The sequence below is a fragment of the Sturnira hondurensis genome, unplaced genomic scaffold, assembly GCF_014824575.4.
Source record: "Sturnira hondurensis isolate 20B ecotype Veracruz unplaced genomic scaffold, ASM1482457v3 Scaffold0010128, whole genome shotgun sequence".
Taxonomy (NCBI): domain Eukaryota; kingdom Metazoa; phylum Chordata; class Mammalia; order Chiroptera; family Phyllostomidae; genus Sturnira; species Sturnira hondurensis.
The window spans coordinates 37,830,094-37,974,272 of NW_028082759.1; the positions used below are offsets into that span (position 1 = coordinate 37,830,094).

The following is a 144,179-nucleotide window of genomic DNA, read 5'->3' on the forward strand; positions in this document are numbered from 1 at the left end:
TGGTTTTCAGGGAATAACAGAGTTGAGAGAATCTGGGAGAAATCCAAAATCCACTTGAGTAATTTTATAATTAAAATATTCTGTGCAACAGAAATTTGTAGTATGTTAGATTGTCATAGAAGGTAGCTAAAAGCACCAGATAGACAATACCTTCCTGTGGGTAGAGCGTGCATCGTTTTAATGAGACAAAATGAGAGTTGATGTGATATATTATTGAAAATATTAATTACCATCAACAGTCATCACTGATATGAATTTGAGACGTTTTGAGCAAATTCAAACCCCAGCCGCTCGCATCCAGGTGTTCGTGATTGTTCATTATGCACTTGATGCCCACTAGGTGACACTGTTGCTTCGCAGAGTTGGTACCGGAAGCTCTGTTAACTCTGCAAGTTACCTAGGGAGAGCACTATTTATATTTGTTATGTTATTTATAGTTTAAATGTGAATGTCTGCTTTACCAGCTGGAAACCAAACTAATACCAATTGTCCTTATTTTTACAAACAGTTCTGATAAAACTCTCTACTATATAAAATTTACAAATGCTTAGAATAAAGAAAAAAACCCCGCTGATACTCTTAGTACCATTTGCCACCACACCAATGTCTATTATTTGTCAGCAGCTTACTCTGTGAGGGCATTTGTGCTTATTATTATTACAGGTAAATTATCTCATTCAACCCTTCTGACAACCAAACGTGCTAAAGAGGACAGGGTTGAGAAGTGGCAGGACAGGAGTTCACGCCCTGTCTGGCTGCCCCTCCTGGTCACTGGCAGACGTGGGTGCCGCCCCCACCGCACAGCAAGCTCGGGGTGGGGAAAAGCCGGGCAGTGGTTTAACATGGACGTAATGCGGCTTTCTTTCCATTACTTTTAAAAGGTGTTCTTGAGGATGAAGAAAAATCCACTTGAGTAATTTTATAATTAAAATATCCTGTGCAACAGAAATTTTTTTCTTGACATAGTATGTTAGATTGTCAGGTGAAGGTAGCTAAAAGCAGCAGATAGTCAATACCTTCCTGTGGGTAAAGCACGTGTCATTTTGTTGAGAATGGATATTAGTGAAAAAACTCTGTGTCTATTTTATATACTTACTAATATATATTTTTTTCACAGCAGATAACTTTAAGTTAGGATTGCTGGATGAAACCCAGGATGCCTATTGGGTTTTGTGTTTCAGATAAATAACTTCTTGCAAATATGCCTTAGGGAAAAATCTGAATTTCTGATAAACAACAAACACATTGATTTTTTAAAAATATAAATATATTGCAGGGGCATATTTACATTTAAAAATAAAACTTATTCTTTGTTTATCTGAAATTTAAATTTAACTGGGTATCTTCTGTTTTAATTTGCTAAATTTGGCAACATTACCTTCCTATGATTCTAGTTCATTTGGGCCAGTAGAACAAAAATTCAGTTTTCTTTCTGTCTAGGACTCTTTTCCTTCTCTCTCTATAACCCTTGGTTCATGTCTAAGGAATATCTAGGATTTGCCCTTTTAGGGGATGACCCTGTGATTGGTGCCCCTTATTTGTTTCCTTGCTACTCATTTCTGGACGTACCCCACCTGGCGTCATCATGCTTGTTTCATTTTCACCCCTTTTCTCTCTGCTACGTTTTTCCCATCTATAAAAATGATTAGAGATTTCTGCCTAAAAAACCTCAAGTTTCCTGTGGCTATACTTCTTGAAAGAGTAGCCCCTATTTTTTTAATCATCCGTTGACTTTTTAAACAACTACAACCTGTGAACATTAGTTACTATCTTCCAAAAGTTACTCAACAACTTTCTAATCGCTAAATTCCATACTTTTCTTAGTCCTCATCTTTCTTTCTATTCTGCTCTGTGTTTAAGTGTTCCTCTTCTAATCCCTTATTTCAGTCTTCCTGTATTATTTCCCTTCTTGTGACAGACGATCACCTTCTGGTAGCTGATTCTCAGATATTCAGTCTTTATCGCCATGGTTATAATGGCATTACCATATGAAAATATTCCTTTTTGCCATTTTCTGGCCTCCATTTTCTTGCCATTATATGTGGTTTCTACCCACACTACATTCGTGCATCTATTCATTCATCTTTATTTTCAATTTGATTAAGTTATAAAGAAAAGAGGATTTGTTGAATGAATTAAGATTAACTGGAAAGGAATTGTATTTTATCTATCCTTCCCACCCTAATCTCCTTAACTGATGATTATCTTCGGGCTCACAGGAATAAAAGGCTTGTTCCTGGGGGTGGGGGGGGGGTCCTTGATTTTTCTGGACTTGTGAATAAGTTGATAAGCTCTCTGCTTTCAGCTGGTTTCTGTGCTTCCATCAGAGTGAAGGTGGGACATGAGATACTTATACATGAGATGGATCATCAGGTTCAGCTGTGACTGTGATCCAGGCACTTTCATGACCTTCAGTTTTGAGCATTATCTGTTCAATATGTTGATTAGAATGTGGGAAAGATCATATATGAAATTTGCCTTATTCTTTTTTTAAAGTGTATTTTATTGATCGTGCCATTACAGTTGTCCCATTTTTGTCTCCCCTTTATCCCCCCCCCCACCCTGCATGCCTCCTCCCCACCAGCATTCCCTCTGCAATTCATGTCCATGGGCCATACCTGTAAGTTCTTTGGCTTCTTCATTTCCTGTACTATTCTTAACCTTCCCCCGTCTATTTTGTACCTACCATTTATGCTTCTTATTCCCTGTACCTTTTCCTCCATTCTTCCCCTCCCCCTCCCCACTGATAACCCTCCATGTACTCTCTGTTTCTGTGATTCTGTTCTTGTCTAGTTGTTTGCTTAGTTTGTTTTATTTTTGTTTTTTTTGGGGGGGGGTTCAGTTGTTAATAGTTGTCATTTTACTCTTCATAGTTTTTATTTTTTCTTAGATAGTTTCCTTTAACATTTCATATAATGAGGGCTTGGTGATGATGAACTCCTTTAACTTGACCTTATCTGGGAAGCACTTTATCTGTCCTTCCATTCTAGTCCATCATCGTACCACTTAGCCACAATTACTCACACACTGCCCTTCCATCCTAAAAGATAGTTTTGTTGGATAATCTTGAGTGTAGGTCCTTGCTTTTCATGACTGAATAGTTTTTTCCAGGCCCTTCTTGCCTGTAAGGTTTCTTTTGGGAAATTAGCTGATAGTCTTATGGGAACTCCTTTGTAGGTAATTGTCTCCTTTTCTCTTACTGCTTTTAAGAGTCTCTCATTGTATTTAATCTTGGGTAATTTAATTATGATGTGTCCTGGTGTATTTCTCCTTGGGTCCAATTTCTTTGGGACTCTCTGAGCTGCCTGGACTTGCAAGACTATTTCCTTCACCAGAATGGGAAAGTTTTCCTTCATTATTTTTCCAAATAAATTTTCAATTTCTTGCTCTCCCTCTTCTCCTTCTGGCACCCCTATGATTCAGATGTTGGGATATTTAAAGCTGGCCCAGAGGTTCCTAAGCCTCTTCTAATTTTTTTTTAATTCTTGTTTCTCCATTCTGTTCCAGTTAAATGTTTATTTCTTCCTTCTGTTCCAAATTGTTGATTTGAGTCCTGGTTTCCTTCCCTTCACTGTTGGTTCCCTGTATATTTTCTTTTATTTCACTTGTATAGACTTCATTTCTTCCTTTATTTTGTGACCATAGTCACCCATAGTGTTGTGAACTCTGCATCTGATAGATTATCTGTCTCCTCATTCCTTAGTTCTTTTTCTGGAATTTTGATCTGTTCTTTCATTTGGGACTTATTTTTATGTCTTAGTGCACCTGTTAGGTTGTAAGGGTATTCACCAGGCTGGGGCAACCTACTTCACTAAGTCATGGTGCTGTATGATGGGGAGGGGCTAGAGAGGGAACAATGCTGCTTTCTCAGTTCTCATCCTGCTTTCAGTCACCTCCCCTGCTACCCACAAGCAAATTGTGTCCTTCTGATGCTGATTCCCAGGTGGGTGGGTCTGTATTTGTTCTAGGGCCCTGTGCGTTTCTCTAATGAACTCTTCTGTGAGGCTGGGAGTTTCTTCTATGCTGCAAGCCTCACAGGGTTTTGTAGCCAGAGGTTTTGAGGCTTTAATTTCTTGCACTGGAACTCTGGGTTGCCTGGTCTGTCGTGCTTCCCATTTGTTCCTCCTGTCTTATCTGCACATGAATGTGGGACCACCTGGTCCACCAGCCACCGCATCACCTGCCCAGTCTGCTGCCTTTTGGCCCGTCCTCTCTACCCTGGTTGACTGTCTCTATCCCTCTTACCAGTCTGGATGAATGTTTCTTCTTTAACTCCCTGGTTGTTGGGCTTCCATATAGTTTGATTTTCTGGCAGTTCCGGTTGTTTTGTTTTTAAATGTGTTGTTGTCCTTTTGGTTGTGCGAGGAAGCAAAGTGTATCCACCTACAATTCCATCTTGGCTGGAAGTCCTCCAAGTGCCTTATTCTTATTCTCAGAAATCAGTTCCAGCAGGCAGGTGAGACCTTGAAATCTTAAATCTTTTGTCCTTGGTTTTACCGTCCTAATTATGTTGTCTTCTAAAGTATAATGCTCCCTCATTCTTGGGACTTCCTGGGGCAGGTACCCCATGGAGATGTACTAGAAAACGGTCTGATCATCCTGTGTAATTTATAAAAAAGAGGCTTCAAAGAAGAATGTTAATTGCATTGGGGACTGTTGGAATATTTATTTAACCGGGTGGACATTTTCTTCTGTTACAGGTTAGTAGACTGCCTATCAAAAGTAATTTCTTTCCTATAGAAAATGAAAAAAATTGATATGCATAAATCGCTGTGTGCTACTAAGCATATTCATCATTTCCCTCTTTAGTTTCAAGTTTCTAGGTACAATAAAATCCTGTTTTTATAAATTGAAATGAGACCCACAGTCAGTTTGTTAAAAGTTATTCATAGATGCAAATATGAGAAATATTTCTGCTAGCTTTCGTAATTGCCTTAGATTAGGTATTTCTAGAATAGTAATGGTGTGTTTACACTCTTACCGATGCCCATGGCCGATATCACTAACAGATCTATGCAGAGTTGCTCAGTGAGCATGTATACACTTACTTAGAATCCTCAGCTCCTCATTTCAGTAACTCAGCTGAAGAACTAATTCATCCGTATTGGCACAGGATATGGGTGACTTTATATTGATCAAATTAAATACATAGATGATAAACACTAGAAGATAAAGTTAAATCAAGAGTTTAGAAATTTCAGGATCACTTGAGGACACAGCAAACCTTTGAGTTTGAGTAAGGAGAATGGAGTTGGCATGCAGATCTCCAAACTAAACAGGGATATACAACCAATTTTTTTAGAATAAATAATGCTGTAATGCAAATCAGAATTTTGGGTTCGAAAAGGGGAGAGAGAAATAGGTTTGGGTTGTTATAAAATGTGGAGTTTGAGTAAGCAGACCAGTTTGCAAAAAATTATGAACTGGATAAGATTGTCCATCTAGGAGAAGAAGAAAACATTCCATTCTAATTGAATAATGATGGGAAGTAAGACATATATCATATTCTTCCTTTATGCTTTTAATTCACTAAGGCATATTAAAAGCTCAATTTAAAATGGTTGCCCTGACCAGTGTGGCTCAGTTGGTTGGACATCATTCTGCTTAGTGAAGGGTCACCAGTTCAATTTCTGCTCAGGGCTCATGCCTGGGTTGTGGGTCTGGTCCCTGGTTTGGGCATGTGTGAGGCAACCAATTGATGTTTCTCTCTCACATCTATGTTTCTCTCCTTTTCTTTCTCCCTCCCTTCACCTCTACCTAAAACTAATTAAATCTTAAAATTGTTGAAATATAACATTATTAAAATCATCTTGAAATTAATGAAAGGACTTTCTAGTCACTAACAACTAACATTTATCGATATTTCTCCCTTGCTACCTCACTTATCTAAATCCACACTTCAAAGACCTTGAGAAGTTGGCATGAAATTTCAGCTTTGCTTGCCAATATGTTGTTTAGTGTGTGGGTCCAGAGTACAACACTTCAAATATTTGCTATTGCTGTTGTTCCCCTGCTGACATGAGTAAACAGTAATGTGCCCTGGGGCTTGATTTATCTGCTCTAGTATGTGTATATTTTACTGCCAATAATATAGTGAATATGGTACAAAGTATCATTGAAATCTATGTGTAATGTACAACTTGCAACTTTTGGGACAAATTTTAGTTATGCCACTAATGAATGCAGAAAAGGAGAACTCTGGTTGTATTCCCTGTATGTTACTTCTTACAGTGAAAGAAATGCATTATGAAAGGCCTACGAAGCTTCTTATAATTTTGAATTTTGTATAAGCTAAAATTGTTTATTTGTCTACATCTTCAATAAATTGTAAATTTGTAATTATTCACTGTTTCTTTTTCTCTTTGAGTCCACTGCCTGAATTATACTTAGTCATTCAATTTGACTTCCTGAAAGAAATAAGCTTGGGCACTGAGAGTGTTTTGAATGTTGTTATGTACTTTATGGTAATGAGACATTACTGGTAGCCCACATTTGAATTATGTTGTCAGGTATGAATTATAAACCAACAAGTAAAAAGTAGCTCAAAAGAAAATTATGTTCCATGATGTCAAGGCCCCACACAATTGTAGGCATGAGGGCTCTAATTACTCCAGCAAATAGACTTCATCAAGTGTTGTGCAGCCAGCACATGACAGGTTGAAGAATGTCCTAATGAGACTACTTACAGAATGAATTTATTATTCATCTGAGCTGGTCTAAAATGTTAACCCCAAAATGCCTCATTGGAGCACGGGAACAATATACACTAATGAAAATGGCATCATTAGTGATGAGTGTTTGCTGGTTAGTTATCCCCTAACAACTCCACTTCTAAGGAAATAGTCAGAAATCTGGTTTAAGATTTATGCCCAAAGATGTGAATCCCAGTGTTATCTGTGAAACAAAACAAAACAAAACCCTGGAAGAACCATAGTATTTACTCCTCAGAAAATGGGTGTACAGACTATGGTATACCTTTATGAAGGAATACAATGCAGTCATTTAAAAAAGTGGTGTTCTCTAAGAATTTTTCACGATATGGCAGAAGCTTATGGCAGAATGCTCAGTAAAATCCAAAGTTATGTGTACAGCAGCATCTCAGCTATATGAAGAAAAACATGTCATAGACAAGAAAAACGGAAGTGTAAATTATACCTGCATTTTAATCAACAATGTGGTTATGGGAAATATTTTTCTTTTTAACACGTTTCTATACTTTCTAAAATTTTCTGTGTTATAATAGTCAATTGATTATGTAATAACCAGAAAAATGAATAGAAAATATTAGGGCAAATAAATGGCTTCTGACTTTTTGTCCAAGTGCAAGTCGTCCACATTTTGACCTACTGATCCTTTACAGAAAGCATGCAAAGCTGTGATGGTTGACCATGGACTGAGTAAGCATGAATTTGGAGTTGATGCCCTCCGAGATTTATAAGTCTGTATTTCCAAATGTAACCTGGCTATTAAACAGTATTTTAGGTGTCTCAGTCCCCACACAGACCGTGTTCAAAGTAATGTAATGCTGCAGTCAAAAGCAATGTGAGAAGGTAGTAACAGGTAAAGGGCATCAAATACATGGTGACGAAAGATTTGACTTTGGGTGGTGGGCACGCCATGCAATATCCAGATTGTGTATTACAGGAATGTACACTTGGAACTCATATGATATTATTAACCAATGTTACCTCAATACATTGAATAAAACAGTAATGTGAGGAGAATTTCAGTCTTAACTAGGAGCTCTCAAAAACTATTAAAGGTGATCCAATTTATAACCTGAATATTATTTCTTAGAAGACTCTCTCCTTATTTGAGCCTGGCTCAGTTACCTCATATGTCATCATTGTTCCGCAGGCTGTTACAGGCTGACCCTCTGAAACTCTCTAAATCCCCAGACCCTGAGGTTTTCTGTCTGTTATGTCCCCACCCCTTTCTTTTGCATTCCTTATCTACCTTTTCCTCTTTCCATTATACAGATTCTGTGTAATATAAGAAAAATAATTGTGTTGGAAAGAGATGGACCTTTCCCTATATTGTGAGAGAATGGGGAGAAGGCCTGCAAGTAAAATAAAATCTCTCCTTATTTTTCCCCATTGTTATCTCTAACTACTTTTCTGTCTCCACTGATTTTCAGACTACCAGCACAGCCTGGACCCGGGCTGAAATAGACTGTGCAATTCCTGGGTAGTTTCAGGAGTGCAGGCATTCAGTTCACGGGTTAATACTTAATGACTGGATCCTATGTCTGCAGAACTTTTATTAGACCCTAGGAAGGTGGCAAAGCAAGTTATGTAAATAATCCCTACTCACAAGGGATTTACAGTCTCATTAGCCTGACTGGGTCAAATCACATAAAATAGATTTCAAGGAAGAAAACCAATAGACTATGAGAATGACTGTAACTGTACACCCAAGAACAGCATCAGGGTTACCGCGATGTTGGGTGTACAGCAAGAAGAGCTGAGGGAAAACCAGAGAATGTTTCATGGAAAAGGTAAGTATTAAGCCTGTGTTTAGTCCAAGGAAGAGACCGAAGAACTAAGGATATCGATGGTTCTATGTAGCAGATGGTGGATATAATTATCTACTGAAATAGAGGGTGAAGGCAAGGTGCATAGTTTTTTTTTTTCTCAGTGGGACTGCAATTGTGATTTCAGTCCAGCTTTCAATTATTCTTATTTTGTCAGCATAGATTTGACTTTATTGCCCAGATATGTTTTGAAAAAAATTATTGTGAATTTTGATTATGGAAGTAATATATACTCAGTATATATACATACACACATGTATGCATGTATATATATATGTATATATATTATATATATACTTATATACTTCCTTTTGAAAGGAAGCATATAATACAAATGAATATTGTTTTTGTGAATGAAATCTCACTTACCAGGGACTAAAAAAACACAGGGCATTTAGCAATGCCCTCTTATGTTGCTGAATTTTGTAGAACTGAAAATGTATATTTCTTAAATAGTATAGATTCTCTGAATTTTTTTCAGGGCAGACCACTCTGGCAGTTTTATGTTTTTGCATAGGTTATAGGACGAGTCTTAACTAGCTGAATGCTCCCTGTTTTCACTAGTATAACTCAGCCTACTTCCAGCACACAGCCAGAGCTACATTAGCCTTTGGGATTGGAGCCAAAATGTAAGACTACAGTGAACATAGGGAATGTACTGGTGAGAGAGCTCTAGACCAACTTAACATTGAACCCATTCCTTTTCTAAGATTGGAAAAATGGTAACAAGAACCATTTCCCTATATCGCTCAGATAAGAATTCAGGGTTTTAATCTATATATTTTTTCTGGAATGATTAACTGTGCCACAATAATACATACAGCTCAGCTGCATATATTTAAGTTTGTCTATTAATCTTTATCTCTCTCTTTTTTTTAAATTTTATTTTTTGCACAGCGTTGACATTATACACCACAGACGAATTGCAGCTTCATATTGGAAGGTGTTCTACAACATTTTTTTTCCTACGAAAAGGGATCTGAAAAATGAGAGGGACAAAGAAGAAAAAGAAGACTGTGCTCTGGAGCAGGACAAAGACCCTCCATTGTTCAGACTTTAAACAGTGGGGCAGGAGGAGGCTACCTGTTTTGGAATGGGCACTACATTACAACCTGAAAGAAAATTTGCCCCCAGACACCATATCTGGGATCATGTTGGCAGTTCAACAGGTGACACAAGGTAATGTACTGTCCTCGTTTTTCCTGTTTTATGCAGAACAGCTGTCACTTTGCTTTTGTGGAGAGTATTGTGACCTCAGATCTGCAATTTAGCTAATGAAATGAATATTAAATTAATTTGGGGGAAATAAACACATTGAATATTTCATACTGAAAAACATAAATATATAGAGAATCCTGTATGTCCTTAGAGCTAATGTTTATTGTGCATGCTGCTTTAATTTTGAATCACATTGTACACTGTATTTATTTCTCAATAAGAAATTTAAACTGGTGAGAAGTCTCATTTTAATTTTTCTAAGGCAGATTCTAAATGATATGCTGGGTGTAGATAGATGTTTCTCTTGGTGAAAACTTTTAGTTAACTAGTGTGCACATGTGTGAGTGTGTGTCTGTGTGTGTTTTCCTTAAAAGTATACTCACTGTATTTTTTAACTGCTTCAGTTAATAATTTTCTAACTGTAGCAAAGAAAGGAACTGACTTCTCCACCTTGAGAAGTTGGAACACTTTCCTTAGCACAGACTTTGTAGATTTATATTTCCTTGCAGTTAGTTCCACTACCTCCCTGTCTTGGACTATTACTCATACCATTAAACTGTATGCACTCTTTTAACTGAACTATTCTGTAGCTGCAACAAACTTGTTTGTTTATTTGTGCTTTTAATGTGATTAGGAACATCTGCACTAGGGGCTTTACTTTAAGATCCATAATTCTATCATTTTGTGGGTTTAAATTTTTCTAAATAGTCTTATATTACATTTTAATGACTGTTTTGTTAACAGCAAAACACAATGATCTTTCATTAAAAAGCAGAATAAATAACAGGTTAGGGCTTTTGCAGCCTTCTTTTTTTTAATTTTATTCAAATGGTACAGACACTGCTGTGTTGAAACTTAGGTGATGAATTTAGTAGTGCTTTGTCACCAGATAGTCTGAGTATATTTTTTTGAGCTTATTTTGCTTTAACTTAATGAAAGACTAATATATATTTAAAAACAAATTTTTCACCTTTGTAAAATACCAGGTTAATGAAGAAGTTTGGTAATATAATAAAATTACCTGTGATATGTCATTAGTGATATTATTTATATGTAAGTCATTAGTAGTTAATTGTATGGCTTCTCTCTGGGTATAGATTTTGAGGGATTTTGTTTTATGATTTATATATTACATTAATTATGAAGAAAAACTGGACAGATCCCAACTGCAGAGAAGCACAAAGGACACCCATTGTGTCTTATAAAGGTATAGATCTTGCTATTGTTCTTTTTGAAAGTAAGTCTACCCGTGACTGGACAAGGCTACATCATGAGAAAGACCTTAAAATTTTGTGTTGGTGTATGAAAAGACTCATTCTTCTAAAAGTACCTATCCTCTTAAAAACAATGTTCTCAGACTTTCTCATGCTTACCTACTGTGGAGATATAAAAAGTGAAATATGCCCTGGCTGGTGAGGCTCAGTGGATTAAGTACTGGCCTGTGAACCAAAGGGTCACTAGTTCAATTCCCAGTCGGGGCACGTGCCTGGGTTGTGGGCCAAGTCTCCGGTGGGGGCACACAAAAGGCAAACCCACGTTGATGTTTATCTCCCTCTCTTTCTCCTTCCCCTCCCCTCTCTCTAAAAATAAATAAATAAAAATTTTTTTTAAAAAGCAAAATGTCACAACATTGTAAGGAGCATTGTGCTAAACTCCTTATATACGTTATATTCCCCTATCCTAACAAAATCCTAAGACAGCAGTTTCTTCTCCATTTTTCACATAAGAAAATGGAGGCTTCGGAAAGTAAGTAATTTTTCCTGGACCTCATACCTAATAAGTGATAGAGTCAGGACTTGATTCCAAACTCAACACTCTTCATATTTTATGCTTTACAATCTGTACTGCCAAAATAACTAGATATATTCATAATACCAATGTTGAATAATGGGAGATATTAATACCAATATTAATAATGGGAGATATTTCTTTAGAAAGGATCAAATATCCTCTCTTCAAATTACTTTTGCATTTAGCTTTCACCCGTGTGGGTTTTAGCCTCAAAGGTGAAGTTACAGGGAAAATAATTACAGTACGAGGTAAAATAAGGAAGGCATTTAGATATTACGGCCTTATGTTTGTGTGAATACAACACTGGCAGATGTTATAGGCTTCATTTCTTTACAAAAATCAGAAGAAAGAAGGGATAGTTTTTGCTTTTGCATCATAGCACAAAACTAGAAACAAATACCTGTTTTACTCTACTGATCTTTGTTGTTTTTTTATTATTAAGTACTTTTGAATTGTATTGTTGTTCGAGTACTGTTTTCTGCCTTTCCCCCCACCCCTCCCCACCTCTCTCCCCTATTCCCGGCCCCCCTTGTTTTTGTCCATGTGTCCTTTATAATAGTTCCTGTAAACCCTTCACTCTTCCCCCCTCATTATCCCCTCCCCTCTCCCCTCTGGTTACTGTCAGTTTGTTCTTAATTTCAATGTCTTTGGTTCTATTTTGCTGGCTTGTTTGTTTTGTTGATTAGGTTCCACTTATAGGTGAGATCATATGCTATTTGTCTTTCACCCCCTGGCTTATTTGACTCAGCATAATGCTCTCTAGTTCTGTCCATGCTGTCACAAAGGGCAGGAGCTCCCCCTTTCTTTCTGCTGTGTAGAATTCCATTTTTCAAATGTGCCATGTTTTTTGATCCATTCATTTACTGATGGGCACTTAGGTTGCTTCCAGCACTTGGCTATTGTAAATTGTACTGTAATAACATTGAGGTGCATAGGTTCTTTTAAATTGGTGTTTCAGGGCTCCTGGGCTATAATCCTAGCAGTGGAATTGTTGGGTAAAAAGGCAGTTCCATTTTTAGTTTTCTGAGGAAACTCCATACTGCTTTCCACGGTGGCTGCACCAGTCTGCATTCCCACCAACAGTGCACTAGGGTTCCCTTTTCTCCTGGGAAGGAGTCCACAGACTGTGTCAGACTGATAAAGGGATGATTGCCCTTCCCAAAAGTAAGTAAATATAAATGTAAATGTGCTCATTTGAAAGAAAAAAGGCAATTTAGGTTATTTTTTAACCATGTTCATATAGAAAATATTTGTGTTTTCTTAAAATACAAATTTGTGTTTTTTTAAAAATACCGAAAACATTTGTGTTTTTTTAAAATACCAAAAACAGGCCCTGGCTAGTGTATCTCAGTGGATTGAGTGCAGGCCTGCGAACCACAAGATCGTGGTTTGATTCCCAGTCAGAGCATATGCCTGGGTTGCAGGCCAGTTCCCAGGAGCGGACTCATGAGAGGCAACCATACATTGATATTTCACTCCTTCCCTCCCCCTCTAAAGATAAATAGATAAAAAAATAAGATAAAAAATAAAATAAAATACCAAAAACATGTGGGCTTTCTCATTTCTAATATTTGACAATGACCATTATAGTCAGCATCTATCACAATGCTCTTTAACTGACGTCTTGTAGGATCTCACTACAGAATGTGTTTTAAAGATGAGCAAACACTCTAGAGAATGCCATTGACTTACAACGTGTCACCGACGTGGTTGGCAAGCTAAGTAGTATAGGACTCTGGTTTGTAGAGTATTTATTTTACATTCTAGCCTGGATGATGACTTTAGGAGAAATAGTTCTTTTGTTTCTAACTTGAAAACCCAAGCACTGCAACAGGGCAGAGACTTAGAATGCATGACTTGTCATGCAAGAACTCAATCCGCTCAGAAGCAGTATGAGAATGCTTGATCTTATAATGCCCAGGGATCACCTAGAATTTTGTTCCTAAACCATGAAAATTCTATGCTCCCACAGCATTGTGGGCTGCACAGAAAAGATGAGTGTTCCTTATAATTATGCAGAATGTGTGGCATTAATGGCACAAAAACGCATGTGTGGAAGCTCAGCTTCACTGCATCCTTCAGGGCAGCTTAGTGACATGTGGAACAGTAAGTGGAAACTCCTGATGCATACTACTTTGTTAAAATTAAAGGCTTGTCTGGGAATATTCTCCTGCATGGTCTTAGGCTTGAGGATGTGAAACCTCAGCATTAGCTACCTAGTTCTAACTTGGCTCCCTGAATCACTGTCTTCCTGCTAGTACTTTTCTCCAGGAACAATAGAGACCTAATATTTCTAAATAAGTCTGAAGTATCCTTGTCTGGCCCCCATAAAAATATACCAAGGAGCTAGTAACACTCTGCTGGCTTTTCCCTTTTTCTCCATTTCTCCTCACCCCATAACCTGTTCTCCACAGGCTTCATTCAACATTCCTGACTTTCTTTGGTGATTTGTACATTAAATGGCCATTTATATAATATAAAGATTTGCAACAAAATAGATAGGCAGTGAGTGTGAAGATGAAGTGTGTGGCTTATATGGTACCATACATTTGTTTCTACCAACTAGGATCCATCGCTGTTTTTGTTGTTGTTTTGCTTTGTTTTGTTTTAATAACCTTGCCTCTATAATCAAGGAAAAACACAGTATTCCAAAAATAATGATTTTTATAATTGAAATATAAACTAATGAGTGAATTATCTGTTATTTAGGACCATGATGTTATCTCTCGTGGAGCAAATGGAATAATTAAATTATGGTTTATTTCATCATGAAATAAACCTAGATTCATTCTACTTTGTAATGGACTGTATTTGGGGGTTATAAGATGGCTTTAATTATGCTGGTCTTCTTCACAGGGTTGGCCTTTGCTATTCTTTCATCTGTGCACCCAGTGTTCGGTTTATATGGGTCTTTGTTTCCTGCCATCATTTATGCCGTATTTGGAACGGGACGTCATGTTGCCACAGGTAATAATTCCTGTTTCTGCTTCTCATATTACTAATGAAAGGGACCTTAGGAGTGATTGTTAGTTATTCGTTACATTTCTACCTTTACTACTAAAAACTCAGCAAATATTAGGGCCAAGACATTTAACTTCCTGTGCCTCGGCTACTCCATACATATTGTGATTTATTACTACATTACTATGTAATCAGGTTACTGTTAAAGGCTCTGAATTTTTTAATTGTAAAAAGCCATAAAAGAAGGACAATGTTCTGAATTTACAATGAAATGGAGAAAAATAAGCACTTTGAGGGATAAAGAAAAGAATATATAAAATTTAGTGATTTAAATATTGAAAAATATTTTCCACATAATTGATCTTTTAGATTTCTTCTAAGCTATAATCTATAATGTTCTTTAATTAATACGTCTTTTACCTTGTTTCGCTCTGCATTACCAAATATAATTTGGTTTGAAGCATCACAAGTACAGTTGTCTGATAATAGAAGGGGCCGGTTAAAAACATGGGTTTTGGAGTTGTCGGGCTTCTTTTCAGCTAGATTTCAGGCAGTTCTGAGTGGTGGTTTTTTTATAGTTTAGTTGTAATTTTGATGGGGTTGTGGGAAGATTCAAGTACAAAGTTTAGCAATACCGCCATCTTGACCGGAACCTCAACATTTTAAAATAGACATTTTCTGCATATTTAGGTTAAAAAGAAAAATGCTGGAATTCAGAAAGATGTCTGTGAGAACACAGACTAAACTCACAGGTGCGTGGATTATGGCCCAGTTGTGGCCAAAGTCCAAACCATTCTTGTTTACAGCCGGTTGCTCAGGAATGGACTGTCCTTTGTGTTGATGCAAAAGTAGAAAAGCACAATAATGATTTAGAAGATTTTGAAGCCTATTGTTTCTAAATTATTCTGCTCTCTAATTTCCTAAGGAAATTTTATTTTTCAAAATATTATAAATATGTCATTAGTAAGAAAAAGCAGATTGTTTTAGAGCTGACCCCAAAGCATTTCCTCTGTTAAGAACAAGAAAAAAAGGCAAAAAATGTTTCATGACATCATAAACACACAACTTGATATACATGTAAATGTACATTGACACGAACCACTTTATTTCTTAAAGAATTGCTATAGACATTTTACTGGTGGCATGGTTTTGAAATGGCCATTTTTGTAAGACTATTTAACAAATATTACTAACTATAAATCACGTAAATTTCAAAATACATGTAATTTCTATGGCATCAGTAAAGGAACAATTATTCTCTTGCCTTTTGGTGGTATATTTACCCATTTATATGACTGTATTTAACAAATATTCATTTAATAATAGCATTCTTTTTTTACTTTCCTGTAATATTAAACATAGGTACTAAGTGAATCTTACTAAAATTTTCTTCAGACATTTAATATAGATAACATATTTTTATTTTAAAATCAATTTATTGTATTTTATAATGGTGTATGTACGTGGGTGGAAATTTCTTCTTCTGCTTTGTTGTTGAGAGAGACATCAGAGCCCTTGACAGGAAGAGAACACACTGGAAATGGTCCCACATTTGTGTGAAGCCAGGATAGTTCTTGGGAAATACCATTGAACTTTGTCTAATTACAGTAGACAGATATGGTATACCATATTTTGCTATGGATAATGTGCTCCTATGTATAACTCGCACCAAACTTTCAGGAAAATATCTTTCATTTTAATTTTTAAATTGAATTTCTTAATTCAATTATTTATTTTTTTATATTTAGAAACAAAACTGAATATCATATTCCAGGGTAATATCATATTAATAATAATAATAATAATAATAATAATTAATAATAATATCATATTATTTTGCATATGGATATTGTTATTGCTTTCTAGAGTTATGCTTTTAATGCATAAACATAAATAAAAGAACTAAAAACATTTATATAGATAGAGAATTAGTACTAACCATGTATAATGTGCATGCTTATTTTTCCCTCAAAAATTTGGGCAAAACTGTGACTTATTCATGGCAAAATATGGTTGTGTTATGGGCTACAATATGTTCTTATGCTATAATAAAGGTCCACTCTAATAAAGGTCTAATCTGCTATGGAAGTACAGAGAGTAGAAAGGTTCAACTTGGCTTGCAGAATCTGGGATGAATCCTTATGAATATGGGATTGAAGCCAGACCTTGAAAGACCAAAAAGTGTGTACATGGAGAAGGAAGAGCAAGCATATCAGGCAAAGAGCTCCAGATTCATGCAAAGAACTCATATTTTACCACTGAGCCTACTGAGGTTTTTATATTTATCATCTTATTTATATTTCCCCAAACTCTGAAATGTAGATATGTGACTCTCATTTAACAAGTGAGGCAGTTTTGACTCAGGGCGATATGCTGGATTTACACCCAGTCCATGACCTTAATCCCTGCCCTGAGGACATTCTCTATGCAGGTCTGCAGAGAGGTGGGCACATGCATGGCCTGGGAGGGAATAGCAAATAGGTGGGTGTGGCTATAAGTTGAAGGAATGTGTATATGTGGGTAATTTTCTGTCTCTTCTGCAGAGTGGAACAAAGAGTAGAGAAGTGGGCGGGGGGGGTGCAGAGGGGAGTGTTTCTAATAAACCGGCTTGGGTCTACAATATAGATTCAACTCTAATGGTGGATTTCAACAATTTTCATTGAGTCTATCACTAATAGGACATTCCCCACCCCATTCCCGCTCTTAGGCACTTTTGCCCTGACATCCTTAATATCAGCCAACGCAGTGGAACGTCTTGTCCCTCCAAGCAGCCAGAACCTAACTGCACAGAGTAACACAAGCACGGTGGGCTTGTCTGACTTTGAGATGCAAAGGATCCGAATTGCTGCAGCTGTTTCCTTCCTGGGCGGTGTGATTCAGGTAAGCGGTACTGAGGTGTCGGGGTGAAGAAATTGAGACAGTAGCAAAGGAAAGGCAGTTGGCGTTTCAGTTTTATTCATGTTCATGGGTGTGTCTGTCTAAATGGATCAGGGGATATATGTTGTCTTTATGAAAATACGGTCTGCTACATAAAATAGTTAATCTTTAAGTGCTGGTTGAGTACATGAGTTAGAATTAGTAAACGGAAGTTACAGAGAAGCAGTTTTTGACTTTTTAAGAACAAGCTTTCTCCAAAGTGTCTCACACAATGGAGCAGACTTCCTTGTGAGGCAGTGAGGAGGGCCTCATGTTCACTCAGTGATACCGTCATCACCGTGTGATAATGCTGTAGGAGAATTCTTATAATGGGAAGGAGACATGGCGGTTTCTACAATCCTTCCCAGTTTTCACAGTTGATGGCGATACTGCCCATATCAATAGTAAATGGTGTTTAGTTGGTGCCGTGGATTTGCTGGTGTGAGTGTTGGCACATCAGCCTGTCTGGACCAGTCTTCCCTCCTTTCAGTATCAGGCGTGTGTGTTTTGCCAGATCTGCTCTAGTATATTTTTTCAAAACATCAGACCATATAGTTTGCTGTTTCTAGTCAGTTGTCAAAATTAGATAACTCAGAAATGAATATAAAATACATATCCACAAGTACTGACTATTAGCCATTGATTACCTGTTTTAGAGGTGTTTTGGCTTACTCTTTCATTTCAAACTGAATTATGTATACCTGAATTTCCAGGGTTGGTGGACCTAGGAAATAGTTGAAGATTGTCTAAAATTGAATGAGAGGAAGAAAAGATGTGACCTAGAAATTAGGAACTTAAACTTTGTAGAATCGCATTTCCTTCCAGCTACATGGAAAGGACAGAAAACTTGATGTGAAACGAGTAAGAACTCGTCTTCACAGTTCTTTAGAGAACAGCCCGCCTGCGTGGCAGTTTTGCCTAGGAGATTACTAGCCTAGAAGGCCAGTATGCATTTTCTCTGGCTGATGTCTGTGCTTTCATGAAACACGGACTGGTTGCCCAGGTACCCTACATCTTTTGCTATGTATTTTTAAACATGGCTGATGCCAGCCTTTTCTGAGACTTGCACAGACAGAAATAGTGGCCTTTTCTTCCTCGATTGCCCTGTGCGAGGCCCGCTAATAGACGTGTCACCTGTATCCATCTCAGAAATAATCAGCTTCATGAACTGGTCATTCAGACATGGATATGTTGCCATAGACTTGGTGTAGGTTTTCCTATTTTCTTTTTATTTACAATAAAAATCTTTGTATCCACACAGCAAAGACAGTATTGCTATTTCTTCTGGTCCTATTATTTTCCATTCATATTTCTCTTTAAATTTATTTTTTTTGTTAGATTTAAATGTTCTCTTACTCTATTAAGATATATTTTAAAATCTGAGAACATATATAATTAGCAATTAGACCCAGCAACCTTCTGCTTAGACTCATTTTTAACATTTTTCATAAATTTTGAAATAATCACTGGCTATTTTGTTATCATCTACCATATTTGGATTAAAATTTAAATGATAAAGTACAAAAATAAGAGCCCGGATTTTAACATCATAAAAGAGCTAATGTCTCACCCTGACCTGGTGGCTCAGTAGCTTGGAGCATCATCCCATACACCAGAAGGTTGTGGGTTTGATTCCCAGTCAGGGCACGCACCCAGGTTGCAGGTCTGATCCCCAGTTGGGTGAGTGGGGAGGCAACCGATCAATGTTTCTCTCTCACACAGATGGTTCTCTCTCCCTCCCTCCCCTCCTCCAGCTTCCTCCCTTCCTCCCTCTCTTAAAAAAAATCAATAAACATATCCTTGCGTGAGATCTAAACAGAAAGTTGTCTCATTTCCTAGAATGAAACTCTAGAATCACAGACTAACATGGGATATTATTGAAGATAATAAACATAATTTGGATTTCAATACCTTTTGTTACAAGTAAAATCTGATCCAGAGAGTTATAGGTTCATGCATCTGTTTTCCTTTGTCCTTAGTGCTGATAGTGGATGTGTGACCTGTGTTTTAGCTGATTTTTAAACAGGTGGCTGGACTTTCTTTGCCCTCTAAACTCATCTCTCCAGTCAGTCGGAACCCTGCTCAATTCCTTTTTCTTTTCCTGGTCAACTGTGAAATCCACCAAATATGAGGGCAGTGCCGAGGTATCCAGTTTGCACAAACACAGGAAGGCGTTTGTTCGCCTCATTTTATTTATTTATTTTTGTTTGTTTTGCTCGTATATTATTTTCAGGTTGATTTTTTCCCTCCTTTGAAGGTCTAACTAATGGAATTATGTAGGTTAATACAGTTATATTGTCAAGGTGTTTGAGACAATCAGATCTGGTCTGGTTCACAGATTGTGTATCCGTTGGAAATGCTCTCGGCTGAGAATCCTACCATCAGAGGCTTGCACTGTTTCTTGTGTAACAAGAGGTCATAGGAACAGATTCTGAAGGATCTTGATGGCTGGCCACCCATTCGATTGATGAAATGATCTGCTTTATGAACATCTGTGATTACCAGTGCTTTTTTTTGCCTCTTTTTCTAGTAGTTCACAAATAAGATTTCTTCCCCCACCTAAATTTTAGCTTTTATTTGCCTATTTTTCCCCACATATTTCTCTCTCCAATTCTTTAGATGGCATATATTCCTTAAAAGTTTAATGATTTTAAGAAGTCTATCTCTTTAATTTTAACTTGTTTTATGCTATTTTTAGAAGAAAATGGCATAAAATAATAAAGGTATTAAAATTATATTAATAGTATACTTACAGCAAATTATCTTTATAGCATAACATTTCTGATTTTACTTTGAGAATTAGTTTTTTTTTTGCATTTTAAACCATAAACTATACCTTCATTTCTGTATACTTCAACAATGCTGTGCTTAGACCCTAACAGATATTGTATTTAAAAAAATTCATTAAATGAATAAATTGCAGACACACTGATAAAACTTGAAGTGAATTCTGCATTCCATCACTTGGGAGGTAGAGTTGTTTTTTATGTACACTTTCCTTTATTCACTCGTTGAAGCCCACTTATAAAAAGTGGACCGAAACCTAAGGTATATTCAATTTACACAGAACACATGGTATTTATAGAAGCATTACCAAATAGTGTGCTAATGAACTCTGTTCATTAGCACACTATTTGGTAATGCTTCTATAATGTGCATCCTGTTTTCAATGTTAGCTCAGAGCATCAGCATTACTGCAAATAGCTAGAGGATCTTGTATAACATTTATTTTCTCATAAAATGTTGCATGGGCAAATTTTGAGAGTTGGCTAGCCAGAGCAGTGTTATTATCATCCATATTATTAGTAAAAGGAACTGATGTGATTGTTTATGAAGTCATTCACTTTAAAAAGTCCTTAAAATTGCTAATATTTTATTGGTATAAAACACCTTTGGGTTCTTCAATTTCTCCTCCTCCTCCTATTTCTTTTTCCTAATATATCCGCATCGTCTTGGGTTGTGGAGAGTGTTGTCATCCAGAAGAGAGAAGTATCACTTCGGTTAACTCTCACATGTTCACAATCATCTTTCATGTACCCAAGAGTTTGTATCAGAAATGAGGTCTCAGGAAGCTTCTTGACCTTTCAGAGTTAAGAATTCTCCATTTCAGGGATTTTTCCCTTGCTGGGAAGATTTTTTTAAGCACAAACATGTATACAAGTAGAATATTACAAAAAAATTAAGTCTTATATAAGTTTTAAAGGAGGGTACTTTATCTTGTCTGGCTTCTGTTGTAAGGTAAGATACCCATATTTTCCACATTTGAAGTGCTTGACTTCTTATGATATTCCGTACTTTCCCGGAATCCTTCCTTTCATAACATTTCAGTTGTGGAAATGGAAAAGAAGCTGCTGCTGGAACATAGTGATCAATCAGCTGGAAGTGGTTGGTAACTGACTTTGGGTTAGGAGACCTTCGTTTCTCAGACCTGACAGATCATTAGCCCCTCTAAGTAAGTGATGGAATTTAGGAAACAAATAAGGACAGAAGATTGAATGGTGATGGTCTATACAAGGACTCCCCAAAGGTTGCTTCTGAAGATAAATGAAGGTAATTTATCCAAAATTCCATGTGTGTATAAAATTCCATATGAGCAAACAGGTATCACAATTCCAAACGTTTGGATTGTTCCTACGCTGTAGTTGGCTGAAATGAAAATCCAGCTCTCTGGTGTTCATCTTCCTCCAGGAGTTTCAGATTTAATCCTCATGGCCTGTGAGAGTTAATGTCTTAGATGGGAAGTAACTTACTAGCAAAGACATGCTTAGGAAAAAAAGTTGTTCAATGTTTTCCTTAAGTGGTTTTGTCTTCAGGCTGAAAATCACCAGACTATAAATCCAGAGTTGCCAGAAAGAACAGTGTTTTCCTTCTGTGCTTATACCATTTATTGATTGGGTATTTCCCTCAGGAAATTTCTAATTTGACAAACAAACATGGTTTCAGAAAAAAATGTTAGCAGTAGAAGTGGCTGCTTTGGCTTTCTATGTTCGTAGAACAAATTACTTGATTTCTACTTTGGCAATTCATATTATTTTCTTCATTATATATTAAACAAAAAGGAGGCTGTTGCACTGCAAACTATTCAAATACAATTCTTTCTGCGCTAATAAATTCTTTCAAGTTTTCCAGAGTTGAAAAATGTGGTATGGCCCTTTCTACACATTCAAAGATGGTGGCGATTTTTTTTTCTTACTGGGTAAATATTTCTTTTTTAAATTATATTTTATTGATTATGNACAAACATGGTTTCAGAAAAAAATGTTAGCAGTAGAAGTGGCTGCTTTGGCTTTCTATGTTCGTAGAACAAATTACTTGATTTCTACTTTGGCAATTCATATTATTTTCTTCATTATATATTAAACAAAAAGGAGGCTGTTGCACTGCAAACTATTCAAATACAATTCTTTCTGCACCAATAAATTCTTTCAAGTTTTCCAGAGTTGAAAAATGTGGTATGACCCTTTCTACACATTCAAAGATGGTGGCGATTTGTTTTCTTACTGGGTAAATATTTCTTTTTTAAATTATATTTTATTGATTATGCTATCACAGTTTTCCCAATTTCTCCCCCTGTATTCCCCCTCAACCCTGCACCCCTCAACCCTCCAGCATCTACCCCCTCAGTTCATGTCCATGGGCTGTACATATAAGTTCTTTTTGTTTGTTTGTTTGTTTGTTTGTTTGTTTTAGATAATTTTTTTATTTAATTCTTGTTCAAGTTACATATAAGTTCTTTGAGTTCTCTGTTTCCTATACCATTTTGGCCCTCGCCCCATCTATTTAATGCCTACCAGTTATGCTTCTTCTTCCCTATACCTTTTCCCCACTATTCCTCCCTGCCCCCTCCCCACTGAAAACCTTCCATATGATGTCCATTTCTCTGATTCTGTTCTTGTTCTAGTAGTTTGCTTAGTTTTTGGTTTTGGTGTTTTTCTTTCCTTTTTTAAGGTTCACTTGTTGATAGTTGTGAGTTTGTTGTCATTTTACTGTTCACATTCTATTTCTGACCCCTCATGATGTTACTAGGGCATCACATACAGGTTTCCTTATTACTTCACATTCAACTTACAACAGTTCTATAAAGTAGCACGAACATCACTGTAATGATGCCAGTGATGAGGGTCAGAAAAGTCTGATAGATTTTCCATAGCCATGAGGCTAAGATGTAGTGGAGCCAGGATCAGGACTTAAGTTTTTAGGTTTGAACCCAGAAAACTCCATTCTGATATGAGTTCAGAGCATTACTGCTTTTGGCCAAGGCAGGATGCATATGACAGAAATGACATTGTTGCCATTTAGGCTACCATGGTACCAGACAGTGCTATATTTTCATTGTCATCAGTGTGACCCATTGACAGAAGGAGATCTCATTGCTCTTCTTTCCTCTGATTTCCTTAATGATTAATCTTATTTTCTAACAAGAATTTTAAGGCCTTAGATAAAATGGTAAATAACACACTGAGAGGATGTATCAACATGTCCTATTTCCAGTATGGATAATCATGGATGTAATTTACTGTTAATTCCAAAACAGTGAATTTTGGTTTTTTCCAGTTTCTATAACTGGGTTTGCACAGTTGCATTCAGTCAAAGAGGGGCTCGTCTCCTCAAAACTCTCTTTCTGCCGAGAAGTGCTCATCATTGCCATGGCGATAGAGGGGAAAACAGCGATTCTTCTTGTCATCTTGTGCCTAGCGGGGCTCGACACGCAGCTGCTACTCAGAGTTGAGGATTTCACCTGGTTACAAAATGGTGTTGCAATGAAATATGATGTTGGACGTAGCAAGGAAATATTTAAGGAAAATGATTTTTCTATTAATTCTTGGGTTTCTTAAGACTTGTCCCTTTAACTCATCTTTGTCTTTTGCTCTTCTCCATATACAAATAAGTCCAATATCTTCTCATTAATATTGGTCCCTTAGAGCCACTTGACAGAGTCTCCAGGCAAAGCAGTATGTTTCCATTTCTTAAAATTTGGGGGAAACTCAAGAAACGGCTTTTTGTCCGTCATGTTTTCGAGGTTTTAAGCCTACTAGGTATAAAGTAGTCAATCATGTCCTTTTCATTTTTTTCAACATAAGTTTCCTTTTATTTTGAAATTGAAACAAGCAGTGGAATGGAGTGCTTTGTGGTTGACATTGGAGTGCTCATACAGCAAAAGAGCAAACTGCAGAAGTCTGAGCCCACCGCCCCACCTCCCCCAGACACAGGCAAGACCAGACTGAAGAGTGGGAGAAAGGATGCACCAAACGGGTGGTGACGGCTGGCGGATTTCCAGCAAAGTGCGATTTTCAAAGTGGTCACACTTCACAGTCACACACGTGTCCTGTCCCTCCACCCTCACTGTGATTCATGTACATAGTGGAATATTTCTCACTGTCCTAAGAGGCATCTCTTTCGTACCCATTCACTCTTCCTTGGGAGGAGGGCCTCTTTTGGCTTGTTCCAGTTCTGGGACGGGGGTCAAGGTGCTGGAAATGGGGGAATTCAAACTGTGGTAGAAGATGTTTATTTGTGATGCTAACTCATTATTTGCTGAAATTCATTTTGAACACTTTTCCACTGCAGTGGGTTACATAAAATTTGTACAGAAGTGTTACAATTTGCCCCCTCAACCCTCACGGGAGAAATGGTGAGTCAAGACTTAAATACTCCAACACACCCAAAGCCTTGGCTCTTGGTGGGGATGATGAAAGTCACCTGGCCGGGGTAGCGGGCGGTAACAGGTGAGAAGCAAAGGTAGGACTCAGGGGCAGGAATAGGGTAGAGGGGCAGGGGCAGGTAAGGCCTTGGAAGCTGTGTTTGTTAGGAGCAGTGCATTATCTTAAAAGAGTAGAGAAAATAAGAATGAAACTTATTTATAGGGGAAATGACAAAAGTTTGGGGAATTAAAATAATACAGTAGTCACTGGAAAATGTATCCTTCTTTAAATTTCTTTTTTCAAAACAATTGTTTGGAAAGTATTTTTAAGGTAGTATTTTCTTTTCTTTTCCTTTGGAAGAAGAAATCCCGCCCCACTCCCCTCCCCCAAGTGAGTGGAGTTGCCACCACCTAGTTTATTTCTGTTGTCGTATGAAGAGGTAGATAAAACAAAAGTGAAATGGGGCTTCTAGGAGTAGGTTCATTAGAGGGAGAGACTGGGACAGTGGTCCAGGAGAACCCTGGATTACAAAGGCACCTGAGTCACCAGAAGACCTGGCGCTCAGGTTCTCAGGACAAAGGATCGTGCTCCACCTTTTCCCCTTCTAAAGCCAGCTGCCCCTGTGGAGACTGAGATACAGTGAGGTGGAGCATCTTAAAGAAACCATGTTGAAGAGGTCTTAGTTCTGGCTTCCCCAGGCTTCGTGGCTTTGGGGCTCAGTGATGGGTTCCAGACCAAGCCCCAGTTGCACCTGTAGCCAGCCCCCTCTGCTAGAAGAGGTGGTAATTCCTCTCTTCACCCTCTGGTCCAACGAAAATATAGCAGGTGAGACAGACAGCTAGAGGGAAAGCGGTGAGACACGGGATCCCAGGGCAAGGAAGGCAAGAAAGGGCCTTCTCTCCCAGCCCAACTGATGTGAATAGGGGATCCTGGCATGCCTACCTATTCCTCAAGGACAAAGTTTTTGTGGAACATGTCTCAACTCACTCCTCCTGCTCTACCTTACCCTATGCATGAGTCCCTGCCCCTGGTTCCAACTTACTGTAAGGATTGAAGTAATTAATTTATACATGTAGCGTCCATTACCTGTGGTTACTCAAAACACATGCTCCCAGGGAACTTCCTGGTATTTCATTTAAGAAAAAATTCTTTCTTTTCTTTTGTCTTATCAGTCCAGATGCAACCATGCTAAAGCGCCAGCAATGATGCTGTTTTTTTATTACAGATATAATAATGCAATTTGATTTTTCTCCACAGAGCCCCATATATTAACTGATTTTAGTATTTTTTGTAACGTGTATGATTAAAAAACAGGAAAAAAAGAAGTAAATATTCAGGAAAAAAACATGTTAATTTTAATTGAAACACTTTCATCGTTCCTTATAACATTTACTGTCTTGGACCTTGATAATGTTCTCAAGAAAACTCAAGATATTGAATATATAAAGTTGTAGAAACCCATTTCACCTTAGTTCTTTATGTCTGTGTGAAATGAAAATGTGTTGGATGTTAATCTGCCTAGAAACCTGGGGAAATTTTATTTTCCTTTGTCCTCTTAGGTGGCCATGTATATTGTACAACTGGGCAGGGCTGCCTTCCTGCTTACAGAGCCTGTGATCAGCGCAATGACAACTGGGGCTGCCACACATGTCGTAACGTCCCAAGTGAAGTATCTCTTGGGGATGAAAATGCCCTATATATCTGGACCACTTGGATTCTTTTATGTAAGTTTTCCATATGTCCCTGTTCATCCATTTTGGTTGTGTATTTCACAAAGTCGAGTTTAGTTACTTATAATACTGAATTATTTCTTGGGTTTAAATATAATCTTGCAGGATATTTTAAATGTGATTTAGGATAGTAAACTATATAGTGAATAATATTTATTAATTTTGGAAGCACCTCTGTAATAAACAATTGAATATGATGTACTTTGGGAGCTTGATTAGCAAAAAAATAACACAATTTTTTGTGAGTCAGATATGTTGCCAGCTTCTAATGGAAGCCATCTACTGGGATCATGGCCAAGTTTGACAACAATACACTCAACTGTATTCTTTCATTATTGTGAACCCTGGTATGGATCAAATCACAAGCCTAGCCAAAACTGGTGTCTGGAGCCCCAGTAGCAGAGAGTCAGTTAGTAAAATCCTCTTGAACCCGACAGGGGCACATGTGGCCAGCTTCTGCATATCCTGCTCATAACAGTCTATAGTTCTTGGTCTAGTGGGAGCTGGCCTACAATCTATGACTTTTCAGGAAGTCATTCTATTGGAGCTTTAAATAAAAATTAATGTCTTGTTAATAAACTTGCAGGCTACCAAGGTTCATATTATTTAATTTTATGTTGTAGAGGAGGAAAAAATATTTTCCTACTACTATTCTAGGTTCTCAGCTATGGCCATTCAAACAGAAAACAGATTAATTGAAGGAAAACATAAGTGTATTAACATGTATATCTGATATATACATGAGAGAAACTCAGGGATGAGTAACTCAATAGAGGTGGCTAGAACTTGGGCTTATATACTGTCTTCATCTAAAGCAAAGGAAGAAGGATGTGAGGTGGGCAAGCTTCTGGAAGGTGCCCAGGAAAAGTACAGTGAACCAGGGTAAGGCTGCTGAGCAGATTTATGTTGGTGCCTTCCCTATCGATCAGTGTCTTGTGATTTTTGAGTCACCCAAATCTTTCTGGTATGGAGAGGAAAACACCCCACAAATGGAGATGTCTTTTATAAGTCTAAATATCCCTAAAAAAGGGTAATTTATACTGTGTTTCAAAACTTACTGTCTGCTGTTTTTCACAATCATAATCTTAAAATAATCCTTTATATCAAAGAGGCACATTTTAAGGGTGACATATTCTGATCTTCAGCAATGTAATGTTATATACTGCATTGCATACATGTACATTTATCAGTATATATAATGTATATACATAACATTAATGCTTTACAATAAGAACATTCCTATTTTTAATTTTTTATTTCAATGATTGAATACTAACTTAATATATGGGAATAAAATAATATGCTTATCTAATAAAACAAGAACACTTGAACTTGTCCAGGAAGCTACATAATTTCAAGGTCTAGATCAAAGAGCAGACCAGAATAAGACTTTTGGTGATGTCAGGCCTACAATCAGCACCCAATCAGCACCACATTGTGCCTTGACCTTCTGGCTGGTAAGGCATGCTCACCTGTGCATGTGCTGTGTAAGGAAATATGAGCGGGTTGCAAACTGGTCTTTGCAGATATATTCACATGTCTGATAACCACACACAAATAACGATCCTTCCTTTCACTAGTTGTGTGAAAAGAAGCAGGGTAGCCTGATATAGGACCTAAAAGTCTCTCAGTTTGTTTTTCTGCTGCATAAAATGCTACTGTAAAGTGTTTTGTGTAGGATTTTAAAAAATTTTGGATTTCTTGTGAGGTAAACTGCAAGCTCCTTTATTTGGCCCTGTAGGTCAAATACTATGTGGCTTTTGGGTGTCTTGTAATTTTTTATTCTGAAATGGAATCAGGTTTAGAAATATTTTTAGGTGACTGACTTTAAATTCACACTATTCAGCTGGTGGAAGTCACTATGCTTTGTGTTGATGGAAAATGAAGAGTAGCTCTTGTTTTTTAATGTCACTGAGCCGTGTACTGTTAGGTTGGAATGGTGCTTTAGTTCTTTGACAAGGTTTCAAAATAAAAGCTGGTATCTCAGTGTCAAGAATTGTGATGATCCGGCCCTTAGGTTAAGAAATAATTTTGCATCATGCATAGGCTACACTGGCACATTGGGAAAGTGAGTTTCGACATAGAAGCTGGTGATGATCAAGTAAGTGTGCACTTGCTCTTGGGCCACTTAGGTGGAATGTGAACCGGCAGACCCGAGCTCAGCACAGAGGTATGGAACAGAGGACGAGGCAGAGGCCGTGGTCCTGCAGTCAGAGAACCTACAGGAATGTGAATTAATACATTGGGGTTTCACTCTCTGTGCTTCCTGCTTCTGAGTTTTCACAACTGTTATACTTTTTTGAAAACTACTCAGACAGATGAGAAAAAAATAATGTTACACAAATTTCTTGGAACATAAATTAATATCAAGAACACTTGAGACTCTTGCACAATGAGCCAGTCACCATTCCTAATTGTCTCAGCCAGAACACTCATTTTTCTTAAAATAATGCAGGTTTGTCCAATCAAAATGTTCGTTCATTGATTCCAGCACAAGCAGTCTTTGCTATATCAACTTTAAGAGAAAACACAGGCTTCTACCTTTATTCTTGTCTTAGGTCCCTATAGGTTGTTGGCCTCTCTATCTTCTGTTACTATGGCAAAGCAATTTTGTACAAGTAAATGAATTATAGCTTTGCACTGACCATGCCTCTGTATTCCACCTTTCCATTCTACAGCCATTGAGATGCTTTAGTAAAACCTCACTGAGTTTATTTGGGGGCAGATGTTGTGATATTGTGGGTGACCCTAAATTTTCATTGTGTTGTTTCTTATCATTGTAGATATACATATATGTCTTTGAAAACATCCAGTCTGTTCAACTGGAAGCACTGCTCTTATCCTTGCTGAGCATTGTGGTGCTTGTGCTGGTCAAAGAGTTCAATGAACAGTTTAAAAGGAAAGTTAAAGTTGTTCTTCCTGTCGATTTTGTTTTGGTAAGTAGGAGACCAACATTTAGCATTCTGCTCTACCAGGTTTGCCAGTTGTTAGGCTAACCTGTGGAGGTTCATTATATTGTCTAAAGTCGCCCACAGCTACTCCTGTCTTTTATTAATCTATGCCTAATTGGTATGGCTATGCATTAATGTGAGAACAGGTAAAACTTTGAGTCAATTATTTGAGGATACATGTTTTCAATTGAAAAAACACTTGTCATTTTTTACATAAATAGAATAACATATAGCCCAAGATTTTAAATAAAGAGACATTTCTAAGGGTGAGACACAAAAGATCCATCATAATTCTTCCTAAAGCAAAAAATGATACTACATTCTATTGATGTGGCATCTATATATTATATGTAGAAATATTATTGATTGACAAATGTCATTAATGATTGGTAGATTTATTAAAATTTTGGATTTTTTTTTATTTTTAGACTGAGGGCAAGGGAGGGAGAAAGAGAGGGAGAGAAACATCAATGTGTGGTTGCCTCTCATGCACCCCACACTGGGGAATCTGACCCTCAACCCAGGAATGAGCCCCAGTTGGGAATCAAACCAGTGACCTTTTGCTTCACAGTCCAGTGCTCATTCCACTGAGCCACACCAGCCAGGGCTTAAAACTATTTTTAACAAACCTAACTTTGCTTTAATGAAAAGCTATTTGTGATTTTCACTGGCCAGGGCTGTTCTCTAAGATATTAGTTGTTGTTGTTGTTGTACCTGGCAAAGCAAAATATTATACTTTGTTTCTAAGGTTTATGACACTAGAAAAAATACATTTTGAAAACTTAAGAGCTTCTACCGGGAACCCTTAACTAACATCATTAAGTCGGAACAGAAATATTAACACAACCATAGTTTGGATTTTAGTTTTTCTAACGATCTTTGGGTTGCTTATACATGACTATGACAAGTAGTGTCTATACAATTTTACTTATTAAAATATCCCTTCATACTAGTAAAATGATCTAGGGTTACATAGATATTAAAGTTAGCACATTAAAAACAGAGGGATATGACACGTATCTGTAGAACTAAGATGGATGGCCTCTTTCCATAGCTCAACCTTATGTGAATTCATATCTTGATAGTTTGTGGAGATACATGTAACAGATGTTATCTATATAAGGTGTGTGTGTCTATATCAAATAAGCCGTAAGAAGGACAGTACAATGATTATTGGTAGCATTCACAGCAATAACTATGAAACATTTTATTTTATTCAAAAATCTTGGGGGTATTAAATACTTATTATATCTTGGGAAGCATTTATTATATAAGTTTCATGAATCCAAAAATTGAAATTAACCTTATGTAAGAAGGCTCTTGAGCTAGTAGTAAAAGAGTTGCTTATTCAAAGCAGAGATAGTAGAAATTATCCCTATTAAAAAATAAAAGGAAACCCTTATGCACTGTTGTGACCTCAAAAGCAGGTTAGAATAGAAAATTCTGCTGCTCCTTTGAGTTCTGCCAGAATATGTCACCACGGGGAGAAACAGCCTCTTGACCTGCCCCTGTTTACTCCAGCTCTATCTCACCTACAAGGGGATGGAGCTGGGTGTATGTGTGTGTGTGTGTGTGTGTGTGTGTGTGTGTGTGTGTGTGTATAAATGGAGAGAGACAGAGAGAGCTACAGATAAGGGGATATATATATGCATACATATATATACATACACACACACATAATCTGTCCAGAAAAGGTCAAATAGTTTTTAATATAATGAGAATGGTTTGTGCAACACTGATGTAACCTGGCAGCCAAGGAGAGTGGACTGGAGTGCACCTGCATGAACAATGGCGACTTCACTGCACTAGTCAGTGGGAGTGGTAGACGCTGTTTAGTGAGCATGTGTACTCTGTGGTCACCACATTCAAAATGACTGAGCAAGTAGAACAATAAATCTGCATCAAATTTTGAGTTACGCTTGAACATTCCTCCCTGGAAACTGGATAATTCAGAAGGCCGCAGCTATGGGCAGCTGGTGATGTACAGCTCCATCATGACAACACTCTTGCTCATGCCTCACATCTTGTGCAGAGTTTTTTGACAAAACATCAAATCACCCAGATGACTCAGTCCCTCTACAGCCCAGATTTGATGCCCTGTGACTTCTGGCGTTTCCCAAAACTAAAATCAGCTTTGAAAGGGCAGAGATTTCAGACCATCGGTAAGATTTAGGAAAATACAACAGGGCAGCCAATGGCAATTGGGAGAACTGTGTGAGGTCCCAAGGTGCCTACTTTAAGGGGACTGAGGTGTCATTGTCCTATATATAATATTTCTTGTACCTTGTGTCTTCTTCAATAAATATCTCTATTTTTCATATGACATGGCTGGATATGTTCTAGACAGACATTTTATATATAAAATTATATATAATATGTGCAAATATATATATATATATATGCTTCAGTGAATATCCTTATAACAAGTTATTGTCACATGAGTTTAATTATGTTGGTAGCTTGTTTTCCTTGAAGCGGGCTGTTGAAGCAAAGGTAGTACTTTTTGAAAGGCTTTGGATGCATTTTATCAGAACACCAAAAGATGATATCCAATTTACTCATATGGATGTATAGGAATAAATTTCATCAAATTGTACAAGGTCTAAGCACAGTAGTAGTCTTGGACACACCTATAATATTGAAATAATATTAAAGACAGACCAGTGAATTGATTGATCAGGGGAAGTTTAATTATGATTTAAAATATAGTAACGGGCCCTAGCTGGTATGGCTCAGTGGATTGAGCATTGAATTGTAAAGTAAAGGGTCTCTGGTTTGACTCCCAGTCAGGGCACAGGCCTGGGTTGCAGCCAGGGCCCCAGTATGGGGTGCCCAAGAGGCAACCACATGTCGACGTTTCTCTCCCTTTCTTCCTCCAGTCTACTCTCTCTAAAAATAAACAAATAAATACTTTTTAAAATATAGTAAGGAAGTAAGACATTGTCTGAAAGTGGCTTAGGTTGCTTAATTTTAGTATTGACTATGTGCATTGAATATCATCTGTGCTTACATTTTCAATCTTTAGTACTTGTGGCTATAATATATTTCTTTCACAGCTCACAATATTTTCTGACCTGATATAAATATTTTGTGATAATTATTAACAATTAAATTTATTAATTGACTTAGGGAATTTTAATATGTTAAATTTTGAATATGTTAATAAGAATCTAATTACCTACATTTTAAACTATTATTATTTCATTAGAAAATACTATTATATCACACTTCAGCTGGTGTGGCTCAGTGAAGTGAGTGCCAGACTGTGAACCAAAGAATCTGTGGTTCGATTCCTAGTCTAGGGCACATGCTTGGGTTGTGGGGCAGGTCTTGTCCTATGTCATCTATTATATATCATAAAACAGAGTGTAGAGGGCCTGAGACTCCAGGAAGCATGTTTTACTACAAGAAAAAGTAAAAACTCAAAATCTAAAGGTACTCAGAGAGATCTGAAGTAATTATTGATGATTACTATGTATTAGGAATATCATGCACTGTCTCAAACCTTACGACACATCCCCTCATGTCACAGAGATGAACATTGGACCATCATATCTGTACACACACACGTACTCCTACAGTCTCTGTGTTGGTTCCCTTACAAATTAGACAGAATTGGGTTGACATGGGGTAGAATATTTTTAAAAATTATTATAACGTCATTTAATTTTGAGACTGCAAATTAAGTACTCTCAAATCTCAGAAGAGTTTTTTGAATTTCAAAATTTCCTAATTTTAAAAAATCTGAACAACTGCTGCATTTCTCTTGATGATCATGGGGCAAGTAAAAAATGTTAATATAGTCTTCAAAGAGGTGTTTGAAAGGCTACTAACAATTTTCTTTTTTTCTTGTTTTTCAAATGGACCCCGCAGATTATTGCTGCATCATTTGCTTGTTACTATACCAATATGGAAAACACGTATGGATTAGAAGTAGTTGGTCATATTCCAAAAGGGTAAGGTAGTCTCTCTTTTGTTTGTTTGTTTGTTAATTAGCTTGTTTTTGTTGGAGGAATGGACTGGAGGTATAGGTAGTACGGATTTTACTTCTTTCAAAGGACCTGTAAGAGAAAAATTTCTATTTTTAAGTGATTAAAACAATGTACATATAGAGAAAGGCTAAATTCTTAGACTGTTTACATATAACTAGGAAAGGCGATGAATATTTTATATAGCATTGCTTCCTGTCAAAAGATTGGTAAATTATTTACAAAGATAATATTTTTAAAAAATGGAGGGCATTGAATTTCTAAATTAGAGTCATGCTTTGAGATTTAGTCTTCCCCAGTTCAATGACATATTCTTATTTTTATTTCTCTTAAAACACAGTAGAAGTACACAAGCATTCCCTGAACTAGCAAACCCATAGGCCTGGATGGTGGATAGTCGTGAGGGAAAGGGTAGAGTGGAGAAGAGGGCACGGTATTCTTACTATCTGAAAGCTTTCCTGGGAACTAAGAGGAAGGGTAGCAACAAGAAGTGTTCACCCTAAAAGGACAAACAGTTGTTCCAAATGTACAGTGAAAGGAAACAAAGTCGTCTTCAGGCAGAGGACCATGTCTCCTGGTTGCTTTTTAATGGGCTGTTTGCACACCAATGTTTATCATTTGGAGGCAAAGCTAGTTATTGAGCCCTCTATATTTTTATCTTCCAGTCCAAAATTTTAGTTTCTAAATATATTAAAATGGAGAGACAAAGGAAAACTTTTAGATATTAAAAAAGATAATTTTAAATTATTTAAAGGCTTTTTAAAAAGCTTTTCTTTAGCCTCTATGCAGTTACAGGAGTTAATGGAGAGCATCTGAGCCAATTTGGTTTTTCTAAAAAGTTATCTACTTTCCGATCTTGAAAACTCAGTTTATTGTTTCTTTCTAGGTCATTTTATTGTTATTAATAATTAGGTAAGCTCAACTTTCATGAAATAATTCTTATCCTTTGAATTGGTAGGACTTTGTGTAGCATATATTTTAGTGCCTGCAATGCTACGAGTCCGTTGGTTTGGGGGGTAAACTGTAGCAAGTAAGTAAAACAAGTATGCCTCTTCTTCATCCAGTCCAATTCCCCCTTATTATGAATGAACTTTCCAGATCCAGCCTCTTCAGAAGCCAATGAAAGAGTGTGGCATTGGAACTAGATGGAGCTGAGATTGCTCAGCTCTGATGTTCCTTAACCCTTCTCAGATGGTTTCTTCTCCACACAGTTACTATGGGAGGGCTGAACATGCTACTTACGTACTAGGTATTAAATCAACATGCATTTCCTTCCCTTTTTCTTCCTCTTTGCCCCAGAAGATTTTTTTGAGAGGAGATAGGTTTCCCAAACAATCATTGGGGATAAATAAATGATGATACTTAGTTTGGTGGTTTTCAATAGTCAGGTATTAGCTACAGATCTATTTTAAGGAGTTCTGCAAAACTGAAAAAAAGTTACCTGAGGCCCTGTATTTTGCAATAGAGGGTAGATGGAGCCTTTATAGGTATTTTTCCTAGCATATGTGATGCATAGTTAAGTGTGTTGTGAAGGGACCAAGTTAAAAATATAATTAAGATTATGCATCAATGGCAAATTTAAGGATTGACTCAAGAATTACAGCTCATAGTGAACGAGTGTTCTCATACAGCACCATAGTGTTCGAGGAAGGGAAGGAATAAGGTCTCTAATGCCAGCCAAAGAAATATGTGAAAAGGTTCATGTGAAAGAATGTTCCAGATGTGCTTCTGTTGTGATACAACCATTTTTGTTGAGTCAGTTCCTGCGGTGAACCTGGGTGCACATGACAGTCAGGTACATGGAGTTGCTCCTGTGGTGTTCCTTGTGACTTTGCTTTCTTGTTAAATAATGTTGAAAACAAAGGGCTTCTAAGGGCAAGGCTGCTTGTTTTTTTCAGGGGTATTTTACTTATTCTATGTAACTTCAGAGTCATTACCACCTTTGAATTCATTGCAAGTTGTTACAGAAATTACATGAAAGTTGACAGCTTCACTGTCCTGTTTCTTTCCACAGAATTCCCTTCCCTCAAGCTCCTCCAATGAATGTCCTCTCTGCGGTGGTCACTGAGGCATTTGGAGTGGCACTTGTAGGCTATGCGGCCTCACTGGCTCTTGCTCAAGGATCTGCCAAAAAATTCAAATATTCAGTTGATGAGAACCAGGTGGAGTATGCCATGGCCCCTCTCCACAGCCACTGTATCCTTGTGCCGTGTGCTCCTTCCCAGATCCTGGGCATGTTGAACTTATGAAAAATATAACTTTCCCAAGTGTATAACAAGAATAGATAAGACAAAACAAAAGGAAAAAAATCTCTAAATCATTCGCACAAAGCTGAAAACCTGTCCTTCATGGGTTGGTTTATAATTTTATTTCATTTTAGAAAGAGAGACATCTTGATTTTCTTTTAACTTCGCTTTTTGGAGAGAATCTAAATATATTATCATTGAGTACTTTTAGAAATTGTGGATTTTAAAAGATAGATAATACTAGTATTATTATTTTTAGTAAAAGACTAAAGATGGGAGAGTGTATTTTTAGAATGCTGAGGGAAGAAGATAATGGTCAAATTTCTGTGTTTTCGAATCTACTTCTCCTGCTATCTTGGTTTAGGGCCCGTGGCCCCACATTCCTACAGGGTCTGCAGAGACAGCGGTGGAGTATTGGTTACAAATGCCAAATTACCTGTGTCTATGCCTCACGCTGACACTACACTCCCTTAACTATTTCTGGGTCCCAGTTTTGTCATCTGTATACAAGAAGATATATCCATTCAACAGATGTGTGTTGAATCCTACTAATGTGCCAGGCACTGGTCTAGGAAGAAGGGAAACCCAGCGCATGGCAAAGACCTCACGTTTTCTCACCTCAGACCCTCCCATCAGCACACCCTCATAATCAGATCAAAAATCCCTTTACCAAGGTTTGCAAGGCTCTCAGGACCTGCCACTATCCACTTTTTCTCTGATCTATTACCCCTTTTCACTCTGTTCTAGCCACACTTGCTGCCTTGTTTTTCCTTCAGCCCACTAGTCATGATTCGGGCTCAGGACATTTGCACTTGCTCTTCCCTTTTCCAGAAAACTGTTCCCCCAGGTATTTACATGCTGCCCTTATTTAGTGTTCCCTTTTCAGGAAAGCCTTCATTGGGAAGCTAAAATCCTAAACTCCAGATTTCCCACTCCCTCCTCTGCTTTACTTGACACGTTCATCTTGTTTACTGTTTACTGACCTTCTAGCATTCCCTCGCTAGAAGGTCAGTTCTGTGAGGGCGGGGCTATTTGTCTGGGCTGTTCACTGGTCACAGGAAAAGAAGAAGAACATTAGGAGATTTTTACAAAGATCCGGGTGAGATGTGATGACTTGTACTAGGGTCTAGCAATGGAGGAGAATGGAGGTGGAGAGATTCTGTGTTGGATGTAGATGCCTTCTGGGAAAAAGGAAAGGAGTCAAAAATAGTGTCATTTGCCACTTAACAATGGTGATACATATTGAGAAAGGTGTTGTTAGGCCTTTTTTTGTTCTATTACACAAATCCAGATGATATAACCTACTATACACCTCCACTATATAGTATAGCCTATTGCTCCTCAGCTACAAACCTGTGTAGCACATTATTGTACAAAACAACGTGAGATTAAATCAAGCACAAGAAAAAATGGTATAATCAAGAGACGCAGTAAACACGAGACGTGTGAGGCTGGTGCCAGTCTAACAGGGCACGCTGTTTTCCAGCAGAACTTTTTTTAATAAGTGAAAAGAATATAGTTTAAAATAACAATACAAAGTCTAATACAGTAAATACATAAATGAGGAACATAGTCATTTATTATTATTAGGTATTAGATACCATACATAATTATATGTGTATACTTTATGCAGCTAGCAGTGCCTTAGGTTTGTTTATACCAGCATCACTGCAAACATGTGACTAGTCTCTTGCTCTATGATATTATAATGGTTGCAGATGTCACTAGGTGATACGAATTTTTCATCTCTATTACAGTCTTGTGGGATCACTATTTACATGTGGTCTATCAGTGACTGAAAGATCATTATGAAGCACAAACTGTATGTGTAAAGCGTTTGGCCCAAGCCTTTGCTGCTGAGCTGGAGGAGAACTGGGGAGGACCAGGTTGAGGGTGGTAGCAATAGCCCAATTAAGTTTGGGATGCCTGTTAGACATCCAAGTGCAGATGACTGAGTCTCAGGTTGGCTATAAGAGTCTGAAGTTTAGAAGTGTGATCCAGGCTAGAGATGTAAATTTGGGAATTGATAATGTGTGTTTGGGTAGCTAAGATATAGATAGAGAAGTGGTTGAGTGTTTGTGATTGGCCCGAAGGGAAGGAACCACAAAGGAAATTGAGAAGTGGCGGCCAGGGAGGTAAGAGGAGGAAACCAGGATGGTGTGAGGTCCTAGAGGGGCCTACCATGAGTCTTCAAGGAGGAGAAAGTAAGAAATTGTGGTAAATGCTGCTTTTAGGCCAAGTCAGGCAGGAATTACCCATTGGATGTAGCATTGTGAAGGCCATGAAGTGGTGGGAACAAAAGCCTTGCTTATAGGGACTTAAAATTTATGAAAGAAATTGGCTACAGAGACAATAACTATCTTGTACTTTCCTATAAGGTATTTATGGGGATTAAATGAGTAAGGTGCTTAGAAAGGTCTCTTGCTCATATAATCACTCAGTAAATGTTTGCTATTCTTTTTACAATGGTTAAATCACAACCGGCAGAGAGAACAGAAATTAAGTATAAACAAGTCTCTTAGTTTGACAGGTTGCACCCATGGTCTATAAAAGTTGATTGTTATTAAGAAATGATGTGTTCTCGTGTTATCAATCTTACAGGAACTGTTAGCTCATGGCCTCAGCAACGTGGTTTCTTCGTTTTTCTTCTGCATACCGAGCGCTGCTGCCCTGGGAAGGACCGCTGGCCTCTACAGCACAGGAGCAAAGACACAGGTAACTTTCCTGTCTAGCGGGGAGAAGGGAGCCGCCCGGCCTTTCATCTCCCGGGAGAGAGTGGTAAGAGTGAGCTTCTACCTAAAGTCAAGAAAATATTTTTACCTCTTTGACTTTTTCCTAACTCGTTTCAAGGAATTCTGTCTCCCTTCTCTTTCTTGTACCATGTTTTCCTGCTGGCAGCCTGTATACCAGAGCTCTCTCTAGTGGATGCTCTGACTTTATTTGCTCAGCTAATCGATTTGAAATTTTTCCAGTTTTGTTCACTTCCTTTAAATAAAATGAAATCAATTATATGCAAAATTAGTCACTGACATTGGAATTTCTGTGTGAATACTTGTATAAGTATTTAAACAGGCAAAGAAGATGTTTGTGCATATTGAAGGTTAAGGAAACAATTGTTATATATTTTTAGGAACTCAAGTCAGCACGACATTTGAGTGTCTCCTGTACACGGAGTGTTGTGCTGGGTGCTAGTTAGACGACAGTGATGACAATGAAGATAATTTGTCATGACAATCACAGTGGTAGCATTGGTGGGAGCACACACGTGTGTTGACTTATGGGCCAGGCACTGCATGTCACACCTCCTATGTAAATAAACTCATTTAACACGGTAGGCAACTCTGAAGAAAGTATAATTATTATTCTCAGTTTCCAAATGATGAAGTTGAAGGAAAGAAGGTTCTAGTAAATTGCCCAGGTCACCGAGTTAACGACTGGCAGAGCTGGGATTTTGACATAACTACACTTACTCCAAATCTTGCACTGTTAACCACTGTTCTATGGAAACGTCATGTATGTGTTAATATAGAAGTTAATCTGCTAATTTTTATTAAAACACTTCACATTTGTTTAAAATTGGAATTGCCTAAAAATGTATAAAATATTTTATATGACACTTCAAACATTTTTAGGAGTCTGCCTTATAATTAAGTATTTTGGGGGGAAGGGCTAAAAGAATAATTTGGAAAGGATGTGGTTCTCGACGTGGCTCTAGGAGAGCAGGTGGCTTGGAGGAAGATGATGAATAGATATTCAAATATAGGCTAAAACTAATAAAATTATTGATGAATACTAATTAATGGAGCACAGGGGGAGTGGCCAAAAATCTAAATGTATAATAATTTGAAAAATAATTGTCGCAACTCATCAGCTAAGATGTGGAATCCTTATTCACACTCATTTTACATAATTAATTGATCTTTTATGCAGTTAGTGATTTCAAGCAGAGGTTCATCATGTATATTGGCATAAACATTTTTTGAAAACTACATTCTGAGATGTTTATTATCTAAATTTGAATGTGTAATGTGTAATGCATTTATTTACTCAGTTTTAATGAATTTATTGTGGTGATATGGATTAATTAAATTATATAGGTTTTAGGTGTACGCCTCTATAATACATCATCTTTATACTGTGTCATCAGCATGCAGCCTCTCTCTCAAATAGCCCTGGGATATAAGGTAAGTATATGTATAGCTTCGTAAGAAACTGTGGAAGTGTTTTTTCAGGAACGTCCGAGAACACTGGTTGTTCTGAATCCTTGCCAGCCCTTAATATTGATTGATTACTTGCTTATTTCTATATTTATTTTTAATGTTAGTCATTCTAATACAACCTAACTCCCTTTGACTTCTCCATAATGATATTCTAGTCATCTCTGTGGTCCAGTGAAAGCCCTCTTTTCTCCTGTTAGGCTGACAGTTTTGCCAAATGTTCCTGTTAAGTCAACGTTTGTTTATGTGAAACCAGGTTCTCCATTAAGTGCAACATAGCTAACAGTCAGGTTATTTGGATTTCCTTTTGTCAGCAGGTTGAGCTGGTTAGAAGATGATACTAATCACTTTCCAGGATTGATAAAATTAGTCTGTTTCACTGCAGAGATTTCTCCCATAATCTTACATAATACGTCATACTAGATGCCTTTCTAACAAGTCCAAAGAGGAGAGTAAATATTTCAGTGAAAATTTATCCTCAACACAGAAAAACCTTAAGCTGTGTATACAGTTATTACCCACATCACTCCCTGGGAAATGAGGAGGGGAGTCAAGCCGAACAACTATGGGCTAAAGGGCTTTTCATGGAAATGTTGCTTTCACTATTAACAACAAAAAAAAAGCCATTGCTGTGATGGTTCATAGAAGTTGAGAGTGTCCTGCATTTTAAATTTTTGGCATGAAATTGCTTTTCTGTCATCACTGACTTAATTATATCACGCCAACTTGTCAGATGTCACATTTGATTTCTTCCAGCTGCAAAATACAGATAATGATGGTCTATGTAATTTAATAATGATGTGCCAACATTTTGTTTTTTTTTCTAGTCAAGATGGCCTATGAATGATATTCCCCCCATAACTTTTGAATAATAAGAAAGTTCAAGGTTTTCTTTTTTATCTGTCTTGTATTTTACAGGTGGCTTGTCTAATATCTTGCATTTTTGTCCTGATAGTCATTTATGCCCTAGGACCTTTGCTTTACTGGCTGCCAATGGTATAGTAGTGCTTTTTCATGATCTACTTTTTAAGTTTACTTTTGATGAGAATGACTGTATATTAAAATTTTTTACAAGAGTAACTTCAATAATCATTAATGATCCATATGTCATTGGTGTGACATAGTAATGGTTGAATGGAGGAGAGGCCGGAAAGGGCCACAATGGGAGACCAATGGGAGTTTTCTAATGCTTAGGCTCTTGTATAAAAATGGCAGAGTGGAATTAGATTTATTCTGTGTTCATTTGGAGGGTGGAACTAGGCAATATCTGTTATAAAAATAGACTTTGGAAGAATGTATTTATTTTTTGGATTGGATATTCATTGCCTTTACTTTTTTCTAATTTTTTCTCCCTGTATTTTCCACATTTTTTATTGTTCAAGTATAGTTGCCTCCATTCCCCCCCACAACTCCCCAACCCAAGCCCAGCCGTCCCCACTTCCCATGCTCGATCCTACCCACCCATTGGTTTTGTCCTTTGTAACATGTTCCTGAAAAACCTTCCCCATTGCCCCTCCATTATCCCCTGCCACCTCCCCTCTGGTAACTGTTGGTTTGTTCTTCATTTCAATGTTTCTGGTTCTATTTTCTTTGCTTGTTTGTTTTGTTGGTTAGGTTCCACTTATGGGTGAGATCATACAGTGTTTGTCTTTCACTGCCTGGCTTATTTCACTTAACTTATACTGTTAGACAATGTGTTCTGGGCAAGAAAGTAGGAAACAAAATATATCTTGCCACCTCTGACACATTCGTATGAAAAGTGACTCAGAACACTAGTACCAGTGGTTCACCTTGTATTTCCTACGCCCAAGGCGCCAATGTTACATGAGTAAGATTCTGGTTTTCAGAGAACCTAAGACTGTCTCAGTCCTGTCTAATGCTTCATTCATATAGTGAGATTGTATCATTCCTACTGGAGGGTTTTTCAACAATCAAATTCACATTTCTAGAGAATTTTATCTTTTAGGTGAAACCAGATAATTGATAAGTCAATTATAAAGAAAAAAACATGATATAAATATAAATGTTTATTTTGTAACAAACAAATTTCAAACAAATGGTGGTGAACAATCATAGAGTTAAGAGGGCAGTCAGCATTATAACACCCACACTTGTCATTCATTATTTTTCCTTCTTTCTAATTTTTTAGAGTGACATAAATTTTACTCTGTGACTTTCTAGAATTGATATTATATTCCTGAAGTGCAATGATAGGTTAGTTCTAAACAAAAGAAATATTACATTATTCTTCTAAATGGTGATTGCTTTTTTCTCATAAGTACTTTACAAACAGAAAAGTAAAAACCACCTTGGTTCTTTTAAATTGTTATTAAAATTATCTTGCTTTTTCATCAATCTGTTTCTTATTTGTAGTGTGTTCTTGCGAGTATTATTGTTGTAGGACTGAAGGGAATGCTCATACAGTTTCGGGATTTAAAGAAATATTGGAATGTGGATAAAATTGATTGGGTAAGTAGAGATTTAACCTAAATTTTTTTTTTCTTTGGCTTAACCACATGTAACAAAATAAATTTAGCACTTTCATTTGCAGAAAGTAGTTTTAGTTGTATAAGACTTGTATACTTTATAAACTACCATTCACTTTTTCAAAATCTTAATAAATGCATTAAAATGTAAAATGTCTTTATAAGAAACAGACATGGAATTTTGTCAAATTTTGATTGATGTGTTGTTTGAGAACATTTAAAGAAACACTAACTAACTTGAATGGATTCCTAATTTCTGCTAGGAATTACTTTTGCCACTAAAACTCACCAAGGAAGTACACACTAATAGAAATATGACCATTTATAACACGTGTGAAAAATCAGGATTAATTGTTAAGACATGTATGCCACAGTATTCTAAGGTGAAAATCTTAATAGTGGCCATATTCATTCTAAATACAAAAAGTTTCATGAGCTGTGGTCTACATGGGTTACATTGAGAGGATCGTTGTTAATGGGATATTGCCGGGAGCAGATTAAGTTATACAAAACAATGGTGAATGGTTTCTACTAACAGAAATATCTGACGTACTTACTCCAGAGATATGTGTCTACGCAAGAGCATCCAGAATTCTTTTCCTCTGCAATATGGGTGGAGTATTTCATGGATACTCTTTGTTTAGATCCGTTATGACATTCACCATAGTAAAATTCAATTATCTGTGTGTTCCCCTGCTTCAGATTCTTTGAGAGACTTTGGGGATTCTTTATGCTGGTGCCTATTCATAAAACTCCTCCTAGGGCTTGGCATTACCTAGCTCCTACCAAATATAATGTTGAGGGCCACTGGTTATACAAAGAATTACTTGTGTAGGAAGCAGACACAGAAACATTAACTTACACAAACATAAACTTCTACAATGTGTCCTAGAGGCAAAAGTACTGACTTAGTGCTGGGGAGAAATAGAGGCTGGGGCATTTAATTCGAACTGGGTTAATGTGAAAGATTCTCACAGCAGAGCTGAAATGTGAATTGAGACCTGAATGAACATATTTTGTAGGCAAACAATCAGGCCAAAATTATCTGGGTTAATGGAGGATCGTGACTTTTTAGAGGTGATATATGTGAGGTAGCACAAGGAAATAGAGAAATGAGAAGATGCAAACTTAATTATCGGCCTATTTGACAGTCCTATTATAAAGATATTTCTAAGGAACACATTAGTTGTTTAAGAGAGAACATATTACCATATTTGGAGGGGAGAGATGTCAGAAGAAATTTCTTTTAAGAATTATGGGTAGAACATACAGTGTGAGGGTAGTAGAAACAGATGGAGTTGGAAAATTTAAGAATGGGTTGGACTGAGAAAGGCTGCTCATGCCCTACAAAGAAGACTAAACTTCACCCTAAAGTCAGTGAGGCATCACTGAAAAGGAAAATAGGGATAAGATCCATGTATTAGAAAGGTGACTTGAGGAAGCTGGGTCAGACTGAAGAGGTAGGCAGCAATTGGAGCATTGGAGTAATTCAGGCAAACACATGAGGATGGCTTGAACCAAAACTCAGACCATGAGGGTCAAGAGGAGGAAATAGATTAGAAAAATATTAAAAATATTACATTAGTTAGCTCTCATCACCAATTCTTCATATAAAGCGAAGTGTTCTAGAATAACTTCTAAGTTTCCAGGTAGTAGCATCACTGGAGAAAGATGGTGTTGTTTCTTGAGTTATAGAACATAGAATATCGTTTAAATGCATTTAGTGGTTACCTTTAGTCTTCTATTTTTTAAATGTGGATTCTCAATCCTGATTTATTAATTTCCATTCATCTCTTTGTTTTCTGTATGTCATCTCTCAGTAGCTTTCTGAGAAAACTCATGTGGTTTTTAGTCCCTGAGCTATTGCACGGTGAAAATACCTACCAGTTCTCTTTTTATACTAGAAGAAAGTTTTTTGCTGAGTCTAAAATGTTTTCCCCCAGGACTTTTTAGACATGAAACTATCTTCATACCATAAAAGAAAAGGCAGATAATTCACATATCAATATGATTTTTTTCTATTTTATGTTTGCTTTCCCGAAGGAGTACTCAATGAGGTTCTTTCTTGCCCAGGAAGTTTGGTCATATTATCAGAAAATTTCTTTTAGCTGAGTACCCATTATTAAATTTGTATCAGAGTAACATATCCTTTTGATCTCAGAATCAAGATTACATACACATTTTTCTAATATATCTTCTGATATATTTTTTCTGATCTAATAATATTTTTCTGATCTATAATATTTTTCTGATCTAACACGTTCTTTTCTATTAACAAATTATATATTTTTCAATCTAATTTTGCCTTTCATCTTATATGCACCTTTTTGCGTGATTATTTTGGGGGGTGTGTGTGGATTTTCCGGACTAGTCACTATATCTCTGATTATCTCTGTATCTCTAGTCACTGTATTTCTGATTGTGATGATCTCATTTTCTTTAGCTTCAAATATGACTTCTGTCTCTGTAAGGGTTTTATTTCTGTTTAATTTCTTTCCCAGTCTCCTTTTTATCTCCTGTCCATATTTTTAATTATATTTTTTTCTTTGACTCTTCATATCTGTTTTTGAAGGTTTTCTCCATCAAAATTATGTTACCTATTATGTCTAAACCTACACTCTATTTTATTATTTTTCAATTTTATTCACTTCTATGAGTAAGTCCTTTGATGATTCCTTTATGATTATAATGCATTTTTAGTGGACTTAGCTAATAGCTGAAAAATAATGTGGGGAGGCCTGGACAGGAAGTGAGGTGGGGCAGCCCACAGCTCTGATTTGGGTGTGTAATCTGAAGATTTGTTCCTAGTTAGACAACAAAGCCTCACAAGTCACAGGCTCTGGGATGATCTGACATTGGCTGTCCCCTCTCAGTTCTTTACGTTGCTTCACTTTACAAAGGGGATTTTGGCAGCAGTCTGGCAAATGATCTAAGTGCTGATAATTAAAGGACCTAGTTACATAGAAGGCTCTCAGAATAGTGTAGGAAAGCAAAGGTGAACTAAACTATTACCAGTGAATTGAGGAGAGGTTATGATTGGAAAATTTTTAAATTAATAATTGATAGAACTTGGGAACTGACTAGACAAATGGATGAAAAAGGAGAAATAGTAAACTGTGATTCCAAGATTTCTGATTGCAGTGTGTTTGAGAGTATTTGTGTTATTAAACTGAAAGAGAACGTGGGAGAAAGGGTAGATTTGGTGCTCAAGTTAGTTTACATTTGGACAAATGGAGTTTGAAGGTATTTGGTAGACGGTTGGAAAAAATGGCTTAATATTTAGGGTTGGTACTCTCCTATATAGAGATTAATAGTTGAAAACTTGAAGTAGGCAGTGCAGTTTGGGCAAATAAGGTTGAAAACATGACATGAATATATAGCAGATGCACCAATACATTATGATTAAATGTGACGTTGAGTTTAGCTTGTCAAGAGCTCTGATACTTGAAGTGGATGGCTATCTACTAGTTGGCAAGGAACTCAACTCTGGATTACTGGCTTGTGATTTGAGTGTAGCATTTGTAGTGAAAATATTGCACAGACTTTTTTGTGAGTGGAGGATATTATTCAGGAGTCAGAATGTGCCTAGATTACTCAATAAATAGAATAGACCTAACATATGGAAGTAAAATTACCAAAGATATGTGTCTTTGTGTGAAAGTTGTGAGTTAAATGTTTTTAAAAAATCAGAAAATTTTATATCTTTAAATCTTTTACAGCTGTACAATGATTCTATTTTAGTTATAGATCAAACCTCTCTTTGAGGTAATGGGAAAATAGGGATCCAAAATAGAGGCCTGACCCTGGGCACAGGACTGAATTTGAGTAACTGAACAGTGGGGATAGAAGTCAGACCTTCAGAAATTTAATAATTTTAATCAGTCATCAAAACAGATGGGCTAACGGATGGCTCAGGAAGAGGTGGCGCGACTGAGTAGCTGCTATATTGTGCTTTACACTGGTGCATTTTCTTTAGGGAGCAAGGATTTATGTGTTCCCAGTTTGAGGTCAGCTTTGGGGTTAGTTTGTGTTTAGGGCTTGTGAGTACAAAATAGGAAAAGAATCAAGTAAGAACACATAATGAAACAAATAAGTGCCCAGGAGCTAACGAATTCCTTATGACTGTGACAACCAGCCTTTGGGTCTTTAATAGGAATTGTTACACAATAGTGCTGGCACTTGTTCTAACCAAATTACTCGTCTATGTTATTAATTTCCATTTGATATTTTTTCAAAGATATAAATGTAGCCCTGGGAAATAATGAAGCATTATAAGCCTGGCTAACAACAGATGGTGTTGTGGGAGAGTGAATATGCTTTAGAAATGGAACCAGATGCTATCAAAATTGTTGGTACTCTGGAGAATCCTGGCCTCCAGGCTCTGTGGTTGCTAGAATGGCAGAGACCAAAGTCCTCAGGTTCCTGTGCTCTATTAAATTATGCAGGTTGGCCAGGAGAAATTGGACTTATAAGGCTTTTGCCCCACCCATGTAGATTAAGTCAGCATTAGGGGATAAGGGAGAAACAACAATCATGGCAAGTTAAAGTAATGATCGAACCTTGCAACCTTATTTTGTATATGATACAGTGACATATGATACAGATATAGAGAATATATTAAGAAAGAAAAAAGCTTACTGTACACACATAAAAGATTCAAATGACTGTTCACTTGAACAGAGAGATAACATCTCAGCATCCAACTTACTAGATGAGCGCCTGAAGATGAAGTGATAATGAGCACTAATTTAACATTATATTTCAGGGGATGGATCTTAACATAAGAACACTTAAAACATACATTTTCTTTTACTCCAGATGTTTGTTTCCTTTATGTCAAAAGTAATTTTACAGTAAAAATCCCTCTTCTTTCAAGGGTTTAGCTTTTTGAAATAGGCCACCATTAAAAAAACTTTCAAGCTCAGTGTGGATAAATAACACAAAGGAAAAGTATTTCAAGTAGAAAACGGAATGCCCTTTAGAAACAGTGGTTTCAAACTTATGTGAAAAAACCCATCCCCCACCCTGAAAAAATCTTTGACAAAATTGCAATAATTTTGGAATTTCAGCTAAAGGAGAAATAGTATTTTATTGCCGTCTTTTGAAATATTCCCAGAATATTTGAACTAAGATATTTGAACTAATATTTGAACTTAATAAGAACTAAGTTGGCCCTGATGTTTTAGCTTTCCCAATTTCAAAAAAAAAAAAAAAAATGGCCCTTTGCAGATAAAGTAGTGACGATCTATGGAGTGGTTGATCTAAAAATGGCTTTGGTCACATTGTTAGATTTCAGTCTTGTGGAGCAATAAACTACATCAGATCTTTTTATAGAAAAGACTTCTGTTTTATCAGAAGCCCAGGCAAATAATAATTTTATAATAACAATAAAATCATTAATAATAATATGTATTATTAAATAATAATATAAACTATTGTTTATAATAGTAATAAATTATAATAATATTTTCTTACTGAGAGATTGGGTCTCAGGAATGTTGTAGAATAAAATTGTGAGGAATTTAGCACTTAGGAGAAAGAAGAAAATACCAAAGGACCCATGTCTTTTTTCTATGTTTCTCTTTCAGGGCATATGGGTCAGTACATACGTATTTACAATATGTTTCGCTGCCAACGTGGGGCTGCTGTTTGGTGTTGTCTCTACTGTAACAATTGTGATTGGTCGCTTGTCAAGGTAAGATCTTAGTTAAATGTTCTGTTTACTATGACATAACAGTGGATGGTGTTACCAGCTATTTCTATTTCTGTGGAGTATATGAAACTCTCATGTTTTATTTGTTATCAGAGAATTGGAGAAAAATAAATGTTTTATCTACATGTGGTATATAATAATGCTGTTCTTTTTAAAAATATTTTATTTATTTATATTTAGAGAGAGGGAAAAGGAGGGAGAAAGAGAGGGAGAGAAACATCTGTGTGTGGCTGCCTCTCGTAGGCCCCCAACTGGGGACCTGGCTCACAACCTAGGCATGTGCCCTGACTGGGAATTGAACCGGTGACCCTTTGGTTCACCAGCCAGCACTCCTCTACTGAGCCACAGGGCTAATAATCCACAGGGGTAATAGTAATGTTCTGAATTAAGAGAAATATTTTGTCAGCACTATAAAATATAATATATAAAATCTATTAAAGTAAAAAAAAGTAATTCCATTGCCATACACTGTACTGCAGAAGTATTTTTAATTAAGAGATGCAGTATATAATGAGACACAAACCAATTTGATCACTTAGAAAATTAGAACCAACAAATTTAATTTTTCAGAAGTCATATCTATATACTTTTATCCAATTTACTGAAGAAAACATTCTCTCTTTTTAACTTTTTACTGAACATCTGTGAGCAGTTCTATCTCTGTTTCCCATCTGATAATGGTTTTACTCACTTTTTATTCCTCCTTTGAAATTCTTTGTACAATAATATATTCTCTTTTTAAAAAATATTTTATTTATTTATTTTTAGAGAGAGGGGCCAGGAAGGAGAAAGAGTGGGAGAGAAACATCCATGTGTGGTTGCCTCTCATGAGTCCCCTGCTGGGACCTGGCCTGCAACCTAGGCATGTGCCCTGACTGGGAATCGAACTGGTGACCCTTTGCTTCACGGGCCCGTGCTCAATCCACTGAGCTATACCAGCCAGGACTATATTCTCTTTTTATACTTTTCTTTTTTGGTTACATCTTATATTTAATAATATTTGTATTAGTTTCGGGTGTACCGAAGAGTGGTTAGACAATCATATACTTTACAAAGTGGTCCCTCACTATATTTTCAGTACCCACCTGGCACCATACATACTTATAATATTATTAACTATATTCCCTAACTATACTTTATATCTCCATGACTTTTAACTTATATTTTATTGATTATGCTATTACAGTTGTCTCAGTTTTCCTCCCTTTTCCCCTCTCCACCTAGCTCCCCCCACTCCCTCAGGCAATCCCCACATCTTTGTTCATGTCCATTGGTCATACATATAAGTTCTTTGGCTAATCCAATTCCTATGCTGCACTTTACATCCCCATGGCTATTCTGTAACTACCAGTTTGTCATTCTTACTCCCCTCACTTCCTCCCCCCTCCCCCCAAACCACCCTGGCATCTTACAATCATCAAAACTCTCCATATCCATGATTCTGTCATCTCTGATCTTGTTTGCCTCGTTTTTTATATTTGATTGTTATGTATTTATTACCATTTTATTGTTCAGTTTTGATCTTCTTTTTCTTAAGTAAGACCCTTTAACACTTCATATAATAATGGTTTGGTGATGATGAACTCCTTTAGCATGTTTTTTTGTGTGTGTCTGAAAAGCTCCTTATCTGCCCTTTGATTCTAAATGATAGCTTTGCTGGGTAGAGAACTCTTGGATGTAGGTTTCTGCTTTTCATGACTTTGAATATTTTTTGCCAATCCCTTTTAGCCTTCGAATCTCCTTTTGAGAAATCTGCTGACAGTCTAATGGGAATTCCCCTGTAGGTAACAAACTGCTTTTCTCTTGCTGCTTTTAAGATTCTCTATCTTTAACCATTGGCATTTTAATTATGATGTATCTTGGAGTGGGCCTCTTTGCACCCATCTTGTTTCTGACTCTGTGCTTCCTGGACTTGCATGTCTATTTCCTTCACCAAATTAGGGAAGTTTTCTTTTATTGTTTTTTCAAATAGATTTCCAGTTTCTTGCTCTTTCTCTTCTCCCTCTGGCACCTTTATGATGCTAATGTTGGAATGGTTGAAGTTGTCCCAGAGGCTCTTTATACTATCCTCATTTTTTTCTTCTTTTTCTTCTGGTTGTTTTTTTGCTTCCTTATGTTCCATATCATTGATTTGATTCTAAGATTTATCCACTCTGTTGTGTCAATGTAAATAGTTCTTTATTTCAATCAGTGTATCCTTCACTTCTGACTGGCTTTTCTTCTGCTGTTCAGGTCCTCACTAATTTTCTTGAGCATCCTTTTAACCAGTGTTTTGGACTCTGCATCTGATAGATTGCTTATCTCATTTGATTTAGTTCTTTTTCTGGTGTTTTGATCTGTTCTTTCATTTGGACCATGTTTCTTTGTCTCCTCATTTTGGCAGTCTCCCTGTGTTTGTTTTTGTGTATAAGGCAGAGCTGCTATGACTCTGTCTTAGTATCGTGGCCTAATGTATTAGGTGTCCTATAGTGTCCAGTAGCACAGCTTCTCCTATCACTCAAGCTGGTACTGGGGATATACCCTCAGTACTCACTCTGCTCATAGTTGAGCCTTGATTGCTGTTAGCAGGTCAAAGGGAGGTATTTACTCAGGCCAGTCAGCTGCAAGGACTGACTGTGACCATTGATGACCAACCTCTTTACTCTGTGGAGGATCATCTGTGCAGGTGCAGGGTGGTGGTGCTCTGAGCTGTAGCTGTCCACTAGGTGTACAGGTTCTGGTGTTTCCCAGGTGGTAAAGGCCAAGGTTGGCTTTCTCCTGTTCTGCCAGGGACCACCCTTCATGAGCTACAAAATAATATGCAGATAGCTGCTACTTGTGTTTTGCTTAGCAGTTCCCAGGAGAAACCAAGCTGTGAACCTAGGTGACTATGACTAGTTCTGGGCCTGGGGCCACTTAGCTAGAGGTATGGGGGCTAAGGGCTCACTGAAGCTGGCTGTTGTTTGTTTGAGAGAATTTAGGAAGTTATGGCCAAGATAAGCCATTCATATGGAAAAGTTACTGTTAACAGTTTTGGTGGGCCTGTAAGTTGAGTGGTGCAGAGCCTCAGGGGATCTCCATGGCAGGGCAAACAGTGTTAGCCAGGTTGATGGAGTCTCAGATAGGGCACCTTCTCTGTGGCTCTGTAGTTGGAGGGTTCAGAAAAGGAACAATGGCCTCTGTCTGCCTTTCTGTCTTGGAGAAAGCTCTCCCCCAGCTCTTGCCTTGATGCCGTACACTTCAGGTCCTCCCTGTATGCCACTGGTGTCTCTCAAGCTGCTACCCTGGTGCTGGAGCTCAGAGGGAGTAAGTCTGAGTAAGTCTATGTGCAGGTTCTTTAAGAGAAACTGCTTGGGAATCCAAAACTTTCTTCCACTGACTCAGTCAATCCTCGCTGGTTTTTACAGCCAGAAGTAATGGGGGGTTATCTTTCTGGCACTGGAAGGGGCTGGGGAGCCTAGTATAGGGGTGGGACTCCTCACTCCCAAAATATCCCTCTCTAATTTTTATCCACCACACATGGGTGTGGTACCAGCCCATTCAGCATTTTTGTGTCTCTGCCTCTTCTACCGGTCTGGATGGGTATGGTTTCTTTAATTCCATAGATGTCAGACTTCCATTCAACTCAATTTCTGAAAGTTCTGAGGGATTGTTGTTCTATAGTTTGGTTGTAATTTTGATGTGGTTGCGTGAGGAGGGGAGTTGTGCTTACCTCCACCTCCATCTTGACCAGAAGTCTACATGATTCTTTTCTAACTGCCAATTTGTCCTTTTTAATCCCTTCACCTTTTTCACTCAGTCCCCTAACCCTCCTTCCTTCTGGCAACTATCATTCTGCCCTTTGTCTATTGCTGCTTATATATCTGAGTCTGTTTCTGTTTTGTTTGCTTGTTTATTTTGGTTTTTTATATTACATATATAAATGAAATAATATAGCGCTTATCTTTCTTTGACTGACATATTTCACTTAGCATAATACCCTCTAGTGGATGTTCTTGTATTGTTTCTGAGCTTAAAGAAACTGTTTTTCGTTTTACTCCAATGAGTATAGTGATTACTGAGGGTGTGTCTTATATGGCCTTTATTATGTTGAGGTATGTTCCTTCTAATCCCACTATGTTGAGTTTTTATCACATATGGGTGATGGATTTTGTCAAATGCCTTGTCTGCATTTTTTATATGACTATATGATTTGTATCCTTTATTTTTTAAAGGTGGTCTATTACACTAATTGATTTGTGAATCTTGAGCCATCCTGGCATTCCAGAAATAAATTGCACTTGAATATAGTGTTTGATGATTTTAATGTTTTGCTGAATTCAGTTTGCTAATATTTCTGTTGAAGATTTTTTACGTCCATTTTTATCAAGGATATTAGCATACGTTTTACTTTCTTTGTAGTATCTTCATCTGATTTTGGAATCGATGCTGACCTTATACAATGAGCTTAGAAGTTTCCCCTAAGTACAGATGTTATTTGTTGGCAGCACGGGAGAGGAATCTAGCACAGGAACAATGGCAATTGTCCCTGTAACTCTCTCCCAAGAGCCAAATAACCCACTCTTTTCTAGTACAACTCCTGTCCACTGTAAGCTGCACCCCCATCTGGGGAGCCCAGAGAGAGTGGCTGAAAAGAAGATTTTTTGCATTGGCCTTTAATAGGGTGCCTGGTTTACTAGAAGACTCTCGTCTCTCCCTGTTGATTTTCACAGCCAAATATTATGTAGGTTCTTCTTCCTGGGTCTGGTGCTCTGGGCTGGGGACTTGAGCGTTAAGTTAAGACCCCACACTCCTAAGGAAGGACCTTTATAGTTGAGATATCCCTCTGGATTCTCAACCACCACATGTGTGTGTGGGACCACCCTTTTCACAATCCACTCCCTCCCTACCAGTCTTGATGTGGCTTCTGTACATCCTTGGGTATGAATCTCCTGTTCACCTAGTCTTCAGTTGGTTACTTAGGTTGATTGTTTCTGTAATTGAGTGGTAATTCCACTTCAGTCTTGGGAGGAGGTGAGTATAATTTTCACCTACTCCATCTTCATCTTGGAAACCTGAAATAATATATTCTTTTTTAAAATTGTATTTGTTTACTTTTAGAGATAGGGGAAGGGAGGGAGAAAGAGAAGGAAAGGAACATCACTGTGTGAGAGAAACATAGATCAATTGGTTACCCTTCACATGTCCCCAACCAGGGAACCAGCCTACAACCCAGGCATGTGCCTTGACTGGGAACAAGACCAGTGACCTTTCAGTTTACAGTACAATGCCCAACCCACTGAGCCACACCAGTCAAGGCTGAAATAATAATATTCTTGAAAATTTTTAGGTTTTATCTCCATAAATTTTATCTTTATAGACTGAATCTATGTAGAGTCATCATTGTTTGGTCCTATCTTGCTTTCCTCTTTCTTCATCCTAAAACAAGATTTTTGTCAAATTCCATATACTCTTTAGCCTTCTTTCTTACAATTTTTATTTGTCAATTCACTTTTTGTAGCTTGGATATATGGTAGCTGGGATCCCAGATTAGGTAAATTGCATTTACCTAGATGTCTCCATTGTTACCCTTTATCCTCAAGAATTTCAGAGAAATGCAGATTTATCATTGTTTTATTAACAAATGAGATATGGGATATAAACCATTTTAGATTATTCCTATTGTTACTTCTTCCTGGTTAATTCAGTAATTACAAAATGATATTTTATTTTCTATTTGTCTCAATTCTAGAGCAAAGACCCTGAGTATAAAAAACACGAAAGAAATGGAATTTAAAGTGAAAACAGAAATGGATGATGTAAGTTTACTTTCCTTTTCCTTGGTGCAATTATTAATAACTTTTGTGATTCTCGTAGTTTTAGGGTATTAGAAATCAATAAATTATGACATTTTAAACATTATAAATGTATTTTAATTAGCTTGAACTTTAAGTTTTATATATGTGCACATGCACACACACATGCACATACACACATATACACAGGGTTCAGCAGAAGTAAGGCCTGCTTGAGTATGGTTGGTAGAGTAATAATTTGGGTGTAATAATTTATAGATTTAATTTGAACATATCATCTAAAATGTCATAGGGCGTGCTTGAGTGTGATATTGTTATGTTACAGCATTGCATGCTTATGATTTAGTAATAAAATATTTTATAATAAAGAAGGGCATTATTTGTGCTACACCCTGTTTGTATGTGTGTATGTGTATATATACACACACACATACACACAGCAGTTGGCATACAACAAATCAGTAGAACAACTACAACAAACCTTGTATTAGCATTCAGACAAAACAACAGCATAGTTCACAGAACTATAGTCCCCATTAGAATCAGAGTGCAGATTAACTCAGGCATTTAGAAACCTGTTTTTCATTACTAAGTTCCATAAAAGAGCCAAATCAAACTAAAGGCCATTCCAAGTTATATGGTGAAGGAACGAAGGAAGAGAGGGAAGAGAAAAAGGAATAAGGTGAAGTCAGATCGCTTTTTAACACACACGATGAGACTGTATTATTAACAGATGTAATTCTATTGGTTACGGAATGCCAATGGAATCGGGTTCTTGCACACTGCACACCTTTCCTTTTTAAGAAAACAACTTCTTTGTCTCACCCTGTTCAGCATTAGCAGGCCAATTGTTTGTCTTGTAGTTTTTTATTCTGAGAGATGGATGGCCAAAACAAGTTTGAAATAAGAAAAAAAATATTGCCTTGAACTTTTTTTGCCACTTGGCCTCACTTTCAACCCATTTTGTAAATGCTTGATCAAGTTTTTTTTTTTATTTTTACATTTACTTGTTCCAGTACCTCATGATCACCCTCAGGACAGAGACAGCTGGCCTTCCACCGGCAGGACCACCGTCAGGGTGCTGCGGGGTAGAACCAGGGCAGGAGGTAGCAGCACCAGGAGCCCTGCCAGGACACCAGCAGCTGGGTGTTAATGAGCGTGAAGAGAGTTGCTTCACAGAGAGCTGCTTAAGTTCAGAGCTTTTTTTTTAAGTTCAAAGTGTCCCAATGTCAAGTTTCCCACCTGGGCTGCCTTTCTTTTCTTTCCTGTCTCTCTGTTTTCTTTCTTTACACTTTACAGTCGAATCTAGTGTTTTTGCAAAGTCCCAGACTGGCTCTTGGGAACCTAAAGTCTTCTAGGGATCTACCCTCCACACAGATATAGACCAATGCATGAGCTTTGGCATTCTTACCTTTGAAACAGAAATAGAATTTGAATATTTTTAAGCTTAGAAATCACTGGTTAATAATTTCTATCAAATCTTTACCTTCTCAGGCTAAACACACGGGACAGTGAAGGTAGGGATTTGTAGGAAGGTGAACATTTTTCATGTCTTTAAACTTCAATTGGTTACAATCCAGTCACACACCTGAATAACAACTGTGTCACATAACAATCTTAATTTTATTAGACTATTACACATCACTAGTTATTTAATGTCTGTATCAAAAATAAGAGGGAATAAACCAAGATAAGGTGACTTGAAGATGAATGGTTGGGTGGAATTTTAGGCTGACAAAGTTAGCTTGGTGGTGACTTGCCATTCCTCTCTTCCATTCATGAATTCTTGTGTAGCTTTTTCGTGTGAAACAGTCATTTGCAGTTTGGGGCAGCTCTTCCCTCGCAATGAATTCAACCCATTGAGAATTTATTCTCTGGTGCAATTTGAATCTTTATTCTTTAATGAACACCTATATTTTTTAAATTATAGTTTATTGATTATGCTATTACCATTGTTCCAATGCTTCCCCCTTTCCCCCCTTTGCCCAGCACCCCCGACTCCTTCAGGCGATCCCCAGCCATTGTTCACGTCCATGGGTCATGCATGCGCATTCTTTGGCTCTGCCATTTCCTGTGCTGTACTTTACATCCCCATGGCTGTTCTGTAAAAAATACCGTCTTCACTGAAAACGATCTACTGGCACAATCATGTGGTGTGATTGGATCTAGGGTGGGGAATTTCATGGTAACTAAATATGACAGGCCCGAGAATAGTTTTATTTGGGGTTTGTAAGAGATTGAGTCTTGATTAGAAGTTGGTTTGATAACTTAAGGATTTTTGTGTTCTTAAGTTACTTATTGCAAATGTCTTTACTTTCTAGAGTGTACTCAGTTGGGTAGTTATAGGAACTTTATGTGGTAATCTAGTTTAAATATTAACCTAATTGTGAATGTGAGAAAACTGAGAAAGGTTAAGTGAATTGTCCGGGTTCACATACTTCATATTTCTCTTATCTTTCTTTCTCGGCTTGGATGCTTTACTTTTCCCTGTGTCTCTTCTATGTAAATACTAAAGCCTGAAAGAGTAAAGCTTTATGTAGTTGGTATGGAGTTATCATTTCATAGAACATATCACCTCTCAACGTCCAGGTCTGACTCCTGCCCAAAGGTCATGGAGGAGAGTTTCAGTTGCATACCATCAATTGCCGCTGGGGAGACCTTGGCAAATGACCAAAGCAGATAGCTTTCATATTGAAACTTTTCCTTCTTTTTTTCTGCGTGCCTTACCTGCATCCTGGCAATGTAAGGCCTAGGCCTGCCCAAAGTGAAGTTAAACTCCTGATACAGCCTCTAGGTTTCTTTCTCTCATTAGGGTTATCAGCCACTTGTAAGGCCATACACCAGCCAAAGGAAAGCTGTGTCCTTAGGAGGCTAATGACTGCCAGTATGAACTTGTAGGACATGTTTTTATTTTTTAAAATATTCATGGTTAAGTAAATAAACTTCTAAATTTTATATTGAGTAGGAGAGATACTTTTGGAAGAATAGACCTTCCTCGTACTCTGGATATTCTAGACCATTGCAACCCCAAACCCAGTAATTAAGGATAAAAGCCATTTTCTGAAAAGCTTCAGATTTATTTCATGGTTATTAATGTTTCTTAGTGAAGAGAATATACATATTTTTCCCAAGAAACATGGTAGTATATTAAGTTCCCCAAATATATTTCAATAATAAAAATGCTAGCTAAGAGATTGCTTCCATGACTGACTGACATTTGGACTTGTAAGACTGAGATTTATTGGATAGAGTTATCCTTTTTTATTTTATTCAGGTCTCTGAATCTGATATTTTTCTCCTCCAAAAGGAAACCATGCAACAGGTGAAAATTATCTCAATAAACCAACCACTTGTTTTTCTGAATGCAAAGAAGTTTCATTCTGATCTGATGAATATAATCCAGAAAGAAAATGCCAGCAACCAGCCACTTGACGGTGCCAGCAAGGTAGGGCCAGCTGTTCCATGGTTACATGTTGTAATACAGGTAACCCTATGTCATGATACTGCCATAGAATGTATCAAAGAATGTATCAATTCATTCAAGTCCCTGCTTCATTCAGATTTCCTTAGTTTTACCTAATATCCTTTTTCTGTCCCAGGATTCCACCTAGAATATCATATCACATTTAGCTGTCTTCTCTTCTTAGGTTCTTCTCTGCTGTGACGGTTGCTCAGCCAATTCCTTTTTTTGGTGACTTGGACAGTTCTGAGTAGGTCTGGTTAGGTAGTTGGTAAAATTTCCCTCTGTTTGGATTTATCTGCTGTTCTTCTCACTGTAACTTTTGGAAGGAAAATTATGGACGTAAAGTGTCATTTTCATCACATTATACCCAGGGTTCTTGCTGCCAACCTGGTTTATCACTGTTGCCAACTGACTTTGTCAGCCGGACGAGGAAGCATTTGTGGGGCTTCTCCACTGTGAAGTCCGCTCTCCCGTCCCCCATTCCGTACTGAACCCTTTGGGAGCAAGTCTCTAAGTCTAGTCGATACTACAGGGGTGTGCAGTCATTTTGTAGCTCCTGGTGCTTGGAGTATTTATATAAATTCTTCAAAATTCTTCAGCATGGAGGACTTCAGAGGGCTACTTTTAAGACCAGTAAAAGGAAACTCACATCCGTCAAATGTCTTTCTGGGGCTAGTCCCCCTTTTGAGTTGTCTGAATCATCACCAGCCCCAGGATGTAAGGTAACCTAGTGGGGATTATTCGGTAGCTGCCAGAACCAGACTTAAAATACATAATCTACACCCTTGGGTATCTAGAAAGGAAAATAAATGTTCTGTAGTCAGCCTTCAGGGTGACTGATTTCAAGAGAGACATAGTGTAACTGAGCAGTTTGGAGCATGAGCGTTGGAATGTAAAGGCGTGAGCCCATAACCCAGATTCTGACCAGCTTTGTGCCTTTGGTCAAGTTGTTTAACCTTTCCAAAATTTAGAAAATTTTTAATTTTCTATCAAAAATGAGATCAGTAACATCATAGAATTGTTCTGAGGATTAAATTACTAATGTAAAGTCCTTGGAATGCAGCATCTATTGTCATAATTAATAATATCAATAATTAACAGTAATACATTTTGAGATGTGGATAGCATGCTATCTCTTTAGGACATCAATTATCAATTTGAAGAAGTTTATAGGATATGGAATCATTTTTATTACTCAGCATTTCTATAAATTAGGGATGTTTCTTGGGCATTTTCATAGGTCTCCAGATGAACAGTTAACTTCTGTGTAATATGAAATATATGGCTAGTGATTCTCTCTCAGAGAATGCTGTTATTGATGTTACTTTCTGATTGGATATGCTACGTGAAATCACATTAAAAATTTTAATTCCTGATCAAAAACCAAAGCAAACAGTCTCGCATGACATATTTCAAAAGAGATAGTCTGACTTGATAACATAAATTGTTTACTGAGCAAATTCATACTTAGAGCTAATGACTATTTTATTATTTTAGCCTGTTGCATTTACTGTTCTAAAAAATAGGCTGTGGAAAATAATTAGTGGAAACTAGTTATTTTTTTATTTTAATTGTTGTTCAAGTATAATTTTCTGCCTTTCACCCCCATGCCAGCCTAACCCTTCAGTTTTCTCCACCTCTCTCCCATTTCCAACCCCCTCTTGTTCATGTCCATCTCTCCTTTATACTTGTTCCTGCAAACCCTTCCCCTTTTCCCCTGAAAGTCCCTCCCGTCTCTCCTCTGGTCAGCCTGTTCTCAATTTCAGTGTCTTTGGTTATATCTTGCTTGTTTGTTTATTTTGTTGATTAGGTTCCTGTTAAAGGTGAGATCATATGGTATTTGTCTTTCACTGCCTGGCTTACTTTGCTTAGCATAATCCTTTCCAGTTTATTATTTTTGTTATTTAAGAAGAAAAGAATGCACTTCTTTTCAGGGACAGAAATGAATTTTTATAATGCTATTATTCTTTATATTTGTTTTTATTTCAGTGCGAACGAAACACATTGCTCATTTCTCTATCCAATGGCAGTAGTTGCAATGGTGAGTCAGTTTTTTATAAAAAATAAAGTGTTATGACTTGACCATACACCAGAGAATGGTACCTTCTTCCCCTTCTTCTCTCTCTACCTCCCTCCTCTGTCCTTTCCACTCCTCCTCACTTTTCTCCTCCCCCCACCTCCTCCTTCTCCTTCCTTGAACTTTCTTCTGTTCTCCTCCCTTCCGTGCTTGGTCCTTTCCTTTTTTTCTCCCCTCCCCCCTTTTCTCTTCTTCCTCTTTTCGTCTCTCTCCTTCTTTTTTTTCTTTATCTTTACCCTCCACTTACCTCCTGCTCTCTTTTAGAAGTAAATTTATATAACGATGTATAAACCTACAAAGAATGAAGATGTAAAACTTTATTTCAAGGCATTAAAATACTCAAAACACTTAAATATATGGTATTTATAAATAAACAAAGGGGAATACAATATCCATTGTTTAGTATACTCAATATAAATGAAATTACACCTCTCTCCCATACCGTATGCCCAAGTTAATACCAAGTGAATCAAAGGCCTAAGAGTGGTAGACAAAATATAAATTTAGAAGAGACTATATACAAAAACTGTAGAGCATTAAACATAAAAACAATGGTTATTAAACTACACTGGATTATTTATCAAGAGCACCAAAGAAAGCATGAAAGGAAAGCCAGGGTGAGAGAGGATGGACGTAACAAAAAGAGTTGTATTCTCCAACGTATCCATAGGTAAAAGGTAGATGGCCCAGTAGAAGAGCAGGCAAAAGACATGGCTGGCATTTCTCAAATGGAGATATTTCCAATTTTTCCAATAAATGTATGAGAATATGCTTAACTTCACTGTTATTACTCATAATGATTATCAGGGACGTGTAAATTAAATCCACAATAAATAAGTAGGTATGTAACTGGTAAAATCTGACAACACCGAGAGCTGGTGAAGATTAGGGCAGCAAGAAGACTCTCACAGTGCTGGCGGGTGTGCCAGCTGTTACAGCCGCCCTGGGGAATAGCTTGGCAGCACCATGTCAAGGTAAAGACACCCATACCGTATGGTCAGCTTCTAGCTATACATCCTAAAGAAAGGAGAGCTATGTGCAGCAAGTCACACAAGTAAGAATGCTCACACAGTGTTGTTTGTAACTCCAAATCTAAAAACAGCTCACTGTTCACAAAAAAGTAGCAGGTCTATATAAACTGCATATATTTATACACTTGAGTTTTTATTTGACATATGTATTACATGGTAGAGTTATAAAAAATGAAAATTGGATGAATCCTATAAACATAATTGAAAAAAGGTAAGACAAAGGAAATATTTTAAAAGTTCAATTTCATTTATACAAACTTAAAAAAATGAAAAAGCTAGGCTGTATTGATTTTTGTACTTCTAAAGAAAAATGAAAAGAGAACCAACTATATGGGAAAACATATTTGCCAGTGATACTTCAGACAAGGGTTTAATCTCTAAAATATACAAAGAACTGACACGACTCCACTCTAACAAGACAAGCAACCCAGTTAAAAAGTGGGCAAAGGACTTGAACAGACACTTCTCCAAGGAAGACATACAGAGGATCCAGGGACACATGAAAAGATGCTCAATATCACTAGCTATCAGAGAGATGAAAATTAAAACCACAATGAGATACCACTTTACACTGGTCAGAATGGCTATCATAAACAAAGCAACGAACAACAAGTGTTGGAAAGGTTGCAGAGAAAAGGGGACCCTAATCCATTGTTGGTGGGATTGCAGACTGGTACAACCATTATGGAAAACAGTATGGAATTTTCTAAGAAAACTAAAAATAGATTTGCCTTTTGACCTGGCAATTCCACTGCTAGGATTACACCCCAAGAACTCTGAAACTCCAATCCAAAAAAACCTATGCACCCCAATGCTCATAGCAGCACAATTTACAATAGCCAAGTGGTGGAAGCAACCTAGGTGCTCATCAGTAAATGAATGGATCCAAAAACTATGGTACATTTACACAATGAAATTCTATGCAGCAGAAAGAATGAAGGAGCTCCTACCTTTTGTAACAGCATGGATGGAACTGGAGAGCATTATGCTGAGTGTAATAAGCTAGGCAGTGAAAGACAGATATCACATGATCTCACCTTTAACAGGAATGTAAAGAACAAAACAAACAAGCAAGCAAAATATAACCAAAGACACTGAAATACAGAACAGGCTGATAGGGACCAGAGGGGAGAGAGGAGAGAATCATAGGGGAAAAGGGGAAGAATTCACAGGAACAAGTATAAAGGACACATGGACAAAAACTAAGGGGGTTGGAAATGGGAGGTAGGTGGGGAGCACTGGTGAGGGTGGGCTGGGATGGGAGTAAAAGACAGAAAACTACTCGAACAACAATTAAATAAAAAATTTTTTAAATAAAAATAAAAAAGACAATAAGAAAGGAATCTTTCAGTATTTGTACCTTGAAACATATAGAGATTGTTCTTAGTAACTTTTTAAAATAATTTCTCCAAATCTGAAAACAACTAAAATATTTATTAACAGTACAAAAATATGTGAAATGCTTATATGAGGATAAAATACATACTATAATATTTATTACTGTATATAATATGTTTTGAATAAGTATATGACATATAGAATTAAATAATAAAATAAATATAGTACAAGTATATGAATCATTTTCACGACCCATATCAACATGAGTGTGGCTCAGATGTTAGCTTCTCTGGTCTTTTCTGACTTCCTACAGCAAATTTTCTGTTTCTTGTCTTGTGCTGTAAAAGAATGTTTATGTGATACTGTAAGCATTATACAATAATGTATTTAGTATATATATTTATATATAGTATATACATTATATATGTTTAGTATGTATATCAGTATTTAGTATATAGAGAGATAGTCTGTCCAGAAGGTATCCAGTCATGTAATATGAAAAATAGAGACATTTGTTAAAGAAGGCACAGATACAAAAAACATGTACGTAGGACAGTGATACTTCAGTTCCCTTCAGAGTAGGCATGTTAGGACCTCACACAGTTCTCTTAATCTCCAGCAGCTGCCCCATTGTATTTTCCTGAATCTCATCAATGATAAGAAATCTCTTTCCTTTCAAAGGTGATTAGAGTTTTGGGAAAAGCCACAAGTCACAGGGTGCCAAATCTGGGCTGTAGGGGGCTGAGTCACCTGGGAGATTTCATGTTTCACAGAAAACTCTGCATGAGACATGATGCATGAATGGGCATATTGTCCATGAAGCTACCAGTCATGAGTTGCCCATAGCTATAGCCTTTTGAATCATCTGAATAGTTTTCTTGAAGGAATGTCCAAGCTTAACTCAAAATTTGATGCAGATGCATTGCTGTACTGCTCAGTCACTTTGAATGTGATGACCACACAGTACACATGCTCACTCAATGGTGTCTATCCCCCTCCCACACTGACCAGTATAGTGAAGTCGTGGTTGTTCACACATGTGCATTCCAGTCCACTCTCCTTGGCTGCCAGGTTACATCATTGTTGCACAAACTCTTCTCATTAACAATGGCTGGACTTTTTCTGGACAGACTATTATGTGTATGTATATACACATAATGAGTGCTGACCTACATAATATATATACATTATACATTATATATTATACATAATGTATAGTACATATATACTATATATGTGACCTAGTACTTATTTAATGATCATTTTTTGAGTGTTAAACTTTTTTTAAAGCTTTTTTACTTATGTGTCCCTTTTCATTTCCATTGCATTATCTTTTATACCTGGCTACTAAATGAAAATTATAATAGATGAGGCCCACTTTGCACAAGAAGAGTAGCTGATGAGCACGGTCACTTTTGCTGTATTCTTGTGAAGCCTTTGGCCCCCAGGGCCCCTTTTCTAGCAGTCAGAACTGGTTGGCCAGAATGTTTTTCTGGCATCCTCCCCCTCTCCCTCCTTCCTACGCTCTAAAGTATCCTGGGTTCTGTCTTTATCCTTGTTCGGGACACCGCCCTGCTACCATCTCCCTGTGCACTAAATGCCAAGGTTACATTTCCTGTTCTTGCTTTCCTCTCTCAATTTAACTCCAATTACGATTCATTTACCTACCATTCTTGGTTTTATTACCTTCATTTCTTCACTTCTGTCGCTCTGATTCTGTGTTTAACCATTTTGAAAATGAATCTGTATGATTTTCATATTGATGTTTTTTTCTTCTATGAGGCATTCTTGCTTTTATTCCATGAATAGAAAATACCCAGTTTCCTGTCCTTGCATCAAGGCATTTCCTCCTATGAAGTAAAATAGCCTGAGTATCTTCCAAAAAATGGGCTGCAAGGAGCTACTCCCAATGTTACCAGTGATGCACGAGTTGAGATGTAACTGCCATTTCAGCTTTATTTTATTTTGTGATGTGATAGCAGATTGATTGTAAGTCATGTTTATTTAAAATTTCTCTTATGCTTAAAAAATGATAAAAGTCCCCTTCTGAGAATTAAGTGTCCACGCTTGAGCATGGCACCTAAAACTCTTTAACTTCACAAACTGTTTTTCCTTTTACTACATAGTACACGAGTCCTATATCATGTTAGACAAATCAGTTAATGACCCCTAATTTAATTATTTCTGGCTCTGATTCTTTATTTGAATTCTCTCGAGTATAACCATCTCCTGTCTCTGCCAATCTAAACCTCATACTCTTCAAGATGTAATGGAAAAGTAAAATAACTTGACAGAATCCTTGGCAACCCCATTAAGTACAAAAATAAGCCAACAAGACCCATGCAGGGAAATATCCAGTCAAGTGCAGCCTGGAATTCAGTGTCTTCAGGTGTAAAATGGAGATCATAATAATAAGAGAACCAGAGAGACTTCCATACACTTCACTCAAATATATAGTCTTATACGGCTAAAGAGTTGTTTTATTTGTGCATATTTTCCTTTAACTGGATTTTAAGGCAAAGGGTGCTTTTATTCCCACTTCCATTGCATTATCTTTTATTGCCCAATGAACACTTGGCCAGTAAATGAAAATTATAATAACATTTGTAAAGCACTGTACAGTTTTCAATGGGCATTCTTCTTTTTAATAGTTCTGAAATGGATAGTAAGTAAATACTATACTTTCATTTTCAAATAGCTAGTAGCATGCTGTTCATTTTCCTGATGAAGAAGTTGAGGCCTGTGGGGCATGACTTGCTCTGGATCGTGCCGTTGGTTAGGGACAGCCCGAACTAGAGACCCTGTTGAAGGCAGACATGCACACAGACAAGAGCAGTTGCTCGAAGCCGGGGTCCATGAGTGCTGACCTTTCTGTGGCCTGCAAGGACACAAGCAGGAAGCGTGGGCTTGTTGTAATCTAGAGACGAGAAGTGACAGTGCCATCTTCCGGTTTGGTCACAGGGTTATGAAATTGCAGGGGGGAAAGGACGGCTTCAGAGAGACCCCAGCCTGGAATGACCACAGCTCACACTGTTTGCTTGTGGAAGGGAAGGGCAAAACCAGCCATGATTTTGAAGCTTTTAAACCCTCATACTGGGGTAATAGGGAACCCAGGGGGGTAGTTAGGAGAGGAGACATGTTGATTTTGGAAGGCGGTGAATGTAAGATACCGGGAGGTGCCCTGGCCAGGTGGCTTCATTGATTGGAGCATCGTCCCAAAAGGTTGTGGGTTCAATCCCCATTTGGGGCAGGAACTGGAGGCAACTGACTGATTTTTCTTTCTCTCTCCATCTCCCTTTCTCTCTCTCTAAAATCAATGAACATATCCTCAGGTGAGGATTAAAAAAGAAACAAACATTCTGGAGGTCATCCAGGAAACATCCGGTGGGTTTTGGGGACCACCGGCTAGGTCTGAAAGTTACTAAAGCAAAGAGAGACATTAGTTGAGCAAGGGAGTGGGAAAGAAAAAAATAGATAAATCCCCTTCAACAAACTACAGAAGGGGAAGGTTTGTAGTTGAGTACATAACTGAATAATCAAGATACATAAAACAAGCTACATAAATAAGATGGAAGTCATCATATTTCTCTGAATGAAAAAATAAAATGTGCTCAAACATGGAGAAATTGTGCATTACCATGTTCACTAGGTTATGTCCCAAAACACGTTAGTGAAGCTGTACCATTACCAACAGGCACTCTGACAAGGTCTCTCTCGGTATGATTTTCCAGACTCACCTCCACCACCTTCTCACCTGCCTAACTTCAAACTCTCCTCCCGTCTCAGTCCACACATTCCACTTGCCTTTTCATTTCTGCATTAGTTGATGCACGCCCTGATTCACTCAGTGCATATTTCTTCTAGGTGCTGACCATCTCTAAAGTCCTGGGCACAGTGACCGGTGCTGCCTATTTCAAGATGAAAAAAGCAGGCATGACCTCTGCCATAATGAATCCTGAAGTTGAGCATAAGCCCCCACCCTCCTCACCACCCTCCACTGCCCAAAGTAGCCGTTCAGGTGTACCATTCTCCTACTGTTGCTGTAACAATAGACAGATTTTCATAAATGTGGTGGTTTAAAATAGCAAAGTTTCATTATCTTACAGTTTTAGAAGACAGAGGCTGATATGAATCTTGCAGGAGAAAATCAGTATTTAATAGGACTGATTTTTTTCTGGAAGCGAACCCATTTAGTTGCCTGCCTGTTGCCATTGTTTGAGGCCACTGACATTTCTCAGGGCCCTTTCCCTTCTCTTCAAACCTGCAGGGTAGCATTTGTAAATCTCTCCCCCTTCTTCTTCCACCATGATGTCTCCTCGGACCCTGACCTGCCTGCCTCCCTCTCCTGGGGACCCTGTGATTACACTGAACTCTCCTAAATAATCCAGGATAAATCCCCCATTTTAAGAACAAATCGAGGCTTTACTTTCATGAAATTGCAAGTCTCTTTACCGTATAAGGCAACATATTCAGTTTCTGGGGATTAAGATATGGACATTTGGGAGGACTTTGTCCACCACACCAAGTCACTCTACACCTTCACACTTTCTGTGTGATTTTTCCAGACTTCTTGTACTTCAAATTACTAATTCAGTTGACTCGGTTTCTGGCTTAGTTGTGAGTCTGTTGAGGCAGGGACCATAATCTCTCTTGTTTACCACTCTAGTTTCTGAGGACAGTGCCTATTGTAAGCACTAAATACACCTACATCGATTAAGTGCTTGAGTGAATGAATGATTGAATGAAGTACTCAATAATACATGCATAGGTTTTCAAAAGATAGTGTTGTGGTTTGTTCTAAATATTTCTTATCTTTTTGTTTTCTTGACAAATTAGAGATGCAAATCTGCTTCTCAATAGTTAATTGATATTAACAGAAATGCCTTATTTAAAAAAATTATGACTCACAACTGTCAAGAACTTACTGAAGTTTATGAAAAGCACTCCTAAATTATGCAACCATGAATACTTTTTAATTAAAGGTGTTCATGAATATTCAACAGGAAAGAGCTAGCTTCCACAGGCTGGAATTAATTGTCCACCCATACCTGATGGTTTATTTTTTTCTGAAATGTTGTTTTTGGTAGATAAGGCCCATCTTTGACCACATTCTACATGGGTATAGATTTTTTGTGTCCTGTACACATGCTCTGAGCTTACCTCATTTTGCTTAATGCAGGATTTTAGCTGTGAATTCACTGTACTCTTTTCTAGGACAATGTGATTTTTATTGCAGTGTTTGATTTACTTAGAAGCTTAGAACCTGTGGTTATAGCCATAAAATCTGTGCAGTGGCAGAATTGGGAGGGTACTGTATAAAAGAAAATGTCACTTATTTTTGGAAAGATTTCAGAAATCTCCACTGTATTTAAAGTTTCATTTAAGCAAAATGGTAACTTTCCCATTAAACATCTTTTTTTCTTTACTAAAGACATCATGAATTGCTTTTGTTAAAATAATTTACTTAAATTATTACCCATAACTACAGGGCACAGTTCTTTTGCTTCATTTGTTTTGTATTGGGTGGTCTAAAAATATGCAAATACTTTAATTAAAGGAACAGGAAAGAAATTCAGATGTAAAAATGAAAGCCAAGCAAGTACACGGTGAGAAAATGGAAGGGAAATTGTTGTATCAGTATTGAACAAACCCAAACATTCTAATAACAGTTTATTACCACTTCAATTATGAAGTGATTACAAGAAAATATAGAGAATGGCAAGTATAAATTACAAGTGAAATAAATGTGACAGACTAGAAAACTTGTGTTTTAGAGAATTTTCTATGCTTTTCTTACCACCATTTTCTAGTCACTTAGATTCAGTGATCAATCTCTCTCCACAGTGTATACATAGATTAATTTTTCACTGTAGTATTAAGCTCAGATTGACAAATAACTTTCTTAATGAACTAGCAGTGGCTTCCTAAAGCACTGAGTTGGTAAAAAGTCTCAGGTCTTCTTTGACTCCAATGGAAAAAGTACTGTGATTGATTAGCCATGACTGGGTAAGAAGTGGGAATGATGGAGCTTCCGCCATATCGTTATAGTTGTGGATAATAATTTATGTAGCTTCTTCCAGGAAAGTGATGCATTGGCATTTTCTAAACAGACTAGCTGCTGATACTTTTCCAGATAACAGTTTCTTTTTCAGAAAAGCCTCCCTTGTAGCCAATACCAATGACAGTTATGTTTTCTAATATGTAAAGAATGAGGTTTAAAGAGCTCCAAAAAATTGCCCTGACTGCCGTGGCTCAGTTGGTTGGGCATCATCCTACAAATTGAAAAGGTCACCAGTTTGATTCCTCGTCAGGGCACATGCCTGGATTGTAGTTCGGTTCCCGTTTGGGGAACATTGCTGGTTCAGACCCCACTTGGGGCAAGTACAAAGGGCAACCAGTCGATGTTTCTCTCTCACATCAGTGTTTCTCTCCCTCTCTATCTCCCTCCCTTCCCTGCTTTCTGAAATTTAAAAATAACAAAAAATTGATAATTTTTTTAATTTTTAATTTTTGAGGATTACATATTAATAACTTTTTCTATATAAATTTTTGAACTATGGATTTTAGATTTTAGCTTATTTTGTAATGTGTGCTATGTTATAAAAGACATATCTTTTGCTGGGAATAGAACTAAATAAGCAGATAAGAAATTAATTGCCTAATTTTGATAATAAATTATGTCTTCATTTTAAGAACTATTGCTAAAGATTGTAGTAGTTATTTATTTAATTAAAGCCACTTGATTGTTAAAGATTACCGATTGTTTTCTTTATATTTAACTAGTAAATCCATATTATACCAGTAATATGCTGTTGAATCTTTGACAAATGACTCTTGGAGTGGAGGATATGGTGTGGAGTAGTGGAGAAGCCCTGATTTGTAGCATTTGCCAATTTCCATAGTGTAAATATTTTATTGTGGCTAATTACCAACATGCTATAATTAAACATGAAATTGAGAGATATGGACACAAGTGACATATTGAAAAGATGTCAAAAAAGCTGGTATAAATTGACTTTAAATCCACTACTGCCTTTAAAGGAATCATATACATTTTATTTTCTAGAACAGATATGTCAAAAAGCATATGCACAGGAACCCTTCAAATATTGAATTCCATGGGACATTGTCAATATGGTTAATAAAACTATTTTTATATCTAATATGGTATGAAAATATCTAATCTATTATATATTTTATATATGTATATCATGTGAACATTAAACTTCTCTAAGAAAGCTTATTTCATGTTTAATTTTTAGAGATTTTTATGCTCTGAAAATTCAGTAAAATATTTCCAAATTAGATTAAATTGTGCTTATAAATAAAAATACGTAAGATTTTGCCCATTCAGTATGATGTTGGCTGTAGGTCTTTCATATATGGCCTTTATTATATTGAGGAATGCTCCNGAAAATATCTAATCTATTATATATTTTATATATGTATATCATGTGAACATTAAACTTCTCTAAGAAAGCTTATTTCATGTTTAATTTTTAGAGATTTTTATGCTCTGAAAATTCAGTAAAATATTTCCAAATTAGATTAAAATGTGCTTATAAATAAAAATATGTAAGAAAATGCATGTCACAAATTGATAAATTTATGCATGTCATAAATTGTACAAATAATGTGCAATTTATTTAGTATTAATCTAGTAATTTTTTTCTGTAACTCTAAATAAAGTGCAATAAAGTATCTATAAGCTAATTAGTGTAGCACTAACATGTGTGTGTGTGTGTGCGCGCGCTTGTTGTGAGACTAGGAGGTGAAGTGAATAAATACCAGTCAACAATCCACTGTTGATTCTTCCCTTGGGATATGTGTTTTTTCCTGTGACCTGAATCCCCTAATGTCTCTGATAATGAGCAGGGGCGCATTCTACCTGAGGATTTAAAGAAGAGCCCTTGCACAGCAGAGGTAGGTCCTATGTTTAATCAGGCAAATCATGCACGGTAATCATTACTACTCAGTGGTCAGTACATGAGCTACATTGTGGTTGCTTCCCATTTAGCCTGAGGTTCTAATTTGCTATTTCAAGCATGTCGTAGCATAACCCGAATCCATACTTATTTCTTAACCCTCCTTCCCGTGGGAGAAACAGGGAAGCAGAAAGCCCACCTAAGTCCTGGTGTGCAGTAGGCCCTCAATAAATGCTGGCTGTATGGAGGGAGCAGGAGGAGTCTCAAATCGCCGGCTCTCAGTGCTCAGTTGAAGCTGTCCCTGTGACTGGAGTCCTTACACCCCACATCATGTCTGCTGTGGGATGCATGCGTATCCTCCAAGGCTACTTTGGCATGTAGCTTTCTTAATCACTTTGAAGAGACTTCTCCTTCTTGTAAATTCCCATTCTTTTTTTTTTCCATTTTAAATCATGTTATTTATTTACCAAACCTATCTTTGCCACTCATGGGTAAGCTCCTAGAAGAAATAAGACCTTCCTCACATTTGTTCCATTCACTACATATGAAAAAAAATTTGAACACAGTATATGCTCTATTTATTTTTCAATTAATAACTATTCACACAGACCTGAAGATGAAACTTAGACACAACCTGTACCTGAATAGCAAATTTCAAATACATTAAAATTAATTTGTAGCATTTCTCCTTTTCTTAATTGTTACTGTTACATGTAAGTGTTCAGTATTTTTTTTATAGTTTACACTCGCCTGTTATTTCCCTCTAAGTTTTTAAAAATACACAATTTCCCTTATACTGTCTCTCAGTGCTAATGAGTGGTCAGTACATGAGCTACACTGTGAAACTACCATATTGAGAAACTACCATATTCCCACTTTGTAATAACACCATAGGAGAAAAGCATGGATATTTTAAGTGGCAAAATTATTCCAATGAAGAATTTATTTTTTACATAATGTTGTAGGAATTAGCCAGTTGGAATTTATTTGATGAGCTTTGTCTTCTGACAGTGAGAAAAGCTCAGCCTACCAGCACAGCTCTGAGAGCCTCATCTCTCCTCAGAGGGACCACAGACGTGGCGGGGGTTGCTTTAGACCCATGTCATTTCACATGAAAATGTGTGGCCCTTAGGACATCAGTGGAAAAGAGGTCGTGAACTCCTAAGTGAAATTAATTTTTTTCAATAGGTGCTTTCAGAGGCAGATTTACTGGGAACCTAATGAAGCAATTTTCAGGGCCTCTCCTTCAGACCCCTTCCGAGGCCCCGAGACAAGCAATGCATATTCTCCTGAAAAGTACGGCTGCAGAGCTGTTTAAGCTCCAGGCACCACAAGACAGGGCCCCACCTGTGCGCATGCCCGTGAAGGAAACTCGTGTAACTGTGGAAAGAGCACAGTGCAGGGCCTGCTGAGGCCTTGATTCTAGTCGGTTTAGCGCCGACTGCCAGGCATTTCTTTCACAACTACGTGACCTTGCTGAGGTTCGGTTTGTGCGTGTTTGAAATGACACGGGTGCTTAACCTGGCCCGTCTTCTCTGAGTCATGTAACGATGGCCTGACGTAACATTTGAAGAATCAAAAATCAAAGAGTTCAGACATGATGAGTAATCAATTGAAAATGTAAAGATTCAAAAGTGTACGATCCTAGGCTAGTCAAACATAAGGCCACTGTAATCGTTCTGCTTGTCAACCAAACCAGCAGCAGGACTCTCGGAGAACCCTCCTTAACTCCAGCCTGTGTTCCTCCCACAGAAGAGGCGCCACAGCCCTGCCCGACTGAGGAGTGTTCTCTGATCCTGGATTGCAGTGGATTGACCTTTTTCGACTCTTCTGGAGTCTCCATGCTTGCCGAGGTATTTACAAGCTTGTGTTTGGACTGATGCCTTTCCTTCCCTTTGGTAGCAGGGTTTCACCATCTCCTCTCTCAGCTCTGGGATGTTGGCCCAGCTTGTTTCAGTACCCACCTCACCCCTTCTCCCCAAAGGCTATAGGACTTCAGGCCTTCCACCACCATGCATTTATTTTCAGATCCCATCAAGCTTCTAGGTATGTCTGTGTGGTGGGGCAAGGGGCATAGGTGGGAATATTCACATGAGATGGAAGAGAATGTAGACTTAAGATGTAGGGGGCGTTGCACATGCCAGCCAGCTCTGCTCCAACAGGAGACTGCTGCTTCGCTGGGAGAACACTGCTGCTGACCCTGGAGTTTCATCTTCAGGGCCCATCTGGAACCCTACCTCCGACAGAAAGTTAAGCCACATGGGACTTCCCTGCAAATGCAGGGGAGGGATGGTTCGGGGGTGTTTCGAGAATGGCACTGGAACACTCTCACACGGGACAAGCAGGTCACAGTGGTGCTTAGACAATTTTCCCCCAGACCCAGGCCAAGGAGGGTCCATCTGAAAACACTTCAGAAAGAGGGGGTTTCTCATCTCACCAGCATTGTCCTGATGCCACCTCAGCAGCTCCCGAAGGTGGGCATCACCTGTAGCCTGGGGAGGAGATGGCCCGGGGCAAAGGACAACAGATGTCTTGCTTTACCCAGGGAGAGACATATTGGCCTCCTTCTTCATCAAAAAGAGAGACTGCAGCTGTTGGATTGTCCAGGGAGCAGCACTTGGCTTGAGAAATGTTCCAGTGAAAGGTGCTAAGATTTATCTACTGACCTCACCGCAGGCACATCTGTTGAAGAACCTCACTCACACATCCCGTTATCCTGGCCGATTGCATTCTTGCTTGCTTTCCTTTCCTTTTTTTTTTTTTTAACCTACTTGCTCATTAGCAAAGACACTTGGCTTGGAGGAGGACTGTGCCCCTTTACAGCTCATCTGTTCCTCCTCTTGAGTCCTGTAGTCCTGTACTTGAATTTGTGATATACATGACCATCATTTCCATAGTGGCAGAAGCAGCAGCCTCGTGAAAACAGGATTTGCAATTCAATTTTTAAAAAAACTGAAAAGACCCTCAGAGAATAGTGGGTCCAGCCTCTAACACAGACAGGCACACTGCTAGGCAGACCAAGGACGGCTTTCAGTGAGCGGGCCCTAGGAGCAAGAAGGGCATGCCTCTCCCCGCTGTTCTGTAACTAGATGTCTGGTCACGTCGCTCCTGTGCAAACTGGCCAAGAGCTTCAGACGGCAGGGACTGTGTCTTGCCTATCATATTCTCTTCAGCATTTTACCCAGTGTCTGAGAACTGTGGCCATTTCAAAGACTTTGTTGAATGATAGGGATGCTGTACGTTGAGCCTACAATCAGCTGTACAGCCAAGATTTGCTCTCGGTGTGTCTAAGTAAAGTATCTTCGTTATAATTTAAAGCTGTTGTAACTCTGAGTTATTTGTGAGAGAGCAGTAAATTATTCAAGGGTAGTCGTGAAATAATTATTCATTCTAATGCCTAAGGCAAGGTATTGATTCACCACCTCATTTTTCTCATTGTCTTGCGTGGACGATGTCGTTTGTCCACGTGGATGTCTTCCATGATAACCAAGTAGCCTTGGTGGTGACAGGATGTTCTGTCTCACGTCATTCCCTCATAGAGCTTGACCCAATATCATGTGTGGTCCCTGAAACAGCGCCCATTGCAGGAGTTTTTCTCTATTCTCTGGGACGATGGTGCTTCCTACTTCCCATCACTGCAGAGTCTCTGCGCATCCTGGTATGCAAAAATAACATTTTTATGTCACTCAAACTGACAAAGCTCACAAGCCCTCATTTCTATGAAAAAAGAACACCCAATGTTGCCAATTCAAGGAATGCCAGGCACTTCTGGAATATTTTTCTCTTTTGGGTAAGTACTGACTCAACAAGAAATGTGCCCTTCTTCTTATTTCCATTTGCTCTCTAATACCTAAATTTGGGGCAGGGTCTTGAGGAGGCAATACCTGTCCCTCAGCTGTTCTCAGTCCCTCACCAGCTTCTGCTGTGTCAAGCTCAGCTCACCTTGTCTTCTGGCATTTGCCTCTGCAGGGTTCTCCTACCCCGGCCTCAGGCTGCATCCACTCAGAGTGGATTTGCCTCGAGTGAAAAACTTAGTTAAAACCTGTAAGCGTTTCTGGAACTCTCTATGCATATCTTCTTCCTTTCCATTACTCCCCCAAATGACACCCACCGATTCTCCCTGGACTCCCATCCTGCGCAGCTTAGTGAAGCACTCTGTTTTCCCTGGGTCCCCCTCATCCCACTGCAGTGGCCCAAAGTCCTGTTCGCACAGAAAGCTAAGATGATTGGCGAGCTCGCCTCGTTTGTTGTCTTTCTCTTTAGTTCTGGGCTGTCTGTTGCCATTGTTTGAAAATGGTTGTTTGTATGTTTTTGTCCTGCTGTTTCTCTATTTGTGGAGGATGGGATACTCGTGTATTGTTTCCTCACCATGGCCAGAGTTGAAATTGGACATGGACTTTTAAACAGTGAACACCAGTGGTCTTTAAAAGTTCTCAGGTTGCAGGTTTTGACTTTCCTGTGGTGTTTCATAACCATGTCTCTGTTGTTTGTACTTTAAGTTTAAAATGTCCAACCTTTCAAACTCGGGTCGACTTTAGTGTGGCTTTTCTGTGAAGACGAAGTGGATTACGTGGAGGAGAAGCTGCTCAGCACGTGGCAGTCTGAGAGTGGGGTCTCAACAGTGTCACTCTAGCTGGGGTTGGGGAGGTCAGCTAACCTGTCTGCATCTCAGTTTATTCATTTGGTAAAACCGAGGGCTGCTTTTGTGTCGGCGTCAGCAGATATTCAGAAAATAAATTATGTTCCGTGATTCAGTTTTAAATGTCCTAGGCCTTAACTCTAGTAGTCATTTTTGGTAAGCCATCCTTTCCCAATGTAATCAACCTTCATTATCTTGTTCACTATAAAATCTTTATAGAATTTGGCATAGGGTTCCACATGAATACTTTTCTTGCATCTAAATTTGGACTGTACATAGATAATCCCTCTTTATTGGAGGGCTTCTTGTGCTCAGCATTTTTATTTTCCTTCTGTTGTCAAGGTTAGATGAGTGTTGTTAAATTTCTGTGCATAAAGATACTATGAAGTGCTCACTTAAAATGCAATTATCTGAGTCCTAGTTCTGACGCAAGGATCTGCATTTTAAGCAATCATAGGTAATTCTGACACATGTGGTCCTCGGATCGTATTTTGAGAAACACTAGACTATGATTGTTTTTTTTAATCCTCACCCGAGGATGTGTTTATTGATTTTAGAGAGAAAGGAAGGGAGAAAGAGACAGAAACATCGATATGAGAGAGAAATATCAATCAGTTACCTGCCATATACATCAGACTGGGGATTAAACTTGCAACCTAGGTTTGTGCCCTGACCAGGAATTGAACCCACAACCTTTTGGTGTATGGGACCATGCTCCACCCAGCTGAGCCACCTGGCCAGGGCTAGGAGTGTTCTTTTACTGGAAAAAAGCAAGTATGTATATTTTGTCTTATAAATTTGTTTCTGAATGTTCTCTAACTTGCTGTCCTCTCCAGATATTGCAAATCACAACCGAATTAGTAAAGAGGAGGAAATGGTACCTGTTCCCACTGAGTTTATAATCTAAGGTTGAAAATTTAATGGAGTTTAAAAAAAATCTACAAATTGGACATGTTGAAGAAAAGCTTTTCAAAAAAACACCCTAATGGTTAAACTACTACCTGATAAAATGATGGAATAAATTAACCGATGTAGTTTATTTTAAAATTGGAAGAAAATTACATTTCATTTGGCCTAGCGTTTTTGTCTATATTTGTAAAACCCGCAGTTTTGTATCACACTGCCCTTTTTAATTTCCTTATTACTATTTGATGTATTTCATCATGGTTATAGAAAATTACGATGGATATTAAAAACATAGGTTTTTAAAGACAGTTGGACCCTGGGTCCAGATGTTAGCTATATAACTGGTTACGTGCCCTGGGCTTAGGTGTTCATTTTTCTATAAACTGGAAGCAGAAATACCCACTTTATTAAGCTGTTGGGAAGCTTAACTTAGAAATGATGTGTTCCATAAAAAGAACATAAAGCTTGGAGAAGTTAGTAAGTACTCAATAACATTAGCTTCTAATCTTCTAATCTTCACAATCTTCTTATTGTGCAAAAGTCATTTCTTAAGATGCAAATAATATCAGTGCAACTGACGTCACGTCATAGCTGCAACCGCCCTGAAAGAGGGTCCGGAGTAAACAGCCACAGAGTCTCCTTGGCCGCGCAGGCCGTCCTTTTTAATGGCACTGCCTGGATTATGTTCTTGGTCACTTTAGTAGAAGGAACATTCTCCCAGCAGTGAGAGGTGGAAGGAAGTGGAGTGACTTCTGTTTATTTTTTGCGCTTAGGACACTGGAGAGGTCAGCGAACTGGAGATTACGTTTATCGGCATCCACACACTCACTGCCCACAGCAACGTGCTTGTGCTTTCCTGAGACTTAAGGAAAAGTCAAACACTGACAAGTCACCTGAACTGGTCATTTTAAGTTACACAAACAGGAGCCATTTCTTCACAGGCCAGGTCTCGGTTCATGTATTATTTATTTGTTTGCTTGTTTACTCATTCTCCAAGAGAAACATCTCCTGTTCTACAGTTCTTCTAGCATAGAACTGTGCTAGAATGGTTACTGCTAGAAGAATATGTGGGAAAATTTTAGATGTTTCATGCATAGTATTGGAATATATTTAAATGCAGGTTTTGACATTTTAATGGTAAAATAACTCACTGTTATATAAGAAAATCTATCTTACAGTCACTAAAACCTCTACATTTCCTTGCACTGAATTTTATGGGGTGACTTTGGTCTTGGTTAATTTAAGGTCAGGGCCTTCAATAAGTTCTTATTTGAGATTTTCTTAGGCTAGAATGAGGCAAGACCTTAGACTATGGCAACCAAATTAATTAGGATCTCTGGATGGACCTTTAAAAATGAAAGTCGGGCAATCAAACTCAAGTACAGTGAGGTTCTCAATTTACCATTCGTGGATGGGATTTCGAGAGTCCATGCATATGTGCAAATTGTAAAAATATTAAAGTTTAGTTGTTTTCATCACTTTCACAAATGGGTCCTTGATTTCAATTAAAATAAAATTGAGAACAATTTTATATATTTCTTATACAGAAGGAGAGGCAATTCTTTGATTTTTATTAAATGAAGTGGAAAATATAAGCAGCCAAATAAACAAAATGAACTAACAAGCAAAATAGCGACAGGCTCATAGAGAATAGGCTGACAGCTGCTGGCAGTGTGTGCGCGGTGAGGGGAGTGAGGTGGGGAGGGAGATATTGAATATAAACAAAAAACAGGACGCAGACAACAGTGCACTTCTGATTGCTGGGGAGGGGTTGGGTAGGGGAGGTGGAGGAGAGTGTGGGGGATGGATGGAGGCCTGACTCGGGGTGGTGAACACATAATACGAGTAATGTGTTCAAAATTGTGCAACCCATATAAATTTGTTAACCAGTATATCCAAAATAAATTCAATAAAAAGGAAAAATCTTATTTGTATATGAAGATGAAGTGCCCAGCTGCATTTATCTTTGCTAAGACACTTCCAGAAGCTGTCCAGGATATGCCCGACTGTGAAGCAATGCCGCCCTCTGGTGGTCAGACATCATATTGGCACTTTTTATTAGAAATTCTGGATTCTAAAGGCGTTGCATCCCTTCCTGTCGGTTATCCTGCATTAATTGTGGGTGTACCATTTTAATTCTTCCAGGTTTGCACGGACTGCAAGAGCAAGAATGTGGATGTATTTTTAGCCCATTGTACAGGTAAGAAAGGAAATGTCCTTGACTAGTGTTAATCCTTGAACAATTGAACTTGATTTTTTTTGCTGCGATGTAGTTCTTGTATCACTTGTGCTTTCTTGTAGCTTCCTTGGTAAAAGCAATGACATACTGTGGAAATCTAGACTCAGAGAAACCATTTTTCTTTAAATCGGTATCTGCTGCATTAAGTAACATCCATTCAAATAAAGTGAGACAGGTAAGTTGGCATGCGACAATTATAAGAAAAATTAGTATGTATGATCAAGGGCTTTTTAAAAATATTAGCCTACTACCCAAATGGTATCTAAAAACATATTAACCCCCACCTGGAGTCCTCTGTCATATTGTTTAATAATTTGGATCTTCCAACAGCATCATGGCATAGAGGATTTAGTGATCACCTATTAAGTATAAACTGCTTGCTTATAAAATAAATGCTTCTTCCGGGACCCACTATTTTGGGAATATGAACCCACCTTTGTCAAATAAAAACACTCTGAATATTGCGGCATTATAGCTTTTTTCCTACTCTAATGCCTTGGACTTATGTCGCCGGCTGTGGAGATAGTATTTGGGAAGCCCAGCACTCACACGGTCTGAAGTGCCGGTTGTCTTCCAAACACGGGGCTTTGTTAGTTTCAGAGCTCATCCTAGAGCTTTGACGTCCTGCAATTTTTCTTTGACTTTAAATGATGTTGCCTTTCCTCATGCCCTGGAGCAGCAGTTGGGCCTCTCAGAGTTGTGCTATTATGTTCCATCAGAACTATATGTATTTACAAAATATTAACATTGATACTATTACTATTATTATATCCTAACATTTACTGAGTGCTTGTTATGTTCTAGGAGTCTACTAAGAGCTTTACCAATATTAATTCACTAAGTTTGCTGCGACCTTATGTGGTGGATACTATTATTTAACCCAGTGTTAGAAATGAGGACACAGAGGCCCAGGGAAGTGACACCATTTTTAAGTGGTGGAGCCGATTTCAAAGTCAGCACTCTGAGCTCGGACTGGGATCTTCAAACTGTTCTACTCAATGCCTTGTAGGCTGTTTTCTTAGCTTGGCTGAACACCTTGCTTCAAGTGCTACTATTCTTTAACTGGTCAGGAGCACATGCTCTTTTTCTCCCTCTTCTATTTCAGACTTTGAGCAAACTCAATGACCAGAGTGAGGTCTGAGACCGGTTCTGCCGCAGCCCGGCTCCTTCTGTCAGCAGCTGCCTGAAGAGGCCGTGCAGTATCTTGCACAACCGTTTTCTGTTGCTGTTTAGATGCTGTGGATGAACTCTACTGCAAGTACAATGGGACTTCATAACCACGGAGTCCTTGTTCAAGATTTGCCAGCAATTTCTGTCTAATTTCTGTTAGTGAGCAGATTCACTGAGTAGGTTATTTACAGTTATTTTATAAAAATTGGTATGCATTTAGTGTTAGTGTGCTGAAAGGTTAAATGTGAATTTATTTCTTCTTCAACAGTAGTTTGTGTTGTTTTATTTCCTTTTTGTTGTAAGTTGATTTGTAAAACTGAGAAACATTTTGTCATCAGAGCTTTAGAACATTTGCAAATCATTTATAAAAATCCAGGATGATCTATAACTAATATACAGAAACAACTTAGCACATTGCCATTTCCCCTTATGGAAAAGAATTAAATATCATAAGGTTAAATATTATTTTATGTGCTACAATTTGAAGTTCACAGAAAATAAGTCAAACAAAAACAAATAACAAACTAGAAACCATTGTTCTCCATGCTGTTCCATGCACCACAGTCTTCAGAAATATTTTTAAGATGACTGGTATTCCAAAGAAACCAAATTCTTCACATTAGTCTCTTTGGCTGTGACTATTAAAAATGCTTAGGAAGCCTTAAGACCTGATACCCCTGATTTCCACATCCCCACCTCATAAGAGTCTCTGTTTTCAGTTTAATTTTGTTGGAGCTGAAGAGTGTGGAAATTGCACATTTTTTCACAAATATGAGTTTTAGATGAGAAAACATCACTGGTAAATAGGATGTCTTTGTGCTATTCTGTTATAAGATTACAGTTGTTTGAAACTTTCCTGTTTCAGAGAGATAGTCGATGTAACATAATACACCTCTATATATTCATTTATGCACGCTTTTACTTTTCTTTTGTTGGAGAGCTTAGATATGTGATTGTTTGTAAACCTACCAAACTAACAGGGTGATTGACAAACACCCTAGGCTAGACTGACCTATATAACCTGAATAAGTTACCATTTTCATTCTTGCACATGTGTTCTTACTTACATGCAATTACGCTTGTTCATATTTTTATCTATCTATTTAATCTACCTAAAAAGAGATCTCACTTTCAAAGGTCAGTAGGCGTGACTACATAATTATGCTTAAGTCATAAGGCATTTTAACTGATTTAGAAATTACCAGTATAACAAAAAGCCAAATACTTTAAAGTGAGTTTGAGAAATGGGTTGCAAACAAAATTGAAAGACAAATAATTTAGTGGTTTTTGTGGACAACTGTAAGAGTAAATTCTTGTGCCTGCAAGTGTGTGGTTAACATTCATATTGCCCTTAATTTTAATATTAAGTCCTAGATAGGACAAGGTTATAAAATAAAGGGTAAATAATAAACATTTCAAATTCTTGTAGTTCATCCAGCCATTTCGACTTCAGTTGACATGAACTATAAAGAACACTCTGTCCCCAAGAATCCTCAGTCCCTTTATAAGTGATCTGAATCGGAATGAGTGAGGCCAGCTTTCATTCCTGTCAAATAATGTACCAGGAAAAGGTGGAGGTAGTCATCGCAGGTAAAATTAGCTCAGAGAAAGAAATTCTACTCTGTCCAGGTAAACTGTTCCAATGGTAGATGGCAGTAACATTCACTGTCCCTAATCCACTGGTCATTGGTACATAAACATGAGTCAAGGAAAGTAAAAAAAATAAAATATATTTTTCTATCTATAAATTGATATTTTTCTATGTGACTTTGGTTTATAATTAAATTCATGCTCTGCAGGCATTTTCTAATTTGTTAGAGATTATGGCATTAAAATCATTATATTTAATCAGTAGATAGATTGTCCTATTTTACTATTGATGTAACACAGGCTCCTGTATTTGAATGCATTTCAGTGTTTATAGAAGTTTAATGGATAAAACTTAAAAGCCAAAAACTCTGGTGTCCAATGTTAATATTATCTTCAAAGCAAAGAAAGACCAAAACATATGCCATACATAGAGCCCGTGTTCTAAGACTTGTTCTGCACAGGAAGGTAACAATGAGTGTTGACCTTGAGAATCTCCTTGGAAATGAGTTCTGAGAGCCCAGTAGCTGAATATGTGTTTCAGACACACAAAATTCTGAACCCTAAGTCTTTACTTCAAAGCAGGCACTAACAACACAATATGGTCCAGATGCTAGAATGTTTCCAGTGACACTGAATGATTTTTATGAGATCACCTTTTTTTTACACGATTAAATACTTTCATAATATTTATTATGGCAAAATAAATTACAAAATTAAAGCTGACCTGTAAGAATGTTAAGGGCCTTGTAAACTGACATATATAAACTAACAATAAAATATGTAACGAGGAAAGGACTGTTAACTTTACATTTATGCAAAATAAATGCCTTTTTAATTTTATCATTTGTCTTTCATTTTAAAGGTTATTTGCCCTCAATCATGATGCAAGTGTTATGAGGCCTAGCTTAAACCACGTTTAGTAATCTCATTTGACAGATCTCTATTCTGTAATGCATACTATAACGAAGAAAAAGATCTTTTTTAATGAAAACATTAATGTGTTAATACCCTCATTTGTTTGACATTTAGTGGTTTCTAAAATATTTAGTGTTGTGGAACACGCATATGCCTCAGAGATGCATGTCCTGTATTCTCTGGGATGACGACCTAATTCAATGTAGAACACGGGTTTTTGCAACAAGTTCGTTGCCAGATTTCAAATAATGAGTTAAATGGTGCTTTCACAATCCAAAGATTTTTAGTAAAAGTCATGTTGTCTAACATATCATACTTATTTTATATTTTTAAGTGTATTTAACTATTCTAAAATTCTTTGTATTAACTCAGCGTGTAACAACCAATTCACATAGAACTAAATTGCAATTTAATAACTATTGTGCTGAAGTAAATTTGTGTCCATTATTTCAAGGTATTTACAGTAAAGCAAATTATATATATATATATATATATATATATATATAGAGAGAGAGAGAGAGAGAGAGAGAGAGAGAGATTTTTCTTAGAATGGCCACCAAGTATTATGTGTTGAAAACTACTGGAGTTATTCATTATTCTTTTAATTCGTTCTTACAGAATGTCCCCCTAGGAGTGTGGGGCATTGTGCCTTCATTTATGGAAGACTGATGAAGGGCACTTCTGACTGTATGACTGCATTTACGTAATTCTTTTTCACCCGGTTTACATCCTTTTGTTCTAATTTTAACAAATGTGTGTATTTTAATTATTTGTTTGGGTTCTTCATTTGTATGGTGTTGTTTGTGTTCCCTGAGTTTCTAGGCTGATTTTATTACTTTTCAGCATTTTAAAGGTTACTGCTCCAAGGACAAGCATATAAGTTACTCTTCTGGGTTTGGGCAATAGAGCAGTCAATAAAATAGAGAAAAAAAATCCTGCCCTCATGGAGCTTACATTCTAACAAGGAAGACAGAAAATAAATGAGATAAATTTAAAATACATTTAATAGAGGTTAAATGATAATACATGCTAAGAATAAGAAGAGACCAAGGTAAAGAGATAGGAACTATGGCAGAAAGTGTGCCGTGTCCCCAGATGGAGGGGCAGGAGCTGTGATGATGGGAACGGTTCCCTCCTGTGACAGAATGCCAGAGACTGGGTGGCTTAAGCCATGGACTTTTATGTCTCAAAGTTCTTTATTCTGGGAAGTCAAATACCAAGGTGCCAGCCAAACAGTCAGTTTATGATGAGAACACTCTTCCTGGCTTGCAGACAGCCAGCTTCTCGCTGTGCTCATGTGGCAGAGACACACAGAACACTCTCTAGTGCCTCTTCTATAAGGACACGAATCCTATCACTAAAGACCTCACTCTTATGACCTTTTTTAACTTAAATTCCTTACCTCCCTATGTGCCCTATCTCCAAATGCAGTCACATTAGGGGGTTAGGGCTTCAAAATATGAATTTGAGGGAACATAATTCAGTCCACAACAGGGAGTTATACATTTCCTATACGTTTAAAAATGTTCGTGTTTTCTGTCTGAAAAACAAGATTACCAGAATGCCATTTATGGTTAATATAATGTGATTGCTTTTGCATAAAAAATGTGATAGTCATGAGCTCCATGGTTAAGGCATTCTGATGCCAGGTACAGTAGTTGAGCATAGACATTACCAGCCACACCTGGCTACTCAGGTGAGAGTCTGGCCACGAAACAGTGGAGTGGTCCAGCATGGTTTTGCAACATACCAATGGCGGTTCAGAGGCCGAGACGTATTACATTCTGATGGAGGTTCCTACGGATCATCCATCTGATTAAAGAAGATAAAACTGAGCTAGTTTTTTAAAAATATTTTTTAAATGTAGCAACAGATACATGCTTAATTCTACAGGTCGTCACAGAGTTAGGTGCAGGAGAGAGTCCTGGTACTAACTGCAGAGAAAGTTCCCCACGTTGTTTGATGTTGTTGTTTCTTCTTTCTTTCGTTTTATTTTCTTTGTTTCTTAAGTAGGAAAGAATACTGGGTTACTTCACATGTGATTTATGATCTCTCCCAGAGTACTCAGTATATAAAAGTCCTCATTTTCTATTGATTCAGCAAGAGGAAGGAAGGTTATTTTGGTCAAACTTACTTCCTTTCTGTCATAAATAATAAAGAAACATCTCCCTACTAAGTGTAGAAAGGGTTTTTTTTTTAGTATTTTTTCTATTTGTGGCCTTTCTTTTTATGCCCACATTTAGAAATTGGCTAATTAGTAAATCCATTAAGAATCTAAACTTAACAAGAACAATTGTTACTTTGAAAAAATACTTCGATAAGAAAATAAGTAAAAATAAACTAGCATTCCATCTTTATTTCCTTTGCTTCTAGAGCTGCCTTTTTAGAAAAGTTAGGGACATCAGAGCCTTTTTTAGACTGTAATGTGTTTTTCTAATCAACTTCCATATTTAACACCCATTTTTATACTCTCTTACACCTTGGTTCACATCTTACGGGGCTCCCAAGTGCCCATGCTCCCTATTTTCTTAAAATTTCAGTAAGTTCCTTACATTTTATTTGTTTTGTTTTGTTTTGTTTTGTTTTGTTTTAATTTTTAGAGAGAGGACGGGAAAGAGAAAGAGAGGGAAAGAAACATTAATGTGTGGTTGCCTCTCACTCGCCCCCTGCTGGGAACCTGACTGAAACCCAGGCATGTGCCCTAGACTGGGAATCAAACCTGCAACCCTTTGATTCTCAGGCAGGCACTCAACCACTGAGCCACACCAGCCAGGGCTATTTTTAAATACAGATATTTTCCTGAGGCTAATAAAGCCCGAGAGAGTGCAGAGAAGGGAGTCAGGGAGCACAGTGGCTGGCCATTTGATGGTCTGGGGGAAGAAAGAGACGAGGATAAAGGCAGGGTTGTAGAGGCTACGGAGCATATGGGGCATGGTTAATCCTATGATGATATGATCACTGGAGCATCTAGGTGTCTCTTGAGTCCAGATATTTACTTCACCAGTCTTTCAAGGGGTCTGCAGTGCTCATCATTAGTCACATAGGCTGGAGCAAATATTATAAGAAAGGAAAAAACACGTATAAGCCATTACCATGCATTGTGTGTTAGCCTTAGGAAGCAGTAGTTCATCTGATCAGCTTCTAAAACTGCCATCAGGGACTCAAGGAAACGAAGCACAGGCTACATTGTAGTGAGGAAGGCAGGTTAGAAACGGTTTTGGGGCTCGGGGCATTGCTGCCGGGAGGATGGGAGCGGAGGTACAGGACTGGGAGGCAGGCTGGCATGGTGGGAGGGAGCGGGGTGATGTTGGGGACGTAGGCTGAGAGATAAGCCTCAGGCATTCCTGGTGACCAGTGTCCTCCTTGTCCCCCACACGAATGCGGTGGAAGTAGGGTTCATGAAGCCGAACGATTCTTCCTGCATAGCAATTTTTCCTTTTTCTGGGGCTTGGGCCCATGACTTTTGCTGTGAATCTGGAATTAAGATTTGAGAGGAGCGGTGTGACTGCCGAGAAATGGGACTGACATGTAATCTTTGTCTTAAGTAATAACCCTCTTTTCTTTCTTCACTTGCTCTTCTCTACACTGCCGATGGAAATACCGAAGTAGTGAGGGTCTCGCTTAACAGAGTAGAGGGTTAATCCGTTAAAACATGACACCAGCTTTCTCTTAAATCTTAATAAAAATGTTATCCTTATAATATTGGTACCAGAATCCCAATGGGCATTTACTAAATATGCAGATTCAAACACAATCTCCAAGACCTAGTGGCTCAGAATTTCACTGGGTTGGTTTCAAGAACAAGGATTTTTAAATGACGGCCCACTTCAGTTTACGCCCTAAAGTATGGAAATCAGTCACAAGGGCTTTTTTAGCCAGGAATATGAAAGAAGTCCCTGCACTCTGATCCTCAGGTGTGTACGTGTGCAACGCAGGCTTTATTCGGGCATGCGCATTGGCCACGGCACGTTGCGGATACGTAGTGGATCTGCGGTGCTGTTCGTAAGGAACCAGAACTGGGTGTATGATTCTGTCACGTGGCAAGGGACCATGTCAAATTCACCATTGCTTTAAATTCATATGAGTTTGTCAGAATCAGAAAGTATACTATCCTGAAACACACTCTCCTTATTCATGTATTCCTGGGTGACTTTCCTAAGACCAGAGGTTGCTATTTAACATCTTTCATCATGGAAAATTTCAGTCTCCTTGTGTGGCACATTTACACTGGTGCTGACGGATACTAATGCAGTCACATAAGAAAAGGGTCTCATCCTCCGGGGTATTTCCCACGTATATCCATTAGAAACACACCATAAAGAGGAGCTATTTCCCTTCCAGCCCAAGGCTCCTGGGGTAATTATTTTTCTTTCAACACCTTCATTGAAATTTCTTATGTAATGCTACCAGAGTGAATTACAGTTAAACCTGTTTTGTTCGGCGTGGATGGAGTTGGAATGAAGAGAAGGTGCCAGCGATATCACTCAGCTACTTTCCGTTTGAGGACGGAGGCTGATGGAAACCATCATAATAACTAGAGGGAAAATAACATTCAATCCTGAATCTCTGCCAGATATGTGAATTTCTGTCTTCCGCTTTCATTTTTCTGAAATAGGCTCACCATGGCATATTCCTTATCTACTTTTTAAGTGATTTTTCCTTCTACGGGCAATACATTTAATTGTATTAAGTGTTCAGAAGATACCAAAATTAAGAACACATTTTGTTTTGTTTTGTTTTTGCCTAATCCCTTCACCTTTTCCCCCAGCCCCCAACTCAGAGACAGACAACTGTATGGTGATTGCCAGAGGGAAGGGGGTGTGGAAAGGTAGAAGAGGGTAAACGGGGATAAATGGTAATGGAAAGAGACATGACTCAGGGTGGTGAACACAATACAATGCACAAATGATGTATTACAGAACTGTACACCTAAAACCTATGTAATTTTATTAACCAATGTCAGCACAATAAATTCAATGCAAATTTAAAAAAGAAAATATGTACTTGGACTCCATCTCCCAACCCCCAAAAAAGGAAATCAGAAATTGTCCTGAAGAGAATTTGTGTAGCAGTGTTCTGAAACCCCAAGTCCCAAAGGACCAGTGAGGGGGGCCTTGCTGCATCTTCTCACACTTTGTTTGCCCAGGACAAACCATCCAGGTCAATGCCGATGTGAGGGAGAGAGAGGGCAGGGTAACATCGAGTAAAATAGACTATAACTGTTAGAAAAGCTACTTGCAGCCCGAGTTAAAATGGGGCGATATCTAATATGTTGGTCTTGACATCCTGGATTCCAGATTGTGTGGCATAGACAGACCACCAGATTGTTAGGTAAACAGATGAGGTGTCTGGAGAAGGACGCTGTCTCTGCGGATGGGCGTCCTCGCGAATTCCTAGTCTGGAGGCTGAGGTGGGCCTTTCGTGCTCTCACTTCTCTGCGCTCAGTGCTTTTGCCATTCCTTCATTCCCCAGTATGCTAACCCTCCTCTAAGTCCTGATTCTAAGGGTCTTCTATAGATGACCTTTCCTCCACATGCTGGAAGACACTATGCATTTTTGCCTCTCAATTTTCTACCGATTTTGGATATGCACCTAAAGATATACACATGAAAATCTATAAGTACTCTGTTGTTGAAGTGTCGTGGGTTTAGTTGACCTTTCTTCTAATCAAGATTAGATCTGCCACGTGAAGTTTTTCTTCTCCCCACCTTGCTTTGTTATTTTAATTTTACTTTTTTTTAAAGTCAAAACTTCCATCTTGCTTTTTCAGACCCTGTTTTATTAATTAATTCCTCTTCCTCATGTCTTCAACCTCTTTGACTTGTCTAGGTACAACCATTGTCTACAAAATTTTTTTATCTTATTCACCTAACTAAAAAAAAAATCCTTATCTGGCCATGCTTCTTTTTTGCCTCTTCTTTCTGCTGTGTTCAGTCCTGCCTGGATAGGTTTCAGTCCAGTTTGTTAAAGGGGCAGTCAACATTTGCTGCCCATCTCTGATCTTGCAGTGGGCTTTGCTCCCACTACAGTTTTAAAGGGTTCTGGAATAAGGATCATTCACTTCCCAGTTCCCAAACTCAGTGGCTACTTTTCAATCTTTTCACTGAATCTCTTTGCTTTTCAGATTCTCAAATACTTTGCCTTTCTTAAAATTATATTCTCTCTTCGCTTCTGCAAACCATTCATGCGTTCAAAAAATATTGCAATATCTGTCACATTACAGGTATCGTGCTGGTTTAAGTGAATATAAGAATAAGTAATTTCTGGTCCTCAAGAAAGTTAGATACTTCTGAGAGAAACAGAGATAAGTAAATGAAAAATTATAATTCTACATGCTAAATACAGTTTAAGATGCCATTAAAATGTCATCCAGGGTTGCCTTTATGATTGCCTGTTTTTGTAGTCAGTTTTTAAAAATGAGATGGCTACCCTCAAAATTTGGTTTGAGACTAATAATGCCACAATGACACAATTTTTGAGAAAATATTTATCACTTATGTAATCAGCTTTCTGGGGAGAACAGGCCAGACCTCCTAAGCTAGTCAAAATTGACTTGAAAGATCAAGGGAAGGATACTACTTGAGATCTGTATGTTAGGTAGGGGATGTGGCTGGTGAAAGGGTCCATGAAGTATTTTCAACTCCACAGCAAAGGAGCATTCTTACCAGCTTGCCCAGATGGGGGGCAGAAGGGAATGAGTGAGGTGTGAGGTTTGAAACCTATCATTAGTACTCCAACATAGAAAATGGAGTTAGGTTCTTTATTACAACTTATCCAATTAACATTAGATGTACAATTGCTCCTTCCTCTATTACACTGACAATATTTTATAAATATTCACTTATATTCATTTCAAATTTATTGGGATGACATTGGTTAATAAAATTATGTAGGTTTCAAGTGTACATTTCTATGACACACCATCTGTATATTACATTGTGTGCCCACCACCCAAAGTCAGATCAGGTTTCGTCACCATATATTTAGCTCTCTTTACCCTTTTTAAAAAAGATTTTATTTATTTATCTTTAGAGGGGAAAGGAAGGAGAGAAGGAGAGAAGTATCAATGTGTGGTTGCCTCTTGTGAGTCAGTCCCCTCCTGGGAACTGGCCTGCAACCCAGGCATGTGCCCTGACTGGGAATCGAACTGCGATTGTGTGGTTCGCAGGCCCTCGCTCAATCCACTGAGCTACGCCAGCCAGGGCCTTCTCTTTACCCTTCATTAACCTCACACCCCCTTCCCTCTGATGAACACCATTTTTTGTATATGTCTATATTTTTCATTTGTTTTTCTTTCTTTACTTTTTGTTCAAATACAGTTCTTTCCATTTTCACCCCACCACACCCCTCGGCCCCACCTCCCACCCTGGAACCTAGCCCCTTTAGCTTTGTCCATGTGTCCTTTATACATGTTCCTTGACGGCCCTTCCCCTCTTTTCCCTCATTATCCCTCTTCCCACTCCCCTCTAGTCACTGTCAGCTTGTTCTTTATGTCCATGTCGCTGGTTCTGTTTTGCTCCCTTGTTTGTTTAGTTAATGAAGTTCCACTTATAGGTGAGATCATATGGTATTTGTCTTTCAGTGCCTGGCTTATTTCACTTAGCATAATACTCTCCAGTTTCATCCATGCTGAAATTGAGCATCTTTTCATATATCTGTTGGCCGTTTGTATGTCTTCTTCAAAGAAGTGTACTTTTAGGTCCTCTGCCCATTTTTTCATTGGATTGTTTGTTTGGTGTTGAGTTGTATGAGTTCTGCATATATTTTGAATATCAACTCTTGTTAGAGCTGTCGTTTGCAAACATCTTCTCCCATTCACTTGGTTGCCTCTGTTTTGTCGTTGGTTTCGTTTGCTGTGCAGAGACTTTTGCATTTGATCTAATCCTACTCACTGATTTTTGCCTTTACTTCCCTTGCCTTTGGGGTAAAATTGTGAAAAACTTAAAAATACAAAATAATCTTAAAAGTCTGTATCAATCTGATATTACAAAGTTGTGAAATTGTTAGTTGGGTGTACTGGGGCAAAAAGTAGGTTTACAGTTGCTCGTCTAAAAAAATAACACAATAATTAATAAGTAATAATGTTTCACAAACCCACAAGTGTAAACCTACATCCGCCACACACTGTGTGATGATTAAAATCATGGTCTGACGTTCTACAGAATTGCTTTTGGATTTTACCACAGGCATTTTCTAGCTGCGTGGCCAGGGACAGTCTCCAGTAAGCTCACCGAAAGGTCATTCATTACATGAGAAAATTAATATAAGGCGTTTAGCTTATTCTTTGATGTGATGGATGTTTATTTAGTACCCACCATTCACCAGGTTCTTTGCTATGCACTGGATATTGATTGGTGAATAGAAAGGAGCTGGAACCTGATCTTGTGAGGCTGTCTTCTGTTAAGGGGAAGACAAAAACAATGCAAATAAATACACAAATAACTATTTCCAAATTGAGAAAGTGCCCCAAAGAGCTAAGCCAATAGCCATCATCACGGTGCATGACTCAGCAGTAAGGGGGAGGGCAGAGGAGGGATTAGGTGAGACGTTCAGGAGCCTGTTTCCGCGATGCCACCCCAGGAAGGCTTCGAGGGAGAGACAGTTTTTAAGTAAGAAGTTATAAAGAGGAGGGAGACACACCCTAAAACAAGGCTCTGGGGTGGGAAGCAAAAGCGAGAGGACTCCAGAATAGGAAAACTCAGGCATGAAAGAGCTTACGTGTTAGGAAGCCGGACACCAGCGGGGCTTGGGAATGACGGTGTCCGGTGAGGACAGAGCCTGGCATGAAGGAAGGATTTACAAGTGCTTTTAGTTTTTGGTGTTTTTATGAAAAAGTAAAAAGATAATGTATAAAAACCTTTTAGTAAAATGCCTGAGATGTAATAGGTGCCCATCCAACAGCATCGATTGCTGTGTTTGTTCTTTTTAGTGGTACTAGTAGCTTTGCTATTTTATGAGAAGCCGTTTGCATGCCGAGTGTCTCCTTTGATACTGCTCTTGTTAATCTTTGATCCTGTCACAGTCTCTGTGACTCTTACTGTAGTGTTTCATTCTTACCTGTGGACTATCAATATGAAGAATGCATTCTAGATATTCCACACATAGTTGTTAGTTCCTTTGGAATATTTGCTTCTCAAACACATTTGCATCATTTACTCTAGTCAAATATTTTTTGTTTTTTAATTTACTAAAACATTTTAAAAAGAGAGAGATGACAAAAAGATGTAAAAATCAAGTTAGTTTGATAGCATAGCCCACATTGGGTATGGCAGAGACGGTCATTACTGAGATATCTGGGGAAAAAATCAGAGTCCCACCCGAGTGAGGGGGCTTCAGGAACCGCTTCTCTCCAGGCACCAGGAGGGAGGCCTGTTCCTCTCATCATAAACGATCATAAATGATTGATTTGAGATTCTGGATTCTTCAGAGCTTCTTCCAAATGAACAAAAGACAGGCATGCTCAGAGTCCTGATGGCATTTATCGCAGTTTTAGTGGTTTGTGTGTCAGAGAGAATTAATAGTAAATTCATTATGGAAACCCATTTACCGTGGGGGTGACACCAGCAAGAGCCTCTGGTAGCTCAGGAAATTCTGGGAGCCAACATCTGTTTTAGGGAACATAACTCAGACATTCCACATCCGTGCTTGCTCCTTGGTGCTTAATAGCTTCTTACACAGCTCTTCTTCTCCTCAGGAAATTCACATTCAGGCACAGAAAACTGTAAAGGCCAAATGTCTTCTTTAATCCTCTGAAGCTTAGCTAGCTAAAAGGAAACTGTCAAGAGCCATAGAAACTGACTGTGTGAAAAGAACAGCACTACTAATAGACAAAAGAGAAAAAGAAGCTGATTTGCTGACTTAATTCACTTAAGAATCTCTTTTTCTCTATTTGGCTGCATTTGTGTCAGGTTTTTATGTATATTAAAATAGAACATATAATTTAACCATGCCTCCTTCATTATGTTTTACTGTTAATAACTTTGCTGAATTAGAAGTGGCCTCACATAATAACTGAGTGTGTTTCCTGTAACATATGCAAACTGACTTATAAACTAACATATGCTGCTATTATTCATAATAGATTAACTTTGTTTGAAATACTTGTGCCCCAAATTACCATTTGGCATGTCTTCAAATTCAAATCCACCTCCTGCCCTGAGATGAAATGTAAGGATTTGTTTTCTGTTTACATATTTTGGACAGGCTGCTATTACTGCAGTAAAAGTGTTCAGTGTTTACATTATAAAGACTATTTATGGGGGCTTAATATGTTGCTTCTTGCAAATTGCATCCGACAGAAACTTGGCAAAGTGGCACAGAGATGTGTAATCATATTCTACTGTATTTAACATCATATCAGGTGCTTGATCTTTGGAAAATCCATGGAGTTAAATGATATTTAGCATACTCTTACATACTTTTTTATCTTTTGCTTTTTGTAGATGCTAAAATGGTGCTGAGTCTTACAATAACTTTTCAGGGGAAAAATGTGTTTTCTGATTGCCAGTCTTATACTAAGGTATGGGGGAGGGTAGTGAGGGAACCGAAAACCAACCTACTTGTTTTTGAACTGTTAATGCTTCGTAGATTGCTACTGGGTTTTCGGACTTTTGTGTTATGCTGTCATGTCCTCCTGGGGCTAGGTGGGAGCCGGAGGCCGAAACTGACCTGGAGGAAAGCATCTGGAGATGTGAAAGGCAACACAACAGCCAAAGTGAAATGCTTGGTTTGTATTGAAAGAGCATTGTATATAATTATATGCCAGTTTAAAATATTGAACCAAATTGTAAAGGCAAAAGCCAGGTAAGTTCTGGATGGGTAGAATGAAAGAAGTATACTCTTATCACTTTAAATTTAATTCGTACAATGGTAAAATGTACTAGATTTTGGAAACAGGTAAGGTCATTGAATCGGAATCTGATTATGTAAAAATAGCACTTCCGGTTAGTGTTCAACTTCAAAGGAAAATGGTCATTTCTTGAAAAGAGCACGGATGGGGAAGCAGTTTGTCATGGCCCCAGAGAACCCCTATAATGATCTTGCCACATGTTTAAAATGCAAAGTATGTCTGTCTCCAGATAATGAGCCGTCTTCATAGTTAGCCACATGGACCATTGGGGCAGATCGGATGACCACAGCGTGACCTCCATGGAACTGCTCACTTCCTAGTGGAGAGGGAATGACTTGTTTGTTGCTTGCTCAGGAATTGCTGGTCCCTTGGTTCTGCTTCCTCAGCTGCAGTTCAAACCACACCATGCAGAGCATCCATCTGGCCCATAGTGTGACCTGTGGGACTTGGGGACCCGGGATCTTTCCTAAACATCCTAGCTGATGCTCTGGCTGTGTGCTGTGCTATAATAAATGGTCTCACCTACATTTAGCATCTATGGAATGGTCACCGGGTTTTTCTTCCCCTCCTTTATAAAAATGGGATTCTTCCCTGAAAAATATAATTTGAAAGATCCACCAAAAATATTTTTATTCTAATTATTTAAAAATTATATATTGGCAAACAAAATATGATAAACAATAGACAGTATATTATATAGAAAAAACAGACTCTACCCTTATTTAAGGAAACCATTGCCTACCTTGTTTGAACAACATTAAAAAATTCTTCCATTTACTGAAGTTTGTTCAGTGCATTTTCTCATTTACCACCTCAATAGCCTTATAAGATCAGTGATATCGCATTGTTTTCATACACCAGGAAGTTCGGTATAGTTAGTTTGATGACTTGCCCGTGTCACGGGGCTTTTGAAATCAGGCCTATCTGACCTCTAGCCAGTGCTTTCAATGCCTAACTCAGCGGCCTTAACACTAATTATTGCTTTACATATTTTATAGTTTTATTTCCTGGTATAAATTTTACATGCTAAAACATTTTCTCTCAGAAGCACAGTCCTCTACCTCCAGGTGCGGCTCTTCCACACTTTTCCCTCTCTTGCACTGTCGTTCTGAAATCGTAACTCATGGGTTTGGAATGAGATCAGGACTTTACATTTCAATTTGAGCTTTTCTTGACCTTCATGGAATCTGGGCTATTGCTAATAAATAAGGTACCATGTTTTCAATGAGCATGATTGTTTATAAGAGTAATTAACTGGATAACCCCCAAAGGTTGAAATTATTGTAAATAAACTCATTTGTGGTGTATTCCATTTGCTTCACTTGCTTGTACAATAGAATCTAGTTTAGCCAAACGTGTTGACACTCTAGATAAATGAGTAAAGTCTAGGCTCATCAAAGGACCAGATGGCCTGAACCGAACTGGGTGGAGCAGTCCCGTGGGTGTATTTGCTATTGTATATTTGGGGATGTCTTTGTCGTTGTTCTAATGTTGTTGGCTGGATCTACTACATTAACATAGTTTCAGTAAATAAAACAAAACCAGTTGCTTCCCTAAGTCAGTTTGATTAAATTTATAAAATTTTACCTACTGTCACGTCTTCATACTGCATGCAAATAATTAACATATAATTGAACACCTATTGGGGCTCTATCATATTTAAGCCAGTGCTTTATAAAATAAAACCAGACTTGAAACTGGACTGTGGGAAACAGCAATTGCAGACTGCTCTGAATAAATAAGGATACTGCTAAAATGTTGCTTAATAGAATCACTAACTCCTATGCTTAAAACTGGAAAGTTTCTGACTCTGCGTAAGAAATGCTGTAGGTCGTAGGGCGGCCTGGGTGACTGACTCTGCTGTCTTCTGGCATCGAAGATGCCCTGGAGCAGGGCTGGACGGGTGGGGTCTGGGGCTTATTCTGTGGGAAGTGCTCTCTTTAATTCAGGAAAAGCTGACAAAATAGGTGTGAAATAGATATTTATTTAGAATGAGAAAAAAATTAAAGAAATTAAAATTTTAAAATATGACAAAACTGACAAATATTACGAACACCTCCAAATCCAGAAAATAATATTATTTTTAATTAATTAACTTTCAGACTCATTTCCATAATCTTTTTAAAAACTTTTCTCCTTTCATACTCTTTGATCACCACTTCATATAACATAAGTTATGTAATATTCTTAAACAGAGAAAAAGAAAAAAACTCCTTTAGCATGTTTGAGTAAGATTTGTATTTTTGTAGTGGTAATTTTTAAAACATTTTAAATTTGTAAGTTGGTATCAGTAATGTCATGTCGACATTGAGGATATTTGTCAATGTTGTGAAATCCTCTATTAAAATTTATTTGATGTATTGGCTCTACAATTTTAGGGCATTCCAAGTTTTCTCGTGCAACAAAGACTCTCAAATAATCTTTGTATTGACATCTGGCATTAACCCCTTTACCATTGGTATTCTTTCTTTTTATTGTTGTTCAATTACAGTTGTCCCCATTTTTCCTCATTACTCTCCCTTGCCCTATCCACCCTCACCTCCCTCATTCAATCTCTGCCTCTTGCCCGCACCTCTCCATACACATTCCTTAACTTGACCCTTCTCCATCTTTTCCCATTATCCCCATCCCCACATCTGGTCACTGTCAGTTTGTTCTTTATTTCTGTGTCTCTGGTTCTGTTTTGTTTGCTTGTTTGTTTTGTTAATTAGGATCCACTTACAGGTGAGATCATATGGTATTTGTCTTTCACTGCCTGGCTTATTTCACTTAGCATCCAGTACCATCCAAGCTATTATGAAGGGTAGGAGCTCCTTCTTTCCTTCTGCTGTATAGTATCCCATTGTGTAAATGTACCACTTTTTTGATTCACTGATTTACTGATGGGCACTTAGGTTGCCTCCAGCACTTGCCAATAGTATTCTTGCTACAGTGTAGTTTCCTGAGTAATTTATTAATCTGTCACTGTTCATACTGGTTAAATCAGCAGGTAATTTAAACTTTATCTCAAATGTGTTCATATGATATACTTCTTTTTATTAATTAGATTTTCAAACTAATAGAAATGATCCCCTCAGATAAAGAATTACTGATTTGGGTATTATGTAATTTTTTTGTGCTGCAGTTCATTTCCCATTATGAAATAATTTTCTTGATTTTTATGTATTTTTCATTTTGTGTTCCACCCCATTTATTTTTAATTTATTTATAATTTTAAACTTATTTAATATGCAGATTTTTAACAGACAAAATAGAAAGCCAAATCAATTATCTGTAATTTTTATTTGTTTTTTGAAACTTTCCAAAACATCCTTCTAAATTTTATTTAATGCGGCATATTCCCAGCTTAGTTTCTCCTTCGCTGGATCCCAGAAGATAGTCACAGCCACATAAATAAAATTTGGCTAATGTGGCTAAAGCCAACCGCTGAGTGTGCAGGGTGATGGACAAGTAGTAGGCATAGAAAAGGCAGCAGGGAGTTCTGTACCATAACATTTCTTACAGGGGTGTCAAAACTGTGGCCTGTCAGGCCGCATGCGGCCCAGGATGGCTATGAATGCAGCTCAACACGAAGTGTTAAATTGACTCAAAACATCTAGATTTTTTTGTGAGTACATGTCGCAATATATTTGATGTGTGGCCCAAGACAATTCTTCTTCCAGTGTGGCCCAGAGATGGCAAAATGTTGGCTGCCCCTGAATGAGTTTTGGAGTAAACTAAACTCAGTTTGAATCCAGTTTCTAGTTGTAGATCTTGGGCAAATGACTTTACTTTTCTGGGCCTCATTTATAAACTGGAGATGGTGATGCTTATAGAATTTTTGTGAAGAATACGGTACAAACTTACTAATGTAATGATGCTAGGATAGAGCCTAAAACTTTCAAAACTAGTGACTCATAAATATCACTCAAGTCATCATTGTGTAAGGAGTTCAACCTGGTGAGTGGAGTCAGCAGTAGTTTCCAGGTGATGGTGATAATTTCGACCAGGTGTAAATTGTAGCAACAGGATGCACTGGGTTTGTCCAAATGAAAGTATAGTCTTTGAGAATGTCTTGGGAGTAGCGGGGTAGCAGTATCAGTTTCGGGAAAAAGAACTAGCAAAACCAAACCTGGTTGATTAAGCAAATATCACAGCAGATCTATCAGAGAATTAGAACCACAACCAGAAAGCTGAAGGTTAAAATCTTGGCCTTATGTCTTTGGGCAACAAATACTTCTTCGTACTTACCCTGTAGAAGATGTTATTAGTGTAGATGACAGTGTAGATGTCCATTCAGTAATGGACACTGAATTCCTAGCATTGAGCCAGAATCTTGGAAGGCACTGAATAAGTATGTACTGCAGACTTGCTACAAGTAGAGGGTGATACAGATGAACCATCCTCACTCTGGTGAGGCTTAAGGGTCATATGCCACTTCTAGAGTTCAGGACGAGTGAGCTGGGTACCCAGATGCTTTAGTATCAGCCCGACAGAGATCTTCCTTGGCCAACTGAACATAGGTCTGTTACGGTGGGGAGAGAGGGGCTGAGTCAAGAGGCTCTCTCCTCTGCCTCAGTTCTTGTCTCGCTGGCAACACAAATTTAGGTGAGACACAAACACATATAGTGGAAATGAGATAGCAAGTTTATTTATGGAACACACCAGCACAGAGCTGTAGGCAGGCACTCAGCTAGTCTAAATTCCCCATGTGTAGAGAAAATAAAGTTGTTAGTAAGCTTGTTAGTAAATTTATTAGTAAATTTTACCCACTTGAGTCCAGGCTACACATGAGGACTTAGCTAGTATTGAGGCTAAGTACACCTGCCTGTTGGGATTCAGGGTTTATATACCTCAGTCAGCTTATAGGTTCTCCTCCTTCTTCCCCTTCTAAATCTTTGGAATAATGTACAGCTACAAAAGCTTCCTTTCATAGTTAATTAAGGCTCTTTGTCTTAGTGAAATTGTTACTGAGTCCCCCTTTCCCAGCCTAGGCCCCCTCCTCCTCCTCTGCAATTCCTGCTTTGTGATGTTCGAACACCCAGCAATCTTAGTAAGATTATTACAGAAGTCCCTTTTCTCAGCACAGTCTTAAGGACTCTTTCCTTCTTCTGTACTATTTGGCTTGTAATGCTTGGGGCACCAGCAATCCTATCAAACCAAGATCAGGACTGCTGAGTCAATTGATGAGACATGTTTTCCTTTTGCTTCTAGCCTCCCATACTAAGTTCTTTGCTAGATTGCAGTGGCAATGGTCCTGCCTTTGTTTCCCCTCTGGCCGCTCATTTCTCGCTGCTACATAAGAGGCCCATTAATCTGAGTACCGGTGTCTGAGATCATATCTGCTCCCAAGATACAATCTTGGAAAAAAGTATTCTAATCCCACTGATTGGCTGAGCTGTAAGACCTGAGCTGACATGCCCATGAGAGCATCAGGAAGCTCTAGACCTGGATATGCAAGAAGGCTTAATGAGGGGAAAGTTGTAGGTAACATAGCAGTGATGAGCTAAGCTATAAGCTCCTCAAGGGGCAGTTTCATCCGGAGAGGGCAATAGTCATTTGTTGGTACTGCTGCAGGGGTAAACTGGAAGGTTAGCAAGTGTCTTTTAGAAGCTGGGGAAGGGAGACATTCCATCTTTTGTCGGACAGATTGTTGGCTTCATGGGATAATTGGGGACAATATACACAAAGGGACTCCACAGCTACGCTTAGATAAGGGGCTGTCCTTTGGTTCCGTTATGGGAGCTGTTCTGGATCTGGAAGGGTGAACAATTGGGTAATGCATCAATAGTGAAAAGACAGCCCATTTTCACTGGAGAACAGCAATTGCCCACATTGGCATGTGCCCATTGGTGTTGAGAATGTCAGAGAAGCATGCTTTTGGCAAAACTAAGGGAACCATTTGTGTTAGAGGGAGCTGAGACCTCCCAAGGGAAACATACCTAAGATCTTTTGGGAAAAAATATGTTCAGTAGTGAAGCTGCTAAGTTATAAGCATCAAGAGAATAGGTATGACACCTGGCTTATTGTCTGAATCCATAGCTCTTCTTTGAATATCTACTAAGGTGCCTAGGCTGAAGAAGTGTCCAATAAACATCTGTGCAATGGTTGAACAAATAAAATTTAATTTAAAAAATGAATACAGTGGCTTTCAAATGCCCCGGGTGACTTTAGGTGTAGGTTCCCCATCCATGGATGTGCCGAATACCCAGAATATTGGAAAGTTGTACAAAACCATAAAGTTACAGAAATTAGAAGGGCCTCAAACTAAGTGCAAAAGACAGACTGTTTCTCAGTTGCTACACTTAATTATTTGATTCAATTAAATAGGTTATCTAAAGGAGTGTTTTCACTCGAAATCCTTTTGGCTGATCCTATAAAGTCTTTTGTTCCCCAACAACCGACAGAGAAGTAATAGCTGGTGTTTTGATGTACCCAAGAGAGCAAGATAGGTTTCGGGTAGCAGAAGTTTAAAATGCAAAATCTCACCCATTATCTTGCCATTTTTTCAAAAATGGTTACATTATAAAACTTTAAGAGTAAAGAAAAGCTTTGCTTTAAGCAACTTCTCTGGTGTCTTTTATGTGAGCTTCTAAAATTATAATATTTTCTCCCTTAGAGAAAAAACAAACTTTCTAAATTGAAGTGAGCTGTCTGCTTCATTGCCTATCATCTTTGGCACATAATAGAGCAAATCTCTTACTAAAAGTCAGCATGTGGAGCATTAGTACAAACACACAAAATCCTCTTAGAGGAAAAGACGTGAGGAAATATTTCATGGCATAGTATGCAAAAACACTTTTCGCTAATTAAAGAACCACTGCGGGCTTGGCTGGCAATCCTGTAATAAATATCATTCATGTTGCTCCGAAACTGAGTCCTCTGTGCACGCAGCAAAGCCCACATTATCTGAAACTGAATAATGAGGACTGAGGCTGTTTCCAGTTCCAACAAGGGAATGAAAGATGACTTTTTACTTCATTCCCTCGCCTTGGACCACATCTCTAGTAAAAATGTGACCTTTCTGTGTTTACATTTGTAGAACAGAAACCCTAAACGGATTCATAAGGATGCCCATAGAATTAGCCTGATCTTGTCATTAATTCAGCTGCATCAACCAACTTTGCATGAACCAGAGAAATTTATAGTCTGACTGATATATTTCATTTCATCGAAATTGACCAAGATGCCCTGGCTGGCTGCTGGTTCAGTTGGTTGGAGTGTTGTCCTGCATACCAAAAGGGTTGTGGATTCAATTCCCGGTCAGGGCACATACCTGGGTTGTGGGTTTAATCTGTGGTCAGGGCGTGTATGGGAGGCAATTGTTGGTGTCCTTCTCTTACATAGATGTTTCTCTCTCTCTCTCTCCTCCTCCTCTCTTTCTAAAAGTCAATATAACATATCCTCGGGTGAGGATTAAAAAAAATCAAGCCGGTACACAAGTACCCTGACTCCTTGGGAGAACAAAGCCCATAATTCCAAAGGTCACAAAATCCAATATTCAAAAATAAGATTTATGATGTCTAGCATCTAATAAAAGATACTAGACATATAAAGAAGCAGGAAATAAACCATAACTAGGAGAAAAAGCAGTCATTATAAAACAGATCCATAAAAACCAGAAATGATAAAATTAGTAGACAAAGATTTTAAAAGACCTCTTATAACTAAGCTTGGGCATTGAAAAGAAAACAACTGAAAAGTACCAAAGCAAAGGATATTTATGACGATTAGAAATTTAACTCGACATTTGATGGCAGAAAAGACTTAACATTTAATATGTGGTAACATTATTTTGATTATTAAAATTTTTTAAGAAAAACACATTAAAATATTTTCAGATGATGTGAAAGCTATGTGGGAATTACTTCAAAATATTATGAGTGTGGAAGAAGTGTGAGGGATCATAAATGAAGCAAGACTGTCAGTGAGCTAGTCATTACAAAGCTGTGGGAATATTGTTTGTTGTCTTACTGTACCTACTTCTGTATAAATGGTTAAAACACACAAAGAAAACTCAATGGAAGGATTTGGCAGCAGATGAGATAATGAATGAGAGAATGTGTAAACTGACGAATTGGTCAGAAGAATGTACCCAGTGCACACAAAGGGAGACAAAGATGAAAATAGAAGGTGAGATCTATAGAGCAAACTACAAAATACTAACAGCATTTGATCAGAAGGAGGAGCAGATGTAGTATTTGGTGGTATAATGGCTGAAAATTTTCCAGAAATGAGAAATTCTTTCACTTACTGAATGAAGGAACCCAGAGGATTCCAACTATAGTAACATTTAAAAATCTACACACAACTATATTATAATAATGTTACATGAAACCAAAAAGAAATAGAAAAAATATAAAAATTTGAAGAGTCTAAACTTAACCCAAGTTCTATTCAAACTACTAACATCTGACTTTTCAACCATAAAACAGGAAGGTGGAAGTAGGTATAATATTTTCAATTTCCTGGGGAAAATTTTTTCACTTAAAATTATAAATCCATCAAAAATATTTCTTAAGAGTATTATTTAAAAAAATACTTAATCTAAAGAAATTTTCAAATAAATAAATCTGAAAACAAATTGTTAATAGCATTCTTTAAAGAGGATATTCCAAAGATGCTTATGAAAGAATGAAAAGTGACCCCAGATGAAAGGTAGGAGATGCAAAAGTGGACTAACAGGGAAAAAGTAAAGATGTAAAAAATGTAAATAAAAATGAGTTCTACAAAACAGAATAATGCCTAGAAGAGTTAAAATTATTGAGTCAAAATACCTAAAAACTATAAAATATCAGTCAAGAAGAAGAGTAAAGTGGAGATAAAAATTCTCAGGCCCTTGTGTTATCTGAAAAAAGACTAACTATTTTGATTAATTTTGTTAAGTATGCATATTTTAGAATAACCTCTAACAGAATGAAATCAGGAAGAAAAAAAGACAAAAAACATTTAGCAATACAAAAGTAAGCATTAAAGAAAAGAAAGAAGAATATTTATAAAGCAGAAAAATAGATGACAAATTTAAACACAAATATATCAGTATTTTAAAAATGCAAGTAGAATAAAAGTTAAAAGATGAAGATTTTTAAATAAATTTAAAAATTATACTATTTAAAAGAAACATCTAAAATATTAGTATATGGGAATGTTTAAAATCTGAATGTAAAAAATACTAGGCAAATATGAGCAGAAAATTTTTATAGCTACATTAATGACAGACAGATTGTTAGAAAACATCAAGGGAGATTAAAAAGAATCACTTTTCATGAATGAAAGGACAGAATTTATCAGGAAAACATACCAATTTAAAATTTGTGTGTACCTATGTAGACTCAAGGTAGATAAAATTTGCCACTTGCTAGCCACAAAAGGCTTGACAATTTCAAGGAACTGGTACCATGTAGGGCCTTTTATGTGATAAATAGGCAAATAAAAGTGAAAAGTAATATATCAAAAAGAGAACTAGACAATTCCCAAATACCTGGAAATTAAATTTGCCATGAATTAAAAATAAATAAAAATAAGGTACTTTGCACTGAATGATAAAAATAGCTCATGTAGAAACATGCATACTGGAGCTACAGTCATACTAAGAGAAGAGTTTAAAGCCTTAAATAGCTATATTGAAAATAAGAAAGGTTAGAACAAATAGAATAATTATCCATTTCAGAAGTTGGAAAAGGAACAACAAAAGACACCCAAGTAGAAGAAAGGACGCAATAAAGCTCAGAAATTAGAGGTACAGTACAAGAACATACAATGGTAAAGATCCACAATTGCAAGAGCTGAAAAAGTGAAATTCTTTGAAAAAGTGAATGCAATCAACAAATATTTGGCATGTATAAAATGTATTGTTCAGTATCCAGTTGGGAACAGACACCATGTCCCTAATTTGAGAATCCAGTATAAAAGAGTATCCGGCAGCAGGGAATGAAGCACTGAGAGAGGTAAAGAGAACTCTAACCACAGAAAGAGCAGGTATAGGGACAGCCTAGAGCTGAGTTAGAGAAGGTACCCAAGGAAGGAAGAAACTTGAAAGAAGGACCCGCACAGGGATGAAGTTCAGACTTCAGAGTAAGGGTGTGGTTTTGGCCCAATGCTTGTCAAAGAAATTTCTGTAGTGGTGACAGGCCAGGGTGGGCAAACAGGAAACTGCTCACTGACCTGTGGGCAGCTGTAAGGCACAGGAGCAAGAAGAAGAAAACACTAGAATCAGGAAGAAAGTCCCCTCTTCCTGCCGTGCCCCTCCAGTGCTTTCTACTCACAAAGTTTAATATTTTGCTAGCTGGCTAAGAAGACCTAAGTGTAAGTCCAACTCCAGTATCACAAAGCTGGGGTAAGGAAGGGTAACAGAAACAATAAATCAGTAACTGCCACACATGGACTATTAGATGGTAATAAAAGTAAACAAACTGCAGCTGACTGCAACATCATTCAAATGTAATTTACCTTAAAGCAAATCACAAAAATGTATACACTATGATTATGTTTTATACTAAGTTGGAAAACAATGGTGGTAAATATGTAAAGTATTACAAGAACGTAATTACCTAAAGTCATTGTCATATCTCAAAAAGGCAAGGAAACCATTGTGATCAGTGAAAGAGTGATTTGGGTGAAGGCTGGTCATGCAGGATGGTGGGTACAAGGTGTGTACTTCACAGCAATTTGTTAAGTTATATTGATGTGTTTGATAATGCTATTAACATAGTCACACTAGTCGTTAGTGTTTTCACATTATACCTTTTTCATTCTTTATTTTCAGCCCTCCTTCATACTTAGATGTGTTGCATCTCTGGAGAATTCAGGGGGTTAACCAAGGTGATTACATAAACTGCAGGCTGAAAAAACAGTTTCTGGGAACAGCCCTAATTCCTAATCTGAGCTGCTATATTTTGAATAGTGAATCTCTGACTCACAGTGATAGAGACCATGACCTTTAAATCACTTGTATAGATGAACAAGCTGGAACTCAGACAGGTAAATGAGCAACTCAAGATCACGTGGCAACTTGAAGCTAACACTTGGACTAATGAAAACTGCAATTGGTCTCTCAATTCAGTGCCTTTTCTATTACCCAAAACTATTTTACATATTAAGTACCTTCAGAAAACACATTCCAGCATCAGTGGGAGTCAAAAAGGGGAAAAAGTGTTGATCCTGTGTAGTCCTACACATAAGTCATATTCTAAAAAGGCCCTAGTTGAACACACTACAGAGGTGCAAGCTAATTGCATCACTTTTCTTTTATGTTTTAGTCAAACAAGAAATATGCATATATAAGGGGAGGGGGTAGGGGTGGAGGAATTGAGCAAAAAGAAAACAGTACTCATGGACATGGACAACAGTGTGGTGATTGTGGGGGGGAGGGTATAGAAGAAGACTAAATTGTAATGAAAAAATACAATAAGAATTATTTTAAAAGATATATTCATACATAAATCTATCAAGCAAGATCAGTACAACTTTCAAGTGAGACCCATATATTTTCTATTCATATTCTTTCTTCTTCAGTGACTATCATAAGATGAGGTACAAGTAGGAACTTTTTTACTTCATATTTATAGAAAATCAGGTATGGAGTTTCTCAGACCTAATGAACATATTTCTATAAATCCTTTCATTTTCTTTAACCTGAGCATTGGTTCAATCCTCTAGATGTTTAGTTCTGTTCCAACTGACATATTCTTCCACTAATGGCCTGAACACATTCTACGCAATGTGGTTCTGACTTGGCCAAAGATTTTATATCTCCTTTAGCTCTGCGGGATAGTTTGGAGTTGTACATCTTAACAGGCTATTTTTCTCTCTAAAGTTGTATATGTGAATGGGTACTTTGTGCAAAGAAAAATATCTATAGTCTATTTTAGCTCAAGGTTAATGTTTGTCTCGTGGAACTTATAGCTCTAGGGATAAAGCCAACTTCAGGAATAGCTGCATCCTGGAAATCAGAGGTTATCATTAGGATTCACTCTCACTCTTCTGCTGACTTCGACTTGACTTTATTCTGCAGGCGGACTCTCTCCATGTGGCAGCCAGGGTGGTATTCTGAGCATCCTCCTGGAGTCCCTGTTAACTCAAGTGACAAGCCTTAGAAAAGAATTTAATTTGCTCTAGTAGAACCATGTGACCACATTAAAATGGTCAGCCTTGGGTCATATTCTCTTACTCCTGTGTCCAGAAGGGATGGTAGTTTGCATGAAAGTCCACTGGGGCCATACATGAGGAAGAGTTCATTCTGCATGGGAAAAAGCAGGGTGCAAAGAAGGGGAATCAGAGATATGTTTTATTGACAAAAATCATGACTCTTACAGTCTATTACGAGCTCAAAATTTCTGTAATTGACAACATTTGCCTTTTCATAGTGCAGCCCATCTATCATGCAAATAAATGTACAAAAAATGAAGTTAAAAGGTTGAGTTGGTAGGAAGATTGCTTAGAAAAACTATACACTTTTGGACTTGTAAGATGTTTTAATGTTTTATACGAGATTTTGAAAAGAATTTTGGTTTCAGTTGCTCTTAAACTCTTCTGATGGAAATTGGAATTGGTATAACATTTCTGGAAAAACATTTTGCCCTTCTGCAAACAAGGAACTTAAAAGAATTTATAATATTTATCCTAGGTATTTATCTGCTTCTAGATGTATATGCTAAGAATTAGAGATGAAGACACAGATTATATGTAAGAATGTCAGGTATGGTGGTATTAAAACTTAGAAAATTAGAAAAATGAAAGAATAACAGTGCAATAGGAGGATAGTTAAAAATCATGGCATGTCTAAAATAATCAAATGCCAAAGTCTCCACCCATAGGCCTCCCCCAGCCACTACGGATGAGAATAAGTCTACCAAGACATGATCTGCTTGGGGAAGAAAGGTGGCAGATCTCTCAAAGGAGAAGGGCCAAGAGCCTTTTCTCCAATGGGCTTTTATTAGGTTCTTTTTGCACAGGTGAAGCTCATTGATCATTGTCAGGCAGTAAGGATCAAACAATAGATAACATACAAAGAACTACTAGGGTTTATTATGAGTCAGGGTCTGTTAGCTAAAGGGCTACAAAACTTTGGGAAACAATTTCATTTCCTGCTTGGACCCTTATCATTTGAGAGCATTCTTAGCAAAGTAGGTTTCACAGGATTTTATATATTCTTTCTTAGGCATGATCACCTTGGGGAACCTGCCCTTTCCAACACAGGGCTGCACTGCCCTCTGTCATTGTTTCAGGCTTAAGTCAGGCAGGGGAAGTAAGGCAGCCAAGAGATTAGGAGACTTCTCACAGACAGAATGAGGACTCAGGCTATGTCAAAGTTGAGGGATGAGGGTCCATCACCCCTTTTTCTATAACCCCCCAAATTCTTCCCTGGTAGCCCCATGATCATGCCTGTCTTAGGTCATCCCTCTCTTGAGGAATCTTACCCATCATTGGCTAACTGGTCATGCATTGAGGGCTAGGCAGGGTGAAGTAAAAGGGGCAGAGGCAGCCCCCCTGCCAGGGATATAAGCTTTGTCTCCTTGGTGGCTTATGGTCTGAAGGTCACTCAGCCTTAGCCATGGGGGGGTTACAGCTCTTGAAACCAGGCAAGGTAGTTCCCAATAATGAAATATGTAGCCATTACAACTTCAATGCCTTGAAAAGTACTCAGATAAGAAATATTCAAAACTATATACCTATTGTAATTCATATTTTATATTTACAATAGGTATATTTTTAGTTACATAAAAATGTCAACAGCTTTTTCATGTGGTTCTACATTAACATTCATGTTTTTATTCTAAATATATAATCTATTGTTACCATAAGATTTTTGGAAAGACCTTTTGTCTCCAGAAAGGTATATCCTAGTTAACTTTAGTAACATTATTAGACGTTATCTTTAAGAGTTTCCATGTGCCTCGTGCATACCTGTGCAAGAATGCATGTACTTAGCCCCTTCCCACAGAACTCAGTGCATGCAAAAGAGAACAGCTATGAAGGGCTCAGAGTACAGCGGTGTGTTTGTAAACAAGCATGGAGAACTCCACTTAGACACCTGGAGTGAGATAGTAGAGAGGGAATCTCCCCTTAGTATTTTTATTTGTCTTTAGAGGGAAAGGGAAGGAGAGAGGGAGAGAAATATCAATGTATGGTCGCCTCTCTTGCATCCTCTGTTGGGAACTGGCCTGCAACCCAGGCATGTAGCCTGACTGGGAATCAAACCACAGTTGTTTGGTTCATAGGCCCGCACTCAATCCACTGAGCTACACCAGCCAGGCCCCACCCCTTAGTATTTTTAAATGGAGCTAGAGCATATAGGCTTCCTGAGGGAAGGATCAGTATTCGCCATCCCCTGCCCACTGGCTGGTGCTCACGAAATGGTTATTGGACACACTGTTTAACCACCCTTTGACACCAATTAAACAAACTATACCAAATAACTATGAAAACACTTTGCTCGCCACCTCTACCTTTGAAATGTGTAGGTGTTGGCACACTTGAAAAGAGGCTTGTCAGTTGGTGTTGATGGAGAAAAGAATTACACAATATGAGATCCAGGGGTTCACTGGGTGATTCCCACTGTCTCTGACCTGTGAGTTAATTGTCATGCAAATAATATGGAGCAATAACTGAATGACACTAACATCGAACAAAAGCAGCCACTGGATTTTCTGACAAAGCAGAAATACCTTGTCAGGTGCAGTCTTCATACTGATGCTAGCACTTGAAAGTTCTTACTTTTGGCAATAAATGTTGGGAGGGGGCCGTGTCAGCAGCAGTCTTGGGGGACGCTGACCCATAGTTATTCGATTTATGGTGTTTCAAATCAGAACAGAAACTCCCTCCTGACATTCAGTACATGCTAGAATTGTTGGCAATGTGTATGGATGGAATGGAATTTACCTAAATCTGCTTGCTTTCCATTGATTTCTACCTTCGTATTTGCTTCTGCTAGGAAATTGCAAATGACTGAAGGCAGCAAATAAAACTAGTGACCAGGAAATAGCTCCACAGTAGTTTGACAAAGGTTAGGCACACTGAGTGAGTAGCAAGCGAAACAGCCTAGGAATTCACAGATGAAAAAGGTTTAAATGTATTTGTTACAGCACGTACCTCCAAATGTATCTTGGTAGGGTAGTTACTGTGCCAGGGTGCATGACATACGATTTTGTGTATATGACAAATAAGGGAAATGTCACCAAGCCATTCTTGAACTAAAGCCCAATGCCCATTCTCTGCATTGAAAGGATTCCTAGGACGCAGCAAAGTTGAGATGTCTCAGCCACTGTGAGCCAGAGAAACGTCTTGTGGCTGAGAACAAAATTCAGAGTGAGATTATCTAAAATCAGGGTATGAGGAAAGAAGAGCCGCCTACCACCTAGGGGCACAGTACTCATTGGATGGTCCTCATTTAAACTGCAGCATCCCGAGGAAATCAGGCCGTAAGGGGAATACCTGGAGGAACCCTGAACGGGGAAGAGGAGGCGGGAAGGAGATAAAGGCATAATGTCTGGAGTCAAAAAAAAATTTCCCCTCAGGACTCATAGTTAGAGACTAGAGAGAAGAAGGCTGAAGGGGGAAAATGGAGGTTACCTTGGCAGGTATGGGTCATGGGGGGAAAAGCCTAGTACCTCTCCAATAGAGGTGCTGCTCCCGGAAGGGAACTCCCGAGTACATCTGATGACCTCTAGGCTCCCTGTGGCATTTACCACACAAGAGATGTTAATGTAATGACAGCCAAGCTGGCATAATGGATGAAAATGAACCAGCAAGTATACTCAGCAGGGAGTTCTCCAAAAATTGCCTTTGCTTTGCTTGGAATCATCCAGTCCTCTCCGTTGTGAGGTTCCCATCTTGGAAAATCTGAGCTGTTCCTTTTCAACAATGGTTCTCAAACTGAAGGGTAACAGAATGACTTAGATGACTTGTTAAAAGACACATTTCTGAGCACTTCACCTAAAATTTCTGATTAAATAGGTCTGGGGTGGGACCTGAGAATCTGCATTTCTAAGTTACTTGATGGTATAATGTGGACGCTGCTGGTCCAGACCACACACTAGGAGACCCGCTGCCTCACAGCACACAAGGGCCTGGAAGCGTTTGTAGATGGTTTTGATTGAGTAGGACTTTTTTTTTTGCCTCGGCCTCCCAAACCATCAATTTCATGAAAAGCCTAGTAGGACAAAGTAAGCAGGAAGTAAACATGTTAATATTGATTAATTCCTGGGGACTGGACACCTGCCAGCTTTGCCTGTCATATATTTTGTTCTTCTGTTTCATTTGTCTGTGGGGAATCAGGACTCAGATATTCTGTGTGTCTCCATCCTGCATTGTAACAGTGAACTTCCCCTCCCAACTCAGATGGCAGTCCCAGGTTAGAAAAGTCTTCAGTTGGTGTGTCAAGCCTCCAAGCCTCCCGTAGCGCTGGGGCCATGCCACCACCAGGGCAGCAAAGCCAATTCCAAGTGAATGACTGGCAAAGATTACACATTTCTTGGGAGATTGTAATGCCCTTTTTGCACAACCAGATTAATTCAGAATCCTTGGCAACATATGAACCACAAGCTTATGATTTCAATTTGCCAATCAAACACAATGAGATAAATGCAGATGTCAAAGCACAAGCTCGTCCTAGGAAGATCTAAAGGCTTAAAGCTGCACCTTTAATCAGCTGTCAGAAAGCGGTGGAATAGCTGGGCCTGGGGAGGGAGAGCAGGGTTTGCCCATTACAGTTTAAATACCTATGACATGAGCTCCAGGAATGAGCTAGTCCACACTTGGGTAGCATTTCAGAGTATGCAGATAGAGCTAAAAACCTTTGGTTTGCAATACCATGTTAAGGTAAGAGTAACAAGAACAATGAGGAAAACGACATATTCCATGGCACTGGCCTACTTCTAGAGAGTATGGGTGAAAGTCAGGAGCCAAAACCAAAACCTGTATTCCAGGTCTGTTACTGTGATATCTTAGACAAATGATGTCTCTTTTTCAGAATGGCTAGTGAAGTAGGAGTAATAGTAGCTGTTTTTATTTGCTTCATAGTAATAATTATCTGAAAAAGAGTAGTAGTTTTAATTAGATTAATTTATCTTTTTTTGAACGACTAGGTTAATAAGTGCTAATATAGAGGACTGTTAGCATCTCGGTGTTACAGTCTCTTGGCTAGATTCAAAGGACTTCTAATGGGCAACTTGCAACTTAAGGCAAGTTGATTGTTAACCTGAAACACACGTTGTGGTCACTGAAGGGCTTGACCTTGCTGAATGTGGTGGTATCCACCACTTTAATCAAAATTGAATGAAAGTAAAGTTATCAAATTTGTGATCTGGTAAAATTTGAAAGATAGCTAAGCACCCTAATCTTCATAGCAGCACAATTTACGGTAGGCAAGAGCTGGAAGCAACCTAGATGCCCATCGGTCAATGACTGGATCAAAAAACTATGGTACATTTATACAATGGAATTCTATGCTGCAGAAAGGAAGAAGGAGCTCCTACCCTTTGCAACATCATGGATGGAACTGGAAAGCATTATGCTGAGTGAAATAAGCCAGGCGGTGAAAGACAAATACCATATGATCTCACCTTTAACAGGAATCTAAACAACAAAACAAACAAGCAAGCAAAATATGACCAATGATACTCAAATACAGAACAGGCTGACAGGGTCCAGAGGGAAGAGGGGAGAGAATCATAGGGGAAAAGGGGATGGACTCACATGAATAAGTATAAAGGACACATGGACAATAATTAAGGTGGGGGGCGGGAATAGGAGGGAAGTGGGGAGCACTGGGGGGGCAGGGCAGGGAATATAAAACAAAAAATTGTACTTGAATAAGAATTAAATAAATAAAAATGAAAAAAGAAAGATAGCTAACATATTCTATAAAAGAATTAAAAGTCCAAATATACTTTTTTTCAGTTTGACAGTTAGTTGACTATAATAAGTTACATTTTAATAGAGATGAATGTAAGGTTCTCCATCAAGATACAAAAAAGATCCCCAAAATAAAGCCCACCAATAGAATAGGTGACTTAAATATCATATGTGTGAAAATACTTTAAAGTTTCAATATGAAGCATAATTGGCTTCTAATGGGTAATGTAATCTTTGTTGCCTTTAATGGATCACACGAGGAATATACAGAATGAGAGAGGAGATAGTGTTGCTGTAAGTTAGCCAGGCCACATCCAGAGTCTCATCCTCAGTTCTCGACACTAATGAGTGCTGAGAAAAACAATGTGGTGAGAGAAAAACATGGTTCTATATGAGGTATAGAACTGGGAGATTTTAGCCCTTATAAATATGGAATCTGAAGGAAGAACATGAGCTGTGGTTTAAAGTACTTTAAGGATAGTCGTTGTGAAGAGAAACTATTACAGTTTTTTATGTTGAACTGTTTAATTGGGATCAGAAGGCAGAGATGCAGGTTTTGGGTCAATATGAAAAAGAAATATTTTTCCCCCTGGTCCATTTTAGAAACTTAATTTTTTTAAATTAGATCTTTTTTATTGTTCTACTGTTACAGAGTTGTCCCAATTTTCCCCTTTTTCACTCTGCGACCATCCCACCCTCCCCACTCCCACAGTCAATTCCCACACCTGTCCATGTTCATGGGTCATTCATACATATTCTTTGTCTAGTTCCTTCCTCTTCTTTACACCATTATCCTGCTCCCATCTGGTCACTTTTAGTCTGTTCCATGTTTCTATGCCTTGGGTTCTATTTTATTCATTAGTTTACATTGTTCATTAGATTCCTCTTATAGGTGAGATCATACAGTGTTTGTCTTTCAGCACTTGGCTTATTTCACTTAGCATAATACCCTCCAGTTCCATCCGTGCTATGGCAAAAGGTAGAAGTTTCTTCTTTCTGCTGCTGAGTATTTCACTGTGTAAATGTACCAGTTTTTTGATCCACTCATTTACTGGTGGGGACTCAGACTGTTTCCAGAATTTGGCTATTGTAAATAGTGCCCCAATGAACAAAGGGGTGCATAAGTGCTCCTGAACTGGTGGTTCAGGATTTTTAGGGTACATTCCCAGCAGTGGAATCACTGAGTCAAAAGGCACTTCTATTTTTAGTTTTTTAAGGAAATTCCATACTATTTTCCACAGTGGCTATGCCAGTTTGCGTTTCCACCAACAGTGTACTGGAGTTCCCCTTTTTCCACAGCTTCGCCAACACTTGCTGGTTGATTTATTAATGATGGCCATTTTGACAGGCATGAGGTGATAGCTCATTGTAGTTTTAATTTGCATCTCTGATGCCTAGTGATGTTGAGCATCTTTTCAAATGTCTATGGGCCATCTGTATGCCCTCCTTGGAGAAGTATCTTTGCAGATCCCTTGCCCATTTTTGATTGGATTGTTTGTTTTCCTGGTGTAGAGTTATAGTAAATTTTTATATACTTTGAAGATAAAACCCTTCTACAATATATCATTGGCAAATATGTTCTCCCATACAGTCCCAAGTCTACATGGTCAATTAATATTTGGCAAAGAGGGCATGAGCATACAATGGAGTAAAGATAGCCTCTTCAATAAATAGTGTTGGGAGAACTGGACTAGTTCATGCAAAAAAAGGAAACTAGACCACCAACTTATACCATACCCCAGAATAAACTCAAAATGGATCAAAGACTTAAATTTAAGTCGGGACACTATAAAAGTACTAGAGGAAAACATAGCCAGGAAATTTTCATATATCCCACACAGCAATACTTTTGCTGATGTATCTTCTAGGGAAAGAAAAATAAAGAAAACAAATGGGACTACATCAAACTAGAAATATTTTTTCTTTAAAAATATTTATCAAATTTGCACACACACAAATATAGGCTACAAAGACAAATAATACTGCAGAGCATGTAATTACACACCAGTTATCTTTGCTTTCTCCACTCTAATCTCTTTTCTCCAGAGGCAACTTCTAGGGACTGTTTTCACTTATTCTTCTGGTATTTTCTTCCATTTTCTAAATACCATGCACATTATTTTTAAAAAATAATTAAATCTAATGACTTATAGAAAATGGGAATTTGGTTTTCTGTCACCCAATTCTACCGTTCTTCCATTCTTCCAATGTATTTATTAATAAATGTTTCTGGTAAAATCAATTTTCAGGAAGTATTTTCATAAATATCTCATGATTGAGTCACATGAATTATTAAGATTGCATTTTCTGTCTTATACAATATAATATCTTCTTTAGAATTAATGATTGTTCTATTTTTGTTTGTTTTTTCTCAATTTATCCCCAAACTTTCCATCAGAACTGCAAGCCTTCAGTCAACACAACTAACAGCATGTCAGTCAATCACTTAGAACCTTTTTTTTTTTTTAAAGCAAAATTCTCTCTAGAATTCTTAGCTCACCAGCTCCTATCTTTCTGCAGCTCTGGTTCTTGTTATTCCCTTTATCTCTCTCCTGAGTCATACAGCACCTTTTTTCTTGTTCTGTTGCCCTTTTGACAGAACATCTTCCTCAGTTACTTCCTCAGAAAAGATGCATGATAAATACAGTTTTTGAAACTTGACCATCTGAATATGTCTATATTCTCTCCTAAATTTGGTTGTGAGTATCCCTGGGCCTAGAATTCTAGGTTCCTCTAAATTTTGAAGGCATGGATTATGCTATTGTTTTCTAACTTTACAGGGTTGTTTTTAGGAAGCCCGAGGTTGTCCTTTGCATATATATATGCCACATTTTTTTCGTTTGTTTTCCTACTGGGAAGTTTTGAGTATATTCCCTTTTATTCTCACTAGTCTTAAATTCCTCAGTGGTAGGCATTCATGTGGAACTTTTTAAATTCAGTGTGTGAGACACATTAGAGACTCTTGTAATTCAGTTCTGAGGAGTTTTCTCATGGCCTGACTTAGCTTTTCTGAGAACTAATTTTGCACCTCCACGTTTTACTTTCCTTTTTAGAACTCCTATTAATCAAATATTATACCTTCCAGATTGTCAAATTTTCTTATGTTGTCTTTCTGCTTCTCTGTATCTTGTATTTTGTTTCATATTCTGGAGTTCCACACTGCTTTTCAACTCTTCTATCCAATTTGTTTTTATTTTCATTAATGTAAATTTAAACTCCCAAGGAGCTCTTCCTTGTTTTCTGAAAGCTCTGTTCTTATAGAACTCTGTTTTTTATTTTATGCATGAAGCATTTTATCTCTTTGAGAATAATTTAGTATTAATATTTTCTGCATTATCTGTCTCCTTCCAGCTCTTTCACCCCCTAACCTTTGCATTGATTGAGACTCAGCCTTCCATATTAGAGTCTTTCAAAAAAAATAAATGGTTGGATATATTTTTATATTCTAGAGGGAGTGTGTTAGTTTGGGCTCCCTGAAAAACAGACTCTGGGTAGCAAGTTTACTGGGAATTCTCTTGAGATTAACACTTGAGGGAGAAAGGAAAAAATGGATGGGAATATGACTTTGATCAGTTATCAGGCAATCCCAGGGAAAGCTCTGGGGTGAGGGTGCTCCCTCAGATATACACCAAATTGGGTCACCTACATCTACAAGTCACTGGATTTGTGCTGTGCCCCGGGAAGGCATATAACCTTGGAAAAAGCAGCTCTCCAACTGATGGCAATTGGCTATGATACATAAAATACTAATGCTTCCAGCAATTGTAGAACTCATTATAAGGTGATTTTTTTTTGAGATATCATGTAGGGAGAGTCTCAGATATCAGTATCAGGGATGTTACTCGTGGGCTAATAAATTTCCACTGATGAATTTGGGGAAGGGGTTGGGTGGTGGCTAGTCTGCTCTAAGGTCAGTTGAAGGGCTCAGTGTTCAATGGCAGACTTACACTCAATCCCCTTCTTTCAAAACGTGCTTTACCTCCACCATCCACTGTCCTTCGGGTCAACAGTTTTGTTGTTTAAAATCTCCAGAAAATAAACCATCATGCCTTGATGGAAAGGACCGTTTCTTGGTAATATGAGGTAGGGAGAGAATCTGGGTGTCTGACTCTTCCTAACAAGCCTATAAATAAATGATCCCATTGTCAACCCTATACCACATCTCAGATACACCTGTGCCCTTCCATGGTTTCTCTCCCCATTGTGTGCTTAAGTTTCAGGTTTCTCTATTCTGGTAAGTAAGCTCTTAAACTTTGTTGGCATCCCTGCTTCTTTGTTTTTGTGGAATATTTAGAAATTCTTTACTTATTTTGCTTGAATTTTGGAGATGAAGAGGGAAGAGCAATGGGTTGTTTGGTCTTCTGCGTTTGACTTGAAGTCCCAGAAATTACTTTCTAAAAGGCAGAGTATGCTGTTTCGAGAGGTAACGAATTCTCAGTCACTGGAGGTGTTCAAGCAGAGAATGGACAATCATCAGGTGGATTATCGAGAGGGTTTCTGCTTCATTTTGGAACTAGGAGCTAGATTCACTGAATCCTGAGATTCTACAGCTCCATATGATGAAGGAGGAGGGGCTTAGTGTCCGTGAGGGGAAATGCTGCATGACTGTCAGAGAACAGGAGTCAATGTAATACAAGTTCCTTATTTGACAGCTAGGCTTAATTCTCTAGGCCCTTTTTGATTTTATTTCTATTTACCATTCTAGTTCCATCTCATAGTATTCCCCCCAAATACCCTTGGATTCAGCTATGCAGAATTTCTGGCAGTTTCTCAAACATATTTCTCATGCTATTTCATGTCTCAGTATCTTCAGACCTATAGTGAACTTCACCTTCTTTTATCAAAATGATTCCTGATAATTCTTTAAAAACTTAGCCCAAGAGTGTCCTCTTAACCAAAACCTTCCTTCAGTGCCTATCCTTAGTCTATTTAGTTGCTTCTCTTCTGTGATTTCTCAACCAGTCTGTGATTATTTTGGACATAGACTAAGGAAAAGTATTTCACATACAGTTTTGTGGCTAGCATAGTACTCAGCAAACAGTTAATGGCTTAATAAATCTTTTTTTAAATATATTTTATTGATTATACCATTACAGTTGTTCTATTCCCCTCCTTCATTTCCCTCCACCCTGCACACCCCCTCCCCCACCGCTCTCCCCCTTTAGTTTATGACCACGTGTCTCAAGTTCTTTAGATTCTATATTTCCCCTACTATTCTTGCCCTCCCCCTATCTATTTTTTACCTACTGTCTATGCTACTTATTAAATCTTTGATGAATGAATGATGAATGAATAAGGAAACTGAATTTGAGAAAGTTCAAGTGACTTGACCAAGGACACATGGTGACTTGACCAAGGGCACATGGATGATCAGCAATATTAAGCTGGAAACACAAGAAGGGTCCATTAAACTGTTCTTTTAACCACACACGTTTACATATTTTTCTATCCTCATATGCAGGTGTAGGATGACCAGTCTCTCTTTGGCCTTCCCTTTCCTTTTTTTCCTCTTTGTCTATTACATTCAACAATTACTAAGTAACCTCTCTTTGGTTATTTTAGAAAATACAAATATGAATACCTTTTCTCTGGCTCTAAGTCCATTTCTCTATTACAAACCTTCAGTATTTCTCAAAGCTTCACTGATCATTTCTAGAAGCCTGTAAGTTGTCTCATATTAACTCAAGATTAAGTCATTTCAATTTGTGTTACTTATCTCTCCCCAGCTCTGCTTTGTTCAGGGCGACATCTTTCTCAGGCCTCCATTGCTTTTATAGGCATTTCATCACATTACTTTTTTGATGATACGTAAGTTAGCATGAGGATTCTGATGTTTGTGAGAAAGTTTTTTTTTTGATGTTTCTCCTCGCTTTGTGTTACACGTTTTTATATTGGTTCTAAAGCCAATGAAGCTTATTTTCTTATGGAGTTTTAAAATATTCCTAACCACCACCCTCCTTCCCATTATTCAAACATAAGTTATGTAAGTCTGGGGCAAAGTCAAGTAGCAGTGACTCACCTGCCCCTTTTGAGAACTCAGGCTTTTTCATTGGGCACATTGATCTGTGCAAATTCTTTTCCTCTTAGGCCGGGTTATTTCCAAAGAAATTTTCTATTTCTTACACAAATAAACTCAAGCTGGACCTGCATTTTCAGTCAGGCAGAGATATGCAACCATGTCTGAGTCCCAGCAGTGAACACAATATTTGGGCTCAGGCTGAGATGGTACCTGTCTGAGAAATAGATTACATATTTCAGTTGAATATATGCATTTATAAATGTATAAGCAAGACAAAGTGATCAGTGGCCTTTGAATTTTCTCTACTGGGCTATTCAAACTTGGATAAATCTGCCCACTACCCCTGACATTATTGGAAAGTAGGTCAAATGTTCTCTTTGCTGTTCATATCATTGCATCTTAGATAATACAATACCCAGGGCTAACATTTATACAGCTCTTACCTTGAGCCAGGCAGTTCTCTGAAGCTTTACAGGAATCAACACTTTATTCACAATAAAACCTCATGGTAAGTCCTTATAATAAAATTGTATGAGATCAAATGAAGTTTCATCCTGAGTTTATAACTGATGAAACTGTGCACAGCAAAATGAAGTAACTGCCCAAGATCACACAGTAGGCGACAGGCCAAGACTTGAGACACATTCTCATCCTGCTGTAGACACCAAGCTCTCAGGTGTTGTGTAGATCTGACCTTTTTTTATTAGTGTAAATCATAACCTCCAGAGATTTTATACAATAACAAATAAGTGAAACAACGTATTGTGTCATACACATTACACAGCAATGCACAACGCACAAAGGCAGTAATAGAATAACCATATCTGTGACAAATAAGCACTGTTTTCCTCCAATTAGCAATCACAAACATGTTAACCATTTGGGGGTGCCATGTGGGTGCCAGGCCAGCCTACCACTCAGTACTGCAATTTACAGTTATTTTGTGGCTCACAAAATAACTTTATTTATTTATAATTTATAATTATTTATAATTATAATTATAATCTTTATTTATAATTTAATTAGAACTGTATGTTGCACAGGCATTTGAATATACATAAATTCATGATGGTTAAACCTTCTTGAACATTATAAAACCATGTTGTATGACCTCACAATTATATTTGCATATTATACATTATTATATTAACTATATAATACATGAATATATTATGTAAATATACACACACATAGATACATATATATGCGAATGTGTTTTCATACCTTTGTACAGAGCATAGTGCTTGCTACACTCAGGTTGCATTGCTCAAATGGCTAGAATGATGGAAGACTCAAATTCCTGTAATCAGTTTTGTCTTTTTTTGGAGATTTTTTTGCTCTAGGAAATCACTAGAGAATCACTAAAGAATCACTAAAGAATTTCCATGTTTTTATTTTCAGAAGGGAATTAGTTACTGATGTTAACACCATAAAGTAACATCATAAAATACAACAGGTACCACTTCCATCACAAAGGAAAATTTTTTCCCTCCAGGAAGAGAATGTGTATCTTAAAAACTTATTTTCAAAGTAGAAATGTTAATGACTAGACTTTGGGATAAAACCAGATTATTCCAGCAGATGTCACTATTTCCCTTTTAGTGAAAATGGGTTGCCATCCAGTAGTTTCTAAGATATTTAAATAGAAATGGAATAAACAATTTTCATGGATGACTCAAACAGCACAACCTGCTGTCTGCGAAGAGACACGTTTCCATACCCAGCCAGGCCCTGCGTGTTAACTCTGACTCTGGCGCAGTGCAGCCGGTTCATCAGGGGGCCTGTTGCTACATATTTAAAAGAAAGGAATTCAAGCGCAGTTCAATGGTCTAGTTCCCTAAAAAATGTGGGCAAAAGGAATTTTCCTGTTAAAAGTAAAGATTGCAGTCAGTGTGCAAAACCTCACAACCATTGTATTACTTGCTCCTTTATTCTTTGAAACGTCTCAACTTTATTGACCCAAATGTAGAAGATTAGGCTCTAAAGAACACAGAAAAAAGATTGAGAAATATACCAAGTTTCCCTGCCTTGTCCTCAGGATCCTGAAAGTTATTTATTAGCATCATCTTTCTATGGGACGTGCCATCCATTTCAATAACCACATTGAATACCATGGCATAAGCGTAAGACTCCATTTTGTCTTAAACTCTTGACATTCTCATGCTGTGTTTCATATTTTCCTGTCTGAAATGCCATGGCTGTGCATCCTTGAGAGCAGATAAACAGGTGATGCTAAAGCATAAAATAGAATATTTAGAATAACTTTGCGTCCTTTCAAAAGCAAGTATTCTTTTTACCAGACATGTTTGAAGATGTGGACCTGCTAAGCCAACCAAAAAGATGACCAGGATTAAATGGATTACATAGATTAATTCCTTTTGCAAACATTTGCCCATCTCTGCTACATTTCCATTATTTTGATAGGAAGTAAAAGCAGGAAGAGGTGAAAGATGAGGTCCCAGTCCCCGGGGAGCATCCAGTCTACCGAGGAAGGAAGGTTGGCAAAGACGCGTAATGCGCTCTGAGGGCAGATGTGCTCGTACGTAAGCACCATAAACTGAAGTACTGAAGAGAGAAGGTCTGGGTGCACATTCCAGAAGCTTCGGTTGCCCCCTGAGTCCGCCGTTTTACTTAGGGCAGGTTAACTAGCATTAAACCAGGAAGAAACCTCCCAGTTCAAGATTTAGTTAATAAATAAATAAATAGCGTAAGGCATGTACATTACACAATTGCTCACCTAAGAGACGTATTTCAAAATGTTTAATTCAAGCAGATAATGAGAATAGAATATTTTAAAAGGATTTCCACTAGGCTTTTAGCCTTAACATCTTCCTGTGAGACTGAGTTGAAACCAAATTACACTTTGTTTTTCACCCTAACCTAAATTTGAAAGTGGGAAAAGAGAGTGTGCTGAGGCTTAATAGTGGGACTATTGGTCAGCTCTGTTTTCATTCCCACCAGACAATTGTATAGATTGCTTAGCACTTTAACCAAATGAATGGCTATCTTTCTTCCTGTAATAGTATAAAGTTTTTAATATTTGGCTAATGTAGGAACAGTTTTTTATTTTAGTGTTTGCTCCTCGACTCCTCAAAGCTTTGGTAAATTCAAAAACTGATAGAAAATGCCAGAACCTGCTTCATTGTTTATAAAGGTGATCAGTAAAGAGAAAGGAGAGCAAGAGGAAGCCAACCATCGAACTACTCATTACTGATCACATAAATTGTAGAATGTTCATAGACTGGAGTAGCATGGTGTCATTAAAAATGATTTTGTAGAAGACTAGTTAATGGTAAGTAAGTATACCTATGTCCATGCTCCCCCTTAAATGAAAATGCAGATTATAGAGCTAGGTACAATGTGATTCAAATTTGTTTTTTCAAAAAAAACCTGTGTACAGTTTTGCTAATCTTTCCTTCCTTAATTTGTAAAACAATTGTATAATATATTTGTAATAAGAAAGATATAGTAGACTTTGTGTGTATATCTTTATTCTCTTAAAGGAATAACTAATCTTTAGTCTGCTTTTTAAAAAGGCTATTATTTCAAAGAAAGACATTCTAGCCTAAAGCCTGTGGTTATAGATGTCTAGTGAGTACTTAAAAATAATTTATCAGTTTTTTTATTATAGTGATAATAGTTAATTATGTTCCTACTAAAAAAGGGAGAGAGAAAAAAGTAGGGCCTCAAGTCACAAAATCCTCAATCACTTAGATTTTAGGGGATTCTATTATAAAATGAGACTACGTTAAAACTAACCACAGATTTTTTAATACTGTCCATTTTTTAATACCATCCAGTGAAATCCATTGCCCTCATGTGTTTCTCAAAACCTAACAGTTTTCTTTAAATCCTACATTGCTTCTCCCTGGCCCTTTCTCTAGGCCTCACCCGTTTTCTCTTACCACAAGCTATACTCCCCACAACTGTGACCTTGACATTGTGTCTCTTTCTGGAGAGTGGAATAGCTTCCGAAAGGCACTGAGTGTACTCTGAAAAAATATCTGACTTCCTGAATAATTTTCTCTAATCTCTCAACTCACAGTTATGGGATGGTAGAAAAGTACAAAGGCAGCCAAAATATACGGTACATATTTAATAAGAAAAATATAAGTAGCGGTACAATCTCCATTTTAAAGGCACTCACCACTAGAATAAGAAACAGCTTTTTAAAAAAATTCAGTAGTTGTATGGATCATAAAATGTCTTAAATTAATCCTGTTTAGTTTCCTGACTATCATTGCTAAAATTTCAGAGGGAAGCTATCATTGTCTTTGAATGAGTTAAAAATTTTTAAGATTCTGTGATTTTTGACTGTAATTGAAGTGATGTACTCTAGTGAGTGAACCTCATTTTAGGTCTCTGTTCACTGGACCAGCTACCTTGCTACGAACTGTGAGTGTGAAAGGCCCATTCATTTCCTGACGTGGTCCTGGCACGCACGCTTCCCATTGCACATTACCTGAAGCCACAGCCCCATGAACCCTGTAAGTCATGAGTTCTACTGTGAGTGATTTCAAATATACCCATATAACATCTATGGCTGTTGTAAAAAAAATTTATTAATGCTCTTGATGTGATTTCAGTCTTTCAGATTTACAGGTAATTCCTCCTCGTGTTTGATTGAACACTATGGAAATTGTCTTTATTCAGTGCGATCACATTCACTTTCTGACATTTTTCTTTGTGGATTTATGTGCAAAATTGTATTTCTCCATTTGCATGTATTTGTTCTATTCTCTTATTCTTATATTGAAACATCTATATTCCCTATATTTGAACATGTACCAGAATTAGTTTATACTGAAGAGCTCAGGTTTGGAAGGTTCATTCCTTCAGTAAGAGTATTTTGAACTACTCTCCATTCTGGTATGTTTTTCAAACATGAATGGAGAGATCTTTCACAATCTTTCTGGGTTGAGATACAGTCTCCTCATTTCTTATCAACCTGTTCTCTCAGCCTGGAAGTTTTTCTGGCTACTCACTTGGGCTTGACTAACTCTTTTTCCAAGTTTAAATGTCAGTTCCTCTGTTACAGGTGCTGCCTCATTCCTCCCTCTCCAATTCCCTCACCTAAAACCAGCATAGACGTAGATGTGCAAACAGAAAGTGTCCCTAGAGCTGGGCTACTTTGGCTGATTCTCTAAAGGAGTATCAGCTCTTTCTCCCCTAGTTGACGGGGCCAGAGATGAATCCCCAAGGATGAAGAAGGGGACAGAGCAGGAAACCCCATTTAGCATCTCCCCTCCACCTACAAGAAAGCCTCTTCCAAGCCAGAAAAAAAAATGTAATTAGCAAAAAGACACTTTGGAGGTGGCCTAAACAGAGCAATAAAATACATTTCTAATCAGATTATCTTAGAAATACAAGATAAGTTGCTATCAAGTGGTAATTCTGTTTCAAAATAACTTTTTTTCTTACTTCTGCTTATTCTTTCTCCAGTGTATTCAACATCAAACCATTGATTCCTCTTTCTGAAGTATCCCTTCTCTCCCATTCTTCAACTCAATGATTTAAAATAGTCTTCTTTATTTTATTTTTTGCACACTTGCCATCATTTCTTATAAAATAATGTTGCTTTTTTTCCCTTAGCTATCTTGCCCCTGAAGCTCTTCATTTTTCTGGTTCCGATTTCAGCTTGGTTCTCACAGGGCCTAGTTCGCAGCCGCAGTTTCCTGCACACCGAGTCCCCCTCTCTCTCAGTTTACTCATTTGTTTCTGCTGCTGTACATGCACCAGGAACGCCTGAGAAAGAATATACGACAGGAAAATTTTATGAAACCACACATGTCTGTAAATGTCTTCATTGTATTGCTTCCTGGTTAGTAGTCCTATTGGTTATGAAGTTTCTAGACTAAAATTTACTTCTCCAGAATTTGAGAATGTTCTCTATCATCTTGCAGCATTAGAACTTGGTGTTAAACTCATGTCATATGGCTTGATATTCCTTCACAGGTGATGTTTATTCTTTTTGAAGCTTTTACTTACTCCTGTTATGAAAATGAAAACAAGAAATGCCATGGTGAGACTCTTTTTTCATCTGTTGCACAGGGAACTGGATGAATTATTTTAACTAATAGAATAATGTACATTCACTCTGGGAAATGTTCTTGTATATTTAATATTAAGAGTGAGAGTTCTGGACTACTGAAGCATACATTAGGTGATGTTTAAGTGCTTCTCTGTTTCTCAGTTTTCTTACCTAAAAATTTAGGTGATAACACAATCTACCTCACACAGGTCTGATGGGCTATGTAAGGTCTCTAGGGCAATGGCAGCCATCTAGTTTTATTTTATACTTGATTTACACAAAAATGGGTTGTGTCTTTTGTGGGAGATATTCTAGTTCACTAAAGAGAAATTAGGCATGGCAAATTAAAGAAAAAGTATCATCTATAATAGGGAATTTGGTTAAGAAAATGAATAAGCTTTTGCATTTTTAAATTTCTTGATACAAAGCACAATGGGTGAGTGAACCAATATTCACTGAGTGGGGGTAGCCTAGACTTCCAAATCCAGTAACTTCTATCAGATGATTCAATTAGACCTTGTAAGGAAATAAAAGGCTTCATGTAGTTCTGCTTACCTAAGTCATATTTACTGAGCTGGAATTTGCCACTCTGCCTATTATAATATTTCTAGGTGTACAAACACATTTCTAAATAGTCTCCTGAAACTTTTCTGTAAGTCTTGATTTTGGGCAAAAGAGGCACTGTCACTATGGGTAAGAATTTTATCATTCTTTTTTAGCCATTTCTGTGAAGAGAACATAAAATCCATCACTTAGGGGCATCATTTGGATTTGCGACTCTCTCTGGAGGCCAGTGTACTCATAAAACAATGAATGGATTAGATCCATTCAAATCTGAAGTTTTTCATTTATGACAAATGTAATATTGATAACATCCTTCATTTACTAAGTCACCCAAGTATAATTCAGCGAAAGTTTTTAGTATAAATTACCAGCCATATTCATCTTCTTGACTGTTTTATAACACTGGAGAGAAGCGAGCACGGCTGCATAAAAATTCCTCGTTCAAATCCAGGAGGGCTTCTTCTACAGCGGGACTGGCTACCTCTCCTTTGAGAAGTGACACAAGCCTGGCCTCTGCCAGAGAGTCAGCTCATGCGAGCGTAGCTCCATCTGGCTGTGATTGATTTGTGGGCAGACAGGTACAATGAGAAAAGGAAGGGATTCTTTAGAAAGCTCTATCACATCTGTCCTCTTTCCTTTATCGCTACACAACTCTTTCCCACTATTTTCCCTTGTAATGGATTTCTGTCTGTCCTGAGTCAATGTGATTTAGAATGTAGACAGCATTGTCTGTTCTTTTCGGAGCACGTAGATGCCTGTGAACCAGATGGGTGACCTGAAAGAGCTGAGGGAGCCAGATAACAAAGGATCAAAGTCTAAATGAAATTAATAATCTGATGAGAGTCTCCAATGTAGAAATATTGGTTATATGCAGCTATGATGATATGACATAGAAGCAGATGAAAAAAAAATCCATGTGAAAGGCAGGAATTAGACCCAGCGGGATTAGAACCACTGTTCTTATTTCCATACCTCTGACTTTTAATTTAACCACCACGCACTGCCTCCACTTACTAATGGAACCACATCCTCTAAAGTCACTATGGTAGTGTAACGCCCAAATCTATTTTTTCCCGATTCTGGTTTGATCTTTATGTTGTGTTTGACCTGAGTAATCGAATCTATCTTTTTGAAAGTTTTCTTCCTTGGTTTCTAAGATACTATGCACTTTAAAATGTGCCATTTCTAAATCTCCTAGTTTTCTGTGTTTCCTTTGTGTGTGTGTGTGTGTTGAGGATCAAATTTGATAGTATCTGTAAATCATACATCACAGTTTTTAACCTGTAATATATCCCCTATAACTACTTCTATTGGAAAGATTTCCTGGCAATACACTATATCCAGAAACTCAATGTACGCTAAATGTACACATTTAAAATAAAATTTATGGTATTTCCATAGAACTGACATTTGCACTCTATCTTCCTGTTTCAGTGGTATCACCTCTTCATTTCCTCACCTGAAATCGCAGTGCGTATATAATTGTTCTCACTTTGGAATTCGGTATGGAATGTTTTAAGAGTCATCCCCTCTTCAGGGCCACTTTCCTAGCAGCCCAAGCTCACTGTGACATCACCCTGCATTATACCATTTTTAATTTTTCCCACAAGGTGCCAGATTTACCTTCCTAGTACCTCACTTTCATCTCTAAATATGAAGTTAATTATAAAGAGAATAAGAGTGTTTAATAAAGTGATCTGTATGTCTTTTCAACTCGGAAGCTTTATAGATTACTATTTAACTTTTATGATTCCATATTACTACTTTCATCAAAAATCTTAATATCCATTTTCTGCCTACAGTAGAAAGCCCACACTAACTTTTCAAGCTCTAAGGACATTTTCTGATATGGCCACACATTACCGAGCAACTCTGTCTAGCTTTAACCCTTATCCTTCCTTGCTGTCCAGCCAGCTCAGTGTGTTGTGCACATGCCTTCCTCCACTTTTCATACAATTGTCCGTATTGTTAATTAGCTTCTTTCTCTCCTTGCTGCTCACTTTTTCTCCCCTTTATTCCCCTCCACCCTGTACCCCCCTCCCACCATCATTCCTTCACATTAGTTCATGTCCATGGGTCATACAAATAAGTTCTCTGGCTTCTACCTTTACTATATACTATTCTTAACCTTCCCCTGTCTATTTTGTACTTACCTTTTATGCTTCTTATTCCCTGTATCTTTTCCCCATTCTCTTCCCTCCCACTCCCCAATGGTAACCCTCCACGTGATCTGTATTTCTGTGACTCTGTTCTTGTTTTAGTTTCCTTAGTTTGTTTTTGTTTTTCTTTTTTTAGGTTTGGTTGGTCATAGTTGTGAGTTTGTTGTCATTTTACTATTTACATTTTTTATCTTCTTTTTCTTAGATAGGTCTCTTTAACATTTCATGTAATAAGGACTTGGTGATGATGAACTTCTGTAACTTTACCTTATCTGGGAAACACTTTATCTGCCCTTCCATTTTAATGGATAGCTTTGCTGAATAGACTAATCTTGAATGTAGGTCCTTGCCTTTCATGACTTTGAATACTTCTTTCTAGCCCCCTACCTGCAAGGTGTCTTTTGAAAAATTAGCTGATAGTTTCATGGGAAGTCCTTTGTAGGTAACTGTCTCCTTTTCTTTTGCTGCTTTTAAGATTCTCTCCTTATCTTTAATCTTCTTGGGTAATATAATTATGATGTGCCTTGGTATGTGCTTCCTTGGGTCCAACTTCTTTGGGATTCTCTGAGCTTCCTGGTCTTCCTAAAAGTCTATTTCCTTTGCCTGGTTAGGGAAGTTCTCCTTCATTATTTTTTTCAAGTAAGTTTTCAATTTCTTGCCATTCTTCCTCTCTTTCTGGCACCCCTATGATTTGGATGTTGGAATGTTTAAAATTGTCCCAGAGGTTCCTAAGCCTCTCCTCATTTTTTTGAATTCTTGTTTCTTCATTCTGTTCTGGTTGAATGTTTATTTCTTCCTTCTGGTCCAAACTGTTGATTTGAATCCTAATTTCCTTCCCTTCACTGTTGATTCCCTGTGCATTTTCCTTTATTTCACTTTGCATAGCCTTCACTCTTTCCTATATTTTGTGACCATACTCAACCATTTCTGTGAGCATCTGGATTACCAGTGTTTTGAACTGTGAATCTGATAAGTTGGCTATTTCCTTGTTGCTTAGTTGTATTGTTTTTGGAGCTTTGATCTGTTCTTTCATTTGGGTCACATCCTTTGTCTTGGTTTGTCTATAACATAGTAAGGGACACAGCCTTTGGTATTTGCCAGGATGGGGCAACCCACCTTGCTGCATTGTGGAGCTGTCTATGGGGGAGGGGTCAGAAAGGGAACAATGCCTGTTGCTTGGCTCTCAGCCAACTTTCAGTCCCTTCCCCCACTACCTGTAAGCAAATTGGGCTCTTCTGGTGCTGATTCCCAGGTGAGTGGATTTGTGTACATTCTAGGACCCTGTGGTCTCCCTGACAAACTCTTCTATGAGGCTAGGAGTTCCACCCACTGCCTCAACCCCCACAGGTTTTTTCAGTCAGTGGTTTTGAGACTGTATTTCCCTGCACTGGGACCCTGGGTTGCATGGTCTGTCTCACTCCCCAGTTGTTTCTCCTGGTTTATCCACATGCAAATGTAGGGCGCAGGCTATGCTAGCCACCATCTCACCCACCTGCGTCCTCCAGCCACCGCCTTGCCATGAGTCCTCTCTACCCTGGCTGGCCATCTCTGCCCCTCCTACTGGTGTGGATGAATGTTTCTTCTTTAACTTCTTGGTTGTCGGACTTCTATACAGTTCAATTTTCTGGCAGTTCTGGTTGTTTTTTTTTTGTTTTTAAATTTGTTGTTGTCCTTTTGGCTGTGCAAGAAGGCATAGTGTATCTACCTGTGCCTCCATCTTGGCCAGAAGTCCCTCTGCTCACTTTTTTAATTGGATATTTTGTTTGGTGTTGTGTTGTATGAATTATTTATATATTTTGGAATTAACTCCTTGATATCAAAACCTGGTAAGGGTAACACAAAAAAGAAAACTACAGATCAATATCTCTGATGAATATAGATTCAAAAATTTTACTTTTTCTCCCTGAGATAATCTTGAAATCAGAAAAGTAATCCACATGCAGATACTTTAGATAAGATAGCAAATATTTTCTTTGATAATGTGATTCTGATGTGAATTGACCTTTATTAGCATTATTGTTTCTTCATTTGTTCTAAGAGGATGTATGTGTTTATGAATTTTCCTATGCAAGCACTCACTCACAAAATGCTAGAAACAGGAACTAAAGCTTCATGGACTAATCTCAATCTCTTTGACTCTACTGACATTTTTCAAAGCTTAGCATTGTACAACTTGGAAAATACACAAAAAAATTCATGTTGTGGAATTGTCTTGAAGAGAGGCTGGAAAGTCCAAATTTGTGGGTAGGGAACAGAGTTCTCGTTAAAGAGAATAATATTCCCTTTGAATCCATTTGGGGAGAGGTCAATGAAGAACAGAAATCGAATTCTTCTGTAGAATCAAGAAGAGAAAGATATTTCTTTTCATTTCTTTTTCTGGCCTCAGAGAGTTGGCATCTAAACTATAAGAGAAGAGAATACTTAGGAAGTCCCTTTGCTTATTTACCAGGATTAAGCTGTACTCTATAACCTGGAAGAGACAAGAGATGGCATGGAAGTTGATTTTGACTACAGTGAAGCAGGCCAAGATTTAAGGTAAAAAAAAATGGTGGCAAAAGACCCTGATTTGTGGTTTAGGACTGTAGATTCTAAAAGCCACACCGATTCTAAGTTTCCTGTATTATAGTTCCATTCTTATTTCTTTTAGGAATAGTCTTGTGAGACATTACATAATCCAATTGTGCTTCAGAGAATTGAGAGATTATCTCATCACTATGCCTGGTGAAGCTAAGAAGAGGGGAAAGCATTCTGTGCCCTTAGATACAACATGAAGTGAAACTTGAATCAGAACCGGGGACCAGAATGGAGTCCGGAGTCAGATGCTAGTTATTCCAGGAGGATGGGGAGTACCAGAAAAGATTCTGAGAGCACAGAACACACGCCTTCAGGATTCTCAGAGGCACTCGGGAGAAGGAAACCTAATAAAAGACTAGCACCCCTAAGTCAAACAGAACGAGTGCTTGTATCAAAATAAATCCGTTAAAAAAGGAAGCACAACTTCATTTTGAAGTCAAAGTTTTCTAAGGCTAGAGAACATGAGTTAAAATGTATTTAAATATTTTTCTTTCTTACTTTCCAGCTTTTCTTGCTTTTTTTTAATCCAGTTTCTGACAAAACAAATGTCTAAAAATTTCCACATGTAATTTGAAATACAGTTTTATCTTTCTAGTAAAGTCCTCTATCACAGTTGAGAAAAAGGATTTAGGACAGGAAGAAAAACAGTGATATTAGAGCACTTGAAATATAATGACTTAAAATTGAAAAAAAATTTTAAATTAATTTCTGAACAGGAGTTTATGTTATATATGTATTCATTTTATCTGTAAAACAAACTCAACTCTACTTATGAATACCAATCAGAATATTAATAAACAAATAAAGTTTGAAAATATCTAGCATATAAGAACTATAAGAATGTCTTCTAAAAATACACTTTAATTAAGAAATTGTATAGGCACAAAATATTCACAAACAGAAATCAAATGTATTTTACTTAGGATTGTGTACATGTATATTAGAAGGAAATATTTTTTTTTATTTTTTAAAGATTTTCTTTATTTATCTTTAGAGGGGAAGGAAAGGAGAAAGGGAGAGAAATATCAATACATGGTTGCCTCTCATAAGTCCCCTGCTGGGAACTGGCCTGCAACCCAGGCATGTGCCCTGACTGGGAATCGAACTGCAATCATTTAGTTCACAGGCCCGCGCTCAATCCACTGAGCTACGCCAGCCAGGTGGGAAATATTTTTTAAACATCTGTTATTTTAAAAGTAATCTAAATAGCAGACAAAAGAGTTTATTTTCATGCCATCCCATTCCTCCATTCCTAAAAGATTCTCTGATCTCTCATACCAGAAACTGCCACTGTAACAGAAAAAGGTCAGAAGGAATCTAGGAATTGTCATACCACTTAAGGAATCACTGTGAGTCAAGCTGACATACATAGTACAGAGTGAAGAAGAAAGTGTTTGAATGCGGGAAGTCATAAAAAGGATCTGGCTGGCCACAAAAATTGTAGAGGGGATTCTCTCATGAAGTGGAGGTGGAGGATTAGATTTCTAAACTCTTTTTGGGCTCCTAAGATTTTATAAACTTGACACTTTTGTCCACCATTGAATATTACAGTATACCATACTAAGTTTATTTTTTAGTTGTTATATCTTGTGGAATTTTAAAGTTTTATTTTTATTGACCAAATGCAAATACATCTGTGTGCCTTCTGCCCTCACATAACTTTCAAAAGAAAGTTGTGAAAATAACGAAATCAACCGTGCAGGTACTTTACCCGACTTGACCCTAAAATGTCACAAGGGAGTAGGACCTTAACCACCCCTGTTTTTAGGGGACACTGACTGAGTTGTTGCAGCCACGACTAGTGTGTCACAGGGTCTGAAAGCCCCACAGCCCAATTGCTGCCTCATAATGTTAATGACGATAACAAAACATCAGTGATCCGGGCTGCTGATATTTTATTTTTGGCTTTTAGTAGTTCACAAATAGTATGTCTATCTCTTATTTCATTTAATCCTACCACTAATCATATTTATAGATGGAAGAATTAGGTTTGGGCAGTTAAAGCACCCAGGGCAAGGTGGCGTGATGTGCTAGTGATGGTTAATGACGGAGCAGAGACTTGAATCCGAGTGTTCTGGCTCAAAAATTTACTCCCCTTAGGTGTTGGATACTGGTTTCCCCCCAGTACTTTTGTAACCAAAAACGCAAGAGCCTCTGACTGCTGTGACAAAAGCCAAGCTTGTGAGACAGCTGTTGGTGCAAAAGGAGAGATTTATTCTGGTACGGGGACCTGGGGGAGTGGTGGGCTCCTGTCTCAGAGAACATACCCCGTTTTTGCTCAAGCCTTCAGTTTTTATAAAAATAAGAAGGGGAGACGTTTTTTTCTATCCAATTATCTTTTCCCTTTTTGGCAGTGTCCATTCATATTTCTAGCTTTTGTTGCCCTCACTGTAAGAAATTTCCTCGATGTACTCATGGCCAAGGGCACACTCCCCACTGCTCCCTGGCAGGGGGGTCCAACCTGTGGCTCATGATCTTCGTAGGGCACAGATTGGCTATGAATAAGGCCCACAACAAAATCGTAAATTTACTTAAAACATTTTTTATTCATCCGTTTTTATTAGTGTTTGTGTATTTAATGTATGGACCAAGAAGACTCTTCTTCTTCCAGTGTGGCCCAGATGCCAAAAGGCTGAAAATCCCTGCAATAGTATCAGCATTAGTGGAGAGCATGGATACCTGTGGAACTTGCTCTCAGGAAGCCTGGAGATGCCACAGCCCTGAGGCCACCTCCTAACACTGAAAACTGCATGCCCACATGGTAGGGGAGCCAGTTGGAGTCTACAGGGCACCCCCAATTCCTAGCACACCCACAATGTTCTGTGCAGCCCCCCTGTGGCCCACCTCTCCAAAGTGGCCAGCTGTGCCCACGATCACCCTGTCACTGGCTGCCTGTGCTCTGAGTGCCTGTCTACAGTAACAATGCCCTCTTTCAAAACTCAGGACCCTTATAATGTTACAAGGGTAAATGGATAAAGGTCTTACCTTTTGTAGCTTCTTCCAGCTGTCAAGAGCTTTAGCCTTACCTATCTCTGCATCAAGAGATTCTTGCTATCTACTGAAGGAAGAAGGCGGTCAAGAATGGAGGGCAGCCTTTACATGAGGCAGAAGGATTGCTGTCTTGGGAAGGTGGCAAATGCAATGTCTAGAGGTTGGCACTGCTGAACAAAGAAAGCTGGTAGACTGCTTCTTATTTCAAAATGTGGTTTTGTAGATGTGCTTCCAAAGTGAGGACTTTGGAAGGTGCTGTTCCTTTCCAAAAGAATAATTTTAAATCTCTTTCAGGAGTGTAGGTCCAGCTTTCCCTTGCACTGTCAACTCAGCAAGATCTGAGTCCCCCTCAGTCAGTGGCCACTTTATCCATCCCTGTGTGGTGGATGCAAGGCTTCATTGCCTTGGACTTTAGGGAAGAGTGTGTTGTCAACAGGACATCATAGGCACTGGACATTGCTTGGCTACTGCTGTTCAGGATCTTGAGTCTTCCAGGTCTTTAGTAAAATTCCATGTCCCACATAGAACAGGTGTAAGTACTCATCAGATGGGTAGATAAATCTGCAATGAGCAAACTTTTGCAAAGTTGTTAGTGTTTGCTTTAAATGTTGTACATATTGTTTGATTTTTGATTCAAGTTCTATATCAAAAGGGAGTGTTCCTGAAACAAAAACTTAGAAGGGTCTTCCATAAACTATTTCAAAAGAGTTTAATTCAAGCCCACTTCAGGTTGTTACACTAATCTGGAGCAAGGCGATAATGAGCGCCTGGTCCATTTCAAATGTGTCTCCTGACATATTCTTGCCATGGTCCTCTATATTGTATGGCTCATTTTCTCAGTCTTCCCTATAGATTAGGGACTCCAAGACACCGTTAGTTTCCATTGAATCTGTAGTGCCTATCATGAATGTTCGAAAGGTTTGTGTAAATTGGGCAAACCTAGTGAAGGGGCCCAAACTTGTTTTTCCTTCAAGGTGTCAAATGCTGCCTTACAGTCTCTCATTCATTCAAAGGTTTCAGCATCTAGTCCTTTCAAAGAAATGTACAGTAGTTTTGCTATAAGACCAAAGTTTGGAATCCAGCTTTGGCAAAACCCTGTAATCATTAAGAATCCACTGAGCCGCCTCTTGGATTTCTACTGTAGCAATGGCTTGATTTCTACCAGCCATCAAGCTTCCGGTGCCTTGTTTACGTTGGAATCCCAGGTATGCCACCTCCTGTTTGCAAATCTGGGCCTTTTGAGGTCATGCTTTATATACTCTTTTTACCAAATGATTCAGGACTGTGATGGTGTTAGTAAGTCGTCTATAGATTGTATAAGAATTCCCTTTAAACTTTATACTTCAGAATCCAAAGCTTTCTTTTAAAGGGGGGGTTGTTTCTTCCATAGAATCCATGTTCTTTCTTTTAGATTAATTGATACAGGTTGAATGTTAACTGTACTACCTGGGGTTCCATCAGCCCAAATGACTTGATTGACCTGCTTGTAGATCTTACATGGGAAGAGTTTAACTCCAGGTACATCTGAGCAAATCAGGAGCAGCTGGGGCTGGAGAGCATGTTCCAGCCAGACTCCTAAATGTAACTACCGCTTCTCAGGGGGGAAAGTTATTTGTGCATACAATTTAAAAAGTAATTCTTGGCCCAATCATAGAACAAGACACTTTGACATGTAGAGAAAACTATGTGTAAGTTTTTGATCCCGAAGCTGGCATTCTAGAGGTTGAAGGAACAACTGTTTTTGTAATTGTTGGGTCACTCCAGCGACAGACACTACAGTGGAATTTTTCTTGGTTAGTTATGCATTTACAGCTGAATACATAGTCCCTGTATCTACAAGAAAGTTCACTAGCTGGTTCCCCACTCTCAGTTGTACTCAGGGCCCTCTGGGGAAATGGCAATCAGTCAGGAGGTGTCTAAGGGATCCCCTGGGCTCTCCAATTTGTCAATGTTTTCTAACATTTCTCAACAAGGGTCTTTATCATTTTTTTCTTTTCTTTTTTAAATACTGAGCAGTCTTTTCTCCAGTGGCTTTTCTTTTTGCAATAGGCACTTTGATTGGTGCCTGGTAGGTCTTCCTCTTTTTTTTTCAGGTCCCACATATTCTTCTGGTTTTTCAACACTGGTTCTAAAAAATGGTGGGATGCTTTAATTTCCTTTTTTTGTGTGGGCATGGTAAAATTTTTTTAAATCCTCACTCAAAGATATGTTTACTGATTTTTTAGAGAGAGAGAAAGGGAGACAGAGAGATAGAGAGAGAGAGAGAGAGAGAGAGAAAGCAAAACAGAGACAGAGAAACATCAATGTGAGAGAGAAACATCAATCTGTTACCCCCCATACCTGCCCTGACTGGGCATGAAACCCACAGCCAATGTATGTGGCCTGACCATGGATCAAACTCTCACCTCTTTGGTGTACAGGATGATGCTCCAACCAAGCAAGCCACCTGGCCAGTGCCTGATCATTGTAACCTGTAAAGGCTATGGCCACCAGCATGAAGGAATTCATTTCCAATGCCCTGTCTGAACATTGCAGCTTCCTTCTGATATCTGGAACACTTTGCCCAATAAAAGTCACGTTTAGCATTCAGGAATTTTCTGGTGCCTGTGAATCACCATCAGTGTGCTTTGATAGGCTTGATAGATCCGTTCTAAAAATTCAGAAGGGTTTTTGTTTGGTTTCTGTTGAATGGCCTATATCACATCCAGGCCGTTTTGTTTAGGCACCCCTTTACTAAGCACTTCCAATATTCAACATTTGTAACGTTCTAGGCTCTCTGTATGAATGGTTGAAATTCTTCCAATTCAGTAAATCTGAAGTGGACAATGGAATATAAGCCCAGTAGTGGCCAGAAGGCTGGCCCGCCTGGTTTATTACTCCTATAAGATATTGCCTCAAAGGGAATTGTCCTGCTCTGGATAAGGATGCTGTCTGGCCAAACTGGGTACCCTGGCAGGTCTTCAAGGGGGGAATCATTCCTTCATCACGGGGGTCAACTATTGCCCCTTTGCCCCCTGTTTCAGGGGTATCTGGCAGCAGCAGTGGTGGTGGCAAGGAAAATCTTGCTGCTAATCCAAAGCATTAAAGAGATTCATCTTCCCATTTTCCTTTTATTTGCATGTTTTACTATCAGGGAGGGGTTTTGAAGCCAACTCCCTTCTCTGCATCATTAGGTTGTCCCCTTCCTTTGTCAAGTCCTTATTTTGTAAAGACGTACGTGCCTCGATATAAGGGATTTCATACTGTATCCCTGACCATCGGTAAAACAATTCCAACCGTATGATGGTATAGTAATATAGGAACCATTTAGGGACGTTTCCCCCTATAATATAAAGTATACCTAGGCCGAGCAGTGTTACAATAGAAAACCAATTCTTTCTCAGTCATTGGATCATAGCTATACATAAATCAATTTGCTAAAATTTGGCTCAGGGGGCTCCCTTCAGGAGTCCAACCAGAGCAACTCTTAATGACATGAAAGTACAAACCCCAAATCATAGCCATAGAAAAACCCCAGACAAAATGGGAACATGTAAACAAAACTTGGATCCATAATTCGATTATTCCAAATGAGTATTCATAAGCAAATCCTAGAGTTTTATCTCCTGCCAACCAATACTACAAGTGCTCCTAACCAAACCCAAAGGGCAGAAAGTCCAAGCAACAGGGATAGCATAGGATGGCCTACCACCAGGACCACAGTGGCACTGGTACCTCCCCAAACCCAAGTGACATAAAGCCCAAATGACTTGAAGCTCAATTGGCACAATGTCCAAGTGGCCTCATGTCCAAGTGGCTTGAAGACTAAGTGGCACAAAACTCAAAAGGCAAGGATAGAGGACCCTGGTGTGCATACTGGCTCAACAAACCCAGTCCTGGAGTTCATCTGCTCTTCAGAAACTCATTTTTTTCCACCATGAAGTGTTACAGGTGGCTGCTGTTTTGAGATGTAATGCAATGAAATTTGTTCAGATAACCCTTTGGCAGCTCCTGGGAAGTCCCCTCAACCCCACTCCTGAGTTAGTCTGCCACAGGCAGCTGGGACTGCAGCCTGAGCCCTCCAGAATTTAATGTGGTCCACACTGTCCCAGCAGAGTAATTCAAAACTGTAACCAAAAATGCAAGTTTGGATGTCTGCCACAAGAAAAGCCAACTTGTGAGGCAGGTGCTGGTGCAAAAGGAAAGAGACTTATTCAGGTGCTGTGAACTGAAGGACTAGGGGGCTCTCCTTTCAAAGGCCATCCACCTTTCTGCTCAAGCCAGAAGTTCTCATAGAAATAGGGAAGGAAGAGCTTTTCTCCTACCCAATTGTCTTACTAGCTTTTGGTGTGCTCTGGTTCTGTCCATTCATCTTTGTAGCTTTTGGCACATTCAGTGTAAGAAACTTACCCTGTGCCATCTTGGCCACTGGGGGAGACTCCCTAGGGTTCCCTGACTGGCTAAGTTATCAGAGGCAGTGGGGAGGGGAGTTCCAGGGCCTGATGTCAAGCAGCCTGGAGATGCCACAGCCCTCAGCCCAGGTTCTAATGCTGGGCACATGCCCACACATCCAAGGGAGGGTTTGGGGTCTGTGGGGCACCTCTGGTTCCTGTCACGTCTGTGTCCCTACTCAGCTTTTGTGCAGCCTGTCCTTCCTAAGTGGCCAGCTGGGCTCATGCTCACTCTGCTGCCAGCTGCCCACGTTCTGACTGACTGTCTATGGCGATGCTTTTATGGAAAATAGGTTTTGGAGTTTATAATGTAATGTTTTTACACCTCAGTAGAAACTGTCAGAATCTACGTTCTTATAAAACTCAAGGAAAAAATATGGGGCAATTAGAATATGGCAGGACATAATTAATGATTGCTTTGTTTAGTACTATTTTTTGTGCCATTAAGTAAAGAGAAAATGCTCAATGGTGGCTTTTTCTTATCAAAAAGTGGTCTGCTTCCTGCTCTGAGTCAATTCACCATGCTTCCAGTACCACCACAGTTTTCGGCTGAGCTTCTATTTATAGAGTTGGGAGCTTGTTGAAACAATTTCTGTCTGCGATCAATAAAGCAAAGCCTTTCACCCTCCTCCCCAGTAGACTGCCACTGGTCCTGACAGTGATAAAATCTGTTTTTCCGACAGCCAGGGGTTCTGTGTAGGTTTTATAGTGGCAAGGGGCCTCCTGGCATTAAAAAAAAATCTGTTCCTGTTTTTCTCCATCAGTTGGTAGTCTAAATTTGAGGGACTAGGATATAAATTTCCAAAATATTGGTTAACATGCCTGTTTCCTTTTAAAAAAATAAGTCAAATCAGTTGTTTAGCATTAAGTACATGAAAGAAAGCAAGTTGATTTCCCCCACACATCAGGTTACTGTTATGGTAAATATTTTAGCATCAAGAAGATATTAGTATTGTATGCATGATGCCAACAGCTTGTTAAAAGAAAAATGCTAATAAACTATTGTATGTATGATGTTTCTAGCAAAACTTAATTTTCCTGTAATTTTTTGAAGCAGAAAATTTGTATCATGCATTAGAATTTCTTATGAAACGTCTGGTGAATGAAAATTAGGGATATTTTTCTTGATATTTAAAGTAGTGTGAATTACTGGGCCTATTTATTTATTTGGGCAACTACTCTAAAAATAAGACCGTGTTAAAAACTTTGAGTTAAAATGACCAATTCTCTACAAACTTATGTTATATTGATCATAGTGAATTAAATAAAAATTATTAAGATAATATTATGCACATAAACTATATATATGACCACATATTGAATTAATAGTAGAATTAATTGTTATCTATTTTTGCTGACACTATTGTTATCTATAGGTAAATTAAGAAATTGATTTAAATAACAAGAGAAGCAATGTAATTAGATATTTCTTTAGGAGCCAGGAGAATATATAAGCAAAATCAAAGATGAATTACTGGGAAAATACTTTAGCATAGCTGTGGCTGGAAAGGACACCCTTCTCTCTTTGGTTAAGGAAAAATATGTATTGCACAAGGCTGGAAAAATAAATAACAAAATACATGTGCTAAACTATACATTCTATAATTGATTTAAATCATGCCAGAAATAAAAGATTGATGAAGGCTCTATTAGAAGGGCAGTGTTCCAGCTGAGCCTTAAAGCAAAGGTCAACTTTGAGCTGATAGAGGTGGAGAAGAAAGACATTCCCCACGAGAAAGGCAATATGGAGGAAATCCTAAGGGTGTAAGTAAGCATGGTATACATTTTCATTTTGTTTGTGAACAAATAACATTAAATGCTTTAAACTAGATTGTCTAGAGATTGTTTGAGAAAGTGTCTTGAATTTCGGTCTCCTGTAAGATTTTGCTGAACTCTCATTGTTGGCTTGTTAAGAGCATTAGTAGTGGTAGTAATATTGATTAGACAAGGGAAGTAAAAGCAAAAATAAATAAACGGGACTGTATCAAATTAAAAAGCTTCTGCACAGCAAAAGAAACCACCTGAATGGGAGAAGGTCTGGGCAAACAATAACTCTGACAAGGGGTTAATATCTAAAATATGTAGAGAACTCAAGCAACTCAACCTCAAGCAAACAAACAATTCAATTTTAAAAATGGGTAGAAGACATGAGCAGACACTTCTCAGAAGTGCAATCAAAAGGCTGACAAACATATGAAAAAATGCTCAATTTCACTAGCTATTAGGGAAATGAAAATGAAAACTGCAATGAATTAGTATTTAAGGTTTGTTTAGATATACAAGGTTTGTTCAAAAAGAATCCAGCCATGTAATATAAAAAATGAAGTCATTTATTGAAGAAGACACAGATACAAGAAACGTTGCACATAGGACAATGGTACTTTGGTTCTCTTCAAAGCAGGCACCTTGGGACCTCACACAGTTCTCCCAAATTACTATCAGCTGCCCCAATGTATTTTCCTGGATCTTACCAATGGTCTGAAATCTCTCTCCTTTCAAAGGTGATTTTAGTTTTGGAAAAAGCCAGAAGTTGCAGGGTATCAAATCTAGGCTATAGAGGGTTGAGTAACCTAAGTTATTTTTGATGTTTTGCCAAATGATTCTGCATGAGACATGATGCGTGAGTGGGCATATTGTAATGATGAAGCTGCCAATCACCAGTTGCCCATAGTGGCAGCCTTCTGAACCACCTGAATAGTTTCTGCAGAGAAATGTTCAAGCTCAACACAAAATTTGATACTGATTCATTGCTCTACTCACTCAGTCATTTTGAGTGCAACAACCACACAGTATACATGCTCACTCAAAAGCATCTACTGCCCCCATTGACTTGTACAGTGAAGTTGTCATTGTTCATGCCCACATACTCCAGTCCACTCTCCTTGGCTACCAGGTTACATTGATGTCATGCAAATTTTTCTCATTATATTATAAATGGCTGGAATTTTTTTGGACATATCTCATATTTCAGAAGTGAGATCTTTGCATCTAAAGGCAGTTCCATTTTTATTTCTTTTAGGATACTCTGTATTATTATCCACTGTCGCTGCACCAGTCAGCATTCCCACCAACAGTGCACAAGGGTGTGGTGGCGGCTTTCCTCTCAAGTCCCCTCGTGTGCCATGGATGAAAGTAAACATGACTGAGATATGATCTAATCTGCTTGGGGAGAAGAGGTGGCCAGTTTCCCAGAGGAAAAAGGCCTTGAGCAGTGGCCAGTTTCTCAGGGGACAAAGGCTCTGAGTCCCCTCCTCCAGGGACTTTTATTGGGTTGCAATACACAGGAATACAGGGAGGCAAGGATCAAACAGTAGATAACATTTCAAAGAAATCTGAGGGCTAACTATGAGTCAGAGTCTGTCAGGAAGAGAGTTTTAGGGTTTCCTGTTCGAACCCTTAACATGAATGAAAGCACTCTTAGCAGAGCAGATTTCACAGGTTTTTCAGGAAGTCTTTGTGAGGCCAGATTTTTCCCCTGGACACACTCTAGCCAGGCAAGGAGCTGCACCCCTCCCCATCAGGTATTGAAGCTTAAGGGGATTAGAACCAGGAAGTGCTTCTCCAAGAGGACATGGGAAATCGGGCTTTGTCAAAGCCTGGTTGTGGTGAGAGTCCATCACTCCCTCTTTTTCGCAGCCCCCGAGTCCTTCTATGATGGCCTCCCAAGTGATTGTGCCTGGCCTAGGTTGCCCCTCCTCTGAGGGGTCTTACCCATCAAGGACTTCCGACCATCCTTTGGAGGCAGGGAGGAAACTGAGGCAGCATTTGCTAACAGAGACAAGCTTTGTCTCCTGCTGCTCACATTCCAGAGGTTGTTGCTCGTTCATCCTTAGCCACAGCAGGTAGAGTTACAATTCCTAAAACCAGGCAGAGCGATCCACAACACAAGGGTTCCTCTTTTTCCTCATCAGTGCCAGCTTTTGTTCTTTGTAATTTTAAGATGATAGCCGTTCTGACAGGAATGAAGTGTGATCTCTTTGTGGCATAAATTTGCATCTCTCTGATGATTAGTGGTGTTCAGTTTTTTTTCATATGTCTATTGGCCATCTGTACGTCCTCTGTGTCCTCTTTGGAGAAGTGTCTGTTTTGATTTTTAGCCTATTTTAATTGGATTGTTTGTCTTCTTGGTGTTAAGCTGTATAAGTTCATTATATATTTTGGAAATTAACCTTTTATCAGGAGATTCATTGCCAAATGGCAAACATATTCTCCCATTCAGTGGGTTCCCTTTTCATTTTATTGTTTTTTTTCCCTGTGCAAAGTTGTTTTAGTTTAATGTAATCTCATTTGTTTATTTTTTCTTTATTTTCCTTGCCTGAGGTGATATGTCAGCAAAAATATTGCTACCAGAAATGTCTGAAATTTTACTGCTTATGTTTCCTTCTAGGATTTTTATGGTTTCATTACTTACATTTAAGTCTTTAATTCATTTTGAGTTTATTCTTGTTTATGGTGTATGTTAGCAGTCAAGTTTCATTTTTTGTATGTATCTGTCCAATTTTCCCAACATTATTTTTTGAAGAGACTGTCTTTTTCCCATTGTATGTTTTGCCTCTTGTCAGATAGTAATCGGCCATAAAGGCATGGGTACATTTCTGTGCTCTCTATTGTGCTCCATTTATCTACGTGCCTGTTCTTATGCCAATACTATGTAGTTTTGATTACTCTGGCTTTGTAGTATAGTTTGATATCAGGCAGTGTGATATCTACAACTTTGTTTTTTCTTCCCAAGGTTGCTGAGTCTATTCAGGGTCTTTTGTGGTTTTGTATAAATTGTTGCTATATTCTATATCTCTGAGATAGGTTATTCATATCTTAATAAGAATTGCATTGAATCTGCAGATTCCTTTGGGTAATATGGACATTTGAATGATGCTAATCTTTCCTTTACATGAGCATGGCATGTACTTTCACTTATTTGTATCTTCCTTAGTTTCTTTCTTCAGTGCCTTATCTTCTGAGTACAGGTTTTTTACTTACTGGTTAAAAAATTTATTCTTAAGTGCCTTACTTTTTTGGTTGCAGTATTAAATTGGATAGTTTTCTTAATTTCTCTTTCTGATAGTTCATTATTAGTTTATAAAATTCCATCAATTTGTGAATGTTAATTTTGCATGGTGCTATTTTGCCTAATTTATTTGTTAGATCTAGTAAATTAATTTGGTGGGATGTTCAGGGTTTTCTACGTACAATATTATATCACTGTGAATAGTGAAAATTTCACTTCTTTTCCAATTTGGATGCCTTTTATTTCTTCTTGTCTGCTGTGGCTTGGCTTCCAGTACTACATTGAATAAGAGTGATGCTATTATGAAAGATTATATGTTCCACTATGTTTATTGCAACATTATTTCAATAGCCAAAATCTGGGAACAGCCTTCAAGTGCCCAATAGTAGATGAATGGATAAAAAAGCTCTGGAATATTTATAGTATGGACTACTACTTAGCCATGTAAAAGAAAGAAATCTTACCTTTTGTGACAGCATAGATGTACCTGAGAGTATTATGCTCAGTGAAATAAGCCAGTCAGAGAAAGACAAATATCATGCGGTCTTTCTTGTATGTTAAATATAATGAAAAAAACCTGCCAAACAGAGTAGGTACAGAGGCATGGGTATGGGAAACAGACTGACCATTGTCAGAGGGGAGACGTTTAGGGGTGCTGGATAAAAGAAGGTGATGAAATTAAGTAAATGTATATCTTTGTCTGTGTGTGATACATATGTATCATATATATATCACATAGACAAGTATACATACATATATATCATATATCATATACATATCACACATAGACAAAGACAACAGTGTGATGACAGTCAGAGGGAAAGGGGCATGGGGGTGGGTGAAGGGAGGAAAACGGGGGTTGAGGGAGACTTTGCTTGGGGTGACGGGTGCAGGATATAGTGTGCAAATGATGTTTTATAGAGTTGTGTAATTGGAACTTGCATGTTTTTGCAAAGCAATGTCACCCCAATACATTAAGTTAAAATAGAGATGGACCCCTAGACAGAGAGCAGGCTGACAGCTGTTTGTGGGGGCCTAGTAGGGAGATGGAGAGACTGAGCAAAAAGAAAAAAGAGAGAAAGAACTCATTCACATGGACCGCAGTGTGATTACTGCTGGGGGCATGGGAGGTGGGAGAGGTGGAGGAGTGTATGGGGGGGATAAGTGCTGATAGATGGAGACTTGACTTGGGGTGGTGAACACACAATGCAGTGTATAGATGATATGTTGTAGAATTGTGCACCTGAAACCTGTATAATTTTGTTAACCAGTGTCAATTTATTTGAAATTAAGTCAAATGAAAATTAACTTCAATAAGAAACCACCTCACACATTTGAATGGCTATTCACAACAAGACAAGTAATAACAAGTGTTGGAGAGGTTGGGAAGAAAATAGAACCCTTATTTACTGCTGGTGGGAATGTAAACTGGTACAGCCACTATGGAAAAACAATATGGAAGTTTCTCAAAAATTAAGAATAGAGTTACCATGTGACTCAGCAACCTCTCTTCTGGCTCTCTACCCCCAAAATTTGAAAATATTTATTCACAAAGATATATGCACCCCTCGATTCATTGCAGGATTATTCTTGGTGGCCAAGACAGGGAAACAATTAAAGTGTCCTTTGATAGATGATTGAACAAAAAAATAAATTATGAGATGCTACTCAGCCATAAGAAAAGATGAAATACTGCTTTTTGCAACATGCATTGACCTTGAAAATATCCTGCTAAGCAAAACAATTCAGAGAAAGTTGGGAATCATATGATTTTACAGGTATGTGTTCTATAAAACTGAAAGTAACAAATAAACATACAAGAATATCAAACAAAACTTCTTAGCCACAGACAAGGGTATGGGGGTTATCAGAGGAAAAGGGGAGTGGGGGGTCTAGTAAACAGTAAAAGGGGTCAAATATATGGCAGTGGAAGAAGATCTGACTTTGAGTGGTGGGCACAAAATTTAATATACAGATGATATCTTCTAGAATTATACACTTGAAACACAAAATTTTATTAACTAATGCCACTCCAACAAGTTTAATTAAAAATATTGCTGGTGATAATGCAAAATGATACAACCATTTTAGGTAATAGTTGGATATTTTCTTATTAAATTAAACATACGCATAAAATCCAGCAATTCTCTGTTTAGATATTTACCCAAGATAAGCAAATATTCTTACCAGCTCTATTTATAATAATGAAATGTTGGAAACAAGTCAGATATCTTGTACCTGGTGAAGGGTTTAAAATTTGCATGTAACAAAGGAAAGCCACTCAGAAACAACAGTAAATGTACATAGTTATAAATGAAACAGCCTGGGTGGATATTAAAATTATTATACTAAGTGAAAGAAGGAAGTCACAGAGGACTTCATGCTGTATGATTCCCTTTACATGAAACTTTTTAAAGGAGAAAACTATAAGGATAGAGAAATGTGATTGCCAACGATCAAATGTGGTGGGAAAAAAGTGGCTAAAAAGCTGCATTAGGGCATTTTGGGCAATGATGGAAATTCTCTATATCTTGGCTATGTTGTGGGTACCTGACCATATAAAGTAGTCAACACTTATTAAATTGTACAGTTGAAAAGGGTGAATTTATTTTATGCAAATTATACTTTAATAGGATCAACAATAAAACAAAACAAACTTTAAAAAGAAGAACAAAATATAGGTAATAAAGGTAGAAAATAAGAGCATCTGTTTGTTTTTGCCTCCTTTGGCGTAATTTATTATGCCCAGGTCACACAGATGGGTGGGCAAAGACCGGGAGCTGACCTCTGTGGCGTCCACATTCAGTATCGTGATGTTCGAAACACAGAAATTCATTCCCTATTCAAAACTAAATTAAAAAATTTAACCAAAATTCCGAAGTGTAAAAAAAGTCATTATGATTCCCCCTTGACATATAATGCTAATACTTAGCAGTAAATGCTGCAGTCTGGTGACTGTTTCTGATCTTTTTCTAAGTATTCCTATGCAAACCTATTGCATTAGTCAGCTATTGCTGCCTAGTGTTGCATAATAAATGACCTCAACAATCTAAAAAATAGAGTAACTCCCATAAAAATTATTATTTCCAGTTCTTAAAAACTTAAACATCTGTTAAGTTTGTTCCACATGCTAGAATAGCAGAAACTGGCTGACGCTAAGTAGGAACGACATTCTTTGGGCTGTCCAAGGGTTCTCCAGTTCACACAGTTCCCAAGTCCTATTTTTCCCCGAACTGAGGGCAAATATCAGAGAACTGTTTCTTTGTACTCATGTGTTTATCAAAGTGACACAAATAGAAAGCTGAAATGGCCTTGTTTTTTTCTTAATGGAAATGAACTCTATTTACATGTGTTTAATCTGTCTTCTGTTTCATTCACTCATTCACACTTTTTTCTTTTTTTGGCCCCGTGGGTATTTAAATTTACCAGCCCTGCCACAGAGGAACATTACAGAGGAAAACATCTAACTTGTTAATTATGTGTTCTTTTTCTTTGAAAGACTGCGTCAGAACATCTGCAGACGTATTTTTAAGGCTGTACATGTTTGTCTTGCCAAAAGAAAAAGTCAATACTCAGGCTCGAGTTGATCTTTACGTAAGAAATTATCTCCAAGTCAAACTAATTTATTGTGATTATTGTCCGTTGTAACTGTTGACAGTGGGGATAGTGTTTATCTCAGAACATCTTTTTTAGACATTCTGAGGCTGTACAAACCTATTCTTGCTTACTTTCATGCTAGTCCACAGACATAATGAATAATTCTGTTTCTTGAATCCTTTAGATTCTTAATTACTTTCTATATATTTGCCTCCCTTGCTGTGTGATAAGGTTCCTGGAATAAAGGCTCATATTTCAGTCATCTCTACGACGTGGGAACCCAGTAGAGAGGAACATAGTGGTATCAAACAGAAAGGAACTCAGTGGATAGACGTTCTTTCAGGAGCCCTAGAGAGCTGATTAAAGTAAAAGTACTATCTGTCAATTATGCTGTTTTTTTTTGCTCAGAACCTTTGTGATTTTTTTAAAAATCTTGGAAGCATGGGCAACTTATTTAATTCTGGGCAATCAGGATTTTTACATGAATTTGAGAAGGGGAACAATTTGCTACTCTATTTGAATGATATGTATTTCCGTGTTTCTTAGAGCCCTAGAATTTCCAGGGCTGTTTGCAAGTCATCCTTAATTCTGTGGTGGGAAATATTGGCATATCACAAAGGTTATTTCACAGATGTGGACATGGGCTTGTGTCAGAGAGTCAGGGTGTGTAAGAGACTCAGGGTGTGAAAGCCAGACCTTCTCCAGGAATTATGTGGTTTACAGATATTGCCCGTCCTCCTCTGTATCCTTCTTTCACCTCTCACTCATTTATTGCTTCTTCTTTGATTTTATTAATTCTTATTATAAAGATAAGAAGAAAGATAAGGTATGAAATAAAAAAAATATGAAAGAGAAGAGAGAATACAGTAATTAAATGCAATAAAATAAAACATGTAGATAGAAACAGAGTTCTGGAAACAGAAAGATACATCTTTCAAGGAAGAGTGAAATCCAAATAAAATTGTTAAAAGCTCCATCTGTGAGCATACAAGCTAGCCAGAGGGTGGGGGTGAAGTAGGAAGTTTTTAGAGTCTTGCTATCTATATAATTATGTATAAAGGAAATTAAAATATTTTATTAGACAATATTAAATTACACTCAAAGTCATTTTCTATAAAAATGGATTTTCCTCCAATTTCATAACTAATAAAATTTCAAGCTAAAA

The 144,179-nt window shown here is 38.0% G+C and overlaps 1 protein-coding gene across 2 annotated transcripts; it reads left to right on the forward strand.

Annotated features, from left to right (window-relative positions):
* The first annotated feature begins 8,388 nt into the window (after positions 1 to 8,388).
* On the forward strand, positions 8,389 to 80,885 carry SLC26A7 (solute carrier family 26 member 7). 2 transcript variants are annotated; one of them, XM_037058711.1, is made up of 19 exons: positions 8,389 to 8,497; positions 9,431 to 9,712; positions 14,399 to 14,509; positions 17,211 to 17,383; positions 26,121 to 26,285; positions 29,075 to 29,227; positions 33,116 to 33,198; positions 35,246 to 35,393; positions 38,079 to 38,192; positions 40,613 to 40,690; positions 42,068 to 42,163; positions 47,769 to 47,875; positions 53,604 to 53,670; positions 56,975 to 57,112; positions 59,120 to 59,171; positions 71,254 to 71,354; positions 77,192 to 77,246; positions 77,348 to 77,460; positions 78,391 to 80,885. In XM_037058711.1, the coding sequence occupies exons 2-19, from the start codon at positions 9,520 to 9,522 to the stop codon at positions 78,424 to 78,426; spliced, it is 1,983 nt and encodes a 660-aa protein (XP_036914606.1). In that variant the 5' UTR covers positions 8,389 to 8,497; positions 9,431 to 9,519; the 3' UTR covers positions 78,427 to 80,885. The 2 variants fall into 2 exon arrangements, with proteins under 2 accessions (XP_036914606.1, XP_036914607.1); XM_037058712.1 differs by lacking the exon at positions 40,613 to 40,690.
* The last annotated feature ends 63,294 nt before the right edge of the window (positions 80,886 to 144,179 follow it).

Excerpts from the sequence above, each read along its gene's own strand:
- SLC26A7 (XM_037058711.1), top strand. The coding sequence starts at position 9,520 with ATGAGAGGGACAAAGAAGAAAAAGAAGACTGTGCTCTGGAGCAGGACA. Across the intron at positions 14,510-17,210 it reads GGGACGTCATGTTGCCACAG|GCACTTTTGCCCTGACATCC; the intron begins GTAATAATTCCT and ends TCCCGCTCTTAG. Across the intron at positions 57,113-59,119 it reads CACTTGACGGTGCCAGCAAG|TGCGAACGAAACACATTGCT; the intron begins GTAGGGCCAGCT and ends TTTTTATTTCAG.